We start from the raw sequence: 144179 nt of genomic DNA, 5'->3' as shown, positions 1-144179 counted from the left end.
CATATCCATCTCCGCTCACCTTTGCTTTTCTTGGTAAAAGTCTATGTTGGCATATGGCTCTTAAGAAGGGAAAAAAAGAGACATTTTACCACATGCCCCTGCTGAACGCTCACTAATAACATGCTGGATACTTTCCACTCCACCCAACCCGCATAATTGTTCGCCATGTGAAATGGAGTTAATTCTGTGTAATGTTTTGATGAGTAATTTTAATCAGGGTTGTGGAGAAGCTGCTCTCAAGTCTGGAAACATAAGTGCTTCCTGTAGTAAACAAACTCGTGGTTTTAGCATTTCACTTAATTTGATTTTTCAGATGACAGAACATGTTCCTTCTCTTGCCCTATGGTCTTCAAGGCTCAGGAGCACTTCTGTAGCCCCATTTCATTTGTTCCTCCCTTAAACAAGTTAAGGGGGAGAGAGAAGAAGGTAGTTTTCATCCTTTGGCAAGTCAGGAGAAGTTTTAACTGTGCCTGCCTTCATTTTACCTGCAGCAAGTGCATGATTCTGTTGTCACATCCTCTGAAAATTAGTAGCTCCTTTGCAAAGTCCACCCTGGATCAGTGTCCTGTTGGAAGAACACGTGGGGAAACTGGTGAGTGCAAATTGATTTGACACTTTTCAGTGTATGACAATGACTGTGGACACCTGGAGCAAAGTAGATCTACCAAGTAAATTTCTTTACTTCTGGCAGTGGCTGCCACGATGAGTCTGGTCCATAGCTCTTAAGCAATCTTTATCGCATATCTCATGTTCCCTGGTGCTTTTGAGGCTCATAAATATAATACACAAGCTCTGTTCCAATTTATTTGAAACATTTGAAAACAGTAAGGAGTTACAAAATGAGTGGCTGGTAAAAGTACTTCTTTTGCATAGTATTTAACAAGGAATTGTTCCTATTCAGGATGGAAGAGTCTGACTTGTTTTCTTCTTGAGCTGCCCCAGACAATCTATGGTTAGAAAAAGCCAAGGTACTTAGTTGTCCAGAGAAATTATGAACCAGAAATTTGAAAATTTAGTTTTCATTTGCTAGGCATGTTATACAGATGCGAATTGAATACGTCATAAGTTCTGTAAGAACTGCTAGAGTACATCAAGGACAAAAACGCCCAGCTTGGCTGGCTATTCATTTACAGGGTGTTTCAGAAAGATGGACCCAATTTGGGTCCATCAATTCAAATTTGGTCCACCTTTTTGGAACACCTTGTATTATAGAGATATCACAGTTTCAAGGTCCCTATCCCTGTGGGCTCCTGTGTGCTGCCTGGCAGTGCATCGAAGTGGAGGGGGAGCAAGGACCACAGATCTCTGTGGATGTAGCATATACATGTGTGTCAGCACCCAATGACAGCCACAAATGTGATTCTTGGAAGCAGAGTTCCTGCAAAAATATGAACAGTTGCAAATCGGGAATTCATATTTTACAGATGCCCGCCAAGTAATTATTTATTTTTATGAATTTTGCCATTTCCCAGAATGCTTCCAGAGAGTAAACACAAACAAGAAAGTCACGGTCATTTTAATATATATGTAAATAGGAAGACACTGGTATGATGCAGGAGTTATTAACATTTAGGAATACTCTTTCATTTACTATTGGTAAGCATTACTTCACACCCCTGTTGGAAGTTTTAAGTACCAGTCCCATGAGCTACCCTGTCTCCCTCTTTTATTAAATTCTTTGTCATTGATTTGTCCTTTGCCAAACACATTACCTGCTATTTTAAAACTGAGAATCTCCAGATGTTAATTTTTTGCTAAGGCAGACTTAATGTTCCCCCTGAAAAATACCACGGCAAACAAAAGATGCATGCTGTTAGAGAAATGACAGGTTTCTTTTTTTGGCAGGTGTTCAATAGGCTGGGAGTGCAGGGAGTGCCTGCTGAAGTTCATGATTCCCAAACTGCAAGAAATGCCTTATAATTCCACGCTGCAACAAATAAGGATGTGAAGCTTTTGTTATCGTGCAGCATCCATGGTGCAGGTTTTCCCCATGGCGCAACAGGGAAAGAACTGTCCTGCTTTCCCCTACTAACAGCTTGAGAAAATATTTCATGAAATCTCCTCAAGGATTAAGTTTATTCCAGCCTTCATTTGGTAAGAAAAACCATCTGTGAACATTTGACTTGATGCATCGTGCTGTGACATCCAGCAGCAGCATAATCCCCAACTGCAGAACTGCTCCAACAGCCTCACGTGGCAGGTCAGATACAAGCTAGAGAGCAAAAATTCTGCAAAGTTTTAAAACTTGTAGTCTTTGGACTTCACACCTTAAAGCACTTCTCCGTAGTAAGTATTGTCCCCATTAATGCAGCGTCTATGACTCGGTGATGTTCTTGCTGTTGCATCTCCCTCCATTTGAGCAGGACAACTGCATTGCTCCAATTTTACAAGCTGAAAAGCAGAAATAAATAGCTTGTGCAATGTCCCAAAGAGACAGAGGTGATTTCTGAGCTTGGGTTGCCCAAGGCCCTCACCAGCATCATAATTCTTTTCCCTTGTTCCAAAGATAAGCCGAAACGGACACACATCATCCTGGTGGTGTGCAGCCACTTCTGCCTGGCCCAGAAAATTGCTGCTGGGTGGTTGGATGAGGTTTATGGAGGTTTCCCAAATGATTGCTGTCCATGCAGTGCTGGGTAGGGATTTGTGCTACATCTGAAACACTTGTCTCATGCTCAACACAATAACATGGGATGTGGAGATTGCAAAAAAGTCACTGGGCTGGAAGGGAGTCCAAGGCATGAGTGCTGCCAAAGTGAAGTGTGTGTAAAACATCTATTTAACAGAAGAGTGCAACATTGATTTTCTATGATCTGGATGATTTCACAAATTATTTTGGCACTACATTTTGTTACCTGAACTTTTTAAGGAGATCCTGCATATCCATTAAAAAAACCACCTGTAGCTCAGCCTTCCCTTACCTTTCATTGCATAAGCACACCTGAGCTGTGTCCATTTTCTCTCAAAAAGCATCATCCAATATTGCCCTTCCCTGTGTGTTAACCTGATTTACTTCTTACTACATGAAACACTGATTTCTTCATCCAGCCTTTTTTCTTTTATAAATATCATCAGCATTTTCTTTGGTTCTGTTGTTAACACAGTTACAGCAAAACAGAGGATTTGAGAATATTTAAATATATTGGTTTCTTAAACAGTAAAGTTTTCAACCTGAATTTTCTGCAGACAAAGCAGGTCCTGATTCTGTCTGCAATGTAGGGCTGTAACTTTGGTGAGGTTTAGAGATGTGTATTAACTGTACTCTTTGATTTGCTTCATCTTCCTTTGTAAGTAACCTTCAGAGCAAGTCTGCTGGTGGAGAAGCTCAGCTAGAGGACATAAGTCTGGCTGCTTCATTTATGTGCGGAGCCAGTGGATCAACACCTGCAAGACACAGCTAGGCATGAAGATCACATATTGCAACATTCACTTCCCGGAGCTCCCCTGCCTACGTGGGGACAAAACAGATTGTCAGCTTCTGTTGCAGCCATCTAATAACCCACCATCTGTTTTTCATTTTTAATTTAGGCCTAAATCAAAACTGTGGTTCCAGATCCCATGAGGGTTGCTAGGAATTCTTCTGAGTTTAATAATTAAATAAACAAAAATTATTTAATCTCTCAGCAGAAATCCACCAAGCTGTGCACGTGCCTGCCATGAGCAACCACACACTCATGACCTCATTCCTTCCAGCCGCCACGCTGTTAGGACTTGTTCCTTGTCACAGCTCAAGTCTGTACCATATTTTCTTCAGGGCAAGGACTGTGTATGTTTGCCTGCTAATGTATCTATGGGAATAACGTAAAATACTAATGGCATTAACAGCAAGTGTGAAAGGTAATTTGGAAACTGGAATTAATTTTGGAGTTTGGCTCTTGAGTTCATCTTGAGTAATCAGGCAGAAAACAGGGAGAAGAGAGAAACCCTCCCCCCTCCATTGCACTTAAAATTAGGATTTGGAAATAGAAATTCCACCAAAGGTATAATTGCTGCCCAGGAAATGTTCAGTGAAATGAGCAGGCATGCCTGCACTGTCCATGAGCCCAGCTCAATGCCAGCCCAACGTGGACAACAGGACACATGCTTCCCTTTAGTGCTTCAGGGCTACGAGCAAGGGTGATGTGACTGGGGTGTATTACAAGGGGGGTGGTTAGTAGATCGAGAGAGGTCCTCCTTCCCCTCTACTCCACCCTGGTGAGACCACATCTGGAATATTGTGTCCAGTTCTGGGCCCCTCAGTTCCAGAAGGACAGCGAACTGCTGGAGAGAGTCCAGCGCAAGGGAACAGAGATGATTAAGGGAGTGGAGCATCTCCCTTATGAAGAAAGGCTGAGGGAGCTGGGTCTCTTTAGTTTGGAGAAGAGGAGACTGAGAGGTGACCTTATTAATGCTTATAAATATATAAAGGGTGAGTGCCACAAGGATGGAGCCAGGCTCTTCTCGTTGGCAAACAATGATAGGACAAGGGCTAATGGGTTCAAGCTGGAACACAAGAGGTTCCACTTAAATTTGAGAAAAAACTTCTTCTCAGTGAGGGTGACAGACACTGGAACAGGCTGCCCAGGGGGGTTGTGGAGTCTCCTTCTCTGCAGGCATTCAAAACCCGCCTGGACATGTTCCTGTGCGACCTCATCTGGGCGTTCCTGCTCCAGCAGGGGGATTGGACTAGATGATCTTTTGAGGTCCCTTCCAATCCCAAACATACTGTGATACTGTGGTACTGTGACTAGGTGGGCATGATGCAGACCCAGCTATGGATGTCGCAAACACCTTGGGTGGAAAAGAAGAGGTTATGTTGGAGTGTGGCATTGTTTTGGAGCCTGGTTTGGGGATAAATCAGTCCTGCCAGGTGGAAGCAGTGATTCAGAGGGACCATTCCTCCTCCTGATTCCTCTCCTGTCCAGACCTGGTTCTCTCCGTACAGCCTCTGTCATCACCTCCTCTTCAGCCCTGTTGATGCATTCCCAGCCTGTCTGCTGGCAGCCTGGGGTAGGTGTCTACCTGGAAAACTTGGCATCAGAGAATCATATTACCAAAATAGGGGATTTGAGCGTGAAGCTTTCCAGGGACTGTCTCAAGATACTGAACACTGCAGTCATCAGGGTCAAGCTTTAAAAACGAACTAGTTCCTAAAAGGCCTTTTCTGTTGCATGAATTGGTCATGCTAACAGGTGAAAGAGAAAAATCTATGCTCCTGATGTGCATCACCTGGAGATAAAAAAAAGCTCAAGGAGCTCATGTCACTCTGTGGACTTTAATGGCATCTTGCTGCTTTACATAAACTGAAAGTGATCATCAGAAATAATGCTTTTGTGGTGTATGCTAGACTTTAGCTTCTGTATTTCTACAAGAGCCTCCAAATTCATATAAAGTGAAACCATTTTGGATTACAGATTTTGATTCTAGGATTAGTTGCGTTGACTGGGTATTAACCACATAAACCTAAGGGCACATTCCCCTAAGGGCTAGGGAATATTTGCTTGACTCCTGTGTTTCCAGAAGTCTGACATTTGCAGCATGTTCTAGCTCTGTCAAAATGGATGAAGGAGTTAATCAGTGGTATCAGAGCATTGAAAAGCATTTGTGGGGTCAGCAGGGGAATGTCTCCACAAGGAAGATAGTGAATGGTCCAGTCCTTTGCTCCCCAAACATAATGCATATATTGACTGTTGTGGGTCTATGGTAGCCAGATTTCGTTGTTTTGTCTCCAGTGTAGGAGCCAAATGCTACTTTGGGATTCTCAGCGACATCTCCGACAGTCCTCAGTAAAGTGAATGTCATCAAACAGTGTAGACCTTCCAAAGTACAGTGTCCCTAGCATGGCTGTGGGGACTTCTGCCGTGTGCTCCTGTTCTCTTTGGGGCAGTAAAGAGGGCAGAAGCCAGACTCCTACGGAGCAGAGCCAGGTCACGGGGATGAAGCAGAGCTGGACTTGCCGTAGGGCTGTGTCACAGCAAGGCTTCATCTGCAGACTGCCAACGGGAGAAGTCAGCTGGAACTGCATGGCTGGATGCTGGCAGAGCGAAGAGAAACATCTCTCTCCTTTTGGCATCATGAATAGTTTTATCTGTTTTGCTCCTCCCCGACACGCCAGCGTGGTGAACGAGCTGACAGCGCTCAACTAGTGCGAGTGCCAGCGGAGGAGAAGGGGAGCGGAGCAGCAGAACTGCTGAGAGTCACGAGGAAATTATGTGGGGCTGGGACAGACTTCCCTCTGGGTCTTACTCATGTTTTAAAAACTGGAACACAGTCTTGGAGTTGATTAGAGAGAGATTCTACCTTCCTCCAGCTCCAGCCCTACCCATGGGACAGTAACTGAGCTGCTGAGCTGGAGGGACTATTGTCATCCCAGTGCCTCTGCTGTTATTTCTCCCCTAGGAAAATGAGCATGTGGCTCTGTGCATGGTGAGAGAGGCTTTGAGCATTGCGTTCAGGCGTGGATCTCGGAATGGAAAGACTGAGCTCTGCACACCACGGAGCAAAGCTCCTTGCAGCTTTCTGCCCAGAAGCTCTGTCTCCTGTGCCAACTCCCAGCTGTGCCCAGCTTTCCCAGAACGTCATGCAAAACCATCCTTCTTTTTCTGCTCCTAATTCAAGGAACTCAAAATTAGGATTAGGATACATAGGTATTGTCATGGACCAGCTTTGGAAAAGCTGGTTGATAGGAGCACACCGCTGAAAATACCCGCTATGGTGATGATCCTGCAGAGATCATCTCATGTGAAGGAAACAGCTCTTGCCTAAGTCTGCCAGACAAGAAACTAAAAGAGACATTTTTGTTGTTGTTTTTAGACATTTCAGCTTCTGTCTGACTGTTGCAACCATCCTATTAATTGCTGCATCACTCTTTACCCTTCAGCAGGACGTGGAAGGCGGCCCTGCTGTTTAATCGCTCGCCTTTACTGCTCACTTGTGGCTAATACTTGCTCCTCAGCGTTGCAAGTGGAATGCAGTAGCACTGCTTTGCCTTACCGCCCCGTAGCTGAGAACCAGGCCAATATCATCAAAATTCAAGGCATTCCTTTCCCAAACACACTTTACATGGAAAAGTACCCTTAACTCTCTCTAGCCCTGAATACCAGGCTGGAGGGCCTCTTTACCTGCCAATGGTTCTGGCTGAGCTTACAGCCCAGATAAATCACAGGCAGCTGGGGAATGGGCGGCGGCTCTTGTTTCACCACTTGAAAGGCAGCTTTAAAAAATGGGTTGGAATTCAGCCTTTCATTTTGCACCCACAGATCTGAACCCATAATCAGATGTAAGCTGGGATCCGCACATCTCGTCTGCTGCAGCATTAATGCTGTCACTATGCAGATTGCCTTCCTAATCCAAAAGAACAGTTAGATAATTAAATGTCTAAATGTCTCTAGTTTCTCCCACCACTAGAGAATTACACAGAGAATTAAAAGGCATTGAGTCCCCTGAACACACCCTGGGTAAGCAGATTCTTGTACCCCTTATCTCCTGGCCATTCATTCAATATCTGTAAGTTATTCCAGGCTGCTTTCCTACAAGGAGCCCTCTGACACGCTGCTCCAAACAGAATTGCTTGTTTTAAAATTTAAAACAAATCTCTAAACCCACACGCTTCCTAAAATGAGACTTAATTTAGAGGGGATTCTTTAAAACATGTTTATTTCCTTTCCTTCTCTAAATCCAAACTTGGGGAACATTTCAAATGCAGCACATGCAGCATTCATGGTTCAGGGCAACTGGAGCCTCAGCATCACTTCCCTGGGAATGCTGCTCCACGCAGCCCTGCAGAAAACTGTCATTTTTATTGGCATTCCTGTCACAGCAGAATTTGGAAGAGGGCATGGAGGAGCCTTGTGGCACATCCCTGTTGTTCTTGCTGTCATTGGTGGAAAAATCAGTTAAATTAAAAAAGGCAGTCTCTGTTTTCTGCTTGATGACAGAAAATTGTCCTCTAGCCTGCTTGCTTACTTGAAATGTCACTCCACACCTGAAATAAATAGTGATGGGACACTAATTGCAGTAATCACTGACATTTGTTTTTACTGCTGGGTGATGTATTTAACCAACTTCATGCAGACAACAATGGATCTTGCTCACAGAATGAAGCTGAGTGGAAAAAGCAACTGGATTTCCCTTGAAGCAGGTGATTCTCAGAAATACTGCATTCTTTTAATAAGTTCTTGCACAGAAGCAACCATTGCATCATCAGGTTTTGGATGTCCACTTGCTTCTCCTGTGGGAGTATGATCTCAGTGATCTGGCTGATTTCCATCTGGAAGGGAATGTTGTCTGGGTGCAATTCCAATACCAAAACACACAAACTGTGGCTGGTGGCTGGAGGCTCCCCCAGAAAGCCTGTGGTGCCAGGAAGTCATCACTTGCAATGAAGCCATTGGATGGAACTTGCATTTTGTTTCAAGCCTGTGGTCTTGAAAGTCAGTGTTTCTCAGTCTGGACCATGATTAATGCTGAGTCCAGATTTATTCTTTTTTTAATAACTAGGCACTGAATTTGTTTGTTTTCTGTTTCCCAATTCATTTGAACCTGTGTCAGACAAAGCCTTTTTCCTCCCCTGGAAAAGCTCTGTATATCTCTTATCATGCATCCTTTTCGGTAAGCTTCTGATTTTCTGGAACTTGCAGCACATATATATTTGTCATAAGCACATGTACTTCTTTCCATCTCTTGAGGTTCATATTCTTCTTTCCATTCTTCAGTTGCATTCATTACCTTGTTTCATTGCAATTTAGACTGTAAAATCCAAGGGGTAGGAATTTTTCTTGTGTGTACAAAATATACCTGCAGTGGTATGCAAATAATAATGGAGAAGACATATTGTGTATTTTTATGGGCTACCAATACGTTATCAGGTAAAGCTCTTTTTGCAGAGGAACAAATAGCATGGAAAACAAGTGGAATTTGAACCTTTGCAACAAGCTTCCAGAGATTAATTACTTTGTGCTCTTTGTCATATTTGGACTACATAGAGCACCAAAATAATATCAGATATCATGTCGGCAGTAGGTGGGTAGAAGATCACCCACATAAACTCCAAGATTTGGGCATTCATAATGTTAAGTCTGATGTTCTTCCATTTGCTAGGGGCCACAAAGTGCTCAATGTACCTATGTCCCCAAGGAGCTGTCGCAACAGGACCCTGATCACTCAAAGCACTGACGTTTCCATTGAGGGATGCTCGCTCCAGCCTCTTGGTCCACTTCCCAGTAAGGATAATTGGATTATGTTTTTTCTATTTGCATTTCCACTGCTTGTTAAATGCCATACAGTTTCTGCTCCACGTTTGCTAGCCTTAAGTCTTGAGGGGTATTGCTGAATGTTCTTACCTGTCTGTCCCAGTGGTGGAAGAAGTGGGGGTATTGTGAGGCTGTGCAGGCTCCTTCGACATGAAAGACCCTGTCTTAGGAATGTCATGTTTTATTATTTAAAGGATATTTTCATGACACTGCGATTTCTAACTCAGTATGGTGAGGCCGTAAAATAATAGTGGGTCTGTAAGAAAAATGTGTTTTATTTGGCATATTTTGGGAACAGCAGTACAAAGGAAGAATAAAGTTGCAATGTTTATGGCAGCTGGGTTTTCTGTCGGTTGGTAACTACTTACCGCAAATAACTGCTTGCTGGTGCCCACACATGGTATTTTAGGATCCGAGCTCTTAAAAAGAAGCTCTTAAACATCAGCAATATTTAGTACTGTACAGCCTTCTGGCCACCACATAATGACTGCAGTGTTTTTTATGAAAATGAAACTCATCACATTCTGGGCTTTGCTTTAAGACCTCGCATCAATCACTTGACCCCAAGCTGTGCCTCACACCTTTTCAATTCCTGCAGCCTTGTTCTTTCCGTTACATTTGTCTTAATGTCTCTTTTCTGCCTTCTTCCTTGCTGCCTGCTCCTTGAGGAAATATGGTGTTTGATGAACAATCCTCTTACAGATCTGGAGGAGCGAGGAAAAGCTGGTCGAGTCTATAAGGCAGACATGACCAGAACACAGTTATTGACTGTTACAATAAAAAGGGCATAGGTAGCAAAAAGATCAAGAAGCAGCTGAGTGAAAGATAAAATGTATTTTTGACCCTCACAAAATTACCTGTGGGACTTGTTTCCACAGGATATTATGACAGAAAAGATTAAAAAATGAACTAAGTGAATGAATGAAGGCTGGATTCATCACTTGTTATGAAATGCAATGACTCGGGTGAAATAAGCCACTGAGAAAGCCCCCAGAAAGTTGTTAGGAGATGTGAGGACCAGACATCTGGTGCTGGTCCTATGGGAAGTGGGATGGATCTGACTCAAAGTCACTCGTACGTGCTTTGCCACCCATAAGGATTAAAACAATTACAAAACATAATTATGAACTATATAAACGCAGTTAATTTAAGCTAAGCATTTTCTTTGATGATTAAATGATCCAGCTCTTTAACCTCTCAGTTTCCTCCTTTCTGCCTAATCTTGTCTTTCCCCTGATTTGCCATCATGAGTTTTGTTCACATGTTCCTCAGGGCTACAACTGTGTCCTTCTGTAAGGTTGTTTCATGCAACTAAAAAATAACCTACAGCAGCTTTATTCATTTGCTTTCACTTTCTCCCACTCCTTGACAGCCCCATACACCGTGGCTCTCCCTTGCTCCTTAGTCTCTAAGCAGTGGACAACAAATGCTGTACAAAGTCTTTCCAAAAAGCATGAAAATTGTTCAGGCCTTTCCAAAGCTCTTGGCCTTGGCTTAGTCCCTTGTCTCAAACTCTCTTGGTGAAACTGGGATTCAACAAACAAGGCCAATGCTGAGTGTCTGGAAACTCTTCCCACCAGTCTATATTGCTTTGAAAACCTCCCACCCGCTGGTTGTTTTGAATTAGGGTTTTGGCCTGGGATCACTGAGTTACACGACATGACATGAGAATATATATATTTTAAACAGAATTCAAAGCTGTTCTATGGCTGTTAGTTGCCTATAAAGTGCCTGAGCATCACTATACGTCATGACTTGGATAGTGCAGGCTGCAGTCAACTGAATTTCTTGGCCCAAGACTGCACTCTTTGCCGTCTAGGGTTCCAACGCTGCAAAGGAAAGATAAGCCACTGCTTCTGAAACCTCCTTTATCTTGTCCCATCTCATCTGAGATGCTGGTATACAAAGAGATACTGATGAGCTTTGTTTCAGTGCCTTGTGGAGGACACCGGGCAGTTGAGCGATGCTTAGTGCTGCTAGTCACTAGATGTCCCAATGCTGCCCAGCACAAATGGGCCCTCAGTAAACACCCAGGGACAATGGGGACTCTAGGGGGGGAGGAATGGGTTTGTACCAGGGCTAGTGACTGTACCTGAAATAACAAAGGGGCAATTGAGCCCATTGGGATGGCGGAGTGCGGCACAGCGCGGAATGAATGAATGAGGAAAGATTAGCAAGGCTTGGCTTGTGCAGGCTGGCACATGATAACATTATTGGTTCTGTCATTCGATGCCGGGTAAAGAATGCAGAAAGATAGTGCTTTTAGTCAGCTAAGTTAGCATATGATGTTGGTAAGGTTATTTTCTGGTATTTTCTGCTCTGTTCCCTTTTTCTGTCCCCTGAGTCATTCCTCCTCTTCTGTCATCTGGTGATATTTCCAGTTATCAGGCAGCAACACAGCCATGGGACTCCTGGCATAGCAGAATCAGTGCTGACCCAGCAGGGATCAATACTCACAAATTCCCAGCTTGGGCAGACTTTGAAGACATCAAAAGTGGGGTGTCTGGCCTGGGGCATTAGTAATGGAGAAAATGTAAATGTAACACCTGAGGAAAATAAAAAAGCTCTGATGAAGTTTTGTACACCGAGAAATTGGATAGTTCTGTTTAGAAAGGCGAGTATATGTTGAGAAACCCAACAGTGCACACCTGAGCTCTTAAATTTTTACTCTTCATGAAATACTTTGTAAAATAGAAATCTTAATGTAAATAGTGGCAGATAAAGAATTTTGAAATGGTCCATTGCCATGAAGAAAAGGAGTTGAGCAAGCAAACAAGCAAATGCAGCTGAGAGAATGAAGGTGCCATAATTCATAGTGCATTTATTTACTTACTTTGGCATGAGACGCAGGTGTGAGTGAGTTCTTTGTTTCTTTTCTACGGGCTGGAAGAAAGCCCTCCTGCTCCTTGCCACGCAGGTAGAATAACTTAAGTACTGAAGAATACTCTTTAAAGCTGTGCTTTGCCACCTTTTTTTAAAAAAAAATGAAAAGACACACTTTTGTTGGAGAAAGAAATCCAAGGACCAGCTAAAGTTAAATAAATAGAATCTGCAAACTGTTTCATGCAAGGCTCTAACAATGGTTTTCATTTATTCTTCTCATGTCTCCCTGAAATAAGCTAAACTTTGAATGTTCGTGGATTACTCTCCCCAGTTTTGCTCCCTGGCATGGATCTTTGCACATTTTCACCTCTCGGGTGTTGCAAATCCCCACGTCCCACCCTGACTCAAGCCTGCAGACTCTTTTACACACTCTCTTCTTGATTATATAAGTCTTTTCTATTTTAAAGCTTTTTAAGGATTGTTTTTAATATAAATACTTTTTTATTTTAGCCAGCTTACGCCATTTTATTGAGAGTTTGGCAGCACCTTCTCTGAGAGCACAGAGAGTTTGGGAGAGGGCAAAATATAAAGGCACTAGTGAGGATGGCTGAGCAGAGCCCAGGTAGGAGCTGCTGGTTTTGGGGAGGACTGGGCACATCCAGCCTCCAGGGAGGGAGTTTAGTTTTCAGAACTAAATCCAGTTTTAGGAAAGCCCCTCCTGGAGCTGGGAGGAGGTGAGCTGGCAAGGCCAGGCTGGATCACAAGTTGTGCACTCATGCCAGCTGTGTACCCTGAATATCTCTCCCATGGGATGGATAAAGGTGAAAAAAAGCAGTGTATTTGCAGGTAGTAACCAGGGTGGACTGAGCAGCAGTGTCAGGTGTGTGGAGATGCCGAGGCTGGAGAGCAGGGAGAGGAAGAGCAAACAGCTGCTCTGTTGATGGTCCACGTATTTGGCTAATGATGGTAATAAAATAGGATTAGCTGCTAGTCCTGGATTGATGGCCAAGGCGATTGCCAGACACTCTGCTTCCCTTCTGTGAGTAAACAATGGTGGTGGCATGTGGAAATTACTTTTTAAAGGTAATTAGCTGAGTGTTAAGTCTCATCAGACAGTTAATGTTTCAGGCAAGTACAACCTGGGTATAATTGCAGCCCCAGTAAATTTGTTTGCCTCATTAATACCTGTCACTATCAATTATTTAATGCCTTCTCAGCTGTTTGAATGCTTGTTTCAAACTGGGCTTTACATGGATTCATTAATTTGTTTGTGGTACTGTCAGAAACTACTAGGAGCATTTGAAAACACAAGGGGATGTGTTTCCCTGAGCTCTGTAACCTGGAGGTAAGAGATTATGTAAGAAACCTGAGAAAGACAGTGAGGACAGTGTGCTGATATAGCTTTGGTTTGATGCTACAAAATCATGGGGGGATTTCTAGTGAGAGGACAAGTCCAGGTTTGAAAGGGTTGGTGTGTGGAGGATTTGGTTCTGGTCTCATAGATGTCACCAGGAGCTCCAACCGGGACAAAGGGAGCCCGAGTCATGCAGGAGACTTGTGCGCCTGTTTATACCAGTGACAGGAGAACCATGGCAGCAGGAAAACAAACTCCGGGAGGGAGGACAGAGAAATGAGCCAGCCCTGGGGAGCAAAGGGAGCGGGAGCTGGACAGGGATGCTGTGGGGGAGAAGGTCACCTGCCCCGGGCCACTGGGCAAGTGCCAGAGGGTGAATCGTCCCTTCCAGCCTGATAAGGAAAAATAATAACCAGGAAAAAATCTTTACTAGAGCTGACTCAAGCATTTTTGCCATATCTTTAATCAGAATGTTTGCTTTAGCTGCTGGGGTTTTTTTTCTTCTGTTCTTTCTGGCTGCTGTGTTTCTGCTGAAATATTTTTGTGGCACAGATGCCTCCCTGGCAATTTGTGTGTGTGTCCTCTCAGGAATAAAATGCTCTTCCAGCACAGCTCTTTTACTTTTTTAACTGACACCTGTTTGATGTGGGTACTAATTGAAGAGAGCAATAAAGAAATGGGCTGGCAGGTGAAAACCCTTCTCTTGATCTCCCTGTGCTTATCTTTAACGCTTTTAAGCTTATGGTATCACAATAATTAATTAAGGTGGCATTTCTGTGGTCAAATGGAGAGTGCTCATTTGGCTCGCAGCTCTTTGCTGCTCAACATGTAAGGAAGTATTTCTGTGCAGCGTATATGTGGCACGCTGCAGTCCTGGCGACCAAGGGCAGCAGTTTATTTTGGAAACTGCTAATGGCTTTGTTTGCACATTTATTCCCTTTGCTGAGAGAGGCTGCAAACTCTTACCGTGACCTTTTGTGTTACTATGATAAGAAGCTGTTTTGGAGGAAAGTAGATCTGGTGCTTTGGACACCCAGGAGCGTTTTGTGAAGGCCTCCAGCCTGTCTCTGCAGAGGGAGGTACGATGCTGTTTGCAGCTGGAATCCATAGGCTGGATAATATTTGCTAGGGTAAATATTTAGAATTCAGGCGTAGGAATTTAGAAATAAGAGGCTAATGTGTAGGCTTGTTCAAGGCACTCAGTTGCTGATTTTTGAGGGTCCAATTCTGGAGGCATCTCCCAACATGACAGGACTTATCAGCTTAAAGCTGATTTTCCAATAGAGCAGAGGGGTGCATGCGGAGGGGAATGTACCTTCCTCCTGACTTTGCTGCAGAACCCTGCAAAGCGGTCAGATGCCAATAGAAGAGGGACTTTTTGGTTTGTAAAAGGGGAAATAGCAGTAGCAGACTTCACAAACTGTTTTTCTGTCTTCAGACCGTGTCTTAAACTTAACTGCAAAAAATGAAAGTTTAAATGTTAATTTTTATATAAGAAGCAAACTATACAATGTGCTTGTTCTTTATTTTTGCACTAGAGCTGCAAGCAGGCATGTCATACTCCCTTCATAAATTAAACCCAAACAATTAGCTTTAATTTACTTTCATGTTTTGGTAACATTGGTTTCCATATATGTCCCCAGCTTCATTTAGTAAGAAATGTCTAGTTATATGAATCACAATTTATGACAGGGAAAACTGAATTATGAAGACATTCTCACTGAAAATCCTATGTGTTTTGTTTTGCTTTTGTCTTGGTTAAGTAAGTAGCTTGAAACCAGTCATTTAAAAAAGAAAGAGCGGTTCTTGTTGCTCTTGCAGTGCGCCTTTCAGATCGTGCATATAATACTATATAAAACAAGGCATATTTCCAGAGCTGCCATTCTAGAGTGAACAAAGCTTGTTATTAGATGTCTAGCCCAGTTTGTTTGATTTGAACTGCAGTCAGAGGGATGAGTGCATGCTTGACATTTCTTCCACAGCAAAATGTCTAAAGCAATGCCAGCCTGGGCTCCGTTATGGGAAACTACCAAAATCCATTCAGTATGTTCATGAACAACAATTCTAACTTTTAATAAACTTATGAAGTATATAACCACTTTTGGCTGCATATGCTCCATTTTTCTGCTTTTTGATGTTTTTTTAAAAAAGTGTAGGTTTTCTTAGATATGGAAAAAATACTAGCAAAATCCACATTTGTTTTATGCAGCTGAGTCTGTTTATATTGCCCCTGCTAAGGTTTATGTGTTCTCAAATGGGAGAGTTATCTTGTATACAGCTGTTGTGGAGAGCCATTATTGTAAAAAAAAAATGATGGAGATAAAGTTAAGAACTTTCTTAATGAATATATAAGTAATAAGAATAGAAGAGAGATCAGGAGCAGTGACCTCTGCTCAGTTCCTTGAACCCTGGGTGTACTTTAAATATATCCCTGAGCTGATCCTTGCTGAACAAATATTGTCAGCATATCTTGAAGTTTTATTAGCTTCAGTGGGGCTTACACATGTGTTCAATAACAATGTATAATAAACACTACACTAAATTGGGGCTCCAGCTTTGCTGCTTAAATCTAAAGTATTTGTCCAGCTTGTCCTGATAGTTACAGATGAAACTGCTTTCTGTGTTCAAAGTAGTATTATCCATGCTTAAAAATGTTAAATAAATAGCCAAAAGTGTATTTCTCCCTCTTGGATTCCCTGGAGACACTTGTCTCATTTGACTGATGGTTTGCCATCCTTGGTGTTTCTCAGTGCATCGAATTGAAGTACAATGCTACTTAAAAGATCTGACTTGCCTCCTCTTTTAAGCCCTAAGATCTTCTCACCAAGGACGCTCTGTTTCCAGCTCTCACTCCAAGATGCAGTAAGAAGTGGCATTTCACTGAAGTCACTGAGAAGCCACCAACTGACTAATGGTTCTGCCTAAAATGCAGGTGGACTAATGTCACTTAGCCTAGAAATATCAACTCTCTTGTTCACATCCCAGGAAATCAATCCTAGAGCTGGGAAAAGCAGCAGATCCCCCAAAACCAGGGCAGATGTTTCAAGATTCTTGATGCTACTGTGACTCAGCCAGGAGGGCTTGGAGCTGTTGGAGCGGAGGGACACAAGGAGCTTCCACCAGGAGCATTTGCGCTGTGGAGATGCTCTTTGTTTCTTCATTCCCCACCCACCAAAATGCAGAGGAGAGAAAAGGGACATAAAGAGCCAGTAAATCTAATACACCCTCCAAATCTTCTGTGAGGCGATTAGCAGAACCTAAACTCTCTGACAGGAATTTAATGTGTCTTTTGAGCTGTGGCTAGGATAGAAGATGCCATGGATTGATATCATAATCAATATTTATCACTTTATGTACTGCTGTACAAGCTCCAGGCATTGCTCCTGTATCTCTTCTAGTTAATGGCTTTATTTATGTATCTTCAGGCATGCACAAATGTGTTTGCTTTGGGTTTTTTTTTTTGCTATAGCAGTTAGTTAAACAGCCTAAAGGCTGAGATAAATGGCCAATGAGTAAGACCAGAGACTGATGCACAGAAGTGGCTTGCACCACACACCTCTTACTGCTGGAGCCCTGTCAAGGCTCCCTCCCACAACCTGCATTGGGAAGGCTGGAGGGATGCTTTAATTCACACCCAGCAGCTACAAATGTGATGTTGCAGGAGAAATCTTGGCTCTGCCTCTTCCCAGCAGCAGCAGGAAGAAGTTTCAAGTTCTTCTGTTGAGTTCCTGTCACCCAAATGTGGATATTTTTTTGGTAAATAAAGGATGCATGCAGTTTAATTTACTTCACTAAATACAGTGTGTTTGCATGAGCTTGATGCTAATGCAGAGCTCATGACTTGGAGAGGCTGCTTTGGTAACTGGAGAGTGACCAGCATCCGCAACCTGGTTTTAGGGCTTCAGCCTTTGCAAGCTGATGGAGCAGCACAAAAACCCTAGCAGATGTTAATGAGATCAGTGCGGAGAATATAATAATGGACCAAAAGCAAGAGGTCAGTTTCTAAATGAAGAAAAAAGAAACATTTCCAAGCAGACTGTACTAGCACACAAGTCAGCCTGGCACAACAGAAACACGTAATCCTGGTGTTCACCTTGGAAGAGTGTCTGATCCACCTCTCCACCCCAGGGTTTTACATGCTTTGGGAGTTTTTAATTGCTTCCCTCCTCTGACCTTGAGTGAGCCATTTTGGCCTGATTTTATAATGCAAATGTCTCAGTGAGAGCACCAGTGAGATGCAGGATCTTCCATGTACCAGCAACCTCTTGGTAGGAGGCAGAACCCTTCCAGGTTGCTGAAGGCCAATTCCCGATATGCCAAAAAACAGGGATAATCAATAAAAACTCCAGATGAGGAGAAATATACTGGGAGAAAAATAAAACTGTTAGATGATGTAATTAACCTGTGTTGCTGTCGGATATGTGCAATAACAAATCCATACCTTTTCCCCAAATTATGGAAGAAGTTGGGTAGCTGGGAACATCTATGAAGTGACTTTTGCATTCAAGTCTGGATTTGGAATACAAAATGTAGCTGGGTTGGTTTCACTTAAAGAATAAGAACAAGATGTCACAGATCGCTGTAGCACATGCAGCAAACTGGGGCTCTTAGTCACTGTCAGTTGTTCTTCTGGTAGCTGGCAGCCATCACTTGCATTTTTCTAGCTAACTAGATTGCGTCCCAAATATATGCTCCCTAATCAGTTTGTTATGGAGAAGACACTGAGCTCTTTGGGAATAAAGATATTTTTTTCTTTTTTAATCACTGTAAATTTATGTTTCCTTCATGAAATCCCCACTTGGGGATTTCCATGGCATCTTGAAAGTATTTGTCTCAAAATCTTTATATAAAGGTTTAAGTTTAGTACCTGGTAGTAGTAGTTCTTAACACTTCATGTCAGACAGTGTAACTAACTTTTTACTATTTATTGCTTTGCTGTCTGGGGGAAACTCTACTCATGGTTTTTTTTTCCTGAAGATTAATCAGGTCATACAAAACAGACATTAATATGAGGATGAAGCCTTTTGTAAACAAAATTATGTTTAACGTTCCCACTTCCAAGTGGTTCTCAGCACTGTTGATTTCTTAAATCCTCGCTGTGGACTCCCTAATAGTTTACAATGGTGAGATGGTTTTATTTTCTCTGTAAGAGTAGGGAGCTACTGCCCTCACATTTCTGCTGTCAGCTGTTAGTCTGTGTTCATCACTTCTCAAGTGAAATGAATTTATGCATAAGGCTTATGTTTTTCTGAAGATAAACCAATAGTTTGCGTGCATTTCCATTCCTTCTATAGATAATTTTTTGGTGCATTTTGATTAAGATAATCTGTCAAACAAGAGTGTGACTGACAGTGACAAAGTGGCCCTTGTGCCATCATTGGTTCCTGTTGGGACATTTTAAGTAGTGGTCTGGTAATGTTAAAGATGGAGACAAGGGAAGACAATATGGCCTCAATGAAGCTAATTGGAAAAACCCCCATAAACTTCCACAAAATCAGGATTTAATCCCCGCTATTTTATAGTAAAGCAAAGCTACATGGGAGAGAAGCCTTTAAAAGAAAAAAAAATTATTAGAGAACAGTTGTGATCTTGCATGTCAAATGTATTTAATTATAAGGATTTTTCCAGTATCTCTAGAGAATTTTGGGACGTTCAGTGGGACCTTCTTTTCTGTTTGGAAAATACTTTGCCCATTGTGGGCACTAGGAGAGGAAAAAATTGAAATAAGCTGTCTCCAATTGCAGTTGGAAATGTAATACAATGGGAGAGGGCTGAGACCCACAGGGAAGCCAGTGGCAGCACTCCCACTGACCTTAATGGGAGCTGGACCACGTCCCACATGGCCTTGGAGACATTTGTGGGGGGGAGGGAAAAAAGTCTAGTGTAAAACTGAAAGATGAGAATGAAGAAACGCATGAATTTCAAAACTTTGTGGCTCAAGTGGGGTCAGTGCCAAAACCTGCTGAAGCAAACACGAAGTCAACGGTCAGGCTGACTTTGACTCGGTTACGTCTGTCGTTTTGTTTTGCAGAAAATCTTGTCAGTTCATCAGCTACTACTCTGAGAAAATACCTGTTCATCCCTCAGATAATACACATTGGCAACATTTTTCGTTTGTATAACTGATGTATTGGATTTTATCCCAAATTGTAAGAGAGAGGTTATTTGTGTGTTTGCAGTCTTCACTAATGGAGTCCATCAGGATCTTGTGACCTCCGCTCTCCAGCGGTTCCCCACCTGGAGGTCCTCTGGGTTGTCTCCCATGGGATCAACCAGCATGTGATGTGATGAGACCTGTGAACAGGGGCTGGGTCACCTTGTAGCCTGGGGAGAAGCTGCAAAAAGGGGTCCTACAACAATGGGGTCTCTTATATTGCAAGGTGAGGTAGACCGTGGTGGTGGACAAATGTTGCCATCTCACTGGTTTTAAAGACAACAGCAAAAGAAGGTGGAATTTTTTTTAGAGGTAAAATATTTTTCTGAGTTTGAAATGCAGCTGAGGAAAAGCTTAATGGTAAAGAGGTGTTTGCTTCATGTAAAGGAAAAGGGAGGCCTAAAAGACTGCAGAAAGAGTTGAAAACATCTTGCACATCAACACTTCAGGGCCAGCAAAGGTCAGAAAGCTCTCAAGCTGCTGTTGTCTGCTTGCCATTTGGTGAAATTATGGACAGATATCTCTGCCATGGTTCAGTTCCCAGCAATCAGGTATCTGATGTACAAGTGTGGGTAGCGGAGAGCTACAGCACAATCATAGAACCTCATCCTGGGTACCAGGACGAGCTTTGCTCCATGACACTCCAAGTGCCTCTATTCTCCAACCTACACAAAAAACTGCCCACTTTCCAGAACTATCAACAAAGTAGGGCTCACTAACATCAACTTGGGAAGAAATTGGGAGGGTACTCACCCCACTCAGGCAAAGACTGCTTAAGACACAGCAACATGTAGAAAGAGCACAGCTCCCGAGAAAAGGGTTGCTTGCGCTTTCAGAAGAACTTGCTAGAAGCCACAAAGCGTCTTGGAAGGAACGTGGATCATATTTCAGCCTTGGATTTTAGGCACACGTTGTGACAGCCCGCGGCAGACATGCCAGGAACTTCATTCCGTAAATCACATTTCTTGCAAAGGAGGCCTCTGTGCTCAGTAGTAGTAGCATTTGTTTCTTCTTTTTCTTGGCTGCTTTGCTTGGAAGTAGTGTAAAGACTTAACCCTGGTGAGAAGGACCTGCAGAGAAATAATGGAGTATGTGAGAGCTCCGGCTTTTGCCTTGTTAAATGAAACTCCGTCTATATAAACACCCTTGAAAAAACCCACTGGTAATGCTGCAAACACAGGATTCAGCAGTGGGCTGTTTTCATTTAGCTTTTGGCAGTATTTTTAACAAGAATATGTTTTTTGTGACTTTCAAACCAGACATATCATCTTGGATGAACTATAATGGTAATAAAAACATTGCAAATATCTCTATTTCTAACCCCAGTTTTGTTGGAAACATCTTACTACTTAGAGGAGAAATAGAGCCTTTGTGTACCGCGTATAACAACTTGCATAGAAGTGAGTGTGTGCTAAAGCATATTCCTGCCTTTACTCGTGCCCCAGCTTTACTCTTAACATTCTTCCTTTGGTTTGCTTGGTATCGCTCCCTCTTCTTATGGGTGGCTTTTACTTTCATCTAGCAGAAACTTCAGAAGTGAGTGACCTTCTGTACCTTGCTTTCTCCCTCTGAAGTGTGTGGTGTATTTAGTGTAATAGTGTTTGATATACACAAAAGCCAGCATCTCCACAAATTACTTCTTTGTAGAGAAAAATATGTTCAGGCAGATGGGGAGGGTGAGGAAAATCTCTGCTGTCAGGAAAGATGTGGCATTTTGAAGCAAGGTTTGCGTCAAACACTGCTGAATAAACATTTTGCACAGTAATGCACGTATGGATCTACAATGTTCAGATTGACCAGTGGCAACCCTGAAGAAAATGGTAGTGGAGATCATGAAAATGATTTAATTAGCAAAAGCATCCACTGATTTGCAGAACAGATGTGAGCAGCTGCAATTCAGAGTTCCTACCTCTACCGGAGTTTCTGAACCCCATCATCAGCCTTCACAGGCAACCACCTGGTGTAAATCTCTGCACTTCTATCTAGCTCCAGACTAAGATTAGATAGGACTTGGCCCTCTTATGGAAAGACACTTCAGAATATCTTAATAGCTAGAAACTTTCCAACTTTCAGCTAACTTCCCTCTCTTCTACATTTTCTTGTCCTTGCCCATTGATAAACTTGGCACAAATTATCATTGTTTATCCTGAGCAGCACGACTCACGGTGTTAAGAAATTCAGTCTACTTTTTTTATTCTGTTCAGTTCCGATCGCATTGTCCCAGAATGGATATTCCCACTTTCCTCTCTTTGACAGTCCTTCCCATTCTTATGCTATCAGCAAAATTCATCAACATGCTGCTATTTCATGTGCCAAGAATAGTAATGAAAATATCTAATATATTCAACCCCAAGACCAAAATTCTGGGAGCTTTTCTCTTTGCCTCCCTCCATGCTGATGGTCTCTGTTTCAGTTTCAGATGATACCGTCAGCATCCCCAAGAATTTTCCTTTGCCTCTCTGATGAAAGAGTTGCCAGAAATGCTGGGCAGCTGCTGACAGGTAGTAATGGTGGGTCACCAGATTTAGAGTGGCCAAGGGTTTGATTTGTGTTTCAATTATTTTGCTATACAGAATACTGTAAGAATATAGGAAAATACCCTAAAAAGTCACAATTTCCATAATGAGTACTCTTTTATTATAGAAATTAGAAAAATAACTGATTGTTGACTTCAGAGAGTACGTCTAAAAAAAACCCTGAAGACAGTCTGCAAACAGGTGAAGGAGGGAGTGAACGGGAAGCTGACTTAGTTAGGCTAAGCTCTGCAACACTACAGTGTTTTATAGTCTCCTGAGATGATTGAAATATTCTGTAAGCCCTTTCCACTCTTTGGCATACAAGAAACAGTATCTCGCTTTGTAGCGCAAGGCCAAGAAGTATATCTTTTTAAAACAAAGATGATCGGAAAATACAGAGCTCTTGAAGCTGGAGCTGTCCCAGAGTCAAAACACATTTGTTTGTTATCAGCCTCAGTAATGAACACTTGAGTGTGAAAATAAATTGCCTCTTCCACAAAAATGTTCGGTTTATAAGAATCATAGGTAATGGAATATTTATCACTGAGATCTCTTCAGTAATTCATTGTCTTGATTAAAACTTGAGCTTGCTGTCTATAAAGGTGTAGCTTCAGTATGTCATCAAACAGCTGCTTGTTGCCAATGCAGCTTTTTTTTTTCCTTGAAAAAGTGGTATCTGCAGGGAGGAGGTTCCCTCTTAGGATGCTGGTTGTGCCGTGCTCCGCGTACCCCAGCAGCTGCAAATGCAGCCGCCACTGACTGCAGCAGAAATCATCACCTGTTCCCTTGCAGACAGCCTGGCCATGCCCAAAATATTTGCTATTTCACCTCCTTGCCCAGCAAAGCCTGCCAACGAATCACAGTGTATTGCAGGATATTTGAGCATCACAACACAAAGAAGGAGCGAGGGTGTCATGCTCTTGTTGTGCTGGTCATTATTTTGCCTCCTGCAGTGTGCTGTGAGGCAGGCAGTGAGTTAACTTTGTGCTCTGCTATTGCTTGGAGGTACAAGTCACCCTCTTTGCATGAACGCTGCCCACGCAATGGGGAGAACTGTCAAGCTGCAACACGCCGGAGACACCGAGACACACCTATTGGAATGGTGCTTCACCTCCCCCTTCGCCTTCCTTTGCTGTAGCCTTCAAACGTTGAATGGAAAATAATGATCAGGTACCATATTTGGCCTTTTTTTCGTATTTTCTATGCCAAACACAATAAACACTCCCTGTGCTGTGAAGTGTAGACAGTCACAGAAACAGCCTATTTGCAGTATATTTTCCTGCTGCCGTGTGACCATGCACGGCTATGGTTTTTGCACTTGTGGTGACAACGGCAGCCTCAGCGCTATGTGTGCTGCATTGGGGTGCTTTAGTTTTGTGTCAATATTGCAGTTTAATGGTGTTTGATGCAGTAAGTTCTATAGTAAGATGGGAGATGGGATGGGAGGGCTCTCGGAGAGGTGCCCGCACCCTCCTGTATGAGCTGCGGTGGTCTGAGCACATGACCAGGAGCTGCTGAGACACAGCTTCACCCCAAGAGGAGCTGCTGGTGTTGCTGGCACTGCCATGTGTCTGCTTCCATAGCCCATTTGCTGCGAATCATCTCTCTATTCTAACCCATTGGGTATTTAATTGAAAAAGAAAATTGGTACAGTGGTGCTATAGGTGTGTAACCACAGGCTTTGCAGAGGGAGATGGAGAGTATCACAGCACATGAGGGTAACCTCGAGGGAGGGGATTGCCCTGCTCCGCTCTGGTGCGTCCTCACCTGCAGCACTGTGTGCAGGCCTGGGTGACACAGGATAAAAAGGATATAAAGCTACTGGAGAGTGTCCAGAGGAGGCTACAGAGTTGGTGAAGAGTTTGGAGAGGAAGCCGTATGAGGAGCAGCTGAAGTCACTGGGTTTGTTCAGCCTGGAGGAGACAGAGGGGAGACATGGTGGAGGAGGAGACATGGTGGCTCCAGCTTCCTCACAAGGGGAGGGCAGGCACTGAGCTCTTCTCTTTAGTGACCAATGACAGAATCCAAGGGAATGGCAGGAAGATGTGCCGGGGAGGGTCAGGTTGGGCATGAGGAAAAGGTTCTTCACCCAGAGGGTGCTGGACACTGAACAGGCTCCCCAGGGAGGTGTCACAGCCCCAAGCCTAACAGTGTTCAAGAAGAGACTGGACAACGTCCTCAGACACATGGTGTGAATTTTGGGGTTGTTCTGTGCAGGGACAGGAATTGGACTTGATGATCCTTGTGGGTCCCTTCTGAGTCAGGTCATTCTATGATTTTATGGTTCTAACCTCTGAGAATAAGGACTGTACAAGGAGTACTCGGTGGTGGAAACAAGCCCCCTGTGAGCACTGTCCTGTGTGACCTGTGTGCTCAGGGCTGGTGAGTGGCTGTGGCCACGTCTGGCCCTGGCATGGTGCCCTTGACTGGAGTGTGGGGACAGGACAGGGAAATGGGGGAGCAGGAGCAGCGTGTGTCTGCAAAGGCTCTGCCCCACCTGGAGCCACCAGCAAACCTGGGATGTGCTGTCCCTGCTGCCGGTCATATATCACAGCTGGTGCATGCTAGAAGTATGCGTCTGCCACGCTGACCACGCTTTGTTTTCTTTTAAATGTTAAATTAGTCTGAATAAGAGATTGGATAACCAACCTTGACTTAGGTTATTCAGGAAATTCCATTATAGTAAATTTACACTGACTTTACTGGCTACTCTGTACAAACTCTCTGACAGTATGTGTGTCACCCCGTGCTCCTCTCTGTGGACAATTCATTAGTGCAAAGATACTTGTGTGGGAAAGGGCTCTTTAATGAAGCAAACTTATAATGAAGTTCTGTGGCTGAAAGCTGAAGCTGAAGAATTCAGACAAGTAACAAGGTGTGCATTCTTGGCCACTGGAGAATTTAATATCTGAAACAATTTGCCTAGGGACATGATGAATTCTCGCTTTGAAAATTTAAATTAAGTTTGGGTTATTTCTTTCTAACCAATCTGGTTCAACCAGAAGTTATGGTCTTGATGCTGGAGGTACTGGGAGCAAATATATGACCCAGGCGATGCAAGAGTTCAGACCAGACCCTGCAAGTCTCCCCTTGGGTGAAGTAAAATGTTTTGAATGGTATATTAAAGCAATGCTTACCTTAGTGTTTTGAACCTTAACTCAAGCTCACCTGTGTGAAGAAATGGGGAAAATGTGAGAACAAGTGACATGTTCTGAATTGCTTCTTCTGTGGTGTGTTTTTACCTTTTTGTCTATTCCTTCAATAATCTCTCACTGACAGTAAATGTGCTTGACCTAAAAGGAATCGGATCACATCTATAGAGCTTTCTGATGTATTTTCATGTCCTGGGGAATGGGTTACTGCCTGGTAGAATACCAGCACTAAGGCATAATTCACCAGGAAATACCCCAGGCCAAGTAATGAACTGCACACTACAACAGCCCTCTTTCTACTCGTTTTCCTGCAAAAACAATCCATGTGCTTAAATATTTAAGGAATGCAAAATAAAGTGGTGGTAGTGACTTTGAGCTATTAGGTATATTTTTCTATACTTCCCTTAGTATCATTTTGCATAGAGGGGAGTTTTACAAAAGCTCCTGTGTCTGGCAGGGCACAGACCCCCTGGCTGTAGCAGGACTTCCCCTCCTGGTCCCTTGTAGAGGAGCTGTAGCTACAACACATTGACATCAAAATCACTGCTACCTGCTCCAATGGCCCCTGAATCCATGATCCCCTGCAGATGAGCTGGGATAAGCAGGGGCATGGAAACAGGACAGACATTTTAGCAGGGCCCATAGCAATAGGACAAAGATGATGGTTTTAAACTGAAGGAGAGAAAACTGAGGCTGGACATGAGGAAGGAATTTTTGACACTGAGGATGGTGAGAGCCTGGCCCAGGTTGCCCAGAGAGGTGGTGGATGAACCATCCTTGGAGACAGCCCAGGCTGGACGGGGCTCTGAGCAACCTGAGCTGATGAAGATGTCCCTGTACATGGCAGGGGGCTGGACTAGATGGGCTTGGAAGGTCCCTTCCAATGCAAACTATTCTACAATTCTGTAATTCTATGAAATGTTTACTACACCACTGGAAATACCTTGGCTGGCAGGAGCTAACAAGGCTGTTACCGCAGCTGTGCTGAATAGTTAGTCACAGGTTTTTGATGAGAGGAAGAAAAAGGAGAGTGAGAAGAGAATCTTTGATACAATCTCATGGAAGCATCCTCTGCAGCCCAAGAGTACCCTACCTAATCTTTCAGCACTGTATAGATCTAGATTAACCTGGCAGTGATGATCTAGACGGACCCTTGTGCTTATTTTAGCTGTTTCTATACAAAAACCCTGAAAAAAAAGGAAAATAAAGGCCTATATAGAAAGTCTACTTGGCTTCTCCTCTCTTGCTAATAGTAGTTGTGAATGAACATATACAGGGAGTGTCAATCATGTTGTATGTGAATAATAAGTCTTCTCTAAATACTCTGGATTTAGTAGGCAAACAAGAAAGTGCTCTTTGGTGAAATCAATGTAGTGATTCCAGTATGTCCTGTGATTTTATGCTTTAATTTATCCAGTCAGCTGCTTTGATTAGCTCTCAGACCGTGTACCCACAACTACATCAGTCAGACTCTCCCTCTTTTGCTTTAGGAAATCATTCTAATAAACGTTGCTGGTTATTTTACCTTCTTATTTTACTGTGAACAGAGTAGGACTAGAGGAGAACTGAATTACCAATTTACTTCATATGAACATATTGTGAAAAGTAGGTAATGCTCAAGGGATTAAATACTGGAAAATTATACTTTGATTTGTTACCATGTTAAAACCAGAATCCATCCTTTTCCTAATGCTCATTGTCTATCATGTAGCTTTGCAAATTTGTATTACTTTTTTGAGCTTATTGCCCAGTAGCTATTGAAACTAACAGAAAAATTCCTGCTTTCTTTTCAAAAATGGCACACTCCGGGGAAAAAGAAAATATTTACCGACAAGAACTTTCATTTTGAAGGAAAAAGAACACTTTACTGAAAAGTGTCTTGGGGAAAAGTGCATATGTTTATTTCCCTGCGTTTACTGAAAACAGACAGAAGAATTTTCCTTACAGAAGTTCCCTTTACTGGCAATGAGGCGCAGACATGAAAAGCTCTTCTGGGTTATGATTCCTGGTTGGTGCTCAGGGCTGGCAGCTGGGAAAGTTCTTCTGTTCTTCTGCCTTCATGTGTTCCATCAGCAGAGACGTGGAGGGTGGCATTTTAAGGCTGTAGCTCACCAGGAGACCAAGTTGGGAAAAATACCCTCTAGACAGGCAAGGCAGTGAGATTTATAAGAGGAATTTCAAAGCATGCAATGGATAACTCCGTGTAGGTAATTTTTGCTGGGCAGATGTTTCTTTATTGGCCTGAAACACGCACTGTATTTTTAAATGCTTCATGCTGCTTGCCCAGTAAATTATTTAATGGAACAAACAGTTAATCTTCAGTGTCCTAGCCTTGACTCTGGCTCTGCTCTTCAAGTTCATACTTACTCTACAGCAAATGTTTCTGCTGACAAATTCATAGCGATTTTTCATGTTTTTAGCGTGGTCTGGCACGTTTCTTCAAGGAAAGCAAATCTTGATATCAAAAGGGGAATAGTCACCCAAGGAGAAATTGTATAAAGGCTGGATATTTGGGTGTACCCTCATCCTGTTTAAAGGATGTAAGGGTATAAACTCATCCTTATGTTTAATTCTTGAAATATTTTGTTGACTTTAAACGGAAAGAAAAAACATCTTATTAACAAGAAAGAGAGCTTAACATAAGCTCCTGACAAATATGTAAAAGCCTGTATATTTGTACTCCTTCATAGAGCAGAGCTGGAACCAAACAGTGACTAAAGATCACCACTAAACTTCCAGTAGATGAGGCACATGTGGAATGGCCAGAAACTCTCATCATGGACAAATTAGATGGTATTGCCAAGTACCTGCTTATACATTTTTTGTTTGTTTTTTTGATTTTGTGTGTTTGTTTGGTTTGGGTTTTTTGTTTGTTTGTTTGTTGTTTTGGTTTTTTAATGTTATTGTAAGATGTAGAGGGCCTGGCATGCTGGATACATGCAAGCACTGTGTAAGAGACTGCCCCATCTCAAATGAGTTTATAGCATCCTCAGGATGGATAGCAACAGAGCTGGCATTAAACCCCAAGTCACGTCCAGACATTTTTATCTAGCTCACTAGCTTTGCAGACCTAACACAGAGGAAGGACTAAGTTTTGCTGAAAGAGCTACTTCTTTCCGTCAGTTGTACAAAGAGTTGGCATTTTCTCAGGTCCTCAATTCAAGCTTTTTGTTACAAAGTAATAGGAGTATATGAAGTATTCCTTAAACACAAGTTTTGAGAGTCTCAAACTTGACTGGGAAGCACCTACATTTCCGTTTCCCCTTGTCTTTCAGAGCAATGAACTTTAACAGTTCTTCTCCAGTGGAGAGCACAATTAAATCAGGATTATGGATCCCACAAAATTCTGTAGTGTTAAGTCTCAGCTGAAGCTGTAAATTAATTGATCAAATAAAAATGTAGAAATACCATCTCAGCATTTACAGGAGAAATTTTTGTAGGACAAACCTTTCCATTATAGTCAAACATTGCAGCACACCTCAACTTTTGTTGTTTTAAAAAGGATTCCAGATTGACCAAAGCTTTTTTTTTTTTCTATATGCATTAACCTTAACTGAAAGTGTCATTACCATACAAATATTTCTTCCTTTTGCTGCTATTCCCATGAAACAATTTCCTACTTCAGAGTTTAGTCCAGCAGGTGGCTAAATATTAATTTTTTTTAACTAGCGAGGAGTGATGACGTGGGAAGGATGGTCATCAACTGGGGCATTAGGTGTGACCGTCTTGGGAGGTGGATTCTGCTTAACCAAGAGCTCATCACACTAAACCTACTTGTGCATTGATGCTGTCACTGTTCACTGTGAGAGCAGAGGGAGTCATGGCCATGAAGTGCATCCCGAGCAATGGGATCCACTCAATAAATTGCAAGGAGCAGACATAAGCAAGTGCGTATAGCTGAGCCTTATCCCAGCACGACGATGTGCTGAATGGAAAACCACTCTCAGGAAGATCAGTTGCATGAAAACGGTACCCAGCTCTCATGCAGAAATAATTTCCATTGCTTATCTGCAAAGCCCTCCACAGGGTGGGTGAACTGAAGTAAAATATTACACCGTAAAAGACAATTACGTGTCCTTCGCTTCCTCAAGCCCCTCAAAAACCAAATAGTGCTATCTAATCTAAACCATGCCAGCCCTTCTCCATCTCCTCAGACACATGCTGTGCATTACATATCTGCCGAAATTCATTGCAGTCTGGTTCAGCAATCCCTTTGAAGTCCTTGGGAGCTTATCTGTACTCCAGCGAGCGAGGGTGTGTCTCCGGCCAGCTTGCAGGCGACTGTAAAGCAGAAATTTATCCCAGAGGCCACAGGTGCCTCTCTGGGGATACTGTTTACTGAGTATCGGGAAATCTCCAGAATTCACCCCAGAACAGAGGGCTGCATCCTGAGGCTGTCACTTGGCCTGAGGTGCTGCTGAGTGTGAGTGGGAATGTAGCGTGGGACACATCTCAGTGTCTCATGGCCATGGTCCAGGAGAGCATAAAAAAAACCCCAACAACAACAAAAAGCAGCTTCAAGAAAGCACTGAAAATGGTCATAGCTGTCCTTCAGTAGAACTGAGCAGACAGAAACAAAGAGAAAGAGGCAGGAGGGGTCTTGCTGGCTCTCCACTGAACTCAAGCAAATCCTGGTGTTTCAGAGCACCGTGAACCCACCAGCATCAGCCATTCCCTGCCCAGCTCTGCTCCTGCTCTCCAGGGGTGTCCGGACCCTGCTCCCCCTGTCCTTACCCCCCGGCTCCCATATGCATCACCATTCCCGACCCCTTTCTTGGTAACCACTAATGCTTTCCCTAAAAAAGCTAGCAAATGGTTTTACTGCCACCGGATAGAAGAAAAAAAAGTCTGACGTTAATCCTGAGATGAAAATGGCTAAGCAAGTTTATTTATGTTGATTTAAGGCTGTTCTTGCTACATTCCTGAAACTACTGAGGTTATCTTGTAATCCATCTGAATTGCAGCTCGCGGCATTTTGAGATAATTTTCAATGGTGCTGCATTTAACTGTTCTTTACCTCCTTCTGCCTCCTGGTATGTAAGGAAAAATGTACGTGAGGTTTTGGAAGCCCTAGCCTATGGCCTCTGAGGTGTCTCTGCATCAGAAATGGGGACTGAGCATTCCTTGAGAAGTTTTGGGGGCTGATGAGACTTTTTACTCTGTTGAAAGGTGACAGTTTTACAGTGCTGGCTTTGGCTGGGGGGGGTTCAGTCGAGCAGCACTCTTTCTGTTTATTTTCTGAGTGTTTTGAGTGAATGCACATCTCTATGGATGTTTAGAGAGTTACAGCACTGGAGATGAGGTTTATTTATTCACAAGATATGTACCATGCAAACAGCTGTGAACTGCGTCTCCTCATTGCTGTGTTAATGGAGTTCAACTCCCACCCCAGCAGACCACCCGACCTGGGGGGGAGAGGAAGGACATTGTCTGCATGGCCAGGAGCCTCCTGCCTCTTCTCCAGCACATATCTAGCTCTTGGGCTGACCAGCTCCTGGAGCTGGAGCTCTGTGCAGCAGGCTGAAAAGTGGATGAAATGCTGGACATGAGCCAGCAATGTGCATTTGCAGCCCAGAAAGCCAACCATATCCTAGGCTGCATCCAAAGAAGAGTGGCCAGCAGGTCAAGGGAAGTGATTCTTCTCCTCTGCTCTGCTTTGGTGAGATCCACCTGCAGTGCTGCACCCATCTCTGGAGTCCTGAGCACTGGAAAGACATGGACCTGTTGGAGAGAGGCCAGAGGAGCCACAAAGATGCTCAGAGGGATTGAGTGAGAGAGTTGGGGTTGTTCAGCCTGGAGAAGAGAAGCTCCAGGGAGGACCTTGTTGCAGCCTGTCAGTACTTAAAAGGACTGATAAGAAAGATGGGGACAGACTTTTTAGCAGGGCCTGTTGTGATAGGACAAAGGGCAATGGTTTTAAATGAAAAGAAGGTAGATTCAGACTAAATATAAGGAAGAAATTGTTGCCCCTAAGGGTGGTGAGAGCCTGGCCCATGTTGCCCAGAGAGGTGGTGGATGAACCATCCCTGGAGACATCCCAGGCCAGGCTGATGGGGCTCTGAGCAACCTGAGCTGGTGAAGATGTCCCTGCTCATGGCAGGGGTGGCACTGGATCAGCTTTGATGGTCCCTTCCATCCCAAACTCTTCTATGATTCTAACATGGATACATGGATTTTGAAAGGGGTTTTTTCCCTCTGGTGAAGTCAATTTCCTTCTCCCACCATTTTCTCTCCTAAGAGAAAAGCTCCAAATGGGTGACAGATTTGTCAGATTTCTGGATGCAAGGCACAAGGAAGAATTTTCTCCTGGGCCTGTTTGGTGATCTTGGCATCCAAGAAAAGGAAGCATCAGTACTAAACCCTGGATGTGACATCTTCAAGGACCAGACAAATTTTCCTGGAGGACAAAACAACTGCATATCTCCAACCAGATGGAATCACAGTGTGATTTTCCTTTGGGATCTTTTGCAAGTAATTTCCTGAGGAAGGTGGGGGTTAACTCCATTTTTAACATATCTTTGGAAAATGCTCCTAGTCTGCTCATTACCCCCCAACCAGCAGAAAACTGGGGATCTTTCATCCCTTCATCTCCATGTCCCCATCCCAGGGGTCTGGCTGAGCCCCAGTCCCCACTGAGACACAGGAGACCAATGGCTTGTAGTTACTGCTGCTGTTTTGTTTGTGGAGACAGGTTTAAACTGTGTATTATTTCTTATCTGTAAACTGTTTTTTTTTCTGTTGAGCACAATTACAAATGCAGCTCCTTTGCTTTTAGCTCAATTTTGCACCCCTTGCTTTCCCCTCCATTCCCTTTTTCGCTGCATGCTGGAGATCACAGTAGTTTCTGTTTAAAATGTTTCAGCTTCTCTGTTTTCCAGAATGTAATTGGGAGCCTGTTGCTACACGCTGAGCAGGGTGGGACTGCAGATGCCTTTTTTTTCCCCCTCAGAAAGTAGATTGCTGAATGTAAAGCTTCAGGGAATAAAATTTACAGGAGAGAAATTGCCTTATACGTTTTTACTGTCAAGCTACCTCACTGACCATCATGTTTTTTCACCCTTCGGATGCCATGAAAAGCTCTTATTAGTGCTAAAGCTTTCTGCAACCAAGAATTCAGTGTTTCTCTAGTTCCCGACTCCTTACTCCACTTTTCTCATTCTCTGCAATGAAAATGAAACTCGTTGCTTTCTGATTCATTGCTGAACTGCTCTTATTTGCATGTAATGAGGCTGAATACGCCAGTAAAAATTGGAGTCTTGTTTAAAAAGCTGCTTTTAGGAGATTTATCATCTGTCACTGATCATCACTACAGCCCTTTTCAAAGGACATGCAATGTTTTGGGACCCATCCAGCCTGGGAGAGGTGGGGAGAGGAAATGGCTTGTAAGAAGCTATTTCTTGCCAAGCAGCCCCCTGTGGGGACACCCATGAGATTTCAGGGTCCTGTGTGTCCCCAAGCCAGGAGCCAGAGCTGTGCCCAGGGTGAAGAGTCGGACATTGGACAGCACAGCAGGTCACCCCCATCCTCCTGCACATGCCGCTTCCTCGCAGGAAGCATCGTGGGGGATCTGCTAGGATGTTTTGCCTTTTTTTCTAATTTTCGCTTGTATTCATGCTCTTAGGACCTGCTCTTCCCAAAAAGCTGAGGGCCGGGGCCAGGAAGCACAGCTTCTCCTTGTGTGCGGCCAGCTGGAAGCAGCGCCGAGCGAGGTCCCCGAGCACTCGGTGCTCACTCAACACTTGAGAGCCGAGGGGGAAGCGCATACTGCAAGGTGGGATAAGCCGTGTGCCGGCTCCACCGGCATCTGGTCCAGTCGGTGGTGGCTGGGATGTGTAATCTGGGACACAGCCATCGCCTTTCCACGGCACAACTGAGAGCGCCGCGACGCTTTCTCAGTCTCTGAGCTTTTGTGCGGTTTGCTCCCAGCCTTTATGCTCGTGATTATTTCACACTGAATAAGCAGCAGCTATAAGACTTTAGAAACCTTGTTTAAGACATTCCTCTTGCCCAAAACACTCACGTTACCTGCTCATCGAATGCAAGGTGGTCAGATAATCAAATCCTGTTGGCTCTACAAAGCTCTCCTTGGCAAATTAAAGCAGCACTACCTCTCTCTAATATTAACAACCAGCAAAAGCATTTCTTGCACATCCGCACAGACCTGCTGTATTCCTCCCACTAGAGGACAGTAGCTGGTGTATGCAACCGTCAGTAGCATTTTACAACAGTAGCAAGAATAAAACAGCCCTACCCTTCCTGTAGAAACATGTTCTTTTCTAGTGGTTTTCACATAATGAATCCCAGTGAATATTTAACTAAGTCTCCCCTGTAATCAAGTTTCTGGCCTCCTTACTTGTATCCACAATGTAAAACATTTCCTGATCCACGGTGCTCAGCAGCCCTGGGAGTCTCTGTTTCTCTGCTCCATTGACATCAGAAGAGATGCATAGTTGTTATCGAGTTTTTCTCATCCAGCAATCACCGATGTGACCTTTGCTATCCTTTAAGAGATGTAAAGGATCTTTAGGATCTCATCTTGACCATCTGAATCAAAAGCAGCCCTGAAACGCCGCTATATATTCACATGTATATCAATATTCATTGCTACGTGTATGAATATTCAGCAATGGAAGTCTAGATTTCATGCAAACTGAGCTTCCCTGTATTCCTCCCTTTAAAGCACAAAAGAATGAGAAGTTGTGCTTCTGGGTCTGTGTGAGCGGGGAAAGAAGATGGTTTGAGTCTGTCTGGTGGCTCGGGGAACTTTTCTATGATAAAATCAGAGACTCACCAAGCACTGGAACAGGCTGCCCAGGGAAATGGTTGAGTCACTGTTCTTGGAGGTGTTCAAAAGATGTGTAGATGTGGCACTTAGTGACATAGTTTAGTGATAGACTTGGCAGTGTTAGGTTTACGGTTGGATTTAATGATCTTAAAGTTATTTTCCAACCTAAATTATCCTCTGACTTTTGTTTAAGGAACTCCACGTGCCTGTATCAAATAACAAATCCCTATTTGCATTTGGGCTTTACCTGCTTGGCCATCACCTTTTTATCCCATTTTTGGACTGCAGCTTGTGAATGTGGTTACAGAGTTAACAAACACGGGCTGTTAAACCTCGATGCACCTCTGTTCACATGGAGAATTTCTTGGGCAGGTCACTGGCTTCTCTCCAAGGCAATCCAATTTCTCAAGTGAAATCGTGGGTACCTTAATCACCTGGCAAAGTGGAGGAGGAGGTCATCTTACAGTAAGGAGCAGAGCTGGTAAAAGACATGGGTTTTACTGAGACACAGGAAGAAGCAAATTCCTGTGAAAGCTACAGTAGGAGATAGAGAAGTAAAATTACGTGCAAAGGACAAGGAGAGAAGAACAATTATGAACTGCTTGGGGAATGCTGACTTAGAGATGTTGGAGGGACGAGAAGAATGAGGCAGGGGAACACTCATAGGTATTTACTGCTTCATTACCCAGGGTTGTGGAAAGTAAAAAATGATGTTTATTTCATTTTTTTTGAATGGCTACAGAGTGATGGTGCCTGTTTGTGTCTGAGAGAGTGGACTGGAAAGGCAGAGCTTGGCACTGCAGTGAGGGATGTGGGAAGCAGGAGGGGTTTGCAGGGATTTGGTGGTGTGGGACATGGGGGTCACAGCACCCTGCCCAGAAATAGCACAATTCCTACACTGTGGGTCCCTGCCATGTAGTTTTCTCCCCCTTCCAGGGTTTAAACTGTAACACAAACCCTGGCGTAAGCCCGACTTCACACCTTCTGCTCTGAGGTTGTCCCTAAAATTCAGAGCATGCTCGCCGAGCCCTGTGGTGTCACCAGAGAAAGATCCTATCTGATGTAACATTGTATGGGAAGCTGCCACAACCACCAGTTGGTCTAGTTAGACAACAGTAAAACAAACCAGCATGTATTGATCAGCTGGAAACAGAAATAAGAAGTGGATGGGCCAACGAGACGAGTATATCCAAGATCTGCAACAGAAAGACAAATTGTCTTTGCAGCCTTTGTCTTCTCATTTTTATAAGTCTGGCTCTGTCTTGCTATGCCCTGCTTGGTGCTGAAAAGGGGTTTATTTGCATGGTTTCTCTGAGGCCTGCTTTAGGGGAGCTCACTGTTAAAAGAAATTCTCCAGTGGATGCTGCTTTCCACTCTTTGAGAAAAAATACTCTTCCCCAAGAGCCAGAGGTGCCTAACCAGGACAGCGTGTGACAAATTCTTTTGGAGAGAATACATAATAAATTGAGGATTTTCTTTTATTTTGATTATTTAGTATTCAATATTTGCATTATGGAAGTGCCTGGAGGTTCCAGCTGAGATCAGTGTCCTATTGTTCTAAGTCCTGCATAAAAACATGGTCAGAGACGAGGAGCTTACCATCTAAATAGATGAAATGGATAAAGGGTGGGAGACAGGAAGCATCTATTATTCTCATTTCATAGCTGGAGAGCTTGGACACAGATAAATTAAGTGTCTTTCCCAGGACTGTGTAGGAAAGCTAATGTAGAAGGGCAGAAAGCATCAAATATCCAGTATCCCAGTGTAATACCCTGCTCATAACACACCACATTTCCTGTTTAAATGTATCTTGCAACAGTCTTAACAATAACAACAAACACTTTTGACTCTTTTCCTTAAGATGTACAAAATGAGAGGAGTACCAGCAAGGTTACATGGCTGCAAGGCATAACAGTCTGGAGGGAGTGCTGATACTCAAAATGCCTTTAAAAGGCATTAACATGATAGCAGTGAAAATAATCTATTTTTTCCAACTGCTTGGCCTTACTGCCTGCAGAAGTATCTCTTACAATATTCTGCTGCGTATAATGCAGAGAGAGATCAAAACTTGATTGGCAAAAGTAATTAATTTGATGCATTCTGTAGTTTAACCCAAACAGGGTTTTGTTTTGTGTTTGTTTGGGTTTTTCTTTTCGTTTTTTTTTGTGTTTGTTTTTTGACAAACATCAAGTAAAGCTGCCCCTTTACAGACCAGAAACTGCAGCCCCCCATTCTTGTATAAATTTTGCTGCAAAAGAACTTGGTAGCCCATCTGCTTCACACTTCTATAGATAATTATTGGACCTACCGGCGTTAAAATAAAGAAATTCTTATCCAAATTTTTCAGTTTAGCAGCATTTTGAAGTAATACTTTGTGAGGACTAGTGATGGAAGCCTTTCCATAGCAGTTTTATGTTAGGTTTGCCTGTATATGAATATGAAGTGACTTTCCCATAAGACACTAACAAATATATAGAGCAACTTTGCCTATTTTGAAAAGAAAAAAAATATGAAAATTGTGATAATTTTTTTTCAGAAAGTGGGTTCTTATGATTTGCTTCTTGGGAACCCTAAAAAAAAAAATTAAAAGCTGCAAGGAAAGGGAGTCATAAATACTTTGGAAACCAGGTAAATATTTTAGCTGCCAGAGTTTGGTTTAGGGACTTAGCTCTAGATGAACTTTAAAAAATATAGATATATATTGGACAAGTATTTAATTGGCCAAGCAAAAATTCTGGATGGGACAGCTTGAATCACAGGGAAGAAATGTTGCTCCCCATTCTCTTCTATGGAGAAGCAAAACCCTCAGTAATTTGCATGGGGATCCAGAGGATTTCTCCCCACAGTTCTCTAAAACTTAATCGTGTGCGTGGGTTTTGTTTGTTTGTTTTTAATCTTCTGTATTATATTTCTGTTCTCATCAGATAGGTAGAAGTGTGGCACACTAGCAGGCCCAACACCTGGAGAATACATCGGTGTTGGAGAATTTGCATCCCTCAGGTACCTGCAGCCTCCCTCACCATCTGTCTGCAGCGGCCAGATGGTGGAGTCCACAGAGGAGACAGTTTCTGTGGGGCCCTGACTACACTAATGTCTCCAGCACTTAAAATAAATGTCAGAGACTCTGTGAGGAGTAGAGCTGAGTGCTCAGACACTCCGTGTTATGTTTGTTTCTAAGGTGACTCTGCCCACATCACTCGAAGGCATCGGTTGCCTATCTCACCTCATCTCTCTGTAGACACAAGCTCTTTGTCTTCTCAGCCTTCTACCTTCAAGCCTAAATTCCTTGAGTTGGGCTCTTGTGGATCCAGCCCAGGAGCAGCCTGAGGTCAGGCACACCTCCACCTCACCCTGCCAGGTAAAAGAGATGCCAGATGGAAATGAATTGATCTCCTCACCTCTGCCTGCTCTGCGATGGAGATTTGTCCAAGCCCAGCTGTGCCTTCCCTGCAGCTGGAGCCCCTCGCTCCTACTGCACCCCTGTTGAACATTAACTGCATCCCTGCCTGCATGGGGAGAGGGTCCAGCTGACAGCAGTGACAAAGAGCTGGCAGGGCCGAAAGATTCAATTTAACTTTCTTTCTCCTCCCCCTGCCCCGCTTCCATATGCGAGAGGGGACAGCACTGTTCCTGCTTTTGAAACGTGCGGTGCAAAGGAGCATTGGTGTCCTCATTTTCCTTCCTCGCTATTGATGTATCATTGCCAGGATGAAAAAGGACGTCTCAAGAGCTTTTGAAAAAATGGGTGACTACTCAAGACATTTTATAAAGGAGGAAGAATGGGAGAGAAAATAGGACTCGGTAGGGGGTAGAAGGAGCCTGAATGTGTGCCTTGTCCATCTTTTCTTTTGCTTGAAACCTGGAGCTGTTGTTCCTATTTCAGTTCAAACTGTCACCTTTAGTTCATGATGGCTTTACTGCCCTTGCTCCTGAACCTCAACAGATTGGGGCTTATTTACCTATTCACACTCCGCTGTGGAACCTCATTAATAGGCTTATTAGCCACACCATTCACGTGCAGGAGGGCTCACAGAAAAGATCCCAGCCACTTTGAGAGGAGGAGGAAAAAACTGTAAAGAGATTATGCTCTCATTCAGCAGCCTAACTGCTATGAAAGGCTCCCTGGGCCCACTGAGATCTCTTGAAGCCTAAATATGATGACAGAATTGATCCCCGACCCCTCCCTTTTAATTCCAAACATGCTTCTGCTTTTCTCAGGTTGAGGAGTTGGGCTGTTGTGGGCCACTTTAGGAGAATGTGGCTCATTTAAGAGAAAAGGCTGCTATTGATAGACTGCTATCTTTTCATCACGAAAAAGAATAAATTCTGACAAGTGCTTCCAGACATTGGGAATAGGTGTTCTGATTTGTCATTTTTAGTGGAATGCTTCCTTTTCTTTCAGAGTATGCAAAGATATCAGTGAATGGGGAGAGGTATTGCAGCTTCCTGTGTCAGACAATAATTTATGTGAGAATGCACTAACAGTGTTTTCAATGGGCGATGGACATGCCCGGAGCTGGGAAAATTGGATCTTGACTGTGACATCTCAGCTTCTCAATTAGAACATTCAGATGTCTGCTGCCTTAGGAACAGGGGAAAAAAATTAAACCTGTGTTTCTAATCAATTACAAATTTGCCTGCCACCTCTCATAAAGCCAGCATTATCACTGGTGATGGTGGGAAAGTACTTTCTGGGAGGTCAGTACATATGCTCAGAAAACTTGTTTTCAAGTTTACAGTAGCTGGAAGTATGTAAGTAGAGAGTTACGCTACACTGTGCATAGTCCTTGAAAGTCCCCTTGATCAATATTGCACACAACATACAAAATGTATAGTAGGGCTATGCTTAAATAAAGTAACATTAAATTGATCAACACTGATTTAATTTGGGGCAACCACTACTTATTGATCTTGTTGTCAAGCTGATTCTACAAAGCAAGCATTACATGGAGTGCCTATTAGCAACCTTTTAGTTAATGGTATCTAAAGCAAATGTTTTATTAAGCAAGTATCAGCTTAAGTTACACTGAATTTTGAATACAAGTATTCTGTAGTTTTCAATCTGTGTGTCCAGGCAAATTATGTTTGCACAACTATTTGACAACTTTCCCTGTTAGGGCACCACGCACGCAATTATTAAAGGCGTCAGATGAATTCACACGGGAGTCGAAATCAGGTTCCGAACTAAAAGAGTCCTAAACTGCGGGATTTTCTGAGCGGACGTTATCTAAACTTCTGGAGGGGTTTTCAGGGAAAGCTGGTAGCGTATTTCAACATTTAGGTGCCTCTGCAGGATTCCTCCCCGCGCCAGCCCTGCGCCCGCTGTGGGATGCGCTTCCCAGCTCCCCTGGTAACGCAGCAGGGGGACCCTGCTCCTCACTCGCCCCCTCTTTAACGCTGCTTCTGAGTTGCAACATCCACGCTTCGGTTCTGCTGGGCTGTCGCCGCCGGGGAAGCAGCCTCGACCCCCGGCCGGGGCAGCGGCTGAGCGCAGCCCTTCCGCGGGAGCGGAGCGGGGGGCGCAGCGCTGCGCACCGGGCGGGCAGAGGAACAGGCTCCGCACCGCGGCCGCCGCGATTGGCAGAGCCGAGCAGCGCCGTCCAGGAAACGGCTCGGGTTGCAGCGGGGGAAGTGACCAGGGGAGGGAGGAAGGGAGCCGGAGGAGTGCGGCGAGAGAGAGAGAGAGAGAGGGAAAGGGGGGGAGACTTAAAAAAAAAAAAAGCAACCAAAACCAAAAACCACCCACCCACCCGAGGCGGGTTGTCGGCTTGACAAAGCTGCGGCGGGTCGGGGAGGGCGGCTGGATGGAGCGGAGCGGGACCCGCGGCGCTGTGCTCGGCGATGCCCGCCCGGGGGAGGAGGCTGCTGGCGCCGGGCACGGCGGGCTCGTCCCTCTGAGGCGGTAGCGCTGCAGCCGAGCGAGGGGACGGGACGGGACGCCGGGCCGGCTCCTGCCTCGTCTCGCCTCCCTCCTGCCTCCCCCAGCCGCGTCCCGCGGGGGATGCGCCCCGCTGCGCCGCTGCGGGTTTGCCAGCCGGCCCCGCCGGGGCTGCCTGCGGAGTGACCGCGGCCGCCGAGGAGTTTCGCCCCATCTCAGGGAGCCGCTGCTCGGCACCGCGCCTGTTGCGGGGGAACCGACCCTTCCCGCGGAGCTTTCTCGCTGCAGGTAATGGCACTGGGCTGGCCTGGCCGGGGAAGTGGGGCGGAGGGGGAAGGTTCGAGCCGGTTACAAGGTGGTGAAGGGCTGGAAATCCCGGCACTTTCCCAGTGCCCGCTGCTGCGCTCTGGGTGCGGGGCCTCGCACCTGGTGCTCGCCGGCACCGGGGCGGGTTGTGCCGATGCGGGGACTCGGGCAGCCCCCGGGGCCGGGATGCGGCGGGGCGGCTCGGGGGTGCGTTCCCCCGCTGCTCCCTGTCGGGGCTGCGGGTCGGACTTTCTGCCTCTGCGGTGCGGGGTGATGCCCGAGCAGGACCGCTGGGTCCGTGCCGGTTCGCGCACGGCTGTCTTTGGGGACAGTTTCCAGCGGTGACAGCGGGGCGGTCAGCGGGGGATGAGAAAGCGGAGCTCAGCCTTGGGGAGCATCCCCCCAGGGTTCGGTACCGCTGGCTGGAGGGGCCGGCACCCCCTGGACGGGCCGCCCGGAGCAAGGGGGACTGGGAGGTCTTTCCCCACCGTGCCCGGGGAGCGGGGCCGGCGGTTCAGAACCGCCCCCGTCTGAGATAAGGGGGGGAGGAGAAGAGAAAACCTCAATGAAATATATATTTAAATGCAAAACGGCCCGTTCAAACAGGGACCCATTATGCGTTTGGTGTGAAACGCTATCAACATTTAAAACTTCATTGTCTCCTTTGTACCAAATCCCTGTAAATCTTCCACTAGCCCTTACTCATTTTCATCTGAAAAGCCTGTTTGGGCTGAATAGACAGCAATCAGCAGCCTCTGGACTTCTCTCTCTCTCAGGAATGTCAATTAAAATGCAGATTTCCCCCCCCCCCCCCCAATCTCTTAGTGGCAAAAGACTTGAGAAAAACAGGATAGTCCTGGAAAGCAAATGAAAGAAGTTCAAACAATGAAAAAGTACTGAAGCTGCCAGCCGGTTCCCATTAGTTCTCCAGAATTAATGTTTAGTAGCTGTGATGCTCAGATTTGCTTGGAAATTGAACTATGATAAAGAGTCCTGTTAGCTTTATATGCGTGTGTATATACACATTTAGAGACTCGTATATATTCGTGTGTGTGTATGTGTATACAAAGCTGTTAGCGTTAGAGCTTCGTGTACCTGGATTTTTCTGATAAAGCTACTGGGCTTTTTAGGGTGCTTCGGATTTCTCTGTGGAGGGAAGATCCATATTTCATTCAGATTATGCTATTCCCTGCCTAATAGAGAAAGATGCTGAAGAGTTATACAATGAGCAATGTATTGATTTGGTTAACATGCTCTGCAAATTGTACTCTCCCCGGGGAGTGATAAACATCTTATAAACAACAATGGAAGTAGATTAAAAAGAACACTGAGCATTGAATTTAATTAATGCCACTGCTGAACAAGTACTACTTGTTTGTGTGTGTGTGTGTGTGTTTAAACTGGAGTACAGCTTGCAGGAATTTGGTTGGGCTCCCAAACCAGTCTGCTTTCCCATGCTTGTCAGTTTGGCAAAGAAATTTGGGCAGGTATGTGACGAGGTGAAAATTGACTTGATGAGCGAGTGGCAAGGAGAGCCATCAATCACTGGAGCCTGACAACTCCTCCCCAAAGTGTAGGCTGAGAAGAGAGACAGAGTTCCCTTTCAAGGGGAAAAATAAACACTACGTGTGGCTTTCACTGAGTCTGAGACTCCAGGAGGGATTATGGTATTGTAGTCAGGAAGCCAGAATTGTGGAGGCCAAAAAGCATGCTGGGGCTGTGTTCCAAACATTGAGATAGAGGTACATAATTATCCAGCGCAGGAGGTCTTTCCAGAGACTCGTCCCCCAGCAACTGTGGCGATTAAACTATGAGAAGAATTTGGTTTCGTTTTATCTTCGTTGGACTCCACTTCTTTCGGGAAGGGGCAATCCTCAAATCCCGGTTGCTGTCGTGATGGTGAAAAGTGGTTTGGCTCCTTGGATGGGTCCAGAGCTCTGATTTTTGCTTTGCTACGCCTTTGCAAGCCACGGGTTTGAATTTTCCGCTGCCTTGTGGATGAAGGGTCCCTTCTTTCTGCTGGCAGATGTTGAGGTGCAGAAGCTGGCAAAAAGCTTCAGGTGAGAAGACGTGTGGTCAAGTAGCCTTGTGCTGCACTTCAGAACTTGAGATGAGGGTAGGAACCACAAATGTGCTTTCAGTGGCATTTCATGTGGCCCAAAAATCTGAAACGGCTGAAATGTAAGTGAAATTGATGCTGTTAAAAAGGACTGTGGAATATATGCAAGCATTCTGGTATGTTTTCTCTTTGCAAAATGGTGATTACATTTTGCATTTATATACATAGCTTTTAATCAGAGTTTACAGGATGATATATGGAAATTAAATTAGCTTTACATCCAGCCTGTTAATTAATGCTTCTACCTGCTTTACAGCTGCATAAACTGAGCTACAGAGCTGTGGTGAGGCAGGAGGGTGACCTGGGTGGTAGCGTCCAGGAGGGCTTGCTCCAGCCCTTCAAACACAAATGGGTCCTGGAGACAGAGCTCTTTTCAGTTCTGCACCTGATCTGCGCTTATTTAAAGAAGCGCTCAGCAAGCTCTTTGCAAATATTTATGCAGTGGTCTGGTGGTGGTTTCACTGGAGATTTAATGGTAGTTGGTAGCTCGTGGTCTGGGATGCTCATGCTATGCTTAAATCTCTAAAGGAGGGACAGAGCTTTGAACTGGTAGCAGCTTAGATGAAAAAGCTTGCCCTGAAGTATCAGCAATTCATGGAAAATACAGTGTATTAATTATTTTCCCCAAGTGCCTTATTTGTTTCATCTAAAATCCGTTTCTACTGACTCCAGAAGTTGTTGTATATAGTACTGAAGATAAAAGATGCCTCGACAGCGTTTCTGTCCTTAGCACTGTGAACTGGGTTTGTAGGGAGCAGGTAGCAAGAGGCTAATAAAATCTGAATACACTTTTTAATTGTTGGCTCTATAAAAGGAGAATATTTGTCCATGTTTGTGTGTACTCTGTGCTAAGGTACCACAGCACATCCAAATGACAGGGAGTTTTGAGAAGTTTGCCTTTATCTCTACACTCTCTGCCTTTTCAAAAAAGAATAGGCAGCCTTCAAGGGTGAGGGCAGGAGGGAATGAGAGGCATTATGTTATTTTTCCCTTCAAGACAAGCGCTCTCTAAGCTTCATTTTGATTTCATCACATCTAAATGAATCATTGGCCAGATTAGAACAATTGCTGCCGTTACTTGTTTTATCCATTCACTGAGGTTTACCATCTTTTACTTTTGAAGCGGAAAATCAAGTCTAATTTTCTGGTTGAGCTGCTGAATCACCCTGTGAGGATGCTCTTGTGACCCTCACCTGGCATCTTAGTGTGGTGGCAACAGGCTCTCCTGAAGGGAGTGCCAGTTACTTTGGTACGTCTTCTCTCTTCCATCAGCCCTTGCTTGGATTACCGATCAACTCCATCCATTTAAATTAGTTTTGCTGTGAATAAAATAGATTTTTCTTTTCTCTGTCCAAAAAATATCTATCGATAAGCATTATTGAGAGAGAGATTGAGAACAGAAATGTGTGCGCTGTGCAGTTTAGCATATAGGAATGGAAAAAGATGCCGGGGAGGTCTCCTGTGAAAGTGCAATCTGTACCACATCTTATACAGATTTTAATTCCGTGTAATGCAGTGTAGCTGACCAGTATCCCTGCAAAGACCTGAGTCTTTCACCTGCACAGGACTCTCAGACTTCAAAATGACACTGAACTGAGGCAGAAGAAGGTACATCCAGAGGGGAGCTGGAAGCCCTGAGATCAAAGAAAGTTTTATGGATTATCCAAGTCTAAAGAGTATTTTTCAACAGTTTTTCTTGTGGAAAATTACTGAATTCTTGTAAATTCAGCTGGCCGCAGAGCTGCCTGGGTGAAGGAATGAAAAACAAGGCAAACTTACATAAACCTTCAAACAATAACAAGTATATGATTTGTATAATTGTGGTAATTTTGAAGCATTACAGGTTATGTGCCTGCACATGTGTGTGCCTTTCGTTTTTTAAAAAACTGTATATTTTTCTGTCAGTAAAACAGCTCTCTAAATATGTGCTGAGAAGTGATTTTGTGAAAACAAGGAGGACTTGGTTTCGCCTCAGGTGATGATGGAAGCTGCTAACAGAAAATGAAAAGTCACTCACTTTTCACATATTCTTGAAGCTGGAAAACTGTTTTTTCCCATCCTCCTCCTCCTCCCCCTCTCACCACAGGTCTGTTCAGGGCTTTCTGAAGTTTTTGGGTTTGCTGTTTCAGAAGGGGTTGCTGACAGTGTTCAATCTCTTCCCCACAGCAGCAGCCGTCATTCCAAGGGAGGAGGCATCACCCTGGCCGAAGGCACCGCTTTCTCTCCATGCTTCTCTAGAGGTGCTCAGATGGGATTAAAGTCCACATGGAGATATGGAAATGGACCAGGAATTTACTTTAAAAAGATGGTCAGCTGGGATTCAGGTTGCCTTATCTGCCTGGTGGTGGTCACCATGGCTGGACTTGCCCTTGCTCGACCTTCGTTTAATTTAGTTGTTGAAGACGCCACGCTGGAACCTGAAGGTAAATCACTCTAGAATCCTTAATTCTGCAGAAGTTAATTTAAAAATGAAATAGAAATCAGCATCTTTATGCGCTTTGGTAAATCTAAGGCAAGTAACAGAAGAGCCCTCAAGAGTTATGCTTTTTGACTTTTCTTGCTCACACGTGGGCTGTGTTCGTGCAAGCACCCATTTATTTAGTATTATGCAAGCAAGTGATGTCAGTGATTTCACTCGGGACTGTCATCGCGTTGTATAATCAAAGTGTATAGCTGAAAGTTTTCAGGAATGGGTCTTTAAGGAAACCAGTCGCACCAACATACGTGTTGCATGTTGCTGTCTCAAGAAATGAAATGGCTGTATAGCTGCCTGTCTTTGTGGTTCTCTTAACTGGAGAAGTTGAGGGAAAAAGAAATCCCAGTAGTTTTTAATTGTGTGGCCTGAATGTTTGATTTTACCGGGCAAAAATGGTTTTGCAGCGTTGTTGGTGTTTGTACTTAGGATGAATTTCCCTGTTGTTAATACCCCAAAACAGTTGATACTGTCACTGGATTGCAAGTTCTGGGAGTTTAAATGTTGAGATCTGAATGGCAAGGCTTGCAGTTTATTACCATGAAAGCAAAGGCTACTCAAAACCTTTCAATTGCAAGAGGCATTTTGATAAGACCTCCTATTTTGAGTGTGCACATGTTGGTGTGTTCTTCTAGGTTTATCCGTTCCTCAAGCTTTGCAAAGTGTTTTTCTTCTCTAAAGGGCTAAGGAGGGGCTGCTTTTTTATTGTTGTGAGGTGATTTGATTTAAGAATGATTTTACTGCATTGTGTAGGATCTTTCCTGCTCTCTGAACAGCGGAGGGGGAAAGCGAGGCTTCCTTTGTAAGGCGGTATCTGTCCTTTGGAGGAGCCATTACATCTCTAATAACACAACTGTCAAACCATTCTAATAGTCCATAGAGCACTTCTGATCCAACAAACTTGCTGGAGAGAATTTGGCCTTTACACATTCTGCTACTCATGTCCACGGATACAGCTTTGTTTTTGTTTAAATACATTTTCATGCAAAACTTATTTGTTTCTATCCACTGCCTCTAAAAATAGATGTCACCAACTAACACATTTTTAGAATCCATTCCAAGTACATTTTTATTGATGGCAGGGGATGAACTATTTAGAGACGATGAACACTCCTCCCTAGCAAACATTCCTGAAAAAATTAACAAAGTATAGCAATATTGTCATCTGTCAGCCATAGAGATTGTTGATAGCAAAGATTTTTGTTTGTTTTCTTTTGAGGGTAATTTGAGATTAAAATAAAAGCCCAAATCTCATCACCACTTACTGTAGGATTTGTTAATTGCACATCTGGTGCCTTTTTGGCTTTTCAGAGGAATGACAAAATTGCGAATAATTCTGGTTTCTGTTTAGCTGTTTGTAGTGAAGTCCCCTAGTTTTGTGTTTAAATCAGAAAGAATGGGATTACATGACTGGTAGAGTATTTTACAGGGAGAAGAGTAATATTTTTTGAAGGATGCCTGATAATTTTTCAGCTTTTCAGGGAAGGAATAGTGTTTATTGTCTTAAAAAGCACAGTTTAAAAATATGTTTCTTCCACAGTAAATATCCAGAGGGTGGAATCTGGGATTTATCAAAGTGTAAATTGTTAAAAAGGATTTAAAACTTCTTCCTCGGGCAGGAAAGTTACTGACATGAAACTATTTTAGATGTGAGAACCCGAACCATTACCAGAAAGGAAGAAAAAACCATGCTTTTAAGTTAATGGTATAATAATAGCTTTTAAGTTGCAGAATACAGGGAATTGTGTGGGATTTATATCTGAGATTTGGGAAATAAAAACCTCCTTTATGTGCTTCCTTAAACCTGTTTTAAAAAAACACCAACTTTTTACACGATCACCTTCTCTGGGTTCCATCACTGCCACCCACAAGCTCTGTCAGCTAAAAACAAACCAAAATACCCTCCAAAAAATCTCTTCAAAGACCAAGCAGACTTTTCTTTTCTTGAATTTGGTAAATACTAAATGTCTTGGCCACAGCTCATTTGGGGGATCAGGTGCTCTAATAATGTGAATTTTCGGGAGGGCTGCTGACTGTGCAGTCATTAGAGCGATGACATTTCATACCAGCTGAGAAGGTCGACAGGGCCATGACCTTTGGTGACACGTGTTGATCTGTTCCTTAGTCATCCTTCATGAATATCCCCTAAATGTTATCTTTTTTTTTTAATGTTAGGTGCTTTTATTGTTACTGTTTATTGTCTTAGTGATTCAGAATATTAAAAGAAAGCTGTATGCTACATTAACAGGAATTGAGATTGTGGCTTTTTGTTCCTTTGATTGTAATAGATAATGTATTCTTGTCTCAGATAAAAATAACTTAAGGGACATTTACAACTATTTATTCGGAGTGCCTGGTTAAGTATGTACTTCAGCACAAGCAATGTTTATCTAATAGTGTAGTTAAATGCGTGAATACGTGCAGAATACATGCAAAATGTTGTCCTGCATCAAGGTACTTTACTTTTGCTTATCTACGGTCAATCTGCTCTCTTTGGTAGCACACTGCTCTCGGGTGCTTTTATAAAACACTGGGCTCGTTGAGCTCTGAAGCTCATTTGTGAGCATTAGATATTCCTTTGGTACATATGAAAGTATTTACTCTGAAGATGGTATCTTGAGCCGTTGTAAATTATAATGTCAATATTGATATCATGGGTGCTGGATCACGAGTATGGTGATTATTGCTTTCTTCTCTGAACACGGATGGTTAAAAACTGAGGCTGTTGAGCAGTGTGATCAGAAACAGGACCTGTAAGAGTTAGTTTGGGGACTGTCAGCTATCGAATTATGTCTTGCATCAAGTGTTTACACATATGTTTTTTTACCCTAGGGAGCACAAAGCCTTTCTGCTTTTAAATATTTAGAAATAAGCCTACCCCAGTGTGTATAAAGGAGCCATTCTCTTTCTGCGCACCAAGGCTGTGAAGGCCTTTGATGATAGCCAACATTTCAAAAGGGCTTTGACCGCACACATAGGTTGAAGGGTTACTTTGTGAACTGAATAATTAGTTTAGACATGTATTTGATAAATAGCAAGCTCTCCCTTGACCTTCCCTTGCCCAAGCTGTGTGTTATCGTTCTGCCGGGTAGCTAATTTAGTCTCTTCCCCACATGCAACGCCTTGCTGCTGGCCTTGGAGCACCCACTCGGAGCCCTCGCCTGGTGCAATAACAATGTGGTTTAGTTCTGTTAATTTAGGTCAGATTTCAAAGGACTAATTTAAGCTTTCCACAAGGGACAGCCTAATTCTGTGTCCTGGGAAAAACACAGGACAAAATGGCCTTAAATGCACATTTGGGAGGTTTCTGGGAGCAGCAGTGAGGGAGAGGGACCTTCTTTAATGGGTGATAAGTGCTGAAGTGAGTAACGAGCCATCATTTGGGTTTTAACTCAGTCACAGCTATTTGCTGGCACTAAACAACCTGCAAATGTAAACACATTCAGTGAAGTACCCAGAGCTTCACCCTTTTTGCAACAAGGTTGCATAATATGAGCAATATACCTTCATTTTTTTGTAAAAACACAGGCAGTACTTAAAGGTTAAGGTCACATGTGGTCACAGCACTTAGCCCAGTCCACTCGGAGATGCCACTGTAGCCACCATGACCTGCCTTGGTCAGGACTTGGGGTCTTGTGAGGTGCTTCTCAGGCTTCCAGGGCTGCAGCCCGTGGAGTTTGGATGCTGTGGTGGTGGGATGTCCCCTGTCACATCCTGGAGTGTCCCCAGAGGTCCTCTCCATGGTTGTGCTACCCTGCTGAGGGCTTGCATGGCTGGTGGGACCCCACAGTGGTCATCTTCCTTGGGCAGAGGTGGTGGAGAAGCACCTGGATCCAATTTAGTAGGAGAAATAAAGCAAAAAGTTTACCCCGGGTTCCCTTGTTCTATTTTTTTTTAAACAAGTGACTTCACTATCTGCAAATTATTAACAACTCAAACTGATTAGTTAAATATATATATTTTTTTTAATGGAAGGGCAATTATCACAGCCCATTATGGAGGAATGTGACATCCCTGCAGCTTCGGGTGAGGGCAGGATGCCCTTTCAGGGATCCGGTTCAGTAAGTTATTTGGCCTGGTACAGGAATTGCTGGCTGAGATTTGGAGGAATTGTACAAGCAGCCAGATTAAATCAGTCTTAATGTGTCCATTCTGCGTTTAAAATCCTCAGTCCTTTAGCAGGGGCTTGGTCTTGAGCTGCACACTAATTGGGCATGGGTAGGGTTGTTATTTACAGGCGGTGTTGATGAGACACTGGGAGTTGATGTGTCAGCGTGACAACTGTTTTGCAAAGTAGCACAAATGATTGCAAGTTTCAGGCTTATCTGCCATGTGATTGCAGCGTTTTGAAGGGGGGAAAATAGAAACTTTTAGGAATTTAATTTCTTGAGGTGTTTGGTTTTTGTTTGTTTGTTTGTTTTTTGAGTCAGAAGATTTTCAAACCAAACACCAAACGTCTGACTCCAGCAGCTGCATAGTTTTCTAAATTTAAAATAGTTCTTCCTTGGCAAAGAACTTGCAACAAATCTCAGGCTACAGTAACTTTTTTACAGGCAAGTTACAAACCTTTGAAAGCAGAATTTACAATGAAAATGCTGACGTCTCCAGTTGTGCAAGATTGTGTACACATGAGACGATGGACTGTTGTGGTGTTTTAATAAAAACCATAGCATAGGTCTTAATGAGCATATTTCTATATCCAGTTCCCCAGCTTCAGGAGAAATGATCACTTGGCTTTAAACAAATACATTCAAAGATTAGTATTTTCTTAAAATGAACATTTAGTTTAGGAACAGATGAGAATGCAAGAAAAATGCCTAACTAACTCTTTTTCTATCATTAGTAGAGAAAAATTCCTTATTGGAAGTGTCGGATTTTTACGTGTTATACATTTTATGAGTCCTCAAGGTTGAAGCTTTACGGTGAAAGCATAGACTTTTTTGAAAGCAGCGTTTATAACAATATAAATCCATGTTTTTAAAAGAACCATCACCCACTCAGGCAAGTTACATCTTGTCTATCTGTAATAATGCACCTGGTTTAACTAGAAGAGAAAATTTAATTTCAGTATAGTTAAACAAGTTCAAAATTACTGCTGAAAAGGCACTGGGAACCCAAAACACATCTGAAATGATGAAGAATCTGGAGTTTCACACCAGTTATTGCAACCAGGGTTTGGTTCCATGGTTGCTGGCTGGACATGCTGTGCTGGTCCGGTGGGAGCATCTTCTGCAGAGTCGGTCAGGACACTGATTTGTGTTTGTGGTGTCTGTGGGAAACTGGACAAGACCTGATTTAGCTTAGATCTTGCCAGGGTAAAATCATCCTTACAGCAATTTGGGAACGGATTTGAAATTCAGACCTTTGAATTTAAGCTCAGCACATCGTTCTGTGTATCTGTAGCATTTTTTGGGGGAGAGTTTGGCACAACGTGCCCCCAACATCAGGGATGCCGCCCCTTAGCTGACTTTTAAACTGATTGAAGGAGAAGTTGGAGTGACTTTGAATACAGGCAAATATTAAATAAAGACCAGATTTGCAGGAGTGCAGCAGCCAAGAGCTCCTGTTGTAATTACAAAACGTGTGCTGGGAGTGCCGAGCTGTTCTGGTAGTTTGGTCCTTTGGGTTTCAGTCGGAGTTGGCGCATCAGCGAAACTGAGTCGGCATTTTCTGCCTGGGGGCTGCGCCTCTCAACGAGGGCAGTTGCAAAATGAGATATTCTGTTAGACGGGTAAATATTTATGTAGGTGTTTTTTTTAAAAAAAAAAAAGTTGATAATTTGTTTACTGCTTATGTACATCTCCAGGGTATCCTTTCCCATCTCTTAATTATCACTGCTGGATTTTTCTTTTTGGAAGAAAAACCCCTTTTGGGGGATTTGGTTTTCCTGGACCTACTTTTGAGTATGAGAGTAGTCAGCAACTGTTGTGGAGATGTCTCATGGGCTTCACTTTCTGTTGGTTCAGGTCCTTTTGCTGCTCGTCACCGCACAAATGACATTATCCATATCAAAGAGAGGGGCAGAATGACACTTAAGTTCTAGCTGAATTCTACTGTGCTGTTTCTTTCGCTTGCCTTGCTGTTATTATTGTAATTGTATTTTCGAGATGACTGTAAGTGAAAGCGTTTGGTGAACCTCAGCGAAGCTGAGGAGTTGTGAGATCCGACCTACTTTCCTTTCCCTCCTCACATGCCATTGCGAGTTGTGTGTAATTATTGCTTTTCCTCCCCCGCAAAAGAACTGGCTCATCAGTTTGGGACATTAAGCGATGTCAAGCAGCCTTGAAAAGCGCTGTACAGTAGCAAAGCCACAAGAACCGAAAGGAGGAGAAAATTCCTTTGTATGAAGGAAACCGATTGTACTTGTGAGGGTTTACTGGGAAGGGCAATGTGCTGGGGAACTGGAAGGGAGAGAAGGGAGGATGAGAAGCTGTTTGGGGAGGAGAAAAGAATAGTTTTGCCTGTAATTTTTCTTTTTTTTTTCCTCCTACCTTTTCATGTGTTTCTATTTTGAAAGTTTTGTGATGTGCTGGTTCTCACCTCAGGCTTTCTCCATGGGGGCTTGTGGCTGTTTCGGAGCGGGGTCTGGAGTCGGATGGGATGGCTGGGAATCCCTTAGGAACCTGCACTGACCAGGACAAGTCTGTAGGAGGTTTGGTTGTGGTTGGATGGAACAGAACTTGGGGAGACCACCGTACTTCATTTTTAAACATAATAAAAAGTTGTGGTGTGAAAAATGATGTGAGGTTCATGATGCTCTTTCTTCTGGTGCGAAGGGCATCAAAGGAGAGTGCGCTATGCAGGACTCGCTTTGCAAGTTTGGGAAGTGCCCTGCTTAGTGTCTCCGTGTTGCAATGTTTAATTTGTTTCAAGGAACGTAATAAGATTTATAAATCTGTATGCCAGCCAACAGTTCTTAAAAATCATTTGAAAACCCCAGTTTAAATTTTGAGCAGTTCTTGAACTTGGTTCTATTAAACATAGTTTAATCATGAAAAATAATTCTGTTTAGATATTACAGTGTTGAAGTATCCAGATTTATCTGATACTGTTTACTCACCAGGGTAGCATAGGTATTTCGGGCATGAGGGATGGCTGTGGAGGCTCTGTAATAAATCTGCAGCACAGCACTACTCGGTAATGGCCCTTTTCCTAACAATGCATAAGCATTTGAACCATCTTCCATTAGAGTGGCAAAGCGCCCAGGAGCCACTGCCACAGCAAGGAGTGACGGAGGTGTCTGCAAGTTAAAAATAACCCTTGTCACGTAAAGGGTTGTGGGCCACCTGGAAGCAGAGATACTTCAGGGCTTGTTCTGCTGCTCCTTCTTGACCCCAGGTACCACAGGGGACTGTTCTCTGTGTGCAACTGGAGTTAAATTAGCTCCTATGTCTTTTGCCTAAATGTTGCTCTTGGTTAAAAGGGAGCTTTGAAGTATTTGGAGAATACCCTACGGTTTATATGCATTTTGGATAGGACTTTCGAAAGTGCTAAGGGGATGTTTGGGGGATATAGTTTCCAGTGACTTTTTTTTTCAAATCCCACTTTAGGAAGTGGGGGAAGATGAATTTCAGGGGAACAGGCAAGACGAGACTTCCAGACGAGCTGCTAAAATTAAGAGGATTTGTATAGTCAAGTAAAAATGGGACCGTGTACAAAAGAAACAACTGCTGACTTGCTTATAGGGAATCTGAATAGATGTTCTCAGCATCCAGAACTAACAGTCCAACATGAAATTGTGCAATTTTTAACCTCAGAGTTGTGATTTATTTCTTTTGCATGTTGAGTAGTGATGGTCCTGAGCATGGCCTTCAGTGAACCTGGAAGAAAAAGGTTGTGTTTCTCTGCTTGCATTTATGCTATGTTTTGTTATGTTTTTATGTTGCTCTTGAAATGCATATAAAGAACCTGAAAAAAGCTGCAGTTTGGAATAGATGCAAGAAAACACTAAACCCAAGAAAAACCCTTTGTGATTTAATATATGTCCAAGGTTGTATATCTTACGTGGAGCCTTTCCGAAAGCAGACTTTAATGCTAAGTTGGATGATGGGAGTTGGTTAAATTGCTCTGGCCCTTGGTTATGTGCAGAATACAGTCAGGAAGATTTGATGTTGGGCTGCTGGTGTAAGTAGAAACATGGAGAAAATGATCCTAGTCTTGGATTCTGCTTTTTTAGAGAGAAGAGGTTAATTTTCTTTCAGCTTTTCATTTGAGGTTCTGGCAAGAGGTGACACATTTCCCCTTTGTATTGTATAATAGATTACATGAGAAGACTCTTCTGTAATGAGTTTGAAGAGTAGTTAATTATTTTTGAGATTGCGTTACATGTGTGTTAGGCTGATATTGTACTCCCCAGTACACTTGGCACAGAGACTATCACTCTGTTACTTTAGGCGGCTGATGGAGCTTATGGCTTGAACAGAAACGCTCAGGATTTGGTACTTGGAAGCAAAGGTTCAAATCCTGAAGATGGCCTGTAATTTCTTATCATACTGATAAAATTATAAAAGACAGCACAATAATTTTAGGGGTTTTGGTGTGGCTGCTCAAGGCTGAGCGTATTTTCTCCCTCCCTGGTTACTGAGTCTTTGTGCAGAAGACAGACCAATGCTTTGTTGTTTCTTGCTCTGTCCTATATCTACAGATAAATCCTACAGTGACTGTTGTATAAAGTCTTCATCCTGTAAGGAGCAGACCATGAAGAATGGGGACAAACAGGAAGAAATTGCAGGGCCGTTCCCAGCAGCAGGAGGTGGCCTTGCTGGTCTCTCTGCTGTTTACTTTGAACTTGGCATGCTCCAAGTCTTCCTTGCCTTGGCTTCCAAAGCATAAAGCACACAGCCAAGCCCATGAGCATGTGATACTTGGCATTTTTTGACGTGTGTTGCGTGGTTGTGCAGCCGTAACTCAACGATCACAACTATAAAGGCAGGTAGAAGCATGCAGTCTACAAGTTTTAGGAATTTTTAATCTCTTCATGGAGCATAGGCAAGTATAATTTCTTTTGAGAAGGAATCTTCTTCCTTTAGCCAGGGGAGTGAGACACATCAACACAACTGCTTTGCAGCCGTCAAAGCCATGTTGAAATATTCATGTGTCTCACCCTGTGTCTGCCAACACACCAACAGGGGACCTCATGAGCTTTGCCCCCACTGCTCTGTTCTGCTGCGTGTGATGAGGCCCTTGTGTCTGTAGCCAGGGCTGAGTGCTGCTTGGGGTATAATAGTTACCTGGGGGAGCTGCAGTTCCATGGTTGCTCATCCACCAGAGAGCATTACACAAGGCAGATAGGTGGAATCATGTGAGGATTATTTTTAGGTACACATGTGGAACTTTTCTCTTGGCCAGGGGGTCCTGCAAGTGGTGAAACTCTTTGCTGCTCACCAGAATTATTTATTTTTCTAAGTCTTCAAAGCTTAGGAAAACAAGTTAGTGCGGTATAATATTTTCCCTTACCCATGATGACATTGGCAAGTATTTCAATTGGAGGACATTCACTTTTTTTATGATCTTGGTATATGTAACACTCAATAGGAGTTGACATGATGCTGGATGTCCATGCTCTAGCAAGTCGGTGTGGCTGGAAGCTCTACACTTGCTCAGAGTACCAAGCACGTATCATGTGGCAACATTTACTTCACTTTGTAAATGTTCACTTCCAGGGCAGAAGAATTCTTCCTCTTTCTCAGCTACTTGCTTTTAGTCTGGTTTCATCTCTTGTACCCACCAGATAACTACATCTTTATAGAATAAGTATAACACAGTTAAAGAAGATGCCAGGAAAAAATCTCTCAATTTTGTTTTTGAGACTCTGGCACTTAACATTTGGTGGAAGTAGCTGTGCTTTCAAATAGAGCAGCCCAGGAGCTTGTTTTAAAGGAACAAATGAAGACTTAAAATCTGACACATTTTTTGTGTTTTTAACTATCACATATATCTCCTGCTCTTGGGTGCTGTTTTGTGAAGTTTTTCTACAAGATCTAGGTCTTTTTTGTCAAAATTGAACAATTAATGTTTTTGTACACTGTGGGAGGGAAATGATTCCTGCTCTTCAGGGTGTTCACAGTGACAAAGGATTTGTGTTTCAATTTTTTTTTGTGTGTTTTAAAATTATAGAAAGAACTTGAGTAACTTGGAAAGGAAAGTATTTTATCAGAACAGAGAGACTTCCTGATGATGCCTGGCGGAGGCAAAGCTGGGCAGAGCTGGCAGCAAGCTGGCGGAAATGCAGGACAAATAAGCCAGCAGGAATCCAGTGGCTTTGGAGAAGCAGATGGATGAATTGCAAACACTGTTTTGTCCCCCTTTGTGTAAGGAGACGTGCTTAGCCTTTGTGGCTTTGGTTTGCTGTTGGCGAACAGGAGGTAGTCACCATGGCCAGGAATGACTTTTGTAGGATGAGTTTATCTTCCTTCATCAGAAGAGGACATGGAGCTAACTTAAATGGAGGGAGAAGCCCATCAGCTTATACTAGGGAGAGAAGGGTAGGTTGCAAACCTGAGGGATGATACCTGGGCTTGCCCACCTTGCAGAGCTGCCTCCTGGAGAGACCCTAAAGGCTTGGGCTGGACTCACAAAGTCACGGAGCTGTTCTGCTTCAGGCACAGCCCAACATCCCCATCCCATGTTGCTCATCCAGCGTGGTCTTGCTGGATCTTCCTCAAGGACAGGAAAAACAGGAGAAGGGGTAGGAGCAAGAAGCGGGAGGAGGGGTAGTGGTTGGCAGCCTGGCGTTCCCTGTGGGAACATTCAATTTTGCAATGAACCTCTTGGATTCTTGACAGGTCAGGTCTGTTGACCCTTCTGGGCACGCTGTGGTGAGTGTTTAGTTATTTACTAAAGCCTTTTGAAGGGAAAGTGGCTTGATGGGGTCTGAGGCTTTTGTGTTATGGAGAGTTGTGTGAGAATCTTTGCTGGGGTTAGCTATTAGCTGATTGTTTAATTATTTGGCTCTGTAACTAAGTAACTAAATGCCTTGAGCCTTAAGATAAGCAGTTCTTTGTTAACATTTTAATAAATGGAGACAAATAATAATAATTTAAAACCTAAGGAAGTATAAATCTCCTGTTTCAGTGACTGAATCTTGACCAGAAGCATGATTTGGAGTATAATTGCTTATCTCATAATAATCTGAAATGGAGCATTCAGAATGTCCCCGGTCCTCTATTGTGGGCATAGCTTTTATACAAACAGTATTTACTCCATTTGCTGGCTGGGTGGCACAAACCATGCTGCGAGACTGTAGGAGCAGGCAAAGAAAAAGTTCACGTCTGTTTATTTAACAGCAGCTTGCTTTTCCATGGTGGTATTGTTCAATAGCTCCACTTCTAAAGTTAAAATACATTGTGTGCACCACTATTACAAATAAGGATGTAGCTGAGAGATGACAATACAGAAGCAACTTGCCCTCCCTTGTCCCCCAGGATTTAAGAACACCACCAGAAATTTTACACGTGCCTTTGTTCCTTGTTTGTTTTTTAAGGAGTGATAGACAGGTGTTATTCACATCAGGTAATGCACCTTTGCAATAGGAACTAATGCCACAATTATAGGATTTACAGGAGAATGCGATGGATGGATGTGATCCCAGATCATCAAGCCTAGCTTGGTGGTGCAGGCTCTGCAGTGCTGTCTCTTCCTTCTCCCATCTGGATATTTTCACTAAGGGAAAATTCAGGAGGACGCTGCTGAAAACACTGCGGGGAGGGTACAAATGAAGGCCGAGCAAACCTGCAGCCTTATTTCTCTGGTATGCTCCAAAGATGTGGAAATGGGGAAATAATCCTGATGTCAGCCTCGGGGGAACCATTGATTTGATGGTACAGCACACACATGAGTTCACATTTGTCCCTGAATTTCAGAGAGGTGTAAAAACCCTTGTGGAGTGTCCTGGAGAGAGGGTTAACTCGGCAGTGTAGGTTGTTTATGTGCTGCCGGGAATTTTTGTAACAGTTTAAACTGGTTGATTTTCGCAGTGAAGCTGTTGGGCGGACTCGTGCCTCAGAATCCCACCTGTTCTCTGTTTGCTTTTGGGCACCATTTCAAACCCACACTGGAAAAAGTTTATAGGCAAACATTATAAAAAGTGACAGTCTTAAGTGCTGCTACATTCTAGTTTGGCAACACAAAGGCTTACCTGAAATAACTCACTATTTCCAAACATGACTTCATTATTTCATGACAACACTCTGTGCTGCGTCTTCTCTGATACTCTAGAGAGAAAGAAATGGAGGAAGATAACATTTACCAAATGCTAATACTCATTTGAAACTTGTTCTTCTTCAGTAGACTAGTGATTTTCCTTGTAAAAGGATTTTTTTCCCCTAATTTTGAAATAAATTGCTGTTCTCGAGTTTGAATGTGGAATTTTCTTGAAAGATTCACTGTAAATTTCAGATTAATAGTTTAAAAAGAGATGAAATCTTCTCCCAGGCAGTCAGCAATAGGACAAGGGGGCATGGGCTTAAACTCTGCTAGGGGAAATTTAGGCTGGATATTAGAAAGAAATTCTTTATGGAGAGGGTGGTCAGGCATTGGAATGGCTGCCCAGGGAGGTGCAACTGAGATTGGACATGACGCTTAGCGCCATGATCTAGTCAATGGACTGGAGTTGGACCAAGGGTTGGACTTGATGATCTCTGAAGTCTTTTCCAACCCAGTCGATTCTGTGATTCTGTGAAATCAGGGAGGGTGGGCAGAAGATTTATTTCCTTTCTAATTGTATGCAAACAATCGATCTACCCAGGAGGACACTGCAGCCTGTGTGACCATCCTGCAGGTTTCCTTTCAGCAAAAGCCTCTCACGCACTTAAAGGAGGGTTTCGTTATCTTTACCTACAGTGGCTTTTAAAAAGTTTAAAGAAAGACATTTTAAAAGACTTTTGTACATTGTTGGCACAGCATAAACTGTGTAAAATTTTCTTTGCAAGTAGAGAGTTACAAGAAGTCTTAAAAGCTTCAAAGTAAATTAGCCAGCTGGCTTCAACTACTTTTTTTTTATTATTATTATTTTTTAATTTGACAGTGGAATCTGAATTTAAAAAGAAACTCAAGCAGACTCAACTCTACTCATTACTGTTACAAAATACATGTAGAAAGGAGCCCGTGCTCGCTCTGGAAATCAGATTTCTAACAGCATGGTGTCGCACTCGGTGAAACACCTGCATTGCAGATCTGTGGATTCGTGACTGTGGGAGCAAGACTGAATGAGTCTATAAGGAGTATAAAGCTGTGCTGTAGCCTGTTCTAGACTTTGAGATGGAACTTCACACACTAGAAAGTTTAGAGTCCTTATTATAAAATGGAAATCCAAGAATCTTTAGAGTCTCCATAATTGTTTATATGATTTTATGTACTTCTCTTGGCTACTCTTGGTGTGATGCGACTGTCAAATCTGTTGTTCAAAAAGCCATGTTTGCCCTAGGGAAAAAGCCAGGAGAAGCTTTGCAAGGGCACATCCCTGGATCTGTTCTCCTGTTGCTTCAGGCAAGCTCCCACTGAACTCCCTGAAATGACATGGTGAGAGGGAGGAGAAATTTGGCTCACTGTTTTCAAGTCCATCGGTATAACTCAATACTGAAATGCATGAGTGTCCCACTGTGGTGGCCACTTGTGGTACTCATCAAATCATAGGCTGTCTTGAGTTGGAAAGGACCTGTAAGGATCATTGAGTCCCACTGCCTCCTCCTCACAGGATTACCTTAAACTACACTATTGACAGAGCTTTAGCATTTCCAGACTCACATCCACAGGCTGGCTCAGATGTGAGGCTTATTTCAGACTTCTCTATTGAAGATGTCGTACAAAAATGACAACGCTGTGCCCCAAGGATGAAGAACACAGGTTCCAGAGTTTTGCTATTCTTAGACACAAGCGTGGACACTGAGGAGTCACCTATTTTAATATTTCCTCAGACTCCCAAGCAAATAAAACAAGGTGTGTGTTTTATTTAAGTATGCACCCAGCAATGCCCAGTTGGTGCCTGTGCCGGGGAGCAGCTGTTGGTGTGACCCGACCCTCTTCCTGGGCAAACAGGAGATGTCTTGAGGCTGCTTTCCCTTATTTACTTCTCCTGCTGGCCTTGGTGAGGCCAGGAGGCTCGTGGGAGAGGGACCCTGTGGTTGTAAGGAGAAACCAGTTAGAAAAGCAGTCGCTATACTGGGCACAGCTCAAGTGTGTCGTAGGTGTGGGCTCCCTCCACCCTGTGCTGAGCCATCTGGTCCCAAGTGCCAAGGGATGTGGTTCCCCGAGAGCTGGACATGGAAGAAGGTGATAAAGCTTTTGAACTGCAGGCAGATGTCATTTTCCAAGGGTTTTATTTTTAAAAAGGCTTTGATTTGACATTCTTGTGATTTGGTTACAAAAGGGAACTGATGGATGAGCAATTTCGTTGTGAACGTCTGTGTACGCTGTAACTTTGAAAGCTTCGCTTGTGTTCCCGGGTTTCTGCTCTATTCTGCTCAGGAGAGTCTGTGAAATAAAAAATGAAGCAAAAGTAAAAATTAAAAGTGACTGTTGCTGGGAGCAAACTTGGCAGTGTAGAAGGCAAATGTAAAGACTTTGGGAAGGGTGCAGGGAGAAGAATAAAGGACATCCTATATGCTGCATATAGGAACTCGTGTTTATTAACTTGATTAATGAGGGGTGGTTTGGCCATCTCTTCCTTCCAACACAGCTCTTTTCAGTTTAAAAAAGGAAAAAAAAAAAAAGGCAACCTACAAAATTGAGTGGGGAGAGATAAATATTTGTTTAAATTGTAGATCTAGGTGCTAAGATATAAAACTGAATTTCCTTTCTGAGCTCCTCCTGCCTCCTCCAAGTTCTTTGAAGCCCCCGGGGTTCAGCAGCACTTTTCTCCCCAGAGATGGCTCTCAGTGACCATCGAGAAGGATTGTGCCTTTGAGTGGCACTTGGGACAAGACACATGCTGAGAAACCGATAAAAAGCGGATGAACTTTGTTTGTGGTTAATTTCCTGAAAATAAAGTCTATCCCATACTTGTGCATGGTTCAGTTTTACAAGACACATTGATGGGCTAATCTGGATGAGACCTTTTTTATTAAGCATAACTTGATTTCTGTGGATGAAAAGGGCCTTCACTGACTTTTGTTGGAAATTCTCTCCTTTCCCTTCTCTTTCCTCTTTTTCCTCCTTTTCCTTCCACCTTCGCAGAGCCGCCAACCAAATACCAAATCTCTCAGCCAGATGTATATTCAGCACTTCCAGGAGAACCGCTTGAGTTGCGCTGTCAATTGAAAGACGCCGTCATGATCAGTTGGACTAAGGATGGGGTCCCCTTGGGGCCCGACAATAGGACAGTGATTATTGGGGAGTATTTACAAATTAAGGATGCTACACCCAGAGATTCGGGCCTCTATGCTTGCACTGCCGTTAGAACCCTAGACAGTGATACTCTGTACTTCATTGTAAATGTTACAGGTAAGTTAAACATAGGTTTTTGCATGTAGAAGCTGTAAAATGTGATATAAAGACATGTTATATTATAACGTGAAACAGTCCTCCCGGGCATAGCGAGTTGAGCTGAGTTCTGTAGTTATTTCAGGTATGTTCTCCCTTGTCCTGACCCTGAAATGGACTCAGTTTGTATATACTCTTTTTACTTCATGGGATCTATAATGATTAACAGCTGCTGAATAGCCCTCTGTTTTATGCCACTATGACAGGATTAAATTATACAGAGTCGCTGTGATGATGATAAAGCCAGTAGAATGAATACAAGTCATTTTTTTTTTCTCTCCCTGTGCATCTGAAGAGTAGAAGGTGTGTCCTACAACCTTGAAGTTTAGAGATAAATTGTTCTGGAGACACTCAGTTCTGCTCAAATGAATGTCTTTAAGAAAAATTAAAATTGTAAGTGGAAAGAGATTTTTGGATTAGCAAACTCCCTTTGGAAACTTTGTAGCATTTCAGGAGTATTGGCTAGTTTTGTTAAAGTTTTATAAGAATAACCCACATTTTGTGGCTTAAGTTTTTATTTCCTTTAGCTCCTGCACAACTAGCATAATATCTGTTCTCCTTGATAGATAATCTAAGATGTAGCCCATTAGTTTATTTCTCTGCAAAATAGGCTGGTTTAAAGACTTGGTTATTTTTAATGTGCAGATGCTCTTTCCTCTGGGGACGATGAAGATGACAATGATGGGTCCGAGGACTTTGTGAATGACAGCAACCAGATGAGTAAGTAACAGCGAACTGCCAGAAGTCAAGATCCACGTGGAAAATCATGTCCTGTCTTTCACACTCCTGCCTTCAGAGCTTCTTGATTGTTAACTGCATGGGCTGTCAAAAAGTGTTACCTTTGTCCTTCTCCATTTTTCTGTTTCACATAGTTCGTACCTTGGAAAAGAAAAATAAACTAATATTCTTCTAAACACGCTTTACTGGTCTGTACTTTCTTTCTCCCTTCTTGCTGGCTTTTCTGCAGTTTCCTTTCTTCTTGAATTGAAGTTCCGTCTCTGTCTGGTTTAGAGTCTCGCAGATGAACTAACTTTCCCTGAACCGGATCTGAAATTTAACAGAAGAAACAAAACTCCAGCTCACTTTGCTAAAAGGTGGTATGGAAACTACAAAAAGAAAATTTAAGTCATAATGAGGCAAATCCTTCAATCCTTAATCTCGGCAGAAATCTCCCCATGGAGAATGAATTTGGAGACAATGAGGTTCTTTTGTCTGCAAAGGACCTCAAGATTTGTTGCAAAGAAAGCAATCCAGCACTAAAACCATGTTTTGTGTTATTTATGAATGATGAAAATGAGCTAAAAGAATCTTAAACTTATCTCCATGTTAAACTTTGGTCCCTCTAGAGAGTTTGGAAAGCTATTAATAGACTCTAAATAGAGCAGTTACAAAGAAAAAAAAATACAGAAAATTAATATTGGTTCCTTATGCCCCTATGTTGCAAAATCCCCTTGGTAACTGGTAGTTTGCTATCGCTTGTTCTTTGTAAAGTCAATAACACGCAGAACACAGAAATCCTTCATGGGAGGTGTCAGCTGGTTACCGGAGGCAGTAGCCAGGTATATATTTGCTCCTCAGCCTGATTAGTAATTGGCAGCTGGACTGTGAGCTTGAAACACTTGTTCAGATGATAAAGTATGAGCCTTATTTCACCTCCCCTAGTTAGTTATTGTTGTATAGGGCTGCCCTCGTCTGAAGCTGTGAAACATTAGATGCTATTTAAAATGATATAAGTTCTTAGCTGCCTATTTGGCCCCTGCCATCTGTTAGTGTGATTAACCCAGGCTGATTCACAGGTGCAGCTTGAAGTGGCTGAGATTAAGCAGCTGGAGGCTGCTCTGACAAAGGAATGCTGTGGCAAAGATAATTGGCAAGTTTGGAAGAGGGACACTGCCTTTAAAAGAAGTTGTCTAGGCAAAACTCACCAAGCCAGGCAATGTTAGCCTTCCCCTGAAAAGGACTCATGGGTAGAAATTCCTTTTGAGAAACATCCTTATGTATGCTGCTGCTTTATTGTGAGCTTTATTGGTGTTGGTCAGAGAAGCACTTGCAATATTTTTGGTCTGTTAGTGAAGTCAATTGTGCTTCTAGTCTGTGCTGATGGCTTTGAAGATTCATTGTGAGCACAAATGGGTTTTGGAAGTGAATATAGATAGAAAAAAAAGAAAAGGACCAGATTCCAAGGCAACTACGCTTTCTAATGTCGTGGTAACCATTCCTGCCCTTTCACATAACAGGGAGAACTACCCAGTGGTGTACTCCGTAACACCGGTGATGTTCTTGTAATATGAGCTATCATTTTAAGTTACTGTTAATCAATCTTGATTCAGGAGCTGGTGAAAGGCCACTGATGATTTTCGTCTGCCAGGGACGGGATGTGTGTTTAGCAGAGGTCAGTCACACTTTCCCCTCTGAAAATGAAAGATGCCTCTAGAGCGTGAACATTGAAACATTTTGGATGTCAGGGGGATCACAAACCCTTGCAGTGTAGAAGTGAGGAAACTGCGAGAAGACAGATTTCTCCTGAGCAGTGTGTTGCACAAACAAGTCCTCATGAGATTGCCCTTTACAAGGTGCCCACAAACTTCTGGGGCATCTTGCAAGCTGCAGATGGGCGCAGGGACAAGCACAGGGACATCTGAGCGCTCGACGGGAAGAGCTGGCACCGTAAAAGTGAGTGAGCCACCACATCCCTGCAAGTAGTCTGTTTTCAATGAAAAGTTGCGTCATAATAACTCAGTTGGATTAATGCAACTGTGCTGAAGGAAAGAGGGTTGTGAATTGGCAAGCTTGGAGCTGTGTGGAAGTTAGGGGTGGGACTTGGTATGGTGCTTTTGCAAACTGCTGAAGCTTGCATGTTTAGCATCTTCTAAGTCTTCCCTTCTGTATTATTTGCCATTCACCTTCTAGTTTTTTATATTGTGTCCAAAAGGCCACATCTAAGTTAAGAAACTGTTGCAAAATGGATTGATAACTGAATGAGGAGTTGAGCAGCAGTCTAAGTCCTCCCTGAGTGTGCGGTGGGGCAGGCAGGGGTGTGCAATGGCCAAATGCCCTTGACCACCTTTGCTGGCCTAGCTTAGGCAGAGCCTGGGGAACTTCAGGCCCTCACAAGGATCCCTGGTTGCTGCTCTTTAAGAGAAGAAGTCTTTAAGTGTTTCCTGAATCACCGTTTGAGCTTTGCAGATCTAAAACAATTTAGCTGATAATTTACATACAAATTACAGCTGCAATCATTAGGGATAAGCAATGGAAATTGGCCTGGTTATGCCTTTACAGATGGAAACAAAAGGCCATAGTCTTCAAAGGTTGTTGCTTTTTGATGAAACAATTCTGATAAAGTCCAGCTGTCCTGGCATGTTAATTATGATGTGATGAGGCAGGAAATGGCTGTAGTGCCTTCCACAGGAAAAGGAACCTTGGCATTCTCATTCCTGAATATTTAAAAAAAAAAAACACAAGGCTTTTAGTGCTGTTTTATTTACGATGGTAACTATTATTTTATGCTTTTTAAATTTTCTTTGCCTCTGTTACAAATATATTTTTCAGAGGCCAAGGTTCTCCAGTGCAAGCAGCGAGGCTGTTGAGGAAATCTGGCCTAATTTTCAAGGCCGCCCAGAAAATACAACTGCTCTTGAAGTCAGCTGAGGCTGTAAGTGGCTCCGTAGCTGCAAGGAGCAACTCATTCTTGAAAGAGGAGGGCACTCAAGTGTACACATGTGCATTTGACCATTTGCCCTGTGTGTATTTTTAAGTAAAAGGCATGCATAGCAGATTTCACTCTGCTTTTGGTGTCCTTTTAGCTTGACAGATATTTTAACTGTCTGAAAAAACACTGTGGTAGATTTGTTCCAGACTGCATCCTGAATAGCTTTTTATTACTTCCAGCTTTTGTTGAAGGGATTAGTGCTTGTGGGGAAGGTGCAGGATTGGTTCCACTGCAAAATAGTCTTCTCTCCACACAAAATAGCTGTGTTGGCAACTCATTTTTTCCCTTTGTTGCCCTGAAGAGGTGCCTTAGCTTGGTTCTGGAGGGCCACCTCCAAGGATATTGACCTGAGACTTACTTCCTTTTACAAAGCTAAGGGCTGATCATCATCAGTTCCTTTGACAGCAGTGGAAAATACATTGTTGGTAATTGCTGCCTCATCTTCATTATTTTGAGAGGTAGCCTTAACTTAAGGGTTTTCTATAATCCTGACTAGGTGCAGGCAAGGCAGCAGCTGTCGTGATGGTTGCACTGAAGTCCACCAACAATTTATTCTGGAGACCCTTGGGTAGCCTTGAAGATGCTGCTGTTCCACCTTGAATTCTAGTCAGGCGACTGGAAGCTTTGTGGCTTTTTTTTTTTTTTTTCTTATCACCCTTTAAACAATTTCTTCTGAGCCAAGCAATGGTAAATTGGCACCAAGAACAAAAAAGTATCTAAATGCAATCCACATGCTCTTCTTTTCATGCCTTGAAGAATTTCAGAAAGGATGAAACAAGGTTCAAATTCATCAAATCCTGTAGAGTGGAAACCCACTCAAGGGAGCAGCAAAAATTGGATGCTGCCTAGAAGTGTTTTTTAATTAAAGGTCAAATAACAATAGCACTGAAAACCTTGGGGGGATTTGATGTGGCCGTTTCAGGCGCACTATTGCCTGCTCAAGGTGCTTGTCAGGCAGGCTTGGAGTTGACTACTTTTGTATTTCTTTGTATTAGATAAGTCCAAATAAAAACTGAGGTGTCCTGAAGCGAAGTGGTCCCCTGGGCTGCCTAATTTCAATTTCGCATGCAGGAGATTTGCCTGATTAGATGTAATGTATTTGCAGGGGAGTGCAGTGTGGGTCAGCAGGATATTTTCTTCACTAATGAGAGCTCTAAAAGCAATCAGGAGTTCCCACCCGTTCCCCTGCTGCTCGTTACCACTGCATGCCAGAGTTTGCTCTGTTGTTACTGTGAACTTCTATCAGAGGTGCTACCTCCTTCCACCTGTCCCATTAGCAAAGATGGGATGCGATGGACAGGATCTGCACTTGAGGGTATATACTCGTTAACTACGTTCATTCTTGCTTTTAGTGAATCTGGATGTTTTTCCTCTCAAGAGAAATAATAAAGGGTGCTTTTGGGTTATGATACTCAATCTATAAAGAGAAATGCTGTGTGTTAATCAGATCAGAGCTGTATGAAACCACAAAGCGAGGGTGAGTGTTACGGTTTGTGGATGTTGCTGCCTTTTTCTTTTTTCCCTTAAACGTACTGAGGAGCTGCCAGTATAGATGCTGCTACCTAGTGAAAAATGGGAGGATGTCTTGAAGCATTTTCAGGCAGTGCTTTCAACATGTGATATCCGCATGTTTGTCTCCACCACCACCCCCCCCGGCCCCGTAATTTGGGAGCGTTGCAGGTTATGCTGATGGGAGGGTTGTGCGAGGGGAAGCTTTCCAAGCAAAGTCCTTTCTCCCCGAGGAGTTTCCTCTCCCTGCTCTCTCTGTGGCACAGAACTGAGCTGCTCTTCTTCATTCCTGCCTGCATTCTCCTGGCCTCTTCTCTGCTTCCACCTCTTCCGTGAAGTGAAGTTTTTCCTCCCTCTGCGTTTGTTGTCCATGAAGCTTATCAGAGCACTTATTTTCCAGAAGCAGAGTTTTTTTAAAGGGTGAGACTTGATGGAAATGGGGGTTACATACAAGAAAAAGAGAAGATGAGCTGCAGTAGAATGCAGTAGAAACCTGGCTGCATGAAGCAGCCTTGTTGTGGGAACTGTTGGTGGTTGGGTCCTGACCAACTCAGATGTCTTCATCCTGGGCTGAACCCAATGGGACCTTAGAATTATAGAATAGTTTGGGTTGGAAAGGACCTTCAAAGCTCATCCAGTGCCACCCCTGCCATGAGCAGGGACATCTTCACCAGCTCAGGGTGCTCAGAGCCCCATCCAGCCTGGCCTGGGATGTCTCCAGGGATGGTTCATCCACCACCTCTCTGGGCAACCTGGGCCAGGCTCTCACCACCCTCAGCATCAAAAATTTCTTCCTCATGTCTAGACCGTATCTCCCCTCCTTTACTTTAAAACCATTAATTGGTTTTAATTAGATTAGACTTAGAGATTTAGGCTTCTCCAGAGCTTGGTCCATCCAGCCTGTGCTGCAGGGCAGCATCACCATGGGCGAGCGGTGGAGCCTGTGGTTCTGAGGTTGTGCCAGTGGGTGCATCCAAGCCTCCTATGCTCTCTAGCTGTGAGAAGGTGCATGTGGTAGACATGATGAGAAGTGACCGTGCTGGTTACAAAGTTGCTGGTTTGGTGTTGCCCGTTTGAGGTCAAAACTAGGCTCTGTGCTCTGAGATACCAATACAACTGGTTCTGATGGTTGGTTGGCTTTGATTTTGTGGGAACTGTGGGCAGGGCCCAATAGTGGTCACCACACATTACCTTGTGGAGGATGTTTAGCAATCCAGAGAAAATATCCTTTTAATATATCAATACCAACATGTAATTCCACCTTTGCCTGGTGCAATTGTAATGTAATTTGGTCTTTGCATGTAGTAGTTAATTCCGTCGGTTGGCTTTGTTTAAAGTCTTCTGTTATTTTAATGTGATCCTGGTTTTAGCAAATAATGTTAACAGTGATTTTCCTTGCATCCCTAATTCACTTTAGTCTATGCAACAATTTCTTAGTGTTGCAGTTAATTTTCAATAGTTACCTGATTTTCTATTTTGATTACATGTACAAATTTGCTTTGCTTTTCTACTTCATTAATTTTAACACTAATTGCCACTTCGAGCAAAAAAAAAATAATCACTTATCGTTCTTAGCATCATTATAAGGCTTGCTTTTGGAATGTTTTCTTTATCCTGAGAGAGACGTTGTAAAAGGATTTATTCCTGTATTTTCTGTCCAGCTGTATTTTTATTTAGAGAGGGGGTGGCAGGATTTCTGAGTTTGCACTGATTGTAAGAACTGTTATAAATATTTGAGGAACGGAAGAGTTTATTTATAGTGGAGTGTTAGGCTGCTAATGAAGGAAATGAAACAGGGCTCAGAGAAATGGAGTTATTTTTCTGGACCCCTCTAGCACTAGAAATTCCACACTAATCTGATTTGCTTCAGGAAAACTCCATTGTAAAAGAAATTAATGTTTCCTACTATTAAACAGATCCTGAATCTTTAACTTTTTAAAAACTGTTATGGTGAGACAACTGAAGCGATGCTATGAAAACGCTATGCAATGTAGCCAAAGTGTTGCGTGGATCCAGAGCATGGGGTAACCTTGTGTATGGAGGGTAAAAACAGATGGGTAGTTGTATGTTTTGTTGAGCTGTCTTTGCCATATTGGTACATGACAAATGACTGAGAACCTGGGCAAAAAGGGGGTTTTCCATGTGCTCCTCATGTGGGCACAGGCTTGGCCAGGACATGGGCAGGAGATGGTGAGACCCAGAAGCTGGCAAAAGTGGTCACTACAGTAAACATGGGCTCATGGACCTGCTCTGGTTTTGTGCCATGGTGTTGGACATCAGTGAACATTTGGACTTGGACAGGCTCATGAGAGTAAGAAATCCTTGCAAAGTGATCAGCGCTGTTGCTGAGTTTTGCTGCTCCTTCATTTGTAAAGATATTTTTATGGTTTCTATGACAGTGACAGCACAGCTCACGTTGTCGTGGTACACTGTAAGTTTGAGTGTGGTGCCAGGCAGGTAGGTAAGTTTATTTCTCATCTAACAGATGGGGAAGGGTTAAGACTAAGACTTCCAACAGGTCTTCTGACTTGGTCTCTCTGGCTTCAGAGCTGGGGTCCAAGAATTCAAAGTTTGCTGAGTGCCCACAGTAACTCAACTTGAGGTGGAAAGTGTTTGATTATTTGAGTCTACTAAAAACTTGGTCCCTCTGTCTTACTTGATATACACAAACCAAAGGATATCTGTGCTTAATTATTGGACTTTTGTAATAAATTATACACTCAAGTCTGAGCTGTTTGCAAAACTCCGGTCAACACTTGTGACATATGATTTCCAGTCGTGTACTTTTCTAAACCACGCTGTCTTTGCTGAAATGAATACGTGCTGCCCTTCATGTCTGTGGAAGGGGCTGGAAAGGGAGCTCAGCTTCTGAATACTGATGTATTTCTGGATGTGTCTCATTGAAACAGGGGCACCTTATTGGACACACACAGACAAAATGGAGAAAAGGCTACACGCGGTGCCAGCAGCAAACACTGTCAAGTTTCGTTGTCCAGCGATGGGAAACCCAACACCGACCATGCGATGGCTGAAAAATGGGAAAGAATTTAAACAAGAGCATCGTATTGGCGGCTACAAGGTACATTCTGATGATGTGATTTTGCAGTTTCTGTTCTTGACGAAGGCTGTAAAAAAACCAACTTGCTGAAGTCAACAGAAAATCTTTTAATGGCCTTGAATCAAATGTAGAAGCAAAAAAAAAGTAATTGTTTTCTTCTGGGGAAGGGTGGATGGTTTCTTTGGCGGTTATTTTTTTATTTTCTCAAATTCAAGCTTGTAGCATAGCAGTGCAGCTAAGGATTATTTATAGAGACCTATTTGGAAAGCTAAAGAGTGACTTTGCAAAGCAGAGTAAGACCATTTTGCTCTATTCCTTTTCAGCGACATTGCTGAAAACGTGACCATCCACCCTGGTGATTGTAGGAAGTTTAATAAAGGAAAGCTTTGGAAGTCAAAAGTTATTATTTTCTATAGAGTTTATGGTCTGTGAAACTAAAATGGGAAGCAGAATTTGAAGGAAACTAACAGCAATTACTTACAAGGGTTTGTTTGAATTTTAAACAGCTTCAGATTAGACGTTTCATGCTAAATTGATGGTTACTGATTAAGAGAGAATTTTAGGGAGGCCAGCTCGCTCTGTGGGTTAGTGCACGGACCTTTAACCTCTTGGTATCTGCCTGGGTCAGGTCAGAAGTCAGGATTCGGTCATCTTATCCCACTCTTCACAGGGAATGGGAGTGCGGGACTTCAATGGGAAATTGCTGTTCAAGCCCTACCCTTGCCATACCTCTCCGTATCTCTGAGTTACCTCAACCTCCTCTTGGACCCTTCCGTCAGTGGTTTCCTTATGTATCCCACACCTCAGCAACTCCTCTCCAAAGATGAGAAGTTTCGCAGTTATCTTGTGTCACTATTGTAAGCCCCAGCCTAGAACTTCTGCTGAGGAGCTGAGAGCTCCTCATGGTAATTAAGATCCTTAATGGTAATTAAGATGGAAGTTGAGACTTTTCCAGATGACACCGTAAGCGCAAGACTGAGCCCTGGGGGCTACTTACCCCAGCATTGCAGTATTTTTGGGCTACCAGGTTTTGCGGTGCCCTGATGGAGCCAGGGTGTATATTGCTCCGTGTGCTGTTGACTCAGACCCTGCTTGGTACAAAAAATAAGTTTTCCAGTGCAGAGGAGGACGAGCCGTAGTCTCCTTTCCTCTCTAGCTGGATTTACTGTAGAAAGTGTCAGTTTTTCCAACATTTGTGTTAGCAGAGAGCGAAGCCCAGAAAATCTCGCCGCATGAGCACTAATTATCTAAGTAGACTTTTCCATCTATGTTTGCTTACACCATAAATTACTGTTGCTTATGAGTGTACACCTGGCAACACCTTCTGCCTTTCATAACGCTATGGAGTGTTAACAAATTGGCTACAATTCAGTGATTTTTCACTTTTCTTGGTGCTTTTTTAAAAACAACCCCCCAAAAAAAACCCAATTAAAAAAAAGAAGGGAAAACCAAACTAATCCTTGGAAAATAATAGTAACTGTTTCAGTACTAACTGAGACATTATTTGAACACTTTACATCTCATGAAGGGGAAATGCAGATATCACTCTTGAAAAGCGTGAAGGAAAATGTGTGTTTTACAAGGCAGGATGGAGATACCTGATCTCTGGTTTGGGAGGTTGATCTTTAGTGGAGTAAATCAGTCCATGTGGAGCTCCCTGCTGCCACTACTAGACTGTGTTAGGGGTCTGGTTGAGCTCATTTAGGCTTCTGCCCATTAAGTGACACAAATTAAATTTTTGCTCATATGTATCAAATGTATACAATTTCCTAGGTATGTATGTACTCTGGGAAGAAACCACAGACACCTATTTCTAAAGCCAGCTGGATAAGTGAAGTATATACCTATAATTCTAAATCATAACTTCTTGCATCTTTTTAGTCTAGAGGAAAAAAAAAAAAGAGGAGACGCAGCTGCGGATTTTAGACTTAGTTGTGGCTCAGAAATACATAAAAAATTAAATGATCTGGTTCTGTTTACTTACCAACATAATTCTGCTTACCCAATCTAGGTATATTTTGGATTCTGTCGGTGTTTTGGTTAATCATCTTTTTAAGACATAAGCTTGTTTTCAGTGGATGGGTGTTAAAGAATGAGTCCTCCAGAGCTTCTGAAATATGTGTCCTCCTCTTGTTAGGGGGGCAAGATGAGGTCACTGCAGGCTTAGTTCAAAATTATTCAGAAATAAAGAGAGAATTGTATTTTCTTGACACCTCTATACTGACAACTTTGTAATGAAGGGATCCTCAGAAAGGACTGAATCTTTCCATGTTGGTTTGTGTTCAGCCAGGTATCACAGCAACTTATGATGATTTTTGTACACTGGTTTGTTTTGAATCTGAACATTGCTATATGTAAAGCGTTTCTGCTGGATACTTTAATATTCATAATACTTTGAGTGACTAGAGTAGCCCAGTTGACTGTATCTTCCATCACCAGTTGATGTAACACCATCTATCCCTTTCGGAAGGGGCAGTTATCCCTTGAAGGCTTTAAGAACAAAGTGAAGGGAAGGAAAACGTGAAGCTTTCCAGTAATCCTTCAGCCAGCTCTCTCCTACTGCCTTGAGCTAAGAAATCTCTTCTTTGTATTCTCTTTATCGTAATCAGATAGTGACCTGCAGCACTTTGTCCCTCCGACTGGGGAATGTCTTGAGTCAATTTGCACTCGGGTGAGCTAGCAGGAGGGTGTATGTGCTGGCCAAGATACCTCCCAGAGCAAAATTCCTCCACCATGACTAATTCTGGGTGGTGGATTTCAGAATCGAACCTTTTCTGATTATTTTCAAGGTACGCACAAAGTCCCTACAGCATGGAGAAAGGGTTCAGCTATTGAATGTCTAAATATTTTTTAGTCTCTTTTTATGTCTCTAAAGTGATGCTTGTGCATTTAAAGGCATTTAATAATTTATTTGAGTTAATAATCTAAATCCGCTATGAGACGCCACAGGAGCCTTTACTTTTCTGTATGCCACCCAGAAAGCAAATGTTCTTCTATCAGCTGTTACTGTTTATGTATCGACAGGTGTGTGTTTTCACATATGCATTTTGATAAGCTTCATCACTACAGTCATCTTATACACATTTAAATTCAGCCAGGTAAATACAGAGTAAAGAAAGAGTTCTGACTCTATATGAACTGTTAAAGCATATGGCTTTTGCATGGATGTTCTGCACTTGTTCCCTCTTCCTGAGCAGTACCAGTATGTGTCTAAATGGTGCTGATTTTGTGGGGTTTTTGGTTTCTAATCCTTCTTTTGAAATTCGTATAAAATTGACCCCCTTTGGCCATTTTTTACTAAGTGTTAACTTTTCATGATGGATCCGTTCACTCAAGACACATGTTTGAAAATGAAACAGAACTGTCCACAATTTTTTATGTGATATTCCAAAAGCACAGCGTTTCTATGAAACATCCCTTCCCCTTTCCTGGATTTCTGATCAATATTTTTTGGCATTTTGATTCCCACCTCCAAACTATGTCTTAAAGGGACAATTGTATACATTTGATATTGATAAGTTAGTTTAAAAATTGAGTTGTTTGGAGATGTTGTTTGGAAGAATTGATTAAAAATTTGATGGAGAAGATGGCTAAAAAAAGCACCTCAGTGATTTGCTGGAAGTCTCCATAACTAGTCAGAAAAAAAAGAAAACCATGTTGAGATTATATTTATTATCTGAATCCTTTTGCAAATAAAATACCATTTTTGGGTATGAAGCACAGATAAAACATAAAAATAGGTATTGCAAAACAATTTAAAAAATGACAAAAGCAGTTATTGAACTGGTGACAAAGTACCTGAAGTCTCAAGCTGTGTTTCAGCATGCTTCCAATGTGGTTATCCCCTGAATTTCTCTATATCTAGAAAAGGCAATTACAAATTGGAAGACATATCCTGAAGAGCAGTTGAGAGAGTGGGTGGAATTATGTGGGTATTCTCCAGGATTTTGAAAGAACTCAATATGAAGTAGAGCTTCAGGGAACAACATAATAGAAAAAACAGGATAATAACTGGCAAGGAGTTAGTCAGGTTGGAGAGCTGGAAGAGTTTCCTCCAGCTTATCAGTCTCCAGCTGTGGACGCTTGTCCTTTGCTGGACTGCATATTTCTGCTGAGGATGCTCCTGCTTTCAGCGGCTTGCTGTTTCCCTCATGTTTTTTCCTAGTGGAATAATTCACATGAGCTCCCTAATATGTTCTGTCTGCCAGGTGAGCTCCAGTTATCTATGTAAACAGCTTAAATTGACCCAGTTGATATTACTCAGGGGAATTCATTAGGGAATATCTGGAGAATCGTACGACTGGTATCTTCACTTAGAAGGGCCCAAGTAAGCAACCAGGAGGGTTCTAATGGCTTTAACCTGCATCACCAAAGACACCATCTATTTGCAGGTTTAGTTACAGAATCATGGGATGTTTGAGGTTGGAAGGGACCTCTGGAGATCATCCAATTCAACTGACATGCTAACGCAGGGTCACCAGAGCAGATCACACAGGGTCATGTCCCGGTGGGTTTGAATGTCTCCAGAGGAGACTCCACAACCTCTCTGGGCAGCCTGGGCCAGGCTCTGGCACCTCACAGGAAAGAAGTTTCTCCTCATGTTCAGATGGAACCTCCTGTGCTTCTGTCTATGCCCGTTGCCCCTCATCCTGTCACTGGGCACCACTGAAAAGAGTCACAAGGGTGGGTCTACCCCTTCCCCCAAAATAAAAGGAATATCACTATTATAGTTAAACTGTGTGTAGAAGGCTGATGTAAGAGCTGTCTACTGTGGAAACTCTGTTTTGAACCTCTTTCGAAACTACCTTTTACATAGATGGGTGTGATCCTGATGCTGGTTGTCAGTAACGGCACCAGTTTTGCTGCCGAAAGATGGGCTTTATTGAGACTAAATAGTGAAGGCACATTACTTAAAAACATGTTAACAGAGCCTGTCTGATCAGGGTGTTGCAAACTGGGAGGTTGCGGGGACATGGCAGGATCGTCACATGTCTGAGAACTGAAGTTTCAATTTGGGAGCCTTCACTGGGGAAGATGCCGTCACGCCCAGCAAAGAGGAGCTTTTCTGGGCTTCATGGTGCTGCACTTGTAACCAGAAAGCACTAAGCCAACAAGCTGAATCTAGTTGAATCCAGACCCGTGACATAAATCCAGCTGTGTGACGATGTGTCATAAATGCTTTGGGCCTCTACAGTGGTTTTTTAGTTCAAACAGAAGAGGCTTAAGCTGTTGTTTTATTATAAAGATATTATCTCTTCTCATTGGAGTTACAAGAAGGGAAATTGCACAAATACTTTTTAATATTGCCATCCAGTATATCCACTTGTGGCTGTAAATTAGTTATGTTTTCTTGCTGAATGCTAAACAATTTCCTTTATTTCGTCATCAAATTAATTACTTACAGCTTGTTACCATTTTTTTTTTTAATCTTTCATGGAATCATGATCTCTTCTTGTTTGGCAATCAAATTGGTTAAAGACACTTCGATTCTGAGAAGTGTGATGTAACTTATAGTGACAAAACATTCAGGTCACTTTGACCAAGTTTCCCTCAAAATAGCTCATAAAGAAGTAAAATATTCAAAATATGTAGCTGTTTTATTTGTTATTTACCAATGGTTTATGACAGTAATTCTTCCTGACCCAAACCTTGACTTTGAAAGTTGCTTAGCAGAACAACGAGACAATAAAATAACACTGATAAACCCTTTGTAGCTTCATAAATTGGTTTCTTAACTCTTCAAAGAGTGGAAAAAGAGAATCAATATATGGTTTTGATGTATACTATAAAGAGGAGGGATGGGGAAGAGGAGCTGTAAGTTTGGGCTGGAGATTTTGAGGTTGTATCACACATTTCTGTGACATTAGATTAGCAACTATGCCCTTCACTTGCTGCTGTAGTCTTGTCTATGTTTTCTTTGTCTCTCAAAGCCCACGTGGCCAGTCATTAGGTAATATTATTAGCCCATAACTGGACAGTAATAGTAATGTCTAACTAATGAGTTAATGACTAGCTGGGGGGACTAGAGAAGCCAGGAGCTCCTTACAGAGAGGACTTTTCTTTCAGGCTTTGAACTGAAGACATTTTAACCTCCAGCAAGCACGAGGTTTAAGCTCTTGGCCCTGAGGACACAGCCCTGTGTCTCCTTTTCCTGCTGGATAAGGACCTACACAATAGCCAGGCACAAAGCAGGATTTCAGACCTATAGTTGTAATGATCTTTTAAGAATGTATAGTTACTGGAAGCGTCACTGAATGGTCCATAAATTTTTTTCTGGTGTACTGCACTGAATTACTGCTTTCCATTTGGCTGATTAAAATGACTGTACCAGATTGTATTTTTATTCCATTTGCTAAAATATGTACTCTGCAGTTTAAAAGTTGTACATTACAGCTACATGATGTTAAGATCTTTGAGTGCTTTGTCAAAATGTAATGCTAAAACAAGGGATTAGTGGATAGCCAGCAAAAGGTCATTTTGGGAGCCAACTTATGATGCAGGAAATATATGTACGTACCGGATGACTCTATATCCTTCCAGTATTGGGCTGGATCCTATTTTCTGCAAGACCAATGCCAACACTTCTTTTGAGTTCAAATGGGAACGGCACCAGCACCTTTCTTATGTTCTGTCCGAGAAGGAGTGCATGAAATAAATGCAAATCCTTATGCTCTGTTTCTGTGAAGATTTTCTTCAGCCATTTTTCATGAGGCAGCATCATCTTTTCTTTCTTGTGGTACCCCAGATCAGCGAGAGGTGTGGCCACTCTGTGTGCCTGGTGGAGGGATCTCAAATGTTGCCCTTTTGTACTCTGTTTCTCCAAATTGTGGGCTGTGTAATTGAGTAGTAGAGAAAGACAGAGACTTAGATGTTAGGGGATTATACCCATCCCATATTGTTGTTGGGTCAATCATATTATCAGATGATTGTTTGGAGGCAGGTATGGAATATCCTGAGGGTGTGCATTTGCTCTAGAGTGGATGGAGAGATTATAAAGCCTGGTAAGATGACTGCTGCTAATTGGTGCCATCTCATTAGGCTGGTAGCACTGAGTGCGCACCAACACGTGCAGTGCTTGCATCAGGGACGAGGTAAATTTATAGCAGAATGCAAGAAAGCTCTCTCTGCTGCAGCCATGCTGTACCTGGTCAGGAATAAATAAACTATTTCAGTTTCCAGAACCATCAGCCAAGCACAAAAAAGGCTTTTAAACGTAGATTACAAAGGGTTAACTATTCAGAAAATGTTTCTTTTGGATTGGGAGAGGGCGAAACTACGCTGGTGAAGTTCCCAACCTCTGCTTTACAACCTTCCAGGTCCGCAACCAGCACTGGAGCCTCATCATGGAGAGTGTGGTCCCATCTGACAAGGGAAATTACACTTGCATAGTGGAAAACCAGTACGGATCCATTAATCACACCTACCATCTTGACGTTGTTGGTAAGTAAGACGATGTTTTAATTCTCCATTAAGACATTTAGAGTTAAGCTGATACATTTTGCATTAGTTTTGGAGATGACTTAAGAATCATCTAAAGAGAAGATCTCACTACATAACTTTATATATTTGTATGTCCAGTAGTGTCTGGAGAACCAATGTACCTGTGCCTTGGCAAAGGTGTGAAATCTGTGTGTCCAAGTGAATTCTTTTTGCTGTGATACACCTGCAAGCTTTCCATGATGACCTAATAATAAATACTGATGCAATTTTAATCATTAGTATTACAATTTAATTATTACTTGTACAATTGTACCAACACAAATTTTAATAACTGCAGTTATGAAAATAGGTAAAGTGATCCTTTAGGTTGCTGTTATTATAGCTGAAACTATTTTTAAATGAAAAGCTAGATATTGACTTTTAACTTAGTGTACATCTAAAGCTTCGTGAAATGTAGTGTAACAGTATCATAGAGATCCAACTATAGCCCATTGCATGGGCTATGAGGAGTCCCTGAAACACAGGTGACAAAAATTGTGGTTTTACCTGAGGACGAATTCTAAAAAGCTGCCTGAATCTTTAGTAGTAGCAAAGCTGTGATTTAGCAGGACTATTAAGCACATGCTTAATAATGTTAACTTAATAACACTAAATTCTGTTGACTTTAATAAGGCTTACATGTATTTATTTAAGTGCTTAGCTAAATTAAGGCTTGAAATCTCAGGAACCAATTCCATTCCTCCTTGCTTTAGTGGGTTAGCCTGGACGAGTGTGAGCAGTTTTATTGATTCTGAAGGCATTGCTGTCCAAAAGGAATCGGTTTGGCTGTTATAATGGGACCTGCTGGTAGTACTTTTTGGGACCTCAACTGCAGTTTCTGAAGTATTTCTTGAATGGGCTTTGCTGTCTCCAGACTTGTGGGATGATCTGAGCCTCACAAGTTCTATGAATAAAACTTTTAATCAATCAAGATTGAAAGCAAACAATGAATTTGATTATTGTAAGCTATTTTTGGCTGGTGACTGACTTATTTTCTATGGAGAATCTTACAGTGAGTATGGGTTTATATGACCAAAACAGTGACAAAGTTTTCACTTCCCTATTTCTTGATTGGTTTTTACATTAATAAAAATGCATCTCTTACATTGTTTTGGATGCTCTTTAAAATTAGTGTCTCATTTTGTCTGGGACCACTTAAATCTGCTGAAAACCCCCAAATTCAAAATAAAACAAATGCCAGCTTCTCAGGCAGCAAGAAATGAAACTATTCCCTATGAAAATGCCAGTGTGAGAGCTAGACTTTGTGGAGCAGAGGAAGGAAAAGCTAATTTTGCGTTGGGAAAGCCCTACCACCAGCCCTGGTCCGTTTAAGTCTTCAAAGCTGGTCTGTGAGCCACGCAGCTCACCTGTACTTGGTTTTAGGTGGCCAACACTGAAAGCAGTGAGGACTTTTAGAGCCTTGGCGATATTTTGTCACGCTCGGTAGGGTGAGCTGTGGGTATATTGCTGAGATGAACTGAGTGACTGGACAAGCCATTTTTGTTTGAACACTTGTTTAAACAAAGTTTATGGAGGGTGTAGCAGCAGTGCCTGCCAGAGATGATAGTAAATTGTGTTCTGTGTGCCTCGGTCCTCTGCTGACCATCTGCCTGGAGGACATGGGCTCCCCAAGGTTGAGGCTTGATTTTCAGAGTTTGGCCCAAGAAGAATGTAATGAAGGTGATGAGCTGTGGGATTTTTGGAGGTGTGGTGTTTGTGTTTGTTGGGGTTTTTTTTTTGCTTAATGCTTTAGGGAGTTTAGTTTGACTCAACTTTGATTTTGCTTAAAACTATTTTTCAGTGGGCTACGTGGGAGGAAAACCCCAGCTTTGCAATATTGGGAATTTTCCTTGTTGAAACAGAACTGGTTAAAAATTCCCCTTCTCTGTCCCCTGCTTCTTTTCCTTGTTACCACCCCAGTCCCAATCTGGCATGTGCCATGTTGACCGTAAATTTCTTCACCTGTATTTTTTTTTTAGCAAATGTGTTCATGATGATGCGGTCACTTGAGCAAATATTTATCAGAAGCCCTCTCACCTTCTCTCCCCCTTTGAGCCTTTTGAATGTCTTACATTGAGAAATATTATGCAGGAGTTTATTTTTCCTGGCAGTAAATTATAGTGACCTGCATGAATGAATGGAATGGTAATAAGGATTATGTCATTTATTTAAATGTCTATTCCTTTCCTATAGAGAGGCAGGAAAGTAAATAATGAGGCTTTTCAGAAGTGACTAGTGATGTGGGGTGCTGGGTACCCAGCTGATGGCACCCAGAGGAGCCCTGATTTCCCCTGGGCGAATATTCAGTATTGTCTGATGCTCAGACTCTATGAGAGAGCAAACCAGAAGTCCAAAAGTGACTTCTACAAATCCCCATCTGCATCTTGGAGTTCTACACACTCAATCATGTTACTTCCTTTAATTTGATGAGCTAAAGTGTGCAGTTGTTAGTTTGCTTTGAAAATGTATGTATGGGAATGTGCACCCTAAGATACCTGTGTTGAATTTACTGTGAGTCTTTCAAGATATACTGCACTGGGACATTAACCTAAAGAGGGGATTGATGTTAGAGAGCTCAGCTGTTTCTGTGTTGCTGAAAGCTTGTAATAATCGTGGAGGTTGGGCATAAAATTGCTGAAGCAGTAAATTAAGGCTGGCCAGAAGGGGAAACTCTGACAGTTAAGACAGTTCTACAGAAGTTATTTTTGTGCTTTTTTTCTATTTTCATATGAATTTTCAGTTCCCATAGGGTTGGGGAGAGTTATGGATGTTTGTTTAGAGGCAATTGCGTATGTAGACCGCATCTTAGAAACTTCAGGTCATAATTTTAGGTCAAGTTGTGTGTGGAAAACTGTCAGTTGAAAGCCTCTGAAATTGCTTTTCCTATATGGTTTAACTGGTTCCAGAGTTGATTAAGTGTAAGTAATAGCAAATGGTATTAAACATGGTAACATATTACACTAACATGAGCATCTGACTATATAGTGTAATGTAGAGAACCCTCTGATTATGTCACAGATTTGGGAAGTATCCCAGCAAAAATCATGCCAAATAATGACACAATGCTAGTTAGGAATATCCAGTGTTACTCAATGCCAATAACTTTCCAAACCTTGAACTCTTTTGACAATTAAAAGCCTGGAGCCAGCAGGGCTGAGTAGTTTTCAGTCAGAATGTAGGTGTGAAGTATTCTCATTTTTTTACCTTGTAATTACTTGCAAGAACCCTCTTAAAATAGTCGGCTTAGCTCAGATGGTCTCATTCACATTTACAAACCTGGCAAAACCATTGCACTGACTTTTTTACAATGGGAGTAGAAAATACTGAAGAAAAAAGCAGAAAGTTGTTGGCAGCCTCTCTGTATTGCAAAGAATACACGTTGACAAAGTTAGCGGAGAATTGTCCATTCGAGTTGGCCAGGATATTTTGTGTTGGAAAAAGTTGTAGTTTTAATGTTCGGGATACCCCAATCGATTGCATTTTCCTCTCCCCTCCTCCTCCATTTCAAAAGCAGGACTGAAGGGATACAAATGGCTGAGATTGCAGCAGTGGGAAATGGTGGCGATGTAAAACTCTGTGAGGATCCTGCGACAGGCAGACCAGTCGATTTTTAGCTTTTTATTGGAGAACTACCCAGAGGCTTCAATTAATATCGGATACTTGCTGTCCAAGGCAACGTGCCAGCACTCAGTAATTGCTCACAACCGAAATGCGGAGAGAGTGGGAGAAGGAAATGTCACCGTCCATTTTATAGATGAAAAACCAAGCTGTGGGGCGATGAAGTTTCTTGCCCTGGGTCACACAGGAAGCGAGTGGCAGAGCCAAAAAGTAAAGCTGGTACTTGAATCCTAATCCAGTACCTTAATTAAAAGAATGTTCTTTCCCTTGTATGGTTTACCCCATCAGCTGTTTTTTTTTTTACATGCAGCTGAAGTGTCTTTCTATTCTTCTGTATTTAATGGTGGGTAGAAACTCACTTTTTTTAATTGTAAGGTTACTAATAGACTAACTCCATTCTCATTAAACATATAGAAAGCGATGCAGTCGTAAGGGAGGATGATTGCAAACGATGTGATTGTCACTTAAAAGTTGTATTGTAGTGAATCCGAGTTGTAGGAAGCAACGTGGGAATGCAGCCACTGAGACTTGTATATAATTAGATCATTCTTGAATTGCAATTATCGCTAGAGTACAATTTCAGCAGCAGTTCTGCTTAAGCATGGAAGTAACTAATTGAATTTATATTTTAAAGGCAAAAAGAAAAGGTTGGTCTTTGAACGCTCCTAGTGCAGGTAGCCATTTCTGTCCTATTTAATGTAATCAGGGAAACAAAAGATGGTTTAGTTTCAGATGAAGTTTGGCACATTACCTCATTCACTGGGTTTTATAGGCAGCTGCTATAGCACAACACATCTTCCAAGAACGTGTAAGAAGGCCTTGCTGTTTACTATAAAAATTAACATAACTTATCACCTTTTTTTAAGTCTTTTTGCAGCCAGTTTAGCTGTACTTTGACCAGTTTCTTGTTTACCTAATAGCCATGCCTTTGGCTCTTGTTACTGAGGAGTGAACTCCAGAGGTGTCAGAGAACCACACAGTTGTTCCTTAACAGTAATGTGTATTTTCGTATGAAAACAGTGTGAGAATAACTTCTCATCCAGGAGCCATTTTAAATGACTCTCATCTTAAGGCTTCTGCCCCAGAAATCTCATGTATGAGTGGTTTTATTGATGGATATGCAGAAAACCACTTTTTTTTTCCCCCCTGAGCTCTTGGAGGTTTTAGAAAGCTTTGGTATGAATTTTACTCTTGCTTGTTACAGCATGATAATCATCTTTTTGCCATTGGTGCTTCACTGTTTATATTTCCTTTAGTTTAGGCAGAAGAAATAGCTTTGCTCTTGTTTCTATTCAGTTTTATTTTTGGATTTCATGTGCTCTCTGAATCTCTGGCTGCGAACATGGCACAGACACATATTTCTTTTAAAGACATTTTTCCATTTTATCATTCCCAAATTCATAAAAACATACGCACTGTTGTTTTCTTTTTGCCAAGGCTTGTTTTGTCAAAATAAAGCTCAGAATTAGTTTGACTTAACTATGGTACGTTCCTTGATTTCAAAAGAATTATTTTTAGGATTCACGTTACAGACAGAAAGGGAACTATGACAGCACCTAAATACATCCCGTGGACGTTGTATCACTAATGTCTGGCAGGAGTTAAGTGTAGGTATTAAACCAAGCCTAAACTTGCACGGCTGGCAGATGTGCTTGTTGACTGGGTTTTTACACGGACAAGCTTTGGCTTGACGTCCTCAACCCAGAGCTTGCGGCACAAGACATGATGAGACAGGAGCTGGAAGCGTGAAGGAATCCGTGCTGATGCTCGCCCTCAGGTATTTGGTGAGGCCAAGAGGGAAGAAGATGTTATTTAGTGTACTGATAAGCCTGAGCGTGGACTTTACACCTGGCGCTTGGCTTTTGGCAAGGTGTGTGCAGCTGAGAAGAAATTACACAAAATGTTTAGAGCTGGAGGCTGTGGGGGTTCACTCCTGAAAACAAAGACCATGGTGTGATGGTTCAGCTACGCAAAAATGAAAACTTATGGTGGTTTTTTTTTTTTCCTCCACTTTCTTAATAAGGTAAAAATATTCCAACCCCCTAGTTTTATAGCGTTAAAGCTTCTGATTTCATTGGAGTAGTCTGGCTAAATTACATTTTATGGACAAATACTAGTGTCATTACTTCATCTGCTGGGCGAACAGTGAATTTGTCATGTTTGGAATGTTTCCTGCAGAGTCTGCTGGGGGAGGACTGGTCCTCCTGTCCCACTTTCTGTCTTATTACAGCCCCAAGGCAGGTATTTCTCTTTCTTTTGATGAATGATGAGCAGGATATTGTTTCAGCCCTGTCATTATCATTTTTAATCATGCCTTCTAATTTGTGCAGTATCCTGCTCATGGAAATGCAAGTAGAAATTTGCAGGAGTTGTCTGAAGATGCTAACAAGACTGTTACCTTGTTAAATGTGCGATCAGCACGTGTCAGAAGCCATTTCTGTGCCTATAAGAGGTGCTGTTTGACCTCATCTGGTCTTTTCTAACAATTTTGTTACTAATAAATGGCAGTGTAATTGGCAGTAAATTGGCAAAGTTATATCTTGAATTAAAAAAAATATTTGTTACCACAAATACAGAAAAAGTTGTAAATGAACTATGATACAGACTGGATGAATGAGCCATATTAAAGGCAAACACAAGGTTATTAATCATGTCTGCCTCGTTAATGAGGAGTTTGCACCTGCATTTCTGCATGTGGGACGGTCCCATGGCTTCAGTGGGATAACTGCCCATGGTGGGCGAGATGAATCCTGAGACCACCACACTGGTGGTTTTGGGGATTAAACCAGGATTAAAAGAGATGTAGCAGAGGTGAGATACATAAGGGAGTGAGAGATCTGACAGTACCTAAGTGGGGACAAATCAAAAAAACTTGTAATTCTATGGCTATTAAGAAAATAAAAGATTGTACTTTGTGTTGGTTTTCTCTTCTCTCATTGCTCTACAAATCACTGTGTGACTTGAAATTCAGGGGTGACTGTGTTTTGCAGGTTTTCAGGATTTCAAATCATTAGGTCATCTTTGGATTACTACCATTCTCGTGGTACAGGTTCAACAGCAATTATTTCATTGAAACATAAAAGGACATGCTAAAAATCCTGGTTTGTTAAGCACTTTGGATATTGAACTGCTCTGTAAATATAAGATATTATTTTTTTCAGGTTGCTCTTTAAATGTTGCATGAATATGTTGAAATTTTGTCTGTTCATGAAAGAAAAACACTGATAGTGTCAGAATTTGAGCTGAGTCAAGAACTCAATGTGACAGTGTATTAGTTAGAATAAAGTTAGTCTTTACCATTTTTATGAGATGCTTATGAAAGTCTGAAATTATATATACTTTTAGGGATTGTTAATCACTGTCACAAATCAGATTATCAAAACAGTTGCTCTTAAATTCATGTATTCTGCATTTACAAGTGAATAGACGTGCACTGGTTAGTGTTTGTATCTGCAGCATTGTTTCTGTTGTTAGATTGGATTATGTGTATTACTGAGCAACATAATTTCATTTCAGCAGTTGGTTTCAAATGTACGTTTCCTTTAATATCTGTAACAATGCACTATCTAGGGTGTTTGTGAAAGCTACCTATGAATGAATATTCCAACAAATGGCTTTTTTCCTCACTATTCTTCAGCAAAATTTTCTCAGAAAGCAGTTCTGGCACCTGCTGCTAGTCATGGTGTTCCCAGCTCTTGGCTTTATAGGAAGCTGGTTGTTGGGAATGTACGCTGAAAGGCAGGAAAATCTGGGTACAGAAGAGGGGTCAAGAAATGTAGAAAGTAACAGAGAAAAGAATTATTGTTTTGGAGCAAAAAGTGTGTGTCCAAGTATGGCCAGCCTAAGCGCTTCCTCTGAACACTGTTGCATCTTGCAAACTTTACCTGGATTTGCCTGAATTACTTGAAATATAATGCAAAATGTGTATCATCGGGGTCATTTCAAGAGCAGTCGTCTTCAGCATCTGGTCCATCATTTAGAACAGGTTATGGATTCTGTGTTGCAGAAGTGATTGTGATCCTGATGGAGGGACATCTCCCCTCCTAACATGGCCATATGTGACAACAGACTTCATGACCGGGGCAGGGAAGCCCAAAAACTGAGTGAGGTCCAACTTAGATGTGTCTTGAGGCTCGTCCAGGGTGGTCCGGCACAGAGCATTGAAACTCTGGGACCTGCAGCTTCTGTCCTGCCCTGGGAGCTACAGGTGTAGTTGGTCAGGGCAGGCAGGAGAATATCGCAGTCCTTCTGATAATTTCACACCTGCCTTGCTCAATAGAGCAAGAGTGTTGTCTAAGAAAAGGGGAAGAAGTGTAGAAATGTACGAGGGCTTTCAAAGGTTTATATACTCTTTTCCATTTTGCTTGAAAGGCAGAGCTGTTTTCAGGAGAGGAAATCTGGAGGATGAAAAATATGCAGTCAGGTCACAATGACAACAGCAATAATAAGTCCCACAGTGTGCTTTATGGCATCAGTGGGTGCACTGGTGAGTTAAACCCTCTGCAGCTAGGAGAGGACATCATCCCAGTGGGAGAGATGCTCTTTGCCAGGCATACGGTAAACTTTTGGCAGAGCCTACTGGAGAGGCCAGTCCAATGATGCTGGACCCCAGCATTGTCTCTGGTTATTATAAAGCAGCTGAGCTGGGAGCTGTGCACAGTACAAAGGATGATATCCCTGTGTGTAAAAATTAACGCAGTCTCTGGAAACGGCCAGAACAATAAAATTTTACTACTTGTCTGTGAGAAGTCACAAGTTGTTCTTCATGTTCTCCTGTAGCCTTTTTCTTTTAGGGTACACCGAAAAGAATTTCAATGAAAATTTTAGCTCCTCATTGTTCTGTTTCCCGTGTTTTTTTCACACTAAAATAAGGCCCCTCTGCACTTTGCTCAGACATGTGTGAAGCTTTTGCTTACGCGTGCCCTGTGTGAGGAATACTGAAAGTGAGCTCTGATATTAGTGCTGTACAACTCTTGTTGCTATGACTTTTTTCTGCTCCAGGGGACTGATGAAACCCACACTATGTCAGCTTGACAATAGGGCTTTGCTTTAAGGGCAATCTGGTCTTAAAACCCTGTTGATAATTTCATGTTTTAAAACAAGAACGTTCACACTGCCTGCCATAGCCCTGCACTTGCTAGATGTTTGTGTCTCTTTTAACCCTCCAATACACGAGTGATTTGGAAGGATAGCTTTTAACTAGTTCTGATTGTGATTTTTTTTCCCTACTGTTTTCACTGACATCAACAGGCTTTGTATCAAGCCAAATACATGAGTCTTGCTTGCTTTATTTTCCCTGGCTTACTGCCATATGAGAAGGAGGTATGCAGATGAACTTATGCTGTAAATGTGTTATGCAAAGATGGATTTTAGCTAAAATGCACGCAGGACAGCAAACTGAAGCTGTGCTGTAGAACTGTCCAAAGAGACAGATGGGATAACATCAGTGGGAGCTTTGCCTGCTGAACAAAAAAAAGTGCCATTACTTTAAATCAGAGTTGAAGGTGGTGAAGCCAAGGACAAAGAGTTTGCATACACCTGATTAGTTTCTGTATAAAGATTTTAAATAGGCACTGCCTTTTATTTGACTGGCCTCAGTAAGTAGGAGGGCTTGGGTGGCACAACAAGTTGGATGGGGTGGCAAAGTATTTTCTGTATATAGTAACTGAGTCTGTTTCTGGTGTCTGTTACGAGATTTTAGTCTTTAGAAAGAAAATTCTTTAATAGTCAGTGTTCAAATGTTTAATTTTTTGAGGAAGTATTCGGTCACAGCAGGGGATATATGGAGTCTGGTTCCCTGCTGTCACACTTTGTTCTGAGTGCTGATACTGGTCCACAAACCAAAGCAGAGATGGAGGTTTGGGACCAGTAGTCAGTAATGATGAAGTGTGTGATACAGCAGCAGAAAGAAATGCCTCGAGTTTGCATGAAAGACTTCTATATATGAGGACAAAGGGGGTTAGAAGGTGGTTATGGAGGTTATCTCCTCACTCCCATCTGCATGGCCAGACCCCTGTCCTGCTCCGGGGCTCACCAGGTTCCCTTCTGAGGGCCAGGAGCTCCAGCTGCAGCAATAGCCCTTTGAGCTCTTGGCCACTGAGGTGACTTGTTCAAGTAGCTTTTGGCCAGTAGGAAATGCTATACATTGAGACTCCTGGTGCACAGGCACTTTGAGTAGTGTGAACGTTTATTTGCTAATGCTTGCTGATAAAAGATGCCAAAAGTTGTAAGGCATGATTTCATCAGCACTGGTAATGCTGGTCTGATCCATAAGCTGCTCTGCTAGACTGCCTTAAGGACTCCTGTTCTCTATCAAGCGTTCTTGCCAGGGATGGTCTTTATCTCTTAGTGTTTAATGACAGTGATCTGTTATTCATTGTAGCCTTAAACCATCTTTTGATTTTGCAGAACTTGAGAAGAGAGCATTGTCCATAACTTGCTGTGGATGCTACCTTGGCGTGTATAAATTACCTAGGAAGTGATGATTTGAGGAGTGTGTATGTATGTACATATAAATGGAACATGACAGTTCAGCAGTGCTTCTGAATTGGCCATAAACAACATGCAGTGCTTCATATTATGCAGAAAGGAAACCAAACTGACGTGCAGCTGGTAGAAGCTGCTCGACTCCTGGCTCACGTATATATAGTGTATGACGTTAATTACTAGAGGCATTTTGCCCACACCTGCTCATCTTTTGGAAGAACAGCCAGTGCTCAATGTTACTCCTCCACGCCATGGAGCAAACAGTGGAGTTAGCAGTGTTTTCCTTCCAGCATTTCGTAGAGCACAGGCCTCCAGAAGCAATTGCTTATTGCTGGAGAAAGGAAGCAAAGGTTTGGCTTGGCCCATGTGTGGAAAGCTACCTTGAAGGAGGAAATTCCTGTGGGGACTCAAACATCTGTTTGGTTAGACCCCTCCTACGCTACTCCACCAAGGGGTGCGGATTGCAAGTGTAGTTTCACATCAGGTCCTTTGTATGAACTTGGATAACGCTGGATTTATAGAGAAATCTGAGTTGCAATTCCTCATGCCTTGGCTATTCCTGGAATTCTCCTCAAAAGAGCTCTCTTAATTCAGAGAGCAATAATTAAACCAGCCTCTGAGTGCTTGTGAATCAAGGCCAGATTCACAGCTCATGTAGGTGGGATCTTTCATGAAGGACAATGATCCTTGTGTCTCTCCTTGCAAACTGGTTCCTTTGCTATCAGCTAGGGCAGGACAGAAATTTGAAAGGTTTTCACTCAATGAATGGTGAAAGATTGATAAACATTTAATCTTTCTTTTAATGGTTGATATTTAGCCCGAACAGGTAGCGATCCTTTTGCTGGCCCAGTGGCTTTAGCAAATGCTCTCACCCAGTGGTAGCTATCCAAACCACCAAAAAAACATCAGAGCCAGCAATAATAGTATGGATGTGTACAGTCTCAATAAAGATGCCAAAAGTTGAGCAGAGAGACAGTGGCTTGCACAGGTGGAGAGAGTTGTTCTCTCAGACTGTGACTGAAATGGTCATTATTGCCACTTCTGAGAAGAAGATATTTCAGACTTGAGATGGTTCATGGTACACTGGCCTTTTAGGAAGCTGGAGCTATACCTGACAGGTTTCACCCCCCTGTCAAGTCCAGGCAGCAGTTAAGTCACCTGAGAAGTTAGCATATAGCTCCACTTTCTGTTGGAGCAGTTTGGGTCATCTCATGGGTACAGTTTGGAGGAGGACATGAGGATGGGGTTCTGGATGTCCCAGAGATGGGTGATGCCATTGGCTTCCCACTCTGTGAGACTTGTCCTTGGTTCAGTCAGTGGCATGAGGGATTTGTTAGGCAGATGTGCATCTGTCTGTAAAGTAACTGCCAAGGAAATACCCAGATGTGATGCATTGTTGGATAGAAGAAGACATCTGCAGTTAATTTGGGGGCAAAGCCATCCATGTAGCAACATATTCCTCCATCAGCAGTGCTTCTACCTAAGATTGGTGGCCTTCAGGGACCTCCTGTGTTATTGATATGGCTTGGTGGAAATGGTGGAAGAATGCTGCATACTGAGTGAAGAAGAAACACAGGGGAGAAATATTTCAGTACAAGTATATGATGAAAAGTCTGTGATATTTTTTTTTTTAAGGCTGAAGAGTTAGTCTAGCAAGTTTGGGATGCTAAGCCAAAGCTGAACAAGAGGCTGTGATTACAGTCTAGCCTAAAACTTTGTAGGGTGCTTTTGAGGCCCATAATTTACAGGATAATTAGCATCTTCCAAAGCAACATATGTTGTGCAATTGGAAGGAAGGTGGTTGGGAATGCAGAGTGTTTTCACCGAACAGTCCAGACTGCTGCTGAAGGCTTCTCGAGCTCAGGCAAAATACTGAACATGCTGTGCTGACCAGGGCAGGTAGAGAAGGGCATGGCAGGTCTGTGTTTTCAGTTAAGCAGAGAGACAGCTGGAACTGCTTCATTTTTTATTCAGTGAGGACTGAATACATCAAATCTCTACTGGGGCTATCAATCCAGGAAAGCTACTGATTCACTGAGAGGCATCATTTGAGGGAACCCTCTGTAACTTCACAGTGGCAGCTGTCAAGGTGACTCCTTAGGAGTCAGTAACATTTCAAAACTAGTATTGAAGACTCTGATAAATGTATCTAATTAAAAACTGTGGAAAATAATTAAATATATTTTTTTCTCCCTCTCCCCTCCCCCTGTTAATTGAGGATCTCTCCATTGTCTCCAGAACTCATGTTTGGTCTTGGAATTGCTATTCAGCTTTTATTTTCCTAGCCTGCACTTGAATCACACATTTGCAAGGAGAGGAAACAAGCACATTCAAAGGAGAAAATAAGAGTAGTTTTCATTTTTTTTTTTTTTTGTAATGAATCAAATGCCTTATCCAAAGCCCATTGAATTCCATGTGAGTTTTAACTCTGACTTGAATGGGCTTTGGTTCTGGCTTTTAGCTCCCATGAAAGGTCTTGAACTGTCTGTGCTAGGGTGACAAGGAGGCTTGGATAGACAATTACTGGAGCTCTTCTCAGCCCCTGGCACAGCCAGGTTGCTAAGGAGACTTGGCCTCAGGATGGGTCCTGGAGCTCAACCCTTCCGGGGTTATTGTCTCCTCTCCCTGCCAAGGCACCCCAGTAGTGGCAGAACCACTCTTTCAGTCACAATGTGCTTTACTTTGGCCTCTGGCAACAGCAAATCCTGTCCTACATCTTCCATCCACCAGTGTGCTCAGCGAGTGGCCTCTCTTCCTGCAGTTTTTGTATCCTGACACCCCCTGCATTAGGACCAGAGTGGTGGGATTGGATCTTCTGGTCTCTGTTGGCTCTGAAACTTGGATTTTGGCCCCATCACCCTCATCCATACTCCAGCATCTTTGTCTCATGTGTCTGCTTCATGACTTTCTTGTCTCTCTGCTCTCTGATTTCCCTCTGTATTGGCTTCAGCTGCTCAGCAAAGAAAATTGGAGGAGTAAAGCTGAGGATGGGAGAGAGATGAGGCCCTTCTGTAGGAACCATCTGCCCAGAGACAGAACCTTCTAAACCAGCTAATTCTCAGGACCTCCTGGTATGGTGTGTGGGCTCCAGTAGTCATTTCCAGGATAGTCCTGACAGTCATTTCTCCATCATCTGTGGCAGGATAGACTCCCACCTGTCTCCAGGCATCCTGCAGGGCTGGGAACTTCCTGGGCAGCATCCTCCACTGTGCCAGTTTTTAGGAAATTTGGGATTTTCCAGCTTTCCTGGATTCTTTGCAGTTTTCTGAAGTTTTAACATTAACAGGATAAATGACAGTTTGTTCTAAACCATTGGGCAGATCTAATTGTCAGTTGTCTTTTCAGATAGTGAGTCTGTTTGTCTATAGATAAGCAGATCTCTGAGCAGAAATGCTCAAGTCCTGGGCACTTTTATGTGTAAAATTTAGATGCTTGTAGCCTTGAATGTGATATTCCTCAAGTGAGCCATCATTCTTGCTCTGCCTTTTGTAGATAATTGACTCCTCAAATAGGGATGTTCTTCTTTTTGTATCTAAGCTGCAAACTGGAGAAACCAAGCTGGTGTCTGTTTGGCTCAATAACTTCAGATCAATATACTTTTTTTAATTTTAAACATTTTTGAACATCCATTACATTCAGTCTTAAGCATCCATTACATTTCAGTTGAACCACGGAAGTCTTTTTAAGAAAGTAGGGCATATCTGTGAAACCCCTGTAGATCTGTATCTAGTTCACTAAGTAACTAGCATTTATGGTAATAATATTAGTATCTACTATTTATGGTCTTTATGATGTAGTATTTAGTATGGTTGAAGACAGCTAATCAACGGGGTGATTTTCTGTATTATAGCTTGGGCTGTTGAACTTTTTTTTTAAAAAGTTGTGTTAGCAGTAAAACACTAAAATTTGAGTAGTCAAATAGTAAAGAATTATTTCTTGAGGTTCTGATTTAATTTAGTATTAATGAATGAGGGAAATGTTGAAATCAGCAGCGCTACCGAGCTTAATGCTTGGTTGCCAACTTGTTTTGTATGAAAATATTGTTTGTCTGAGTTAACACATGATCACTATAGTTTCACAACGATCCTGATTATAATTATTGGGTTATGAAATGCGAATGATAAAATTAGTTTCACCAGCCTTTAAGAATTTTTTTGGAGGCAACTTTGACTCTTTTGCTAGTTTTCAGTAAAAAAACCAAACCAAAACAAACCATTTCCATCTAATATTACTGTAGCCAGTTGTTTGAGTGATGATATCGGTGTACAAATGTAAGGCTGGTGTTTTAAAGGCTAAATAGTGATGTAAGATTTATGAATGTGGTTCTAACAGTACGAATGCTTAAGTAGAGTCCTTAGATGTGTTGGATTTACAGAGAAATATCAAAGACAGGGTGACATCCTGAAATTATTATTACCAATACTATGCAGAATTATAGCTGGTCATTTGTAGTTAGTGGAAGTTTCTCCAGGTTTATTTTTTTCCCCAATACAGAGTATATGTGTTGTGGTATTGGATTCCAGGATTGTGATGAAATTCTGCTGAATGTGCATCGTGATGGTTGTGTTTTTCTGTGCTGTTTGCGTGTGTGGGCACAGGAATACTCCCTTCTGTTGAAGCTGGGGAGCTGACGAACACTAATCATTGCTCCATATGTTGGAGGGCAACTAAAGTTTGTTTTCAACACATTTACCCTTAGAGAAGAAATCTCACAAATGCCTTACCTATACATACGCACACACTTTATTTAATTTTTTAAAAGGAATTTGAGACCACGACTGTAAGATCTTTGCTTTTACTCCTTTGCTTTGCCTCTTCTTTTTCAGTAGAGGAAACGTTTGACAGTCATCAATAAAAGATTAAATCATTGATGGCTATTGGGATAAACTAAACACGTTTTGTGTGTTGATGCTGGCATAGTAGGAACTTTTCCAAGATGTTTCAGGCCTCGTTCTCTGGTTTGTTTAAGGGCAGAGTATAAGGTCACAAAGGAAATCAAACCCTGATGTGGAGAAATGAAACATGAGGCCTGCTGACTCCTAAAAAACATTTTAAATAACATTCTCTAAGGTTTCATTTTATACTGAAGGCAGCTGTAATAAGTTTTGGAAGATGGTGTAAGGTTTCTATTAAAGAGAGATTTTTTGCTTGCCGTTTTTGTACCCAAATGAAGGAGTGAGGGAGATGGAATTAGAGCTTATTTAGTAGAAGGTGAGAAACTAAAAGTTCTCTCCAGAACTGTAAAATAGTAATTTATATGTTCTACTGTAATTTACAAATTAAAAAATACTAAACTGTTCCTAGATCTTTGAAAATGACAGATATAGCGATGCAATAATTTAATAACTGCAACACAAATGCACTTTTGCTACAAGTAAAATAAGACTGCTGCTTTGTAGTATGCTCCCAGCATAGCCTCAGTGAATAAATTCCCAGTAGATGTTTGCCGCATGCCAAATATATTGGACTGTATAAAAGATCCCATTGTTCCATGGGCATCATTATTTGCTATTACACTCGCAATGTTTGCTTGTGAAACGGTTTATTGGAAACTAGTATGTTTAAGAAGGACTGCTTGGTTTGAAATTCAGTTGATTTGGCTCGTAATGTCAAAGCTTTTACACTATATGGCCTCTAAAAATAAATATTTAGGTCCACTGTTTTTTACTTATCTTTGAAATAATTCCTGGAGTAGGGGAGAGGGGGCTGGGCGATGGGTGTTCCAATTCATAGGTTGAAAGTATGGAATATATGTAGGTCAGTATTAACTTTGATTTCTTAGAGAAAGAAACAGAGTTAAGTTTGCATGAGGAGGGCGGTGAGTTCCCAGTGAGGCTGATGAAACTGCAGCTCCTCGAAGGTTTTCTGGGACGGGTGACAGTGTCTGTCCTGCTCACTGAATAATAAAGAAATTCGGTAACTAAGGCTGTCAGTTAGAAGACTTTCACTTATGAGATGTTTGAATGAAAAGTTTTTATGCTTTACCCACTTGCCTTGTTCAACAAAAAAGGCTGTTGGTGGCCTTGGAGGCCAGGAGGTTTTAGTATCTTTTAAATTGGGCTTAGTGAGGGTGATGGAAAGCTGCCTTGCTGTCATAGCTGAGAATGAGGCTCATCAATGCTTTGCCCAAGTACTGCCTATATCATATCCACAAAACTGGGCTGGGAACTCTGGCTGCAGTGACTCTCTGGGTACCCATAAGATACAGGGTACACTTGGTATATTAAGTGATGTGAGCTTGAGCAAAAACATTTGATAAATGGTTAAGCAAGTCCATAGATTAAAAGCTCTATTGGCTCAGATTAAATACACTGCAGTTTTCCAGGGAATCCTGTATTTCCTGGTGTTGCTCAGAATAAAAACGAACTTTATTCCTGCTGCTGTGTCTGGGTAAAGCAGAGAGCAGCTATCATGGGAGCACTGGGCAGGGCGTTTTGAAGTCAAGCTGTTTGCTATGGGCATCCTGCACCAGGAGCTTCAGTGCTGAGGCTTCTACTGCTGGTTTTGAGAAGTTCCCTTTGGTTTATTTTAACACAACAATAAATTTTATAAATTAATCAATAATGTTCTTAATTTGTAGAGGTTTAGTCCAATTAGAATGTTTTAAAACTCAGAGATACTTACTACAATGACTCAAAAAAAAAAAAGGGGGGGGGGGGGAAGATATTTTACTAAATTCTTGCTGAGTTGAACTATGAAAAATGCTTAAAGTTTTTAAGCATGGTTTCTCCCCTCCCCCCAAATAGCTATTCTTTATATTACAAGTGTAGTGCTCAAGTCATCTCCTTTGAACTGTAGTTTTTGTTATACGTTTTGGCTGCAGTGCGATTTCGGAGGAGTCAGCCAACAGGCTTACAGGGCTTTTTGGCTCGAGTTCACTTACAGTTTTCTTGGCAGCTCTTCTTATTTAGGCATCTTTATTTCTCTCTCTCTTTCTCTCTCTCTCACTCCTTCTTGTCCCCCTCCCGAACAGAGCGATCCCCACACAGACCCATCCTCCAGGCTGGCCTCCCAGCAAATGCCTCTGCAGTCGTCGGAGGGGACGTCGAGTTCGTCTGCAAAGTCTACAGTGATGCTCAACCTCATATTCAATGGATAAAACACGTAGAGAAGAATGGCAGTAAATACGGACCAGATGGGCTGCCCTATCTTCAGGTTTTAAAGGTGAGGCTTTACAGATGCCGGCGATGGTGACGACTTCTTCAAAGTGCTGAATTTATTTGGTGTAAATCCAAGGATTTGGAGATCTGAACTTGTTTTGAAAATGGAAGTGTTTGCGTTACAAATGAAATAATGAGTTAGATAAATATTTGATTGTCTGAATGCTAATTATGCAGCTTATAGATGCTGTTTTACTCTTTTTTACTTCCATGGAGTTCTTTATCTGTAAATGTTTCAGGCATGACTTACTCAGAAAAAAATGAAAACCCTCTTAAAGAACATCATTGACATTTATGTATGGGTAGAATGCATCCAAAACATACCCAAGACAATCTACTCTATTTCTTTCACACTTTTTCAGCCTCTTTATTTCAAAGTAACGTGATGCCTGCTGCCAAATGCTTGTTGACAGGGTTGGGTTTTCTGGATGCTGAGCCTGCCAAGATGTCCCATTTTTTGCCAGCGTATCGGTGGCGTCATTCCTGCCGCAGGCGTTTTGAGTAAACCCCACCAGGGAAACTCCAGAGTTTTCCAAACTGGGTGGCTTTGCAAAACTTATTGCACTGGCAGGCGGGACAGCCAGCTCGATACCATCTTGTTCCACGCAGTTGGTGGAAATCACCAGTTCAGGTGCTTTCTCCCCCTCACTTTGCTGTTTTCTAACTCCTTGTGTGGTGTTTTGTATTTAAGAAAAAAGCAAACGACAACAAAAAAAAACCAAACAAACCCTCGATGTTTTGATGCTGATACCTGTATGAAGTGGAAGGCGTATTCTTATGATGTGTTGGTGGTGGGACCATAGACAGATTGGTGTCCGTTTTGGGCAGCAGTGACATTGTTCTCCTGTGTTATTGGTCTATTCTAGCATTCGGGGATAAATAGTTCCAATGCTGAAGTGCTGACACTGTACAATGTGACAGAGGCGGACGCTGGAGAATATATTTGTAAGGTCTCCAATTATATAGGGGAGGCCAACCAGTCTGCCTGGCTCTCTGTTCTGCCGAGTATACAAGGTAACACTGTTTTTTAAAGCAAGCTGGATGTGGAAGCTGGAGAAAAATGGTGCTTTGGGAGACTGCAGGCAGCTTGTAGGATAACTCTTTGGCCTTGTGGTCTATGTGTAATCCTCCTTCGGTGATGCAACTGGTCTTACACCAGCAGCCATGGAAAAATTCCCACAATATTCTGTGTGCACCATAAGCACTGGTTTCTGAAGCTGATCTTTGTCCTCTCTTGTGTTTGGTGTCTTTGTGTCTGTGTGTTTATGTCCAGTTTTGTTGTTAGTTAATTATGCATACTTTGCCATTCACATACAAGATACTTATTGAACAACGTAATTACAACCTAATTAGTGTATATTTATATATATACATACGTGTATATCTATATGAAATGTTCATGTATGTACCCACTGAAGTATAAGTCACGTCAATTTACTCATAACTTCCCACATCACCTGTGACTGTGCAGGGTGGGAGGGTTTTCCAGTTGCTATTCACCTGTTATTAACTGGGTAATAGCCCATTAATAGCAATAAAGACTGGCAACAGCGCGACTACAACTCACAAGTAAATTTACTTTAAAGTGGTCTTGTAAAAATGTGTTTATTCCCTCATCATCATGTATTCCAAAGTAGCATTTTTGAACAGAACAAAGACAAAAAGTGGCAAACAAACGTTTCTTTAAATCTGCATCACAGAGACCTTGATGCTGATTCCGGGCTATGCTCATCTGGGGACAGCTGGAAAGTTCGAGGTCTAAGATTTACTCTATTTGTACGAGTTTAGATTATCACTGATACAGTGATTGTTTTTGTGCATAATGACTTGTCAAGCCAGAGATTTAACAAGTCTGGAAGGAGACCAGAAGAAACCTTCTGATTATTATTATTTAAATCTCTAAGATTTAGAAAAATAGATTTTATTTCCAGCACGTGGCTTTTGCCCCTTTGGGGCCCAGTCTTTCTCCACATTTCTGAGAGCCACAACTGGTCTTTTTTGAACAAGACCTGTGCTACCTTCCTACACTGTGCTTCTAATCAAGCCACCAAATATTACCAGGCTTCCAATTAAGCTGAGATTGGGTGACACTGCACACTGTACAATATTTAAGTAGTAGTGCAGTAGATGATGCAAGGACCATACACTGCTCAAAACAGGTGTTAAGTTATGTCCATTGGAGCAGAATTTACCTTCAGAGTGTATTTTTATAGTAAATTCTTTCCTCTGAAACAGGTAACTACATGTGAAGGATTCTGCGTTCTGTCCTACTTTGTTTTCTTCGTTTTTCTTTCAACTTCCTTTTATTAAAAACCAAAACCAAAAGCTCTGTGGGTGAATTTTTCCATGTGGTTTGATTGCATGCATGTCTAGGTGGTGAGTCGAGGTCTGGTGAAGGGTGTTGATTACTTTCTGAGGTGAGCTGGGACCTGTTGGTAAACGCCTTTTGGACGAGGGATTGTGGATGGGGAAGGAGCTTTGCCTCTCTACACCTCTGCCTTTACAAAGTGCAAAGCCCCGTGGCTCCATCTCCCTATCCACAAGAATTCTCTCAATGTCTCGCTTTTTCTCTTGCTTCCCTCTTCTGTTTTTTTTTAGGCTGCCGGTGTTAACACTACGGACAAAGAAATTGAGGTTCTCTATATACGGAATGTAACTTTTGAGGATGCTGGGGAGTATACATGCTTGGCGGGTAATTCTATTGGGATATCCTTTCACACTGCATGGTTGACAGTTCTGCCAGGTATACACTGCTCTCTTTCTGTGGTTTTTCCTCTTTTTATTTTCCCCTTGTTGGGTGCTGCAGAATTAGCACGGCTTCTGTCTCAGAAAAGGACTTTTACAATGATTTCTTCTTTTAAAAACATAGTTATCTCAAGCCAATGAATTGTCATGTATTTGCAACTCCAAAAACCTAACAATAACAATTAAAAAAAAGGGTGTGTGGGGGGAATGCCTATTGCACTCAATGGAAATATTTTTACATCTGTTAAACATTCATCAGAAATGCTAAGGAGCTGCGTTTCCTTAGCACTTCAGTGAGATAACTGAAAATCAGCACATTAATCATTGTAAAATTTTTCAAGAGAATGAAATTCGAAGTTTGTTATGAAGCTTTGAGACTAATTTGGCCACAATCATGCACTGTTTCACTAAAGTACTATTTAGTATGCTTAAATTCACTCTAATCTGTCATCCAAATCTCATATGGAAATTCCAATTTTGATGCCAATGGATCGTGTACAGAAGCAGTGCCTTCCATATCTTGGGAATTGGCTCCGTGCATCTTTAAACATTGCATGCTCTAAGAAAACAAGTAGTCATTTGCTTTTACTGCAAAGCATGTCTTGCTGTTCTGGGGTTGATGGTGTTTCTGTCCTTAAAAGAAACAAACATCAATGTGCTTTATTGCCTGGAAATTGTTATCAGCTGTTAGAAAAACTGTAGTTGGTTTTGACGCTAGTCAAATTTTCTCATTTGTAACTGTTGGAGTTACTTTGCAAAAAACATGAACCACCTGAGGTTTGCTGGGTCATCTTGTGCTTACCATTTATTAATTGTTAATCCGAAGTAAAAGGTACAAAACCTGCATGTGCATATCGCTGAGGTTCATATTACGGGAGTGAAACGTTCCCACTTTCTGCAGATAATTTCTGAAAATATATTGAACGAGGCAACGTTATTACATCTCTGTTATTTGAGCACCGAGCCTGCGTGGTCTGTCACCAAGCAGGCAAAGCAGTGCTTGTATAGAGCTCGCTTCTGCTAGCAGTGTTTGCAGTTTGCAAGTGCTTGAACAGCATTTTTAACTGATTTTCTTGAATGAAATATTTTTGCAAGCTTAGAATGAAGTGCAAGAAAATTTCAGCTTGAACGTGCATTGCTTGCGGAGTGACCACGAATTGCTGTGGAATCTCTTTATCCGGGGGATGCATCACAGATGAGGGATCAGAGACAATGTTTGCACATGTAACAGTCTTGAAGATAATTTCAGAACAGTTTCGGTCAGAGTAACTGCTCTGTAGAACCACTGCCACTAAAATCTAATCTCATAGAGTAGTAACCACTGGTGAGGTTACTTGAACCATGCAGTCCTCACGAAAGAGGACACAATCATTAACGTATTGCTGGCAGTTTAGCTTTTGCGTTATGCTTTTTAGCCTGATGCTGGGGTCTTCGAAGAATCTCGGGATCCGAATACCCAGCAGGAATGGCAGCGAGTTAAGCAGCTGGGCTGCTGGGTCCTTGGAACACTCTTTAAACCCCAAACCTGGATTTAGAAACCTGATGAGAACCGATTCATCCTGCATTCCCTCTGTATTCTGAGGCCACAGCGAAAACTTTGGACAAACAGGCAATGCAGGCTCAAGCCCAAATGTGTATTTGCGTATTCAAACACTCTTCTCTTAGGCTAGCTAATTCAATATTTTCTCTTTAGATGTGTCTTTGTGTGGTTAAAAAAATTTACAGTAATTCTGAAGTTTGGCTGGAGCAACAAAATTAACCTGAGCCTTGTTTGAACACCTCAGTTTTTTCTTTTCCCTTAAAATTATACTTGATCATCCAATATTTCAATTTATATGTACCTATCTAGGCAGACACATGTATATATCTCTCTATATAAATATGTATAATACATGCACAAGCTCACACACAGTGGCAAACTGAGAAAGTCAAAGCAGTGATCTAGAAAGAAGAATTACTCTCAGATTGCAAGATGACCTAAACATTCACAGTATTCTGTACGTCACACAGTCACTACAAGAATTGCTGATATTTTACCATTTCATGTTTTTCCACGCACTGTACTGAGCTCTTCTTGTCTCATGTGCTAACTCTATGGTGTGATTGTTCCCTCCTCAAAACTTCCAATCCAGCTCCTGAAAAAGAAAAAGAATATCCGACATCTCCAGACTACCTGGAAATAGTAATTTACTGCATAGGGGTCTTCTTAATCGCCTGCATGGTGCTGACGGTCGTCCTGTGCCGCATGAAGAACACCACCAAGAAGCCAGATTTCAGCAGCCAGCCCGCTGTCCATAAGCTGACAAAGCGAATCCCTCTGCGCAGACAGGTAACAGAAAGTAGATAAAGAGTTTAAAAAACCTTTTACCAAACAACTAAGCCAGCACATCCCTCTAATGAAAGCTTTGGAAATGGGGAATAAATAAGCCTTATACCCAATGGCAGTAGGGGTGGGATTTAATCTGAGACTGGCCTGGGAAGAAAAGTACAATTTAACACAACAAAGTGTTTCTCAGGGCAGGGATGTTAGGGGAGAAATGTAAAAAATGAAATATGTTCTGTCTATAGATGGAAAAAATGTATTTGTAGTATTTTAGGGCCTGATTCCACAGCTCATTGAAGTCAATGGAAAAAATTTTACTGACTTAATGGACTTTGGAACAGAATCCTCTTTAATTGTGTATTTATAATGTTTCTAAGGTGACTATTACTGCAGTAACTAGGTACCAGATACAGAGAGGTATTTTTCAGGAGGAATTTTGAAGACTGAGGGGAGGGAATTTCATAGCCAAACATCCAGAAACAACCTGAAAATAGAAAAAAGACTGTAATAAAGTAAAAACAGGAGAGATACCATATCAGCTCTTAGCTTAAGATGCTGATGTGTTTGAGTGAGGTACAAAAGCAAATGTGAGATTTAAAATGTACACAACGGCATTGCATAAAATATATTTTACAGCTTCTTGTGGCTGGCAATGAGTGTTTCTGGAGAGGGAAAAAGCACGAGCACCAAACCAGTTGAACAAGTAACAGACCCTTGGCTTTGCCACAGGCTGTCACTTGCCAAAACAACCTCACTTCCCACATACTGTCCTCTCCTGAAAGACACGATTGTTTTGAAGCTGGAGTTTAATATGGTTTGTTGATTTTTTTTCTTGCAGTAGGTCTTCAGTATAGACCCCTGAACCCACTAAACCCACCCCCAGGTTTCAGGCCTGTGAGGTGCAGGGGTGGTGGCATCTGAGGCTTTGGTTCCCCTCATTGTTCAAAATAGGGCCCATCTGCAGGGGCTGGACCCAGGGCTCTGGTCAGGGTGTTTGGATCTGAGGGTTTAGTTTGGGTCCATGATCAAGTTGTGCAGAATTTCTGCAGACTGTTCTTACAGCCTGTCCAGAATATTATCACTGTCCGGCTAATGCACATACCTTCAAAATAGTTCTTCAGTGTGGGTACGTGTTTGAAATTTAGATGCACAACCACACAGAGTCAGGGTGGAGGTTGGTCTTGGGATTTTGACCGGTATTATTTTTTTCAGAACCCTTTTTTCCCCCCACAGCTTCTGTATCTCCTTGGTTAAAAATACTAGAAAATACTAATGCTTTAGCCATCTTCCTCTAAAACGCAGTATTTTACAATATCTTGAGACAGTGAACATAAACTTTGTCCAATATGAAAGAGACTTGTTTTGTTTTATGAGCAACAATGTTAATTCTTACTTGGTTTGTCTTTCTTTGCCACTTTTTGTTTGTTTTTTTGTAATTTTATGATTTTAGTCATTTACTTGAGAATCACTGGGGAGGAGAGGGACCTTCGCCTCTGAGTGTATCAGAGTGATGAGAAGCCCTCAGCTCAATTCACACATCTCTACAGCTAAAAATCTGCATAGCTTTCTGGACAAAGAAGGCTTTTCAAATGTATGGTTAACCAGAGAGCGATATGTATTAGCTGCTTAGATAAAATACATCTATTAGATTTCAGCCTGAATATAAAAGCATCATCATGACTCAGAGATAAGTTGACAGCATAAAAAATACTCAGGATTTGGTGTGAGCTCAGTTGTGCCAGTTGGAAATGGTTCCTTGGGGCAATAGTGTTATTTCATTGCGTGTGACAGCAGTGTCAACTGCTGCCCTCAGTTTAGATTTTTGTCACTAAATGATGCAATATGGACCTTCTCCAAAGCTATTGTTTTCACAGAGGAAAATAATCTCTGTCTTGCAACATGCTTGTCAGATAGGGTTTTGTCAGTTTATTTTGGTTTTCTAGATTTTTCTTAGCAAAAAAATGGCATTTTGCTTTTAAAAGTGGGATTATTTTTAAAAAAGTATATATTTGAAAGTGTGAATCTTATTTCAACCCCTAAACAAAAATTCCACTACTCTCAATACTCCTGAGTACTTTTTTGTTAACAGGAGTTTTTCATTGAAGGGGGCTCTGTGCATTTGTATCTTCGTAGAGTAAAATACGGCTATTATAAGCATTAAAAGAAATCCGTATTTCTCTTTTTATGATTTCACTGGTCATTTCGCTAATTGCTTATATTAGCTCGCAAAGGCAGGATGGGATGAGCAGTCCCAGAAGACTTGCTCATCAACAGTGAAGACCCCTTCATTTTTCAGTTAGCGTCTCCTTGGGCTCTAAGGCTGCAGCAGTTGTTTAGTTTCTGCATCTTTGAAACCTGCTCTTGAATTTCACAATTGTTGGCACAAATCGAGAATTAAAAAATTAATTCAGGAGGTGTTTTATTTAGTGTGTGTGTTTCTGGGTTGTTTAACTTGGTTTGTTCTACCACCGAGCTATTATTTTTTCTTTCATTTTATTTGTGTTTCAGAGGGTTGTATTTAAAGCCTGGTGGAGTTTTGTCTCTAAAGCTCTATTTATGCATTGATCACAGAATGTTCTTCCTTGCTTTGTGGGGGAGGAATAGAGAAAGAGGCAGAGTTGTGAAGAGGATGGGTGAGAGCAAGCAGGGGAGATGCTCTTGGCAGGTAGAACTGGGCAGCAGTCTGGGGCTGGGTGATGGAATTTGTTGGAATTCCAAAGAAATGAGGCCATAGATTGGGGAATTTTCGATAGTGTTTTCAAAGCTCCCTGCTGCTGGGTCAAGCTCCCAAAGGACGTGGATATGAAAATAATCCTGGATCATGGAGAGGCATTCGCATGACTGTGATGCCATCTTGTCTAAGCGGGATCAGAGTCTTGCTGAGTAACATCTGGTTTAGTTTGCAGCCCCAGCTTCTCGTACGCTGTTTAGTCTGAGCTACCACAGGATTTTATCATTCCCCACATGCAGGCATTTATTTTTTTTTTCTGCCAAGATGCGGTTCTTTTCACATTCATAGGAAGGGTCATGATGAAGTCGGGAATTATCAGTTCCCTCCCCCTACAACCCTCAGCCTCACTAGGATCTGGCACTTGGTTTTCGAAATGGAAACTGCTTACAGGGAAATTCAGCAAGCACTTTCTCTCCTTTATAGAAAAGCAGAGAGCTGCAGTGCTCTGTTGCCATTAACCATGTTCTTTATAGCAGTACCAGCTTGCAAGAGAGGGGAAAAAAGGACTGAATATCACAAGTTAATTTGCAGTAAAAGCTTTTGGTGACAAGTTTACTGAGCCAAAAGGTAAAGAGCAGCATTCAGTAGGACATACATTTATTTTGTAGAACTTTTTTTTTAGTTTCCTTTTAACAAATAAATTATAATTAAAACAGACAAAAAGACAGTGCTGCTGTAGCAGTTATAGAAGGTCCCATCTCTTGTGCCTTGCCCGGTCAAAGTCAAGTACAAGTGTTTGTCACCACTAGAGCATTTCTTTAGTGCTGTCACAGTTGATCTGTCAAATTTGGACGCTCTCAACTTGTGTGTATATATGTGTCTTAAATAGGGGAGGAAAGATTTCTTATGTTAAGTATTCTAAATACATTCCTATTAGCTTGTGTCTACTGTGGTTGTTGATTCTAATCCTTTGCAAAGATATAGTGAGGACATTTGTGATGAGCAAAGGGTGATTGGTTTAAAGTCACACTTAAGCTCATCGAGCAAAATAGCCTAATTCAAAATTATTATGGCAGCTGGAACCTGAAAAAAAGGAAAGTAATATGGAACAAGTGAAGTAATATAGTATTTCACATGGTATGGAGCTGTAAAAATATCATTCTTTTTTAGGAATAGACTCTGAAATACAAAAATTAATATACAGCTTGCAGTAGGATGTGTTGCAAGGCATTTACCTTAACACATATTTTAGTTTCTTGTGTTATCCTTTGATATGGAAACCATTGACTTGCCTAGTAGTACTTTGCTAACTTGTTGTGTGTTTCAAAAGGAGCCCTTTCCTTGAAGGGGTTGTGCTTGTGTTTTAAACACCAGTACTTAGACCAGGAATCCTCAGTTTCATGTATTTAACCCTGTTTCATGTATTTAACCTTATATTTTCTTAGCTCCAGTCACTGAGATGGACCATTTCTATCAACAGCTAATAGCATTACTTACTCATTATATTTATATACATATATGCATGTGACTTCAAATTAACTTTTATAGCAGAGCCTTCAAAAAGACTGACAATTATATGAAATCACTGCATGGCTGCTAAAATCTCACAGCATGAGTGCCAGAACTGACAGATCTAGGCTTCGGGATATGGTATAAATCTTCACTGGAGGAAAACACCCTTCATAATCAATTACAGACAATTACGCACTGCTCTGCAGCTGATTTTGCCACATGGCATTTAAAGATTCCAGCAAAAATTTGTTTGTTTTAAATGCTCCACTGCTTAGAAATGCTTGTAAAGCATTATCTCAGAGCTGATTGAATACAGTGTGTTGGCCAAAGGAAAAATGTATTGTTAAAATGGGGATGTAATAATGCACTGGTACGTGAGGCTTGGGCACAGTGGGCTTTTTGCCTTCTGAAGTCCAGATATGGAGCTGAAGATCTGCCAGTAAGGCCAGTACTTTCCTTGGTTCTGGCCACCTAAAAACAGAAAGGAAGGACAAAAGCGTATTTTCTGGTGTTCTACCTTCCTATTGAGGTTACTATATGCCACAATAGTTCTTTCAAATTGACTTCTGCCTTCCTTACTTTGATTAAACACTCAAAATACCTCCTTAGTGTAGCGTCATTGCTTAAAACAAGTGTCACCAACACAGTGAGTAGAAGATGTCTACTTCACCTACATCAGGTGCCCTTCCTTGCTTCTCTGCCCTGGCTCTTCTTTTTTTTCCTTTTTCCCATGTTGGTGAGCTGGGTGGTTGTCCAAGAAGTTTGTGAATTTTGACTGGATGTCCAGCTGCTGCTTCTTGGCACCTGGTATTCCCCAAAGTGGCCCTGGAGTCTGTATATTGGCCATGGACGATTCCAAGCTTGCTGCAAATACTCAGGATGGCCTCTGTCATGCCTGTGTCCTGTTTACCTTGAATCTTTGTGTAACCGAAAGCGAAAAGAACAACCACATACTTTAAAGCAACTCCACATGCCAAAATGTGGGGTTCATGGCAGGAGTGTCACTGGTTCTTGGACCTGCATGATAAGGGGTTGGGAACCAGTGCTGCAGGTGAAAAAGGGAAAGTAGCAAGGTGGAAAAAATGCTTTCCTATATGCTACTACTTAAATGTATACATGTAGATTAAAGTTGACCACATCCACTGACCTTGGAGTAGGTAGGGTTTTCCTCGTTGTTCTATAGTGCACTCAAGGCCAATGAAAAAAAGGATGAGTGCAAAGGTTAAATTTTTAATATTGCAGAAAAGGGGAAAGGCCGTTTTGAAACAGAAAATCTCCTCCAACCATAGGCCAACTTGGATTGGTTTCATCTTTTCTGGAGCAGATTTTTATAGCCCTTGAGCTCCTGTAACTCCTTGTGCTGCTCCAGTTAATCAGATGAATATTCCTGAGGAGTGCAGTCCATTTTCCTTCTCCCAGACACCGAGTAGTTCCTCTGGATTTGTCATCAGTCCTATCCACGTTAATGCACTTCAGTTACCTACAGCATCTCTGGCCAATCATCCAGTTATCGTGTGAAGTAAACATGGGCAATTGTGTTAAAAGGGAAACTGGCAGAATCTTTCACTTGTTTTTTTCCTATACATTATTACTATTTAACTTCTGTGTTTGAAATGCGTCAGCAGAGTATTTCAGTTTATTGCAAGTTTACATTTATAGGTTTTAACCATGTTAAGACTGCTGAATTGTGAGTGTAAGAGCCAGTGAAAAGATGAACACTGAACAGTGTCTAATACAAATATTGTATTCTTGACAAAAAAAGATCCCAGAACATCTTGGGCCATTTCTTATACATAAGGGATATCATCTAAATTTTGCAGCTTCATGTCCCATGAAAACAATGTTTATAATGACAAAGAAAGGTGAAAAAGCAAGGGCAATATTAATAAATAAATCAGGACTTGAAAAAATATCTTGGTAGAGTGGCTGGTGGGTTGATTTTGGAAACATGAAGGAAGTGATTGTAGAGTGTTAATAGTTTCTGAGCAGTGAGAGAAATTTAAAAATGGAAATAAGAGAAATACGAGAAATAATAATAAATAATAAATAAGAGAAATTCAGGGGAAGATGTAGGGTATAGAGGAGTTGCCACATTTTTTTTGTGGAGATTTGCATGTTTCTTAGTGCTGAGCTAGTTCATTTCATGAACCATCATTTTCAAACTGTAGTGAAATAATGAAAATAAGCAATAAATAAGTAAAAATCCAGGTTCTGCTGCTGACCCACCATGTAGCTCTGGGTGAGCCCCAGCAGGTGTGTTCCCCTCTGGGCTGGGCAAAGCAGAGTCTCGCAAAAGATACCCTTCACTATTCACATACTGATTTATTTAGAGCTACGTATTCTGGCTTAATAGCAGTTTTCTGTTTGTATCCCAAGTGGTCACCGTATTTATTAGCCTAGAGGAATGTGCCAGGTACTTATATTTGCTGAAGGTAAATATTAGCATTAAAGATGGTTGGATGGACGGGGGAAAAGCCATCCATCTGATTTGAATGATGGCCTTATTTGTTCAGTTGTACTCTCATTTCACAGATACCACATCTCGCATGTTGAAGCTGGAGCTTCTGATATCAAGATAGATCTGTCAGTCAGCTGCAAAACTGATTACCAAGGTTATTTTTTAGATAGCAGTCCTTAACACTTTATTCCTTATACAACTTCTTTCCAGTCTTAATCTCTGGTCTTAGAAAAAATGTGTCAAGAAGCCAACCCCATTTGATGAGAAGGGTTTGAGTATGTCGACCTGCAAAGAGACCTCTCGAACAAAACAGGTTGTCAGTCATGATGAGGAATTACTTTGAGAGCCTTAGCCTTGTCTTGTCAAAATACATTGTGTAAGAGCCTGACATGGTTGCAGGAGCCTTTCAGCCCTGTTCTGAAGAACTCAAGTAATTACGTGGGCTGAGACACTGTAACTGCTAATTGGATTTGTAATAATGGAGCACTGAGTTGCACTTCTCAGGTGTCATCGAGACAAGAGGATTTTGTGCTCATATCTCTGCATGTCTCTGATTTGCGCTCTAATGCTATTAGGATCTTTTTGTTTATAATTGCCTTTTTTTTTAAATCTAGTTGTAAGACCTCTGGAATAAAATTTTAGCCTGGTGACACTTAACATAAGCAAACTTGGTGTCAAAAGTTGACTCCAGGTGATGAGGATGAAGGTCAGGAGTGGTAGTTATTCCAATGCTGTAGGCTTCCAGCTTGGGCAGGGTCCAAACCACGCTGGCCGAGAAGCATCTCCTGCTGCCTGACCTGAGGACGGGTACCAGTGATGGCATCACAAAACCACCTTCATCCCGCCTTGGCCATCAGATCTGGGCTTGGCCAAGACTGTCATGGCCCGAAGAGAGAAGAAGGATTGTCATGTAAAGGAGGGGACAAAGTGGCCATAACAAGCATTCACTTGAAACTCTGAGGTCAGCAGGCTGCTGCTGCAGGTTTGAGGAAAGCAGCTTGTGGATGATGCACCCTTCACACCAAAACAAGCTTTTTAATGTGGATGGTAATGGCTGCCTCCTTTTTTGAAGCAGTTATCGAGTACCTTTGATACTATAAGGAAAATGTATTGTTGAGGCCAGTGAGAAATCATACTCTAAAGTGAGTTACATTTCAAAGCATCAGACATTATAAATTATTTTTATGAATTTTTTCTCCATGCCTTGAAGAATCTTTAATTAAGAATTTAGCTAACAGAAGACTTAAGGATCCCCCAAATATTGATGCTTTCAATACTCAATGTTTAGAAAATATGTGAGAGAATCCAGTGTTTCCTACACAGTAATATGCATGTGATCATAATAATCAGCGCTGATGAAAAGTACAGGAGCCTTTGCAAAAATACCATTTTTTTCAATTAAAAATTGAGAGTTTTAATTTAATGGTAATACAAAAAAAAAAATAGATTATGTACTGATTTGGGAAAAGACGTGGTGATACAGACAACTACAAGTGAGTGAAAGAAGAGAGCTTCTTGGTCACCTCTGCTCATGGTATGTTCCACCCACTTGGACGTCCAAGGGTAAATGTAAAGAGGGAAAAGTTTATTGAATTTACATTCTGAGTTATATGTATTTAAAACTTATAGGGTTTTCAAACTATGGGCCCAACTTACAGCCTTGGCACCAGTTAGAGTCTGTATTGTGCTTACAAGGGAAGGTAAATATATGAGAATAGTCCACTAGAAAGAAGATTCAGCCACTTTTTCCTAAAACCACCGTTCTGAGCTGGCTTGGATACCAGGTGCTGCTGCTTTTCAGATATTGGGTCAAGATTACACCTCTGTCTTTTTCTTTTTTTGCATCTTGCATTGCAACCACAGGTGTCAGCAGACTCGAGCTCCTCCATGAACTCCAACACGCCGCTGGTGAGGATAACGACTCGTCTCTCCTCCGCTGCCGATGCCCCGATGCTGGCAGGAGTCTCGGAATATGAACTGCCCGAAGACCCCAAATGGGAGTTTCAAAGAGATAAGTACGTAGCCTATTTCTCTTAACGCTACCTACACATTTGAAAAACATGACACAGCACGAGAGGAAACATCTTTCCCGATGTCTCCCGGGGTTTCTTTAGTTAAAAGAAAATCTCAGCTGAACCTCCTCTGAAGATCACAATCTAATTAATTATCTAAATTCAGTCTTCTTTTGGATAGAAACTGAATTTCTTCTGCCTGCATCATTCTGATTTTTATTTTCAGATTTCTGGTATGTTTTCAGATAGACTGTTGAAATGTAACTCCTCTATTATGAAAGGAGTGAATCTGAAATGTTATTTCAAAATACCTATTATTTAGATGGGACAAGATGTCCACATACCCTGGTTGAAGGGCAGTCGAGATTTCCCCGTGGAATACCTTTGTACATTAAGCCATGATGCTTAGTTGAAATATTAAACTTAATTTTTTAATATTTATAAAATATGTATTAAAATATAATGTGAGAGAAAGATAAAATCTAGAATATGGTATTAGACAGCCTTTTCTTTCTGTCAGGATATTCTGGGTAGGATTTTGTGTTGATTTTTTAATGATAGTGTGTACATACATATACAACTTCTGGGGCTTAAAAGTATTAGGTATTTGATATATGCAAATTCATGTGGCTACGTAATATTTTCTTCAAAGCCTGTTGACTAACATGCAAAATGAGCTGCTGAATAATCTAATTAAAGCTGTAACCATATTTTTTAATATAAAAAAAGACACGTGAAAGATAATATTGACACAGGTAGAACTATGATATATATTAAAGTTAGTACCAACTTTAGGAAGTCTGTAGGTGGCTTTGAGAAAACAGCACCTTTTGTCGTGAACAGTTCTCTTTCAAAGTTCAGCGTTGTAACTTTTGGATGGAAGAGCTATAATTTCGAACCTTCTGACAACTGTTCCGGAAATTATTTTAATGATGTAGCTGAAAAGTAGCATAAAATGCTGTAGTTGCCACCTGCAGTATTCTGGTCAACAGTGGGGGCCTGTATATGTGCTTCTGTCAGCCCCTGCCCTGGGGGAATACACTAAATGCAGAAAATTTTAGAGTGCTAAACATTTTAAACCAGCATTCAGCACAAATGTAGGTGGAGCAGATTTGCAATGAAAGGAGGCTATTTAGAGGCGGTTTATTAGGTTGGGGGGCAGGAGGAACACAATGAGGGGTTTGTTACTTTTAGTCCTAGCATGGCAATAGCACATAAATTAACCAGTTTCCAATGCAAATGTTTGTTCTCTGCCAAGATCCTAAATTCAATTTTAGTTCTGGAGAAAATGCAGCATGACCTCAGCATAGCATATACTGCCCTTCAGTCTTTGCACCTTTTAAAACTTGCGTTTGCTTTAGAAACCAATGCAAAAAAGCTTGAGGAATTCTCACCGAGGCAAAGATGGCATTTGACAAGGAGTCTGTGGGCTGCCCTTGGGAGGAGCCACCTCTCCCTTCTGTCTCGTGCCTAAGCAGATAAGCGGGGTTTTCAAACAACTTAGCCCTGGTCTAACACTCTTCTGTTGATGGTATGACAACCTCTCCATGTATTTCAGGGGGGAAGACAGGGGTCCATGCTTTTAAGAACAAGTCCCTATGTATATCATATCTGTGAATCCTGATTTTGACCATGGAAAGCCAGGACTTTAAGAACTCAGTTAAGAAAACGCTTATTGAAATCTCGCCTCTACACTGGATAACATTAGAAGTATTAAACCTGCCCAGCACCCCCCCTGGTTTCTGCCATGGCACTGCTCTGCAGTTAGATTATAATTTCTGTGAGTTATAGAATATGAACGTGGCCCTTAAGCACTTACACTGGAACCAAAAAGATTTAGCCCAGAGGCTTTGAAGTTTCTTTTTATTTTTTTATCTCATTACCCTCCTAAAGTTGAGATCGACATCTCTCTGTCTGTCTGTTACAGCTGAGCAGGTTTTGTTACCAGGTGTATGCTCCACAAAATGCTTTTTGCATAGCCCAGTTAATGACTGCTCTTTTTAAAAGGTTTCTTATGTTGATATGGTGATTATAATAGAGTTTCAGTTTCCCCCAGTCCCTGCTTCCAACTCTCAGAGCAGAGCCTGGGTGCTGCAGACAGGAGGCATCTTTTGTTACCCTCACACACGACATTTGTGGCAGCAAAGAGCCCGCAGCCAAGAAACAGCCTCTGTGCTGGACCCAGCTATGGGTAAATAAAGCGTTCTATCTTGCCCCTTAAGGGGTCAAAGTGCTGGGGGAACGCGGGGCATGTCAGAAGAGCAATCTGGCTGTGGGTGGGAAGACTGGGAAGAGGACGGCTGGTCAGAGATCTGCCAGGTGCTTTGTCCCTCGGAGATGCTGCCTTTGTCCCCGCCGGGCAGGGAGAGCATCACTGGGGAGGGAGAGCGAGCATCGTGTGCCCACACAGCCCCAGGACCTGCCGCAGAGCAGCCAGTGGCCATGGCAGCTGCTGGCAGCTGTTCCAGCTGCCTGAGCATCACTGGTGTCTTCATCCAGGCTTTATGCTGAGCCTTTGCCACATGCTTGTCACTGACCTCTTATCCTTGCCCCTTCTCTCACCTTCATCCTCACTCCTGTCTCCCAGAAGAAGGTGGTGGTTGTCTGGCCACCCATCAGCCACACAAAAGAGAAAGGAGTGTGATAATTTAATTACCCACAGCTGCACACAAGCACAGTGGCTACTGACTTGCTGTCTCTGTCTTGCCTAATTTCTTTGGTGCAGGAAAGATCGTCAAGCAAATGTACAGGAAGTAAGAATATTAATTTTGAGTTAAAATTAAGCCGCCTGAGAGGATGTTTGATTTTCCTTTCTGTCTGCATTGTGCTGTTACATCACAGGAGTTAGTAATACGGCGTATTTCACAAAGATGGACCCCAATATGTTACAATTACACAAAAATTTACAAATGGTTTAATGAGCTATCAGGTTTTAGTAACCTTTTAATAAATGCTCTGTGTTCCCTCCACCTGCTGTATGGACAACATTCAGATGATAGTTGATAGTTTGTGGTTGCACAGATACAGTGATTTTAAATTGGGTCCACATTTTTGAAACACCCTGTATTTAAAACATCCCTCTGCTCTTAATGCTTCCCTTTACCACACAAATCATCATCAGCCTGAAAGCAACCACAGGACATTGCACACAAACCAATTTTTCCTTCCTCTCCTTGCAGCCAATGTGAAAAAGGTGACAACCGCCCATGTTACAGTGACAGGAGAAGTTTGTGTGTTGCTGGCTGCTCCTGAATTTCAGCTGCAGGCTGATGCTTTTTGAAAGCTCTGCCCCTCTGTGCTGTGTCTTGCTGCTAGCCATCGAGTACAGCCTGTTAATGCAAGGAGAGGGAGTTTAAAAACTGGGTTTAGCAGCTGATGTGCCCATATGAGATGCTCGATGTACTGTCCCTAAGAAAACACTCTGCGGTGCACACGAAAACCAATGTGCACCCAGGGTCTCATTAATTCCATATGATAAATGCTTCATGCTGCAGCAAGTTGTTGAAAGCATTTTATATTTAGCCGTGGAATTTCACTGCCTGCATCCCTTCGCCAGATGCCGTGTGTTAATCTCCTGTTTGCACCCTTAGGCTGACGCTGGGTAAACCCCTGGGAGAAGGTTGCTTTGGGCAAGTCGTCATGGCCGAAGCGGTGGGGATTGACAAAGACAGGCCCAAAGAAGCGGTGACTGTGGCAGTGAAGATGTTGAAAGGTAAGAAAATGGGCTGGTCAGGGAATGGGATGGGCGATGTGGCAGTTCTCATCCACAAAACGTTTCTTTTGTGGCATCTGAACTCTGTCATCATAGAGGGGGGTCAAAGAGCACATAGCTGACCTCAGCCTTCAGCAGTTTGGGGTGTAAATCTGCGCCCTTGACAGCCTGTTTATCTTGGGCAGCGAGTATTTAGGAGCCAGGAGATGTATTACCATCGTGTGGGTCTCTCTGCTTTTAGTTCAGTTCACGTCAGACGCTGTCCATGTGTAGATCCCAGCCCATTCAGTCCAGGTGGCTGGTGCCTATTTATTTTGAGTTTAATTGTAAGGTTAGTTTGCAGAAAGGGCATAGTTTTTGGAGATTTGATAACTAAGGACAGCAATTTTATGTCTGATATTACTGTGTTGCCTCTTAACATGTAACACTGAAGAGGTTGTCAGTCCAACGAGGAGGTTGAGACTATTTTTTGTTAGGACATAACATATGACCTTCTGTAATGTGTACACTGGAAAACAAGTCCCATATTCTGCATATTGAAGCATGTATTTTACACCAACTGCTGTGATTTAGTGGAGTTTGTGCTGGCATACTAGAAAATATGAACTGAACTTGTGTCTTGTACAGATGATGCCACAGAAAAAGATCTATCTGACCTGGTGTCAGAGATGGAGATGATGAAGATGATTGGGAAGCATAAAAATATCATCAATCTCCTTGGAGCCTGTACCCAGGATGGTGAGTAACGAAAATAAAGTAACTCAGGACTTTCCAACAGGTCTACGGAAGTCTCATTAATCATAATTTTTCAAGGCTTTTTAAGGAAATGGTCATGCTGTGATGGGATTTTTAGATATTTCCCCAGCTTAGCAGCAATATTTTTACTTCTGTGTCTCATTATACTTGCAGCTTTAATATGAGAAAGGGTACTATATCATATGAAAACTCTCTAATCCCTTGCTGTAGGGGAAAAAATGACATTTTACGGAGGCTTTACCTATGCCTGTTGTTCTGAATTGTCAGCCCTGCTTTAGTGGAACTTGTATCCCACGAATGTGAAATGAGCACTTTAACTCTCTAAAGACCACAGAGTTTTTATTAAAAGCTAATTTCGTCACGTAAAGTGATGCGGAATGGCATAAAATTGTGGAAATTAAAAAAATTTTAAGTGCTTTCACCTTGTTTGAGATCTCATCGTATTGTTTGATTGGAAATCCTTGCTTTTCAGTACATGATATGGTCTGGAAGGAGTAGGCAATGGGTCGGGGTTTAAGCACTTTCAGCTACTAATTGTAGCTCTGCCACTATCCTGCCATGGAGCTTTGGGCCAGTTACCTTGCCAAGTCCAGACCTCCTTTCTTTCAATTTATGCTTTCACAGTTAAACATTTATCGATTCAGCTCATTTGTTGTAGATCACTAAGTGCTTCCTTACATAAAAACATGTTACCCTTTGACCTGACTCCAGTTTTCACCCGGTTTATCCCAAGGTCCGTTGTACGTGATAGTAGAATATGCTTCCAAAGGGAACCTGCGTGAGTACCTGAGAGCCCGCCGCCCCCCGGGGATGGAGTATTCGTTTGATATTAACAGGGTACCAGAAGAACAGATGACGTTCAAGGACTTAGTGTCGTGCACATACCAGTTGGCAAGAGGGATGGAGTACCTGGCTTCACAAAAAGTAGGTAGAACTCAGCAAATACTGCACAAAGCACCTGGTGTGTATTTGTTCAGCACTTCTTTAGTTTAGTTTTTCTTAACGTCTTGTTTGCGTTCAAGAATTTGCTGGGAAAAGGACTTTTCTCAAACAAATTGCATAATCCAAGCTTTTGGAGATCAGTGGGAAAATTAATATACTGAAAGTTTTTAATCTCTGTTTAATGTCATTGCTAAAATGAGGTCCAGAATGGATTGTTTAAAGTAAATACATGCACTTTGAATTCATAAGCACAGGTGGTCACTTGATTACACAAGTCACATTACTCCCCGTGAGACAGCAGGCACCACTTGCCTTCTGTTTCCAGTCAAATCGACCAAATCAGCTCACACAGTAATGTAAAATAAATTAACTCCGTTAGTGAAAGGATTTATAGAATTATAACAGGCAGAGCTGAGAAGACCACAAGATGCCAGGGCAAAAATTGTGAACAGAAGAGGCAAAAATAAATCGAGTGAATTAGTCACTTAAATTATGTGCTTCGCTTGAAATTGGTGTTTGTCAGGAGTGCAAGCTTGTTGAAAGAATTTATTTATCCTGTCATGTCCATAGACACTTATTTCTTCAAATTTTCCTCAAACTTTTCTTTAAACCAGTAATTTGATGAAATTATAATTATGAAACCTTAAATAGCCCTGGAAAAGTAACTCTGTGAACATATTGTGGCTTGGTGGACAAGAAATCAATGAAAACCTCGTGTGGTGTTTGTACCCAATGTCTACAGCAGAGCACCAGATTTTTTTGATAAGTGCTTCCTGCAAGTTATGGGGAGGTTTTTGGGATTTGTACCGATTTCCAGCCATGTCCACTCCAGGTATTTTTTAAGCAAAACCAGAGCTGAGTTTTGGAGGAACCGAGGTCTAATTTTGCTTTTCTCCTTTTGTTTCAAAATAGTAATTCTCAGCACAGTAGGGTGACAGGCACAACATCAAGACAAAGTCTTCTAATGGAGCAAGCTTGAGTATTGTATTAGGTAAAGCACGTTAGGGCATCCCTTCCTAAGATAAATGAAACATTTGGCTGGCAAAGAGCTGTGCCTCAAGAAAATCAAACTGTTGGGAAAGGAAAAACAATACGTCTTTTGACTGACAAATCTTGCTCTCAAGCATCTGCCTGGGAAGCTCTGAAGTGCTGTTGTAGGACACTGCCAAGGTGTGTCCTCGCACAGATGCACATGGCAGGACCATCCCATCCTTGATCCAGTTCATTTGCCAAAACACTTGGTCAGCGCCGCGCCGAACTTGGCTGAATGTGCGACATTGCACAAGGCAGAGAACGGGGGGAAAACAAAGGCGATCCATAGTAAAACTGCGCATTCCAGTTCTTCAGATATCCCACCATTTTTGTTTGTATTTCATTAGTGCTTTTCCCCTTAGGGATCCATTTGTTGAGCGGGAATAAGAAGAGAGCTGGTCTTCTCACGGTATTTCCATCATGCAGGAACTGTGAGAAGACCAGTGTTCTTGTTATTTCAATCCAACAAATGGCTCACTGAGACCTCAAAAAAGAAAAAGAAAAGGAAGGAAGGTTTTTGGGTGCCAACTTTTTGCCTGGCAAGCAGTTGTATGTTGGAAATGGGATGTTGTTTCTAAGTTAGATTAATACTTTTAAAAATTCTGTTGACATGTCCTCTCCATCATTCCAGTGCTGCACAGAAACGACAGGGTAGCTCTAGATACAGGGGCTGGCCCAGATCATTGCAAAGAAGCAGCAAATCATTAAGACCAGAGGGTTAGCTATAAAACATGTCAGTGATGGGAATCAATAATGGCACCATTTTGAAGATAGGAAGAGTCTCAGCTGTAAATCAGTAGGATGTGAGAAAGCAGAAATATACTGACAGAAGGTACTAGGGTTTGAATCATTTGGTGTGTTCATGCAGAGGTGCTCCACACCATTTGAGGTGCTCTGTGGTACCTGCAGGCTGATGCTCAGGAAAGGCACTGGGTAGCTGTGGGTCCTGTGTTGTCCCTGGATATCACAGGCTGTCTCAGATGAGAGCACTTCTATTTGGGCAACTGAATCGGGTTCCTTGTGTCTCAGAGGATGTTCTTGTTTGAGAACAGGGACGGGGAAGCAGGAGGGCTGACCTGTCTTGTTTCTGCTACCACAGCATTGCTGGTGTTGAGTTAGAAGACTGATTTGATGCTGAAAGCACGGAGTGTTGTCTGGTCCTGTGCACACAAGGCGTTGCTGGAGCAGGTTTTTGCTGGTAGCTCCCCATGGCTAACCCAGTGAGGAGCAGAAGCTTTGTAGACTCATTTTACCCATGCAGGATAAGAGGTCTCAGGAAATTGCTGGGCAAGTTATAATGCAAGAACGAACTTGACTGTTGTGCAAGTGTAGTGGTTCAGTCCAGCATGTCTATGCACATGTTGAAATAAAGGGGACAACATAATAATCCAAAATTGAGGAAGGGAAAAAAAAAAAAAAATAAAAATGATATTTAACTTGAAAAGAAGTAGAATATCCTGGGAAAACTCCAAATGCAATGTTTCTTACCATGCCCCTGCTGGCACCTTGTATCAACACTAATAAGGCTGCTTAAGCACAGGAATAATATCCAGAGCAGTGACAACATCCTTTCAGTGTCAAGAATCAGCTGCAAGTATTCAGAATAACGCTGACCTGAAGGAAAAAAACTCTGAGGAGAAAGCACATTAAGTATCAAAGCTGTTTCAAAGGCAAACAGCCCAGCCTTGATTGTTTTGTTTTAATTAAATTGTTACAGTCTCATGGTTGAAGAAAGTACACACACCCTAGACATCTAGTTTAAAATTATATACTGTGGCTGTATCTCATATTAAGATCTTTTACATTAAAAACAGTTGCACTGATCCAGACTGTCAGGTTTTAATTCTGATGAGACGAGATAATTTAAAAGAAGCAATGTAATAAAATGCTCATTAACAGTATTTGCAATGGACGTGCCGCAGTACCTGTACCTGGGCACGTGTAATGGAGAGTGAATCACAGACGGCTTTGCGCAGTTCGGGTCACCACCCAAGTTTTCAGCCTTAGCAAAACAAAAGTCTTAAATAAGCCAGGCTTTTCTAAGACGCTTCTGGGGCGCTTGTTCAACTTGGAAACAGCAGCTTAGGGGGTGGGTTGCAGTAGTTAACACAGTCATATTTTGCAGGATTGTAGTAAATGTGTGGCTTTCCCATCTTGTAATTTAGGTTAAAATCTGTAAAGGAGACTTAGTTAATGGCATAGAAGTAATTTCACTTTTACAGCAGTTTATATCAGTGGGCCTTTTTTTCTTTTCTTTCCAGTGCATCCATCGAGATTTGGCTGCAAGAAATGTTTTGGTAACTGAAAATAACGTCATGAAAATAGCAGACTTTGGTTTAGCCAGAGACATCAACAATATAGATTATTACAAAAAGACTACTAATGTAAGTGGATGGTTTTCTTATCTCTGGGAAACAAGTGTTTCTTTCAAGGATACACTTCAAAACTGTGGTTATAAACTTAATGGGCTTCTTGTACATCAGCCTCACTTTTCATTGCAGACAGAAAACAGGGATCAAAGACATAAGGATTTCTGTCCTCTCTTATAGTGACAATTATTTAAAAAGATAACCAAAGAGGCTGTGTATTGTATGATTCATTAGAAATGCTGAAATACAAAAATTGGTTTTTGTGTTTCCCTGGCTCCAGTCACTTGATACAAGTGCAAATATTCCTGTTGATTCCAGGTCATTTTGGACCAAGCCTAAGATCTTGAAAAACACTGTATAAACAATGCTAGCAATAACCATAATAAAAATCCTATTTATGTGTGGCCATGCAACATACAACTTCATGCCTTTTGCCTGTACTTAGCTTGTAATGTACAAGTTATGGCAATAGTATCAAAGTAGGGCTAGGGGTTGAGAACATCGATTTTTTTACTCCACACTTTATCACTGTTTTGCTGTTTAACCTGTACCCAATCAAGAAGATAAAACATTTCAGATACAGTTATTGATGCCTAGTTTGAACAGCTTACACCTACTTCTCAGGACATCTCTTAAGATCCTGAAGAGCTACACTTGGGTTTTGATGGCAGCTTTGCAGAACTCATTCAGTTCTACAGACTTTAATATTTTTTATAAATATTATTTATTATTATGCATCATGTCGTGTGGCTTATCTATGAAAACATGCACTAAGTGATTAGTGGTATTTTAATGGTAACATCTGCCTACTTCCAAGAGACAGAGCAACCAGGTGTGGGTACGTCAGCACTGGAGGGAATGGAACCTTCATATCAGATTTAGTGTGATTCTTGGGCTCTGCGCAGACTTTGTGTGCAAAGCAACAGGCAGTTGTGACTGGGAGTTTTGGGTCACTGCAAAAGGTGGACCAGGAAAAAATTCATTGGCTTGCTGATCAACTTATTTCTTCTTAATTTTCATCTGCTTCTTCTAGCAAGCAGTTTGGTAACTTTTTGGGAGCCCTCAATGCATTTAATTTTGTCTTCAGTGTTTATATCCAGTTTTCTTAACAGTCTCCCTACTTTAGCCCATTTTACTATTTTTTCCCTGAAAGTTTTAAAGGTCAGTTATGTGCTGGTTTGCATTAGAAGACTGTTCTTGGAGAATTAATTAACCTTTTTAAAAAAAATGGTGTTGAAATGGTCCTGTAAATAGCTGCCATTGTAATTTTTCTTCCCTTCCCCTCCCCAACTTACAGGGACGGCTTCCAGTGAAGTGGATGGCTCCAGAAGCTCTGTTTGACAGAGTTTACACACATCAAAGTGATGTGTAAGTGGCCTTATTTCAATGGGTTTGGGTTGGGGGTGGGAAGGAGGGTTGTTTTGGTTTTTATTTGTTAAAGTTTGGGATATTTTAAATGTATTTTCCTGTTGTCCTTTACCTTTAAGTGTTCTCATTCTGTTTCACGTATTAATAGACGGAACAGGACTTGCCCTTAGAAAGTGAGGATTTTATGGTAGACTGCTAACCAGTGCTCTGTTACTAATCTGCCCGGCTTCAAAGCACATGAAAGGTGGAAAATGCGAACCTCCTTCTGTCAGTGCGGAAGTTTCCCCCCTTGAACTTATTTACGGATGTGCAGCTACAAAGAGTCTATCTAATTTGCTTGGCTTTTGACATACTCTGGACTTCCTTCAGGTTTAAAAAAAGAAAAGAGAGAGAGAGAAAGAAAGAAAAGAAAGTTGCTGAAAACTTCTTATAAAAAATTCGTGCTAAGATTAGGTATAATAAAACACAGGCTGGATATACTGGAGGAGTTTTCTCTGATTTTTAGAAGCTTCATTGCTTCCCAGCAGTACTTCACATGTAGTAGGAAATCATTGGACTAACACTTCAAAATCTTTTAATGTGTGCACAGACCTGCTGGCTGATGCAACCGCTCAGGATTTATTCTGCTTCCTATTACAGTTTCCTGGGCCCGTCTACTATACTTGTGTGCGTTGTGCTTGAAGTAGATGTGTATTTTTTTATGCAGTGCAGATGAATATCTTATGTTTTTTTATTTCTTCAAGAGAAGCTGTTAACCACAAAGGGCTGGATGCTTCCCAGCACAGGTGTAAAAGGTCATGTGTGTCAGTGCAGGGTTAAAAAGAGAAAGAGAAGGGTGGAGAAAATAAGAGGCATCTCCCCTTTCTTTAACCTGCGTGCACTTCCTGAGCTGCTTTCTCCTTAATAAAAGCATTTTACTGAGGCTTTCCTGCAATCTTTGCATTATTTACAAAAGAAAATAAATGCACAGGTTTAGGGCAGATCAAGCTTTTGTTTTAAAATAACATATTGGCAAAATATTTAAGTGAATGTGAAGCAGACTGCTTCACTGGTTCAGGACTGAAAGTCAGTCTGAGCTCCTCAGCAGCCACCGGGCACAAGGATTTCAAGTGCTGGAAACTGGAGGCTCTTGGCCCCATGGTGGCTTTGAAGATGGCTAAAGATAATATTATTGTAAGTTTGTGCAAACAGTTTACTAAAATATACTACAGCAAAACTGGGAGAGCTGCAGAGCAGCTCAGGAGCTGGTGCAAGCTCTGAGCTGTTACCCACCTGGCAAAGCCGCCAACCAAAGAGCCCTGGGTTGCCAGCAAGGCGTGATGTGGCAAGCAGGCAGGAAAATTGGCTTAAAATAATCCTCCTTCGTCTCCTAACAAAAATATATTTAAAAATAAAAGAGCAGAAAGATGCAAAATATTTTTGTTTTGAACAGCCTGCTTTTGTCACAATGTCCTGCCATATAATTTGAAACCAGCTGAGCTGTGAGTGTTCTGTACAGAATTAAGCTGTGAAGACGCAATTCTTTGCAGTAGCCTTGGAAACTTGGGTGCTTGCAGCACACCAGACAAGGCAAAGAGCATGTTAGAGAAGATGCTCAGGTCAGTCCCTATTCTATATGCTGCCTATGCACCTGATGCACTTCACGGAATGATATAGAATCACAGAATTGTTTTGGTTGGAAAAGACCTTAAGATCATCGAGTCCAACTGTTAACCCAACACTGCCAAGCCCACGTCTAAAACATGTCCCTAAGAATTTAATCTTTTAAACCCCTCCAGGGATGGTGACTCCACCACTGCCCTGGGCAGCCTGTTCCAATGCCTGACAACCCTTTCCGGGAAGAATTTTTTCCTGATATCCTATCTAAACCATGTCCTGCTCAAGGCCGTCAAGAGTTGAGCAGATGCTGATTTAAGCATCTCCTGAGTGGGATTGGCAGTCACTGCATCTGTCACAGACTCATCTGTGTTTTCAGCAGCAAGGCAGATCTTCTAATGCAGTTTTCTCTTTGATTTGTAGTTGGTCGTTTGGTGTGTTAATGTGGGAGATCTTCACCTTAGGAGGATCGCCCTACCCAGGAATCCCAGTGGAGGAACTTTTTAAGCTGCTTAAAGAAGGGCACCGAATGGATAAACCTGCCAACTGCACCAATGAACTGTAAGAACACTTACTTTGCTGTACCAGGACTGAGGGGTATAAACTGTACTGAATTCACATGGTTAATGCTACTCCCAGCAGATTCAAACATTTTCAGAATTGCCTCAATCTAAAATTGTGGAGATGTGTGTGTGTAGATATGTAAAGAAAAGGTATGACAGGGTCTTTGGGAAATATTTGACAGACGTTACTTCTTTACACGTCCTGCTGTGATACCATTCAAAAAAAAGAGATGAGATCACCTACAGCCAGTGTTTGTCAGTGTTTTTACACTTGTATTTGTTTTATTTTAATCATCTCGTTACATGAAAATTCTTAAATGGCACAAAAAACACTGATCATATGTAAGGCACATCAGACTGGTGTTGTGCACAACAAAATACATTTGGGAACTTGTGCAGTAACACAACATTATCCCCTGGTGATAAAGGGGGAGTGTTTTCTCTTTCTGATATTTCAGTATAGCCCTTGACTATTTTTACATTTTTCCTACCCATTTTAATTTCTTCACTTCACAAAGACTGCAGTCCTTAATGTGCAAAAATATTTACCCGTGTGTAATTTAATACCATTGAAATTCCTGGGACAGAAGGCTGCAGAATTAGGTCCACAAAAGGGTAATTTAAACACTAGGCAAGAGAGAGAGAGGAGTGGAAATTCACTTTTGAGAGAAGTGAGAGTATTGTGCAATTTTGGCAAAGCCAGTGGTCCATGTGTAGGGCTGTGGGCGCTCGCTGCTTTACTTGTGATGAAGAACATTGTGTATGAAAAGGTTCACAAGGAGGACGCGTGATTTTAATTAAGCTAAGAAAATGTGCATTTCTTACAGCTATATGATGATGAGAGATTGCTGGCATGCTGTGCCTTCACAGAGACCGACTTTTAAACAGTTGGTAGAAGACTTGGATCGGATTCTCACTCTCACAACTAATGAGGTAGGTAAATTGTTTCCCTCCATAAGCTGCCGATCAGGACAAATAGTCCAGGAGACAGATGGAATTTATTCAATGATGCAATCCTGCTCAAGTTCTCTCTGTCGTTGTCCTCTGAGGTTACACGCAGCTCAACTATGTATCCTATGAAATCCTCAGTTTCTTGCCATTATGCCTTGATTTATGTAACTAAACAGAAACACATTTTTAAATTGGTTTTGTTTATTGCTCATTGCATCTTTTGATGTTTTTATCTTTGTATCGAAGGACTACATGTGGCAGGTTGGGAGGCGATGTTTATGTTTCAACATGAGTTTCGCGTGAAAGGAGAGATGTAGAGTTCATGGTGTTTCTAATTTATCGACTCAGTTTGATTCCCAGGCATGATATCTAGGTCAGAAGAGGAGAAACTGTCAATGGTAGATTTCAGATTATCTGTCTGAGAGTGAATTAGGTTCACTGAAACAGCTCTCTGTGGAGGGAACGAGGACCCACGGGGAATGTGCGAACAGCCATCCAATTATCCAAAGGTCCTGCCTAACACTGCTTCAGGTTGGCATATATGAATGCAAAAAGGTTTTATTTGAAGAGCATTCTTTCAGAGGTCTGAGATATTATTAGTTTTAGCAAGGAACACACTGATTAGAGTATTCACCCAGGAATCGGTCCTTTTATCGCTAAATCGCATGCACCTTTGAGGAAGATCACAGATGTTGGTAATGTTGATTCTTTTGGTGGAAACTTCTTTTGAGAGAAGATGTTTGGTGCCCCAGAAATCTTTTACAAATTCCTGTCATTTCTGAGAAATGAGATGTATGATGGGAGGAAAAAAAGAACAAAACCTTTACAGAGGAAAGTTGCAACGACTCATTTTGACCCTTTCAAAATAATCATAGCAAATGAGAAAAATTTATAGTACTTTTTTCAAGGGGGGAATAAGGTAGAAAAAAAAATATTTAGATTGCTTTATACTGGTCTTCAACATTACTTTCTAATTTTTCAGAACTGTTGGAGAAATAAAAAATGGATTATTAAGCAGCATTAGGAAAGCAGAGATGACAGGAGAACATGAGTAAAGAGATGCCATTTTTTATTGCCATCATTTGCCCAGCAGGTCCAGTTGAAAAAGATTTTTGGCTTCAGTAGCAGCCATAAACTCATCTGGATTCTGTTTTGTAAAGTTCACTCTGAGAAGTGGCACCTTCAGGGATGGCTCAGAGATGAGGCAGGAATCTGCGCTCCCTATGGATTCAGTAACACAGCTCTGCGCACTGTTACCATTTTCCCCTCATCCAGGACTAACAGCATCTTTTTTTTTGTATTTTTATTATTTCTTAATTTATATATGATTTCACAAGACGGGTTGGAGGTGGGCTGGCTGCCACGGCAGAGCGCTGGGTGGTTTGGACTGGATCCGCGTTTGCAAATTCAAGCGGGAGGTTCTGGGCTGCAATTCTGAGCCTGGGAAAGGATATTGCTTTCTTTCTTGTGTGCGCTTAACCGTCTTGCCTTCCCAATTCTGTACTGCTCGTGGACCTGGAATGATCTCAAAGGTAACCTGAAAAGGCCTTTAGGGTTATGTAAATTACTTTAGACTAGAATAATAGGAAAAAACGGCTGGAAAAAGCTCAGGAACACATCCAGTCCATCTCGTCGGCCTACGGCAGGATCCACTATACGTTTGTCATTCCTGACAGATGTTTATGTAACTTGTCCTTAAAGATCTCCACTGCTGTATTTCCACATCACCCCCTGACAGTGTATTGCTTTGTTTCATTAGCCTTACGCTCTTTAAAGTTTTTCCTAATCTCTAATCTTTCAACATAAGATATTGCTTTTGTCCTATTTACCCTGGACATAGAAAGCAAATTATTTCACTTGTCTTTGCAGCACATTTTATGTTCCTGAAAACTCGTCACGTTCTCACTCAGGGTCTCCTGAGAACTCCAGTGTGTCCCATTTTCTTCCATTGCCTGTGCTTTTGGGATCTCTGATTTTGTGTAATCCTCATGGTTTTCCTGCAGCGCAGGTCCTTTGTGCATCAGTCTGACAATACTTTTGCTTATCCTTTCCACAGTGGCACTTTCCCCCAAAAAAGGAAAATGTTGGTAATGGGGTCAGCCTGGTTTACCCAACAACTCAAAAAATCGCTAGGGCAGTCAATAATATCTTCTTCTGCCTTTGTGCAAGTAGTGATTTCTGCTGAAATGGTAATGTCTTGCGCTTCTCCATGCTGAACCATCGCTGTTGAGTTTCTCCGTTACTATTTGGGTTTTTTGGGTTGGTTTTGTTTTGGTTTTTCTTTTCCAAATGACGCTATTCCCCGTGTTTCCCAGCATAGTCTGCAATGTTTCCCCAATCCATGCGAATCAACCTCATGGTTGTGTCATTGTATCAAAATCAGGGACCATTGTGATATTGGAAACTTCTTATGCCCGTTGATGTGATTCTGCCCCTTGACATTGGATAAGGAAGCTGGAGAGGGGATAAGGATCCCACCTTAAACACTGAATTTGTAACTGAATTGCATCAAGCTTTTTGGTATGGTGAACCGTGCTTGATCTTACATTTCCCCCCTCTTTTAAAATGGTGACCATTTTTTAACTATAATATGGTAATGATTGAATTTCTGGCTAAAAATATGTTAACCAAGAGCTGAATTACCCCAAAACTAAGCACAGCAGCACAAAATACTGACTGAGGTGGAAGACTTGTCTTGTCAGTACGATCATAACTTGTGGTTTAGCAAATGAAGAGATCGCATTTAAATGAATGCAGCTGCCTTTAGAAGTTGAAAGAGAAGGAGCATTTCAAGGGGAAAAATAACTTTATTCTCCTGCCAAAACTGTTGTTTCTAGCAAAAAAAAAAAAAGCCTTAACCAAAAACTTCTATTCAGCAGATATTATTTCCTTTTTTAATGACTGCTTTGGTCATGGCTGCTCTGGGACACACACACATACACACACACATGAATCTAGTGCGTTTAATTTTGTTTCCCTTTCAGTTCTTTTTTGCACGTATGCCACTGCATGTTTAAACACAAATTTAATATTGCAGAGTATAAAACAGATATTCAAACTGACCAAAGGAATATGAAGTTGGAAGCATCTTTCCCTCTCCAAATCATTACCATGTGCTAAAGAAAAATGGTTCTATTTAAGATGAAATTTCATTTTTATCATTGCGAGTGAAAAGTCCTTGTTTGATGTGGTTGGCATGTTTGTTTCCACTGACGCGGCTAATGCTGCTGATGTTGGACTTCAGAAAAAGCCCCGTGTTATTAGTTTGGTTTTTCTTTCTCTATTCAAGCTCCTTGTTTTATGAGATATTTAAGCAGTTTTGAACGCAATTGTGTTACTGAAATGAATGTCATTTTTAAACTGTTCTTTTACCCATTTTATAATCAAGCCAAATCTGAGCAGGGGTAATGTGTTATTGTCGGGTTTAGTCACTGTCTAAAAATGCAATTTATTTCTTTTGTCATAGGAGTATCTGGACCTCAGTGGACCTCTTGAACAGTATTCACCCAGTTACCCTGACACGAGGAGCTCGTGTTCTTCAGGTGATGACTCTGTTTTTTCTCCCGATCCAATGCCTTATGAACCTTGTCTTCCCAAGTACCAACACATGAATGGAAGTGTTAAAACATGAAATCATACAGAGGAATAAAGAAACGAGAACATCAAGCTACCTACCATATACAAAACAAAATCTTTTCTCCGGGACCTTTATGTTTCTGCTTGTACATATGAAAAAAGGAAAAGAAAAAGAAAAAGAAAAGGAAAAAAAACTCTAAGGAGAGCAGTCAGAAACTACATAAAGAATATCCTGATTTGCAACTTAAAATATCCCCAACAAAGAAGAATGTTTATGAGCTGTGTCTAGATACCCATCGCTGTGGATTGTCTGGCTTCCTGTAAGCGGCAACAGACTTTGTTTGTACAATGGACCAGTTGGACTTGAGGCAACTCTGGGTCTGCCTTTCTTGTTTATTTTGTAATATTTGGAGAAAATATATGTTGGCACACACTTACAGAGCACAAATGCAGTATATAGGTGCTGGATGTATGTAAATATATTCAAAATATGTATAAATATATATTATATATATTTACAATGAATTATTTTTTGTATTGATTTAAAAATGGATGTCCCGATCCACCTAGCAAATTAGTCTCTTTTTTAACAGCTATTTGCTAAATGCTGTTCTTACACAGAATTTCTTAATTTTCACCATCCAAAGGTGGAAAATACTTTGCTTTCAGGGAAAATGGTATATCATTAATTTATTAACTAATTGGTAATGTACAAAACAGTTAATCGTTTATAGGGTTGTTGTGTTTTTGTAATTTAAATGGCATTTCTATGCAGGCAGCACAGAGAACTAGTAGATATATTGCTCAGACTTTACTAGTTTTCAGATCTTTAAAAAAAAAATAAATATTTACAGTATATAACTAATTTGGGGGAATTAAACTTTTGATTTATTTGTGTTTAAAAAACTGTGGTGTCAGATGATTATTCTTATCCAAACCAAATCCTTTAACAAGAACGGCTTTTATTCTCAATACCTGTCACTTTAACAATCCAACTCTTCTCTTTAGCAGTGTTTCCCTTGGCCAAAAAGCATAATCATTCCATGTAAAAAAAGAAAACAAAGAAAATATTGAAGAGGGTTCCTAAAGTAAGGAAAGACATTAATTTGTCTATAACCACAGCAGAACGTACTGCTCTAAAAGGAGCTGAGCTTCTACCCTGAGTTGTACATGCCTCAAATTAACTACAGTTCTCTTCCCCGACTTGGATAATCGGTTCCAGATCTTTTGGCCTGGATCCTTTTGCCTTTTAGACTATCCCTCTATTGTAACTTAAGTTAAAAAAAGAGGAGTTGTTTATAATGACAATTTGCCATAGGAATATCAGCATCTTTTTAAGGGATTAATTCATGCTGACTCCGGTATTTCCTTCGGATCCATTCCATAACAGTAGGTGTAGCACTGGCCTGTGCTAAAATATCACAGTTGTTTGTATCTTTTTTACTGAAGTCTCGTGGTTTTACTTGCAGAAAATTCACACTGATACGGCCATGCAATATGAATGCAAGTTACACTGTTTTATGTGGTGGTGTTTTGGTTTATTAAAAAAAAATTGGCTAAAAAGTTTTAAATTCTGTTAACTTTTGTACTGACAATAAAATGTTTCTACAGATATTAATGTTAAAATTACAAAATAAATGTCATGCAGCTTATTTTTCCTAATCCTTTGTGTCATACAAAATGGTTTCCTGACCATCAAGTGATGGAACACGTCCAGAAATGCTTCCTTTTGATCTTTTTGTAGATCCTATGTTACAAAGCAGTTCTTCCAGGAATGATACTTTTGCTTCTATCTTATAAAATGTCTACTCATGAATAACAGGGGTTATTTGGGTAAATGTATGTATAGTCCTTGGTGTTTGTGGAGTGGGACGTTATTTGCTGGAAAATGATGTGAAGTGCTCATAGTGTAGACATAAAATATATTCTCTTTTTATTTAGTCAGGCTGTATCTAATTAGTGAGGTTTCTTGTCCATATTAGAGAGGTTGGAGGACCATTTGCAATGAAGATATTTTTAAAAACCGCAACAGATGTAAAGTCACAAGAAAGAGTATAAAGGTTAGGAGGTTTCGTGTTTTGATTTGTTTGTTTGTAGGGTGTTTTTTTGTTTCGTTTTTAAGCTTGAAAACAGAAGGAAGGCACATGAAAATAGCTGGTGCTTGAGACAGAAATGGGAATTTTATGGTCACATTACTGTTACAGGTTGGCCAGGAAAGGGTATTGAGCCTGGTCTTCATCACATGCTTTGAAAGTGCTCCAGACACAGAACTATTCTTTGCTTTCGTCTTTTCAGCTTTGACCAGAAATCCCTCACCAATCCCAAGAAACCTTCTAAAAAGGTGCCTGTTAAAAACTGCTGTTTTCCAGCTAAGAATTATCTGATTAAAAAAATCCCACTGGTTTTACTGAAAAATAACAATTCCCTTTCCCCACGACATCTGTTAGCAGCAGTGTTAGCTACTGTCTGACAGAAACCACAATATTCTTAATGACACACGTCTGGTCTTAAAGTTCTCTTAAAGGCTATCAGAAGATCTTGAATCTTGCTCTGCTCATATTGAAATTAATTTAGAAGCATCTTTGATATCTTTTTAAAATAGAAATATGTAATCACTCAGAAACATGATGGAAAAGAGCTATTAAATAATGTAAACTTATTTGGTTACCCTGATTTTGTTCTAAATAGTTTATTTACCTTTCTGTTGCTCATTTTTAATTTAGCCCTGGAAGATTTAGGTTTACACCTTGGAGATAGACTGCAATTTCACAAATGTTAGCTGAAGTATATTATCTCCTTCTCCTAGTTTTATAGTGTAATCCCTGGGTTAAGCTTTTGTTCTTTCCTGCTGCCTGAATACTTTCTTCTCCATTGCCTGCTGCCTTATTTGCTCCTGGCTCTAAAACAAGGCACAGAAACGCTCTGTTTCTGGGGAAGAAACTGAGTATTTTCTGTGTGCGGAGCTGCAAGAGGAAATTAGACAGCAGAAAATAAAATCCAGCACTGAAATTTTTCTAAAGGAGATATATTCTTTATTGCCATGCCTACCTTGGGCTCTTTCATGAGAATGGTTAAGGAATTTGGATTGCTAGCTCATCTAAAAATGAAGCTGGTCATTAATAACAAGAACAATATTGAGGAGTAGCATTATGTCAGGAAATTAATTTATATTGATGTGAGTAATGAGGATTAAGATCTGTGTATAATCAGTTTCCTGCAGCATCTAGTTGTTTCTCACGTCTTAAGTATCAATTCAAATCAACTCTGTGTAATATATGAGAAAATGTGGATATAAAACCCCCAAATTTATTGTGGCTTAAGTCCATAAAGAAGTTCACATTGTCTGTTTTGGTTTTGTTTCACATTTTTACTGTAATATAAAAAGCAACATGGGCTATATATGTATCAGATAAGAAGCCAGATTCTATTCTGTCATTTTGTTGGTTTTGATATTGTTCAGTATCTGGTTTATCATGCTTTTACAAAAGTAGGAGTTGGACTGTGTTCTGACTTTCCAATTTTTGAAAAGACAGGTAGGTTTATGGTTTTATTTCTGGAAGTAACATGAGCAAAGCTGTGTAGAAAATCTACTAATTTTCATGTCTATCCATTGAAAGGGTACTGAGAACAGCACTACAGAAATCTGAAGTCTGGAAATGAACTTTTCAGTGAAAGATTCAGTGATCCGCAATGTAATTAGTTCAAGAGAAGGTTAAGAATTGTCTTGGTCAGGGTCTACAAACTGTTGTTAGAGGTCTCTTCCGTAGAAGCTCCAGATTCAGTGGCTGAAAGGTGGAGTAAGGCCCATCCTGGGCCAGTGGGAAGGTGACATGGCTTTTGGATGGTAGAAGTAATGTGTGGTTGGAGCAGCATCTCGATGGTTGCCATTGACCTTCCCCCATTTGGAGCAAACATCATCTCCTGTGGCTCAACAGTGAGCAAAATCCAGCAGTCAAGTAAGCTGGTTGTGATATTTCTTCCTTTCCTCCAAGTCTGTGATGGGAAAGCCCAGGTCATGCAGATCCTGAGTGGCAAGTTTTGGAGACTTTGTGTAGTCCTGGAAGTTTCAGGTACAAGCAGAGAGAGGCTACTCGAATCGGTGTGTGATTGTTATTGATGAGGAAAGGTAAAGAAGTGTTAGAAGACAAGTCCTTAAGCAAACCTTCCTGAAACCTTCACATACTTTAATTTCATTTGGGTGTTTTTAAGTAGCCTGATATACTGGAGGGAAAAAAACTGAGACAAAAGTGTTGCTATTCATAGAAGGAAAAAAAAAAAAAGCCATAGAAGGGAAAAAAAAAGCCGATCGACACTTGATTTTGAGAGGTCATCTGTCCATTCTGTGATCAGGAAGCTCTGCATCTGCATAATTTGATCTAGTTATAGAAATTTCTCATTGATTTTTCCACAGTAAATAACAAATCTATTGTGAGGAAGCATAAGTTACTTCCAACAATTTGTAGTTGGAAAGACAGTCAGTCCCTTAGCACCTCTAAATATGTCTGGGTACCTCAGAGCTTTCATCGCAGTGAGTCCTGTGTGTTTCAAACAGCTTAAATGTAATAGACTGTGAGGCAAGTTTTCCTTTTTATTCCCTTTTGCCTGTGCAAAACTGTTAACCAGATTTTCTGTAAAACTAAGGAGAAAGAAGATGAATACAAGTCATTCTCTTCACAAGGATGCACGGAGACGGAGCAAGGGCCATGAAGCACCAGTTACTCCAAGGCATTTCTGGATTTTAGAAACTATTTCTTCTCTGTGAGACCACTTGGACGTTGGGATAAGCTACCTGGAGAAGCAGTAGAATCTGCCTGGCTGTAGATGTTCAAGACTTGACTTGGCTTGGCTTGGCAGGGCAATGGATAACCTAATTTAAGGCCCTGCTTTCAACACAGGGTTGGCCAAGATGATCTCCAGAGTCCCTTCCAGCTGAGACTTCTCTGTGATTTCGCCAATGTGCATTACTGGCCAAAGGTAACTCAGGTCTGCAGAGGAGTTCTGGAAAGCTGCGCTGGCTCGTGTTGAGGTTGTCAGTGGGATGTATCATTCAGTAAACTCAATTTAGTAATACATTTAACAAGCGAGCGATCCCCCCTTCTTAAGGCATTTAGATTTTAAAAGACAGGCCCTGGCTTGCTTTTGATTATCACAGCTGGCCAAAAATTTACTCTTTGAATTCCTGAGCAGTGGAAAACACTGTTTGCTCAAAAGCTTTCTGAAGCATGAGTGTCTTGCAGAAGATAAATGACGCGACCCTATCAAAGTCATCTTGTCAGAAGGAAATGAAGTCACTTTATGCTGCAATTATTCAATAATAGACAATAATATATAAAGTTGAAGCAAGAATGTAGTTTTTTTTATTTTATTAAAACAGAATGGTTAGACTAACTCAAAGTGACACCCAAGTACTGCAAATAATCGCACTTAAAAATATTTTATTTCCAGTTCAGGTGGATGAATGTTTTGGGTTTTTTTTTTTTTCAAGTACTAGAATTTCTTGAGGAATACAATCAATGATGTTTATATTACTCAGAGCTCCTATCAATGTTTTGACATGCTTTTTCCTGATGCACCAGATATCATCCCCTACAACCAAACCGCTATGGTGATGCCAGGAGCCGGGATCTCTCCAGAGGTTTGATGAGGAACCTGGTACCATTTCCACCAACCAGCCCTGTGCACTGGGACCAGGCTGCCTCCCCTGAAAAGAATGAATTACTGGACAAGCTTTGCCAAAGCCTCTAAGAACTTCCAGGGAGGACTAATATTTCTTTGTGGCAGAGAAGCAGCTCATCTCTTCTGCTTTGGCATCGTTTCCTTGAATTGTTTGAGGCAACAAGGGGAGAGTGGATAAACAGGGCAGCAAACGAGAGCCCTGGTGTCACTGCTGTCTGCAGAAATCTATGGCCCATTATGCTGGAACCAAAGAGAATTACAATTTATAGAAGAATCGGTCCTCCCAAGGACTGTTTTAAAGACATGACAGAGAAGGTAGCCAAGGTGCAATATTTTGTCTAGATGTGTTTCCCTGGCACAATGGTAATTTTTTTTAGGGCTATTTGGCAGCATGAAGTACTTTCTTTTCTTTTCCAAAAGTTTGTTGCCACAGAGATGCACAAACTGTAAGCTGACTGCTGCTGTATTGCTAAACTACATCTGTGAGGGATCTGACGTGGGAATGATGGTTTGGGTATTCAGAAGAACAGGCTATGTCCAGGTCTGGAAACAGTGGGTGCAACACCACTGGAGAAAGTGCAGTTGTATCTTTTTACATCGTGCCTGAATTTTTGGGGAAGATAGGACAGAGCCCACAGTGTCCAGTTTCCACTGGTGCAAAATTAGTTCAGAAATGAGGGACCTTTTTGGCACAACCTTCATGCTGATGGTGCAGAAGACACACGTAGAGACCTTCAGCTGAAGGGAGAGCCATGGTCTGCCACAAGTGACCAATATTCTGTGAGAAAAGAGGCGAGAGAAGAAATGTTGTGCAGTTGGCATTGCTCTTAATTCCAAGTGTTTCCTTGTGAAACTCTTCATTTTCTCCTCATCAGCTCCAGGAAGCCACTAACCCCAACGCCTGTGTGCTCATCTCCTGTGGAACTGCCAGTGGGTTTGAAAGGAAACTTTTCTGAAACATTTTGTGTCATGAATATTCTCTCTTCCTACCAGTGTTTTTGACTATATCTCATTTGCTTTTAAATAAGATTTAAAAAAAAAAAATTAAAAATTGCATTTTTTCAGGTACAGATTTGGAAAAACAAAACAAACAAGAAGGTTTCTGCTAGGCAATTAATTTGCCCGTATATTTTTCCAAATTCATATTTTCCCTCTCATTTAAGATTTCCGAGACTCGTTCCCTGACAGCTGTTATAATAAATGGTGGACTTCTTCAGCTGATGTAATCCAAGACTTCATTCATGTCAGTAGAGATGTAATATTTATTTATCAGCTGGTCAATGATCCATTGGTTTGCTTTTTTCATGTACACTAGCCCTTTTTTGGTATTTTTCAGTAAAAAAAAAATAATTGTCTCTATCTATATAGACTAGACCTATACAAGAATTCTTGTAGGTCCAGCCCTACAGACTGTTAAATCATGAGGCTAATGCCATTTAAATGTTCAGTAGTCATGTAGCAGATGTAATCGTGGCAGGGTTCTGGAAGCTTCAATAAAAATGTGACTAACCAGAGAAAATTCTGAAAGAGAAATGTTTTTATTGTGAGTTAAAAGTGCTTCCCCCCACCTTCCCTTTACTACTTGGCAGTGCTTTTCTTGCTCCTCATTTGACTTTTTGCTTCATTGTTCACAAATACTCTGTGGATCCTCATCTGGCTTAATAATTGGGAAACAACAGTTACATTCAGAGTGGTTCCAGCAAGTCTTATAATCACCCCAGAATTCCATGCCTGGTCTCTCTTTCGACACCAACTGCCCTAAATATGAAGGATGTCACTTGGATCCAGGCTTGGGTCTTGTAATCTATGTTTTTCCATGGATGTAAGTTGGCTTCATCGCTTCATAATATATGCACTGAGCTCTCTTTATTCTTAGTGTTGCAATAAGCTGTGGTTTTCTGCACACTTGCTTCCCTCATTGCAGGCAGAGGAGAAGGGAAGGGACAATAGTCCCTTGCTTTTTGTAGCACCGTGTCTATTGTATTTCTTTGCTGGAGCCTCCTCCACCTCCTGCCCTTGCACCCGCAGCCCAGAGCACACGCACATCAGTAGTTAAAAAAACATACATCCTCAAAGACTTTCATATTTTGTGCAGATTTCTTTGTAACTCGACTACAGACAGCCGTTGCTCCATTAATCAACTTCTTCTGTTTGACAAGCGGTAGATTTATGGCACTGCCTTTATGAAACCAAAAAGCAATTAAACACAATCAATCAGTTCAGCTGAAGTTTCCAGATATTGCTCACGAAATTCTTTTCAAACATCATTAGAGTTGGGGCTTCAGGAAGTGCAGAGTAAAAACAAAGTAGTTTTTCCAGGTTATTTTCAGTCTTTCAAAATACACCCCCAAAGTTCTAAATGTGTTTTTTAAGAAATAAAAAGCCACGGGGGAGACGAGAATCCAGGGGTTTGCTTTCAGTCCTGGGGTAGGAGTGGAGGTATAAGGAGCATCAGATGATGAAGTGGTAAGTCACTAAATTCTTATGGTTTCTGCAGGCGCAATATCTGCTTTCGCTCTGCGTGGCACAGCAGTCATGAACGGTATGTTCCTTTGTGGGGGAACATTCTCACTTCATTAATTAATAGTAAAGATATGATACAAACATGGCAAAGTTGCATGTTGAATTTGTAAACACTTTCTTAAATAGCTTTGAAGTTCTGGATTTCCACAGGGTTTCTTTGTACACCCATACCCCAGCAACTGAACTACAGAAAACTACCATCAAGAAGAAGCAGCTTAATTTTATTTATTTGTTATTGAATGCAATTATTTTTTTCTGAAAGAGGCTGAAATAGTCATGTAGTGAGTCTGAAACATTTTGAGGTTTTATTCTTTCATCCACTGTATATCCTTTGAGTAGGAATGCTTAGTATTCTTTGAGGTTGCACACATTAACAAATGCATTGTCGATATTGTTATATTAGTATGTGCTCCTCCTGTAGTATGAAAAGGGAAAAATACTTGGATGTTAGCGCCTGTGCTCCTTATGCAGTCCACATATTGAGTTGATTCTTCTATAGGAAAACAAGAATATATGCCTATACACACTGGGGGAGGGATGTCCCAAGAGCTCTTTACCCCAACAGAAATAAATCTGACAGTTTTCTAGCAGTGAAAGAAGATGAGAGTCAAATTTTGCAGCAATAAACAAAGTTAAACAAAGAAACAAAGTGAAACAGCAACAACAACAACAAACAAACCTGTACCTTTTCACTTGGTTTATGTGTTAGCTCACTTAATTCTAGTACCTAATTCTTTTTTTGATAGTCAAGAAAAGCCAGTCATCTTTTTCATATATTTACTTTTCATTACAATCCCATATTTATCCAAACAACTTCTGTTATGAATCTGCTATGGAGTCAGTACTCAAGACTCACAAGGACCTCTCTCAGCAAAATCTGTGTACATTTAATGCCACCACAAAGTAGGTATTTTGCCTTTGATTAAGTTTTTTATGGTACCAGAGCAACACAGCGAGGAAGTTGTCTCCATCTCTTAACCCCCACTTTATGCTGTTCTTCAAAACGAGAATAAAATTTGAAGGGTACAGTGCTTGGCTTTTAGCCGTGCACCAGTGACCTTCTTCTGACAGTGGAACAGCCATGGCCATCAAAACAGCTGTGAGCGTTTCAAATGCTGGGACCATAAGTCTGTAGGAAATTGTCACTGTGTGTTTATCCCCCATGCACTTGGCCATTTCACAATAATAATTAGTTACAGAGAAGTTCCACGTGAAAGGAACATGTTGGCCGCTTATAACATGCAGCCACCCCACGGAACCATGGTGAACCCATCTGCACAGATGATGCTTCAGAGCTGGCAGACATGTCCTGGCTCCCGCGGCTGCGGGCACAGCGGTCAGGAGATACAGAAAGGAGCCGCCTCGCTGCACCGATCCTCTAATTAATAGAAAATGTTGGTTTCTTCAGAATCTCGTGATAACTGGTGTGATGCGGTAAGCATTCGCATATGATGTGTCCTCGACTTTGTGAGATAGGAGCTTTACTGGTTGCAATTCTGGATCAGATTCTTAGACCACCAAGCCTGATGTCTTGCTGCTACCGATGCAGAGTTCCTAGAGTTCCTAGGGCAGTTTGCTGCTGTTTGCTCTTTCCACAAGGGCTTCTGAGAGGCTTTGGAGAAAGGCACTATAGCTCCAAGTCCTTGAGAGGAAGGTTGCTTGTAAGGTTTACCTTCTCTCCACAAACACCTGCTCTGCTCCCTGGTGCAGCACCAGCCACCCACAGCCTCTGCTTACGGCAGCAGTATCAGGGGAAGAAGCAGCCAATGTTCTCCCATATTTGCTTTTTTCCCTAAAAAGGGACCCCCCATCCTTGTCAAAGCTCCCAAAGTCCCATGTACCTGACCCACAGCAGTGCTGCTGGCTGCAGGAGCGAGCAGCTTTCATCCCAGCCTCACTGGCTGCCACTTTACCTCCTGAAAAATGAAACTCATTTTTATTTTAGAACAAATAACCACTTCCAGTGCCTCTGCAGCATGATCTTCTAAAGACAGCTACTGCATTGACCATACAGCCCGGACACTGCACGTACTCTGCTGGATTTTGGATTAGTTTTAAATTTTCCAATTGTTAATTTTATAATGAGTCCCTCAGGTCCCTTATTAATGGACAGCTTACGGAGGAGGTCTGGGTTACTGTTTACCACAGCCCTCGATACTTTGGCATCCCTTGAGTCAAACTGAGCTCACAGGCTTCTGCTTGCCAAGTTAAATCCTTTTAGCATTTTTATAATCTCCAAGCACACGTTTCTTCATCTCTCGGACTCAGTCTCAGCAATTCAGTAAGCATTTGTTGCTTGAAATCAGATCATGATGAAATCTCTTAATAGTCATGCTATGAAAATATTTTGTTTAAAAAACACTCGAAACTTAATTGGAATGAAAATACCAGCAGCTGGATTGAAGTTTGAAGTCATAAGTCAGAGAAGCAGCTGGAACAGTGAGATTGTGAGAGACACTTCTAAATCGTCCTCTTCCTACAGGAACGTTTCAAGGCTGCTCTGTTTGGCAGGCAATGAGAAGGACTCACTTGAGTTTTGCCTTCTCTGACCAATATCATCTGCTGCTGTTACATCCGTCACTTAGCTTTGCAGATAGCTGGAGAGCACAAAAACGCTTTGTCTTTTTTTAAGTTTTACAAAGGGTTCTGATGGGGTCCATGTATTAGCAAAATGTCATTGCCATTACTGCCATATGTGAAAAATGCCCAACCCTAGCAGAGAAATTAATATATTCTCAGCTCCTCTAATGAGACTTACTGAAAAATATGCTATAAAGGAATATTTTTGGGTGACTTGCTGATTGGATGAGGGTTTACTCCTTCAACAAGATTGAATCTGGTTCCTAACTTATCCTAAAGAGATTTAATTAACCTAATACAAGCATTCATGAACTTGCTAGTTTGTTGTGTTTAATTTAAACTTGGCTAGAGAATCTGTTAAGATTCAAATAGTTTAAGACCTTGGATAAGCACGGTAGTACCCCTACTATGAGTTCTGTTGGCAAAACGTTTTCAGGCCAGTTATCCAGTTTCTACTAGATAAAATTCCTTCCATCACAAGGGCTAATTGATAAAGATGGAATTAATTGCCTGGAGAAACTACCTTCTCAGGGTAGAGGTAATCTTAACATACAGCATAGCAGCTTCTTGTTTGTATCTGAAAAGACTGGATGTTTTGGTTTAGACAAAGAGGAAAATGAATTTATAAAAGACGGAGCTGTAAGAGGTATATTAAAAAAAATCCTTCAAAATTAATGCCTTTAGATAAATTATTCTAATTGGATGTTTACTTTCAAATTATGCTTATGACCAGCAGGCTACCTGCATGCCTAAAATATTTTTTAGAATTACAGATATAATAATACAAAGTTGCCTCGTAATGTGAAACTGTCAGCAACCCCAGAATTCTGAAAAGAGCCAGTGCACTGTGCCTGGATGAAGCATCCTGCTCTGTGCCAGCAGCAATCCAGCAAGCAGGGAGGGGTTTTTGGAGTTTAAAAAAGCATTCAAAGTTTTTTAGCCTTGATTTCAGTCTTAAGAATACTGTGATACTGATGCCTTTCCTTTCCTTTCCTTTCCTTTCCTTTCCTTTCCTTTCCTTTCCTTTCCTTTCCTTTCCTCCTTTCCTTTCCTTTCCTTTCCTTTCCTTTCCTTTCCTTTCCTTTCCTTTCCTTTCCTTTCCTTTCCTTTCCTTTCCTTTCCTTTCCTTTCCTTTCCTTTCCTTTCCTTCCCTTTCCTTCCCTTTCCTTCCCTTTCCTTCCCTTTCCTTCCCTTTCCTTCCCTTTCTTTTCCTTTCCCCTTTCCCCTTTCCCCTTTCCTTTCTCCTTTCCTTTTTCCTTTCCTTTTTCCTTTCTTCTTCCCTTTCCCTTCCTTTTCTTTCCTTTTCTATAGCCCAACATGCAAACTGAGATCAGGTGGCATTAACAGCTCAGCGTAGTTACAAAACTAAATGGTTAAGGACATAAACCAGACTTCCAGCTTGAAGGAACAGCCACTGTATAATAAGGAAGGCACTAATGTTGATAATTTTGCCTTGTAAGCATAGCAGAAGATTAATTTTGTGGATGAAAAAAAAAAAATAGGAAAATGTATTAATTTCTGCCTTTTGATGAAGGTTACACTTCACCCAGAGAGCACTCCCATCAATTCTTGAATCAGCATGTGGTACCAAAAGAGAAGGAGATGTCAGGTGAAGGAATGCAAATGGAAAGGGGTCTTGGGGCTCTTCAGCAGTTTTGCTGCCACTGAAGACAGTTTCTGTTCTTGTAGATGACCTTTGTGTGCTTGTGTTCAAGCTGCATTGAGGGTTTGTCCCCCAGGTTGTCTCACATGAGGGAGTAAAGGTGGATGTCGGTCTAACAGAACAATTGGTAGCAGTGGCTGGAAAATGTATCTGGGGAGGTCAGGCTGGATCAGTATCAGATAAAATGGCTTTAGCACAGAGCATTTAGCAGCTCTATGAACAACTGGTGAAAGAAGGGAGATAAATGAAAGAAAAGAAATCTTGGTGTGGTTTTAATAATGAGAGCATCCAAACAGGTTCTAATCTATTCATAGAGTCTGCGTTCATGGAAGTTAAATCTGTCAAATACTTTATTGCCTTGAACATTAATTTAAGCAATCAGGGAGTTCATTCCACTCCTAAATAAGCATATAAACCAACAAAAAACCATAAATTTCAAGAATAGCTAACTGCCATGTGGCTGAAAGCTGAGATTCCCAATTATGATCTGTTCAATCTGTTTTCTTTTATCGTACTAGAGTAGACAGAATGTCAAATTGCTAGATTAGGCTTTCCTTTCTGAAGAGAGTGATTTTTTTAAAAGTAATTTTTGCACACATATCCAGAGCTAAAGCACAAGCCCTCAGTTACACTCTACTGAAATTCATATCTCAGTGCCATCATTGTATTGATCAGTTGACTGTCACTGCAGATATTTGATAGTTATGGATTCTTTCCTGAGATCATATTAAATCTTAAATTAAGTTTCTGAATTACCAAAGTAAATGAGAACATCAGCAAGTATAAGTGAATAAAAGAATTTAAATTAATAACAAAGGAAGTTGCACCAATTCACACAGCCTGCTTGTGAGCTGTACTTTATTTTGTCCCAACTGCATGCTCCTACATCATTAGGTTGTTGTCATTATACCTGGTTGTGGCCATTTCATTACAAAATAATTTTGTTGTAGAAAAAAAAGCCATATTCTAATACAAATTGTATATTTATTGTTCAGGATTTTTGTGTCCTCTGAAGATACCAAGTAATAAGCAAAGCTTTTCTTCATGATTCTGAATATACCCTTGAGGATAATGGAGTTAAAAATCTGCTTTAACTTTCTGCTATTGGAACACAGCCTAGCAGGAGGCTGTACATTGTGCAATAGTTCAGAAGAGGTGACATTATTGTTTTCAGAGTCATTTTTAAACTAGCTTTTAAAAGTATAATGTTTGAGCAACAGTTCAACACCTACTGATGCTGGTCTAAGTGTAAAGTCTTTTTTGAATCCATGATCCTGTGAGTAAAATTATGGTGATGCCTTTCATGGAACTGGCTAAGTAGGGAAAAGAAAGGAAGGAAAGGAAGGAAAGGAAGGAAAGAGGAAGGAAAGGAAGGAAAGGAAGGAAAGAGGAAGGAAAGGAAGGAAAGGAAATAGAGCAGCCCACAACTGCCAAGCTACTGATGTCTTCCAGGTGGTGTCATCAGGCCCCAGTGCCAGTCTGAGCTAAAGCTCTCAGAAACAGTCTGTATGTTCAGGGATCAGAGTTGCCATGTTGTGGTGTATGATAATATCGCCCATATGGGTTTTGCACTGCTGTTAGAAGCAATTTTGCCAACTCCTTGCCACACCCCTTTATTTCACCTCGTTATTAGATTTTTCTCACATTTGTGCATGTCTTTTCCATGCTAAAGCTGTTGTTACCTTAATTACTATCAGTCAAATGAGAAACTCCTGATCAGCATGCTACCCCAAAGCAACCTAAATACCCAAAGTATTTGCTGAAAGCAGAATCACGTGGCTTTGAGAATGAATGCTTCTTAATAGTATCTTTAGTATTGTCCATTGTGAAATCAGGGATATTTAGGTGTCTGGGAGTCTTTAATTTTTTCTGGGTTGTTTTGCTGATACTTTATTATTGTCCTTGAAGTTTAATTTGAAATGACAAAAAGCAAGAGAGAAATCTACGGTTTTAGTTTATTTATTATTCAGAAGAAGCACTTTATAACTAAGAGTCAGTACTCTCAGTATCTGACGTTATGATAACCCCAATTATTTGATGTTTCCCACCCAAAAGATGACTACGAGATGCCCAGAGCAGGACTTTGAGGCTGAGGTGCTCCATCAGAATTGCAGCTGTGTGACCAAGTGTCCCTCCCCAAGGGTGGGGCGGGTTTGGCTGTAACCCTGAGCAGGTGGATGGAGTTTGTGTGATGAGCCACATGCACAAGTGCTACAGCTGGAGCCTCTTTAGGGTTGTTTCTCTGGTGGAAGTGCCTTGTAGGGGAGCTGTGGGTTGGGTGCATTTCTGTGTCCCATGCCCTGAGGAGGACACAGAAATATATGTGAGGAGCCTCTCCACCTGCCTGATGAAATTATGTTGTTATGGGGAAAATCATAGAATCATTTTGGTTGGAAGAAACCCTTAAGATCGTCAAGTCCAACCATAGCCTAACTCTAGCATAAAACTGTGTCTCTAAGAACCTCATCTATGTGTCTTTAAAACATCTCCAGGGATGGTGACTCCACCGCTTCCCTAGGCAGCCAGTTCCAACGCTTTGCAACCCTTTCTGTGAAGAAATTTTTCCTATTATCCAATCTGAACCTTTCCTGGTGCAATCTGAGGCCATTTCCTCTCGTCCTAAAATGAAGCAGAGGCCAACAGAGCAAGAGGTATGACCTGCCGCAGCCCATGGCTGATGGTCCTCTGCTAGCAGCAAGGATTTCCATTCCCTGGGGGTACCTCCAGTCTCTATGCTGTGACCACTGTGCTCACTCCTTGAGCTGATCTGTCTTGTTTGCTTATTTTCTTTCCTTTAACAGTGGGACAGCTCTAGACTGTGGGCTGCAAGAGCAGGACAGCTATTGCCCCTTTCTGCCACATGCAACAGGGACGTGAGCAGAGCTCCAGGATGGAGGGATTACCTGGAGGAGAGACCTGTGGGGTTGTGGACCCTTCTCTGTGTCTGACATCTGCCCTGGGAAGGGCTCTACCTTGGACCATGGCCACATCCAGGCTTGTCCCAAGGTGAGTGCACCTGCCGGTCCCCAGGCCCTCGCGTGAGCGTGCTGCGTGTCTCTGTGTCCTCGGAAAGGTTGTCTTGGCTTTCCAGAGCTCACATCTATGTGTTGGGTGCCCTTTCTGCCAGGTTGCTGGCCTGGTGCTGTGATGCATTCATCCTATTTTGTTTTGTTGGTACTGAGTAGGTGCTTGGCCGAGGCTTTTTGGTGGATACCGAGTAGCTGGGCATCTTGGTGCCTTTTGGGGTTTTTGGAGAGGACCTTAGAAACATCACAGGAATGTATCTATTTCTATGATGTGTGAGTTGTTGCTGAGGCTCAGGGATAGAAAATAGATATTCTGGGATATGAGTGGTAAAAATCATAATGTTTAATAACTTTACGTATTCTTACTGGTGAAGTGACCAAATCAGTTCCTCCAAAGTCTCTCTCTTTAACAGAATCTTAAGCAATGTATTTTCTTAGGAAAGCTATGTGAATGTAGTGGTCTCTTGTGTAGCAATAATATTATATTTCTAAGCACCTATCATTTTATTCCTTTAACATCTGCTGATGAAAAATGGAATGTTGATTTGTGATAGTCACTGATGGCTGTCCTCTGTGGCTTCTGTGGCAGTCAGCGTACACCTGCAACAGCAATAGCTCTAGTTTGCTCACCAAGCTGTTCCATGAAACCATGACACATAGGCAGCAAATTATCTTGTAGAGCAGTTCATCTGATCTGCTACTACAGGATAGGTTTGTAAAAGTTGATGTCACCAGGCATATATCATTCAAGCTATTCAGAATTTATAGGTGATCAAGCATTAGTTGGACCTGTTTCATTACTAAGTTAGATTTTATCACTCTCTTTCTAAAAATGCATGGCTGCATTCTATCACAAGATTACACCTAATGCTGTGACCTGATTTATGGGAATGCAAACAAATATTTGTTTTTGCAGGTTATGGTGCCTAGAACTCAATAAGAAATCGGAAGATGAGCTGTCATGCATTTATAAATGGTAGCCAATATTTAATTTCAACAGTTGCATTATGCTTTATTTCTGTTGCTTATATCCTGACTTTAATGGCTCATTATTTTACAATTAAATTACTATTGATTTACACTGGGAAGAGTGAGAGTGGAGTCAAAACCTGAATTGAATATTCCCATTGACAAAGGATCTGGGGGGAAATTCAGTGTTAGCTGTTCCAATGGGGTGACCTGGCCCTGCTGTTGCATTGCCACAGATTTCTGCAGCACTGGCTCAGGGTTAGTCCTGCTGGGACAGACTGAGGCTGAGCTCAGCTTCTCACAGCCACGGTCACACAGCATTGTGTATGAGCAGAGCTCTTTATACCCAGCCTGAAAGTAGCTGAGTTTTTCTCCAATTATGTTATTTTGGGTGATTGTTTCAGCCCCTATACTGTGCAGTGCTAGATCCTCTCTGACTACCCTTGTAGCTTTTTGATGATTGTAATTAAATGAAATGAGTGCTGCTGCTGTCCTGACAAAGATTAAGGGTGACCAAGGCTTACAAAGGCTGCCCTGAGCTGCAGGACTCTTGGGGAGGCAGAAGTAAAGCTTGCCTCTGGTCCAGTAAGGCACCCCACATTTTCAGCACCTCTTCCAAACAATCTCTCAGCCCTTCCTGGCTGCAAGGTGTATTCCTCATTAGAAATTGAAATTTAGTGTTGTCCTGAGCAAAACTGAGTTTGATCCTGTGCCACGTTACCTTTGGTTACAGTTTTATTTTTTATTTTAATTTTGGTGTTGTGCTGCCTTGTGAAACACAGGCTAGGTTAAGGAAAATTTGCCATTAAGTAGGAAAGTAAACTGTAACTGCCTGCTTTGTGGTGGGTCTTTCTCACGAACTACATGTTTTTAAGTGTTTGAAAAATTAAAGTAATGCTTCTAAATGTGTTGTAGCTATCCCAATGGATCCCAGTCAAACCAGGTGACGTTGTATTGTACTGGGAAAAGTGAGTGTTCATTCTTGGCTGTGACAAATGGATAGGAAAACAGGAATGGCAAATTTATGTTCCGTGGAGGACTGGGCATTTCTGCTGCAGGCAGCACAGCCCAGGCAGTAAGTCATTCTGTCACCTAAACCTCATCCCATAGGTTAGAGGTATGTGCACCCCACAAGCGTGTTAAGAAAGTCTCTGAGCTTCCTATCGTATCCTTAAATTTTAGCAAACCTATTAAGGCCAACAATCCTGGTGAAATGCTGAACTGACAATTATAAAACCATCGTATGTGCTCCTTTCACTGTGTAATTTGCTAATGATATTTCAATATATAGCTGGGGAAGTGAGAGGGAGCATGTGTCTGACCTCCTGACCTCACAGCTGTACTCAGGGAATTGTATACTTCAATGATTTCTTTTATGCAAACCTGTGTTTGGTTAATTTTAAAAATAATTGTTCTGAGTTTTCATAGAAATGAGTCAGAGATGCAGCAGGTTGCAAAAAAGCTAGAAATACTACTGAAACAACTTTATTTAAGAAGCTTATCTTTACCAGGACATAAGCATTATTTATTACTACCTCTCCTTATCATTGTGTAAGTAAATATATTATTCTTAACTACAGGTTTGCTGCTGCTCTTTAAGAGTAATATCTCATGAAATAGAGCTTCAGTACATTGATACACACTGATGCTGATTCTCAAATACTTTAAGGCTGAGAGGCTCAGATTAATTCTTCTGAAATACAAGAGGGTTTTTTTATGTTGTAGTGAGGTATCATATCATCTGTTAAACAGTTCCTTGTACATTGAGTGGTGTCCAATCACCTAATTCCTTGCTAAGGCTCTTTGAGAGTCCCTTTCTACAAGGATAGGTCTGTACAATGGTTGCACGTATGTTTTTGTTTTCAATTTTGTAACTTTTATCACTTCACTAGTATAATTTCTAGCAGTGCATCACCAATCGCTGTACCAGTGCAAGGGATGGGCAATAAAAAGTGATGTAGAGATGATATGTGTGTGTGGAGGGCATGAAAGTAGAAATCTTTTAAAGTAGCTTTGTTTTGGAGGAGAAGACTGATGTTGTTGCATCCTGATTGCCAGACTAAACCTACAAAGGAAAATCGAATTATTTCAGAACATTGAATATAAAAATGTAAATATGTATACACAAATTCACATATAGTTGAAGTACTACTAGTGGTCACCTGGAAGTAGATACATTTGTTTTGAAATTTGATGGTATGGCAGGACTTCTAATGAGGTTTAAACACAGAAAATTAGAGTAGTATTCTGAGTTTCACTTTTATCTACATCTCAATGTCTTTCCCTGTGTGCCCAGTACTGCTTTAAATAAAGTAGTCCAAAACTGTGCTTTCAACACCAGTCTTCTCATTTTGTTCTGACTTACAGAATGAAACTTACTGTTCCTATCTGCCATCTCTTTTTCTCTCTCCCAAAACCACCCGTGGACTGAGGCCTCAGCCTGCAGGCAGCTTCAGGCAGGTCCTGGTTCCCACTCCATCCCACCCACAACTGTGCACTTGTCAACTTGTCTCCTCTACATCTTCTTGGTTGAGTCCTTTGCTGATCTGATTTGCAAGGTGAAGTGTGTGCTGTTCCAATTATCAGGGCATTTGCAGGTTATCTGGGGGGAGAAACAAATGAAGAAAAAAACACCAACCCTATTCATCTTCAGTATTGTCACATGCTCGACATGTTGCTTCATACACTACCTAGTAAAATGAGAATGTACAAGTTCTATGGGTGCAAAAATTAGCATTGCATAGGCGATAAATCATGCATGGAATTTGGTATCTGTGTACTTAATCTTAATTTGTTAACACTGGCAAGATAAAGGTCATTTTGACTCCATGCCGACTCTTGAAACTGGGACACTCTTCAGAAATTTGAGGTTTCTTCATCCAGCTGTGTACATGTGCCTTGTTATCTAATACTTTAATTGCTAACAAAACAGTAGGTAGTAGAGAATATACTGTTCTGTGTCAATATTTAAGCAGGACTTTACTTATGGCTTAAGTTTATTCACCTTAGAGAGAAAATTTTTTGCCTCACTTGAATAACCGGGCAAAGGAAAGCAGGGTTTCAACTTGCTGCTGTGGTCTGTACTCATTATAGGCAAATATAAAAATATGCAAGCTATTCTTGAAACCCATGACTTTCAAGTAGTCTTGTTGTCGCTGTTGAAAATTCAGGAACTGTTGAGAGCTCACAAGGGTCTGGGGCTTCACCCTTTCCCAGTAGATGAAGAAAATTAAACTATCCAGCTTGTTTCTGATTAATATTTACCTAAATTCTTAAAATTCTTCTGCAAAGAAGATTTGTAAGTGTAATTGTCTCTTTTCTTTCTTATCACTCCTTGAAAAGCTGAACATGGGGATAGGGATGTCTGCAGGCACACGTGAAGAGGAAATTGAGAAGAAAAAGCATAAGCTGCTCAGGTTTAGGTACAGAAATCACCACCACTGTCTGCTCCACTGCATTGTCAGTGGCTTTTGCCAAAAGATGTTGTTTCTTAAAATCTAAAACTTGCTGGTCTTCATGTCCAAAAGCCCGATAATTAGTATAGAAAAGTTAAAATTGAAGAGATGCCATCCTACAGCCATAAAGCCTTAAAACATTTGAAATTACAATTAAGGAGCAGGTTACAGAGATTGATTTTGTGTTTTTTCAAACTGGCTTTGCCCATGTGGCAGAAGCAGCAGTTTGGAGCTGTGATCTCTGCCATCTACAGAGGTTCAGGTTGGATCGTTTTGCCTGGAATCTTTTCACACGCCTAAAGGATCTGCTTGTTTTTAATACCTTGTGTTCACCAACCCGTGATAACATTAACAAACCAAGTCTTGAGGAAGTTACATGCTTTGATCATTCCTTTGTGCTTCGTGCAAATTTTTC

At 41.7% G+C, this 144179-nt stretch overlaps 1 protein-coding gene across 6 annotated transcripts; it reads left to right on the top strand.

Moving 5' to 3' along the window:
- Positions 1-44550: 44550 nt before the first annotated feature.
- Positions 44551-124178, top strand: FGFR2 (fibroblast growth factor receptor 2; the record flags this gene model as incomplete). 6 transcript variants are annotated; one of them, XM_080347888.1, is made up of 17 exons in its annotated part: positions 44551-44740; positions 59962-60228; positions 60913-60987; positions 68395-68564; positions 75860-75983; positions 93100-93290; positions 95885-96029; positions 98164-98360; positions 106859-107010; positions 110598-110719; positions 111347-111457; positions 112209-112399; positions 115711-115833; positions 117116-117186; positions 119206-119343; positions 120173-120278; positions 123763-124178. In XM_080347888.1, the coding sequence occupies 17 exons, from the start codon at positions 44566-44568 to the stop codon at positions 123925-123927; spliced, it is 2523 nt and encodes an 840-aa protein (XP_080204014.1). In that variant the 3' UTR covers positions 123928-124178. The 6 variants fall into 6 exon arrangements, with proteins under 6 accessions (XP_080204014.1, XP_080204015.1, XP_080204016.1 ...); XM_080347889.1 differs by lacking the exon at positions 95885-96029 and adding an exon at positions 94153-94300 and having other exon boundaries at positions 44566-44740; XM_080347890.1 differs by lacking the exon at positions 59962-60228 and having other exon boundaries at positions 44623-44740.
- Positions 124179-144179: the final 20001 nt, after the last annotated feature.

The sequence above is a fragment of the Nesoenas mayeri genome, assembly GCF_963082525.1.
Source record: "Nesoenas mayeri genome assembly, chromosome: 7".
NCBI classification, from domain to species: Eukaryota; Metazoa; Chordata; class Aves; order Columbiformes; family Columbidae; genus Nesoenas; species Nesoenas mayeri.
The sequence above is the reverse complement of the archived record's forward strand: the minus strand, read 5'-3'. Positions and strand labels throughout refer to the sequence as shown.